The 142718-nt window shown below is 37.2% G+C and overlaps 13 protein-coding genes and 2 long non-coding RNA genes across 19 annotated transcripts; 7 read left to right on the plus strand and 8 right to left on the minus strand.

The window, feature by feature from the left end:
• Positions 1–4694: 4694 nt before the first annotated feature.
• On the minus strand, positions 4695–10467 carry LOC128260693 (zinc finger CCCH domain-containing protein 18). 2 transcript variants are annotated; one of them, XM_052993883.1, is made up of 7 exons: positions 10174–10467; positions 9704–10108; positions 8228–9054; positions 6382–7969; positions 6160–6312; positions 5952–6089; positions 4695–5361 (listed from the first exon to the last, which is right to left on the minus strand). In XM_052993883.1, the coding sequence occupies exons 3-7, from the start codon at positions 9008–9010 to the stop codon at positions 5045–5047; spliced, it is 2979 nt and encodes a 992-aa protein (XP_052849843.1). In that variant the 5' UTR covers positions 9011–9054; positions 9704–10108; positions 10174–10467; the 3' UTR covers positions 4695–5044. The 2 variants fall into 2 exon arrangements, with proteins under 2 accessions (XP_052849843.1, XP_052849842.1); XM_052993882.1 differs by lacking the exon at positions 9704–10108.
• Positions 10468–11096: 629 nt separating this feature from the next.
• LOC128260695 (uncharacterized) lies at positions 11097–13141 on the plus strand. The gene is made up of 5 exons (XM_052993885.1): positions 11097–11537; positions 11601–11774; positions 12432–12661; positions 12721–12858; positions 12928–13141. The coding sequence occupies exons 1-5, from the start codon at positions 11280–11282 to the stop codon at positions 13064–13066; spliced, it is 939 nt and encodes a 312-aa protein (XP_052849845.1). The 5' UTR covers positions 11097–11279; the 3' UTR covers positions 13067–13141.
• Positions 13142–13864: 723 nt separating this feature from the next.
• Positions 13865–16938, minus strand: LOC128260696 (protein unc-119 homolog). Of its 2 annotated transcripts, none has more exons than XM_052993887.1 (5): positions 16470–16938; positions 16242–16365; positions 15396–16033; positions 15157–15329; positions 13865–14543 (listed from the first exon to the last, which is right to left on the minus strand). In XM_052993887.1, the coding sequence occupies exons 3-5, from the start codon at positions 15905–15907 to the stop codon at positions 14425–14427; spliced, it is 804 nt and encodes a 267-aa protein (XP_052849847.1). In that variant the 5' UTR covers positions 15908–16033; positions 16242–16365; positions 16470–16938; the 3' UTR covers positions 13865–14424. The 2 variants fall into 2 exon arrangements, with proteins under 2 accessions (XP_052849847.1, XP_052849846.1); XM_052993886.1 differs by having other exon boundaries at positions 15396–16041.
• Positions 16939–17570: 632 nt separating this feature from the next.
• LOC128260698 (uncharacterized) lies at positions 17571–36429 on the minus strand. The gene is made up of 4 exons (XR_008268160.1): positions 36284–36429; positions 35138–35230; positions 34081–34177; positions 17571–17953 (listed from the first exon to the last, which is right to left on the minus strand). It is a non-coding gene; the product is annotated as an uncharacterized LOC128260698 (long non-coding RNA).
• LOC128260699 (uncharacterized) lies at positions 28535–30189 on the minus strand. Of its 2 annotated transcripts, none has more exons than XR_008268161.1 (4): positions 30113–30189; positions 29944–30055; positions 29786–29843; positions 28535–28839 (listed from the first exon to the last, which is right to left on the minus strand). It is a non-coding gene; the product is annotated as an uncharacterized LOC128260699 (long non-coding RNA). The 2 variants fall into 2 exon arrangements; XR_008268162.1 differs by having other exon boundaries at positions 29786–29848.
• A 1630-nt stretch (positions 36430–38059) lies between the features above and the next one.
• Positions 38060–41548, plus strand: LOC128260694 (alpha-protein kinase 1). The gene has a single exon (XM_052993884.1). It carries the CDS (start codon positions 38529–38531, stop codon positions 40749–40751), a length of 2223 nt encoding a protein of 740 aa, XP_052849844.1. The 5' UTR covers positions 38060–38528; the 3' UTR covers positions 40752–41548.
• Positions 41549–46036: 4488 nt separating this feature from the next.
• On the minus strand, positions 46037–57701 carry LOC128260666 (autophagy protein 5). 2 transcript variants are annotated; one of them, XM_052993826.1, is made up of 6 exons: positions 57439–57699; positions 57259–57358; positions 57081–57186; positions 55731–55956; positions 55500–55605; positions 46043–46765 (listed from the first exon to the last, which is right to left on the minus strand). In XM_052993826.1, exons 1-6 carry the CDS (start codon positions 57589–57591, stop codon positions 46647–46649), a joined length of 810 nt encoding a protein of 269 aa, XP_052849786.1. In that variant the 5' UTR covers positions 57592–57699; the 3' UTR covers positions 46043–46646. The 2 variants fall into 2 exon arrangements, with proteins under 2 accessions (XP_052849787.1, XP_052849786.1); XM_052993827.1 differs by lacking the exon at positions 55500–55605 and having other exon boundaries at positions 46037–46765; positions 57439–57701.
• Positions 57702–58623: 922 nt separating this feature from the next.
• LOC128260652 (uncharacterized) lies at positions 58624–64759 on the plus strand. The gene is made up of 3 exons (XM_052993799.1): positions 58624–59061; positions 60336–60653; positions 61683–64759. The coding sequence occupies exons 1-3, from the start codon at positions 58978–58980 to the stop codon at positions 63189–63191; spliced, it is 1911 nt and encodes a 636-aa protein (XP_052849759.1). The 5' UTR covers positions 58624–58977; the 3' UTR covers positions 63192–64759.
• Positions 64760–64802: 43 nt separating this feature from the next.
• LOC128260653 (malonate--CoA ligase ACSF3, mitochondrial) lies at positions 64803–67386 on the plus strand. Its single transcript, XM_052993801.1, has 3 exons — positions 64803–65054; positions 65114–65303; positions 65694–67386. The coding sequence occupies exons 1-3, from the start codon at positions 64977–64979 to the stop codon at positions 67241–67243; spliced, it is 1818 nt and encodes a 605-aa protein (XP_052849761.1). The 5' UTR covers positions 64803–64976; the 3' UTR covers positions 67244–67386.
• A 327-nt stretch (positions 67387–67713) lies between these two features.
• Positions 67714–68776, minus strand: LOC128260654 (antigen 5 like allergen Cul n 1). The gene is made up of 3 exons (XM_052993802.1): positions 68620–68776; positions 68081–68502; positions 67714–68019 (listed from the first exon to the last, which is right to left on the minus strand). The coding sequence occupies exons 1-3, from the start codon at positions 68734–68736 to the stop codon at positions 67803–67805; spliced, it is 756 nt and encodes a 251-aa protein (XP_052849762.1). The 5' UTR covers positions 68737–68776; the 3' UTR covers positions 67714–67802.
• Positions 68777–76283: 7507 nt separating this feature from the next.
• Positions 76284–82610, plus strand: LOC128260667 (sarcoplasmic calcium-binding protein). Its single transcript, XM_052993828.1, has 4 exons — positions 76284–76785; positions 79728–79949; positions 80753–81061; positions 81407–82610. The coding sequence occupies exons 1-4, from the start codon at positions 76645–76647 to the stop codon at positions 81638–81640; spliced, it is 906 nt and encodes a 301-aa protein (XP_052849788.1). The 5' UTR covers positions 76284–76644; the 3' UTR covers positions 81641–82610.
• Positions 82611–88269: 5659 nt separating this feature from the next.
• On the minus strand, positions 88270–88825 carry LOC128260665 (uncharacterized). Its single transcript, XM_052993824.1, has one exon. The coding sequence runs from the start codon at positions 88703–88705 to the stop codon at positions 88391–88393; it is 315 nt and encodes a 104-aa protein (XP_052849784.1). The 5' UTR covers positions 88706–88825; the 3' UTR covers positions 88270–88390.
• Positions 88826–103959: 15134 nt separating this feature from the next.
• LOC128260651 (ras-interacting protein RIP3) lies at positions 103960–105454 on the plus strand. Its single transcript, XM_052993798.1, has 2 exons — positions 103960–104152; positions 104453–105454. The coding sequence occupies exons 1-2, from the start codon at positions 104139–104141 to the stop codon at positions 105150–105152; spliced, it is 714 nt and encodes a 237-aa protein (XP_052849758.1). The 5' UTR covers positions 103960–104138; the 3' UTR covers positions 105153–105454.
• Positions 105455–128744: 23290 nt separating this feature from the next.
• On the plus strand, positions 128745–129943 carry LOC128260668 (uncharacterized). The gene is made up of 2 exons (XM_052993829.1): positions 128745–128993; positions 129518–129943. Exons 1-2 carry the CDS (start codon positions 128751–128753, stop codon positions 129827–129829), a joined length of 555 nt encoding a protein of 184 aa, XP_052849789.1. The 5' UTR covers positions 128745–128750; the 3' UTR covers positions 129830–129943.
• A 4264-nt stretch (positions 129944–134207) lies between these two features.
• Positions 134208–134776, minus strand: LOC128260690 (uncharacterized). The gene is made up of 2 exons (XM_052993875.1): positions 134327–134776; positions 134208–134230 (listed from the first exon to the last, which is right to left on the minus strand). Exon 1 carries the CDS (start codon positions 134665–134667, stop codon positions 134548–134550), a length of 120 nt encoding a protein of 39 aa, XP_052849835.1. The 5' UTR covers positions 134668–134776; the 3' UTR covers positions 134208–134230; positions 134327–134547.
• Positions 134777–142718: the final 7942 nt, after the last annotated feature.

The raw sequence follows: 142718 nt of genomic DNA on the forward strand, positions 1-142718 counted from the left end.
GTGTGCACATGTGTGTGTGTGATTTCGCGTCACATGCCTTGGCTCCGTAATGGCCACAGTTGTTGTTATGGCCAAAGTTCGTACGTGAGGGTCGAGTTGCAAATAGAGAGGGGTTACGAAAGGGGGGAGGTGGTGGTGCCTGCTCACAGGACATCAGCCATTCGCATTTGGTCCTTTCTGGTGGCCGTTAGCTGGTCGGGTCGTTTGTACATATTGCATCAAAGAAAACTTTTGCCTGGGTAAAAATAAAGCATACCACACGCAGTCGCAATGGAAATGGGGAAAATGGGGAATATGGGCGGCAGGGAAAAAGAAAACGGCTATGGCAACAAACGGACAGAGGACAACGCCAAAGGACATGGCCAAATACGTGTGTGCAAATCCTCATATGTACATTGTACATTGTACATGCATGCATGTGTATACACATATGTATACAGTATGTTGTTGGGGCTTCCAAGTAAACAAAATAGGCGCTAACCACGCCCCCATTTCGTTTTTACGCTCAACTTTGTTGACGTTTATCAAGTCAAGGCGCGGAAATTGACACTGTCCAGGGGGAACCCCAATAAAAAAATTTAATAAACTCACAATCACAAACACTTTAAAATATTTGTAAAGATTTAAAGGAACTTCTTACACTTTCCATCAACGAATTCTTAACTTAAAGATTTTATCTATTGTCCAAATACGCTATCATTTATAGCCAAATAACAATCACTATTTTTTAAAGATTTTATTTTTGTCTTGCATTTTATTGCTTTTTCTTAATCAATGAATCTAGTTAAAACTATTACCCTTCGATTTATTAAATTGATTAGAATATATTTGTACAAAATAATTAAGATTATAAAAAAAAAATGGTTATGGCTTTTTAATAATTTTTATTTAATTTAACTTTAACTTCTTTGGATTTGTGAAAACTGTTTTTATTGTATAGCTTCTGGAGACTACAAAATAATACTTTCTAGACGCTAAAGCTATATTCAATGGAATTTATAAAACAATTTGGAAAATGAATGCTCACAAGATTTAACTATATCAGGATTTATATAAAACTTATTTTACCACTATGTGGTTACTTATTTTGAATATATTTTATTTGGGACTTAGATTTAAAATTCACAGACTTCAAATAAAAATATGTGGGGCTTAGCTTTATATAAAAAATGTGCAGACTTAAAATAAAATTAAATTTAAAAAAAATATATATTCTTAGGTATTTGGTAGCTTCAAACCGCAACTCAGCTCACAGATCGCTAGGGACCAACCAAAGAAAGCTCACCCCCTCTCCTCTCCTCACCACTCCAATCCCAAACCACAACCCCACCGCACACCACCCCCTTTCCAGCCCCCTTTGCAACCCCCGCCCCACTAAGCAGGCAATCAGAGTCCAGATTTCCATGGGCAGGCCAGCACATGAGGACCAAAGCTGATCTCTGCGACAAAATATTAGTTCTGTCAAAATAAATTTCTTTGAGTAATGTAATCCCATTTTGTGGTTTGCTGGAAACGGGGGCGGGGCAAGGGCAGGGGCGTGGGAGCGGGAGCGGGGCAGCGGGGGAGTTGGTCTCATTTTTTTGCGGCCTCCCATCCCGCTTTTCACCCTCTTGGACACATTTCGCATCAGGCTGTATATGAATGCGATAAATCTGTGCGTGATTGTTTTTTTTTTTTATATTTTGGCACACACACACATGTGGGTTGAGTGGGTGGTGCGGAGGTGTCCAACAAAAAAATGGCAGTGGAATTCGCTAATCCCGGGGAAAAATAAGGGGCCGAGCTCAGCCCCTTGGTCGCAGATTCAGTTTCATTTTCAGCCGAATGTAAATCTGAATCTGAATCTGCGGTTTCGGCGGCAGCTTCAGCTGGCCTTTATTACACTATTTCCTAAGCAGTCCGCTAGGCTCAAAAAAGGCAGAAGCGAACACTACAAAAAATTACATAATTTTGGATTATATTTTGCAGATTTGATTAGAGCTTTATTTTATTTATTTAAAGTATTTTATAAACATGGTAAAGAGGTTTAAAAGTTTAGTTCATTTACTTTTGACTTGGATGACTTAATTTAATTTAACTTAATTTAATTCCGATTATAAAATGTTTTTTTTTTGGATTTTAATCACTGCCTTATATTCATCTGCTTCAAGATACAATGTTTTAAAACATTAAACAATTTGGGTACTCAAATACAAATTATAATCAAGCAAAGTACTTGTATAAAAATAAGCAAATATTAAGACTTTAACACAAATTTTTCTTTAGTCGATTAAATAATTTTTAAATCAGATAACTAAAGACAAAATAAGTTATAATTTGTGTTGTACATATATCATTGGGCTAAGAACTTTATAGACTCTTCAATTTAGTTACTAGGTTATTTCGCAATAAGAATTAATAAAATTGAGTAATAACAATATAGTTCCAATTTGATTCAAAATACAGACTTTTTAATTGAGCATAATTACGTAATGGAAATAAATGAAGAGGATCTATATTGGAAATAAAAAAATTCTTTAAAATTGATTTATTGGACAGAAATTTGTCTTTGAATATTATTTAATTTATAATGTAATAATATTTTTGCGAGTGTATCCTGTGCTTACGAGCTCACTCGATTACGGACACATGTATGGTCGTTTCACGCACATGAGGACGTGACCAGGTGGGTGGATGCCCCCCCTCCTGGGTGGCTGCGTCTTTTTCGGGGGTGTGGCTCTTGACTTGGTCGCTGGATGATGACAATGTCTTCTGACAGCTTCTGCCGCCGCCTGTGATTGCCAAAAAACGCGACACGACGACGGGAACGAGAGATTGCAAAGCGAAAAGAAAAAAAAAAAGCAAAAAATGAACCATAATATATATGTGCATGTATAAAAAATGGAAACCCTGAAATGTAATACACTCACACGCACTCCGATTCCTGAGCCACAGACATTGATGAGGCCAAATTTCTGTGATTCGTCATCTAAATAGGTTTTCCCAACCCACACACACACTGCGCGGAATTGCCACGCATTACCCACACGCACGCACTCTCCAGGGAAAATTGTCCAATCTATGGGAAAAACGTTCCGCAGCTGGGCAGGTTTTTTTTTTTTTTTTGAAAATGATTCGCATGTCGAAATGCAAAATTTAACTTATTGGGTACTTTTTCTACTTTTACTTTTGGGCGCTCTTAATTTTAAAACTATCTGCATGAAACTTTCTTAGAATAGAACATAATTCCGAACGATAAATAATTCTTGTTTTTCCATATTTTATTATGGCTATATTTACATTTGCCTGTTTTTATAAGTTTTTATAAATAGGACTGCAAAATAATTGTCTTAAATATTGTTTCGTTTTTTGTTTTATTGTAATTAATCTTTGCCTCTGTATGGAAAATGTAGATTTTGAGCTTAGAACAGTATTGTCCTGGTTTTACAATACCATAAAAGTAAATAAATATTGTGATACTAAGATTAAAATATTATAATGCTTTCCGGCAACCAGGCAGTGAGGAGGAAATCAATTTTTAGTTCAGTTTCTCCTCGATTGCTTTTAGGTTTTTATCTAAATGTGAAGGCAATCTTATAAATATTGAGCAAATATATCCTTGCAGAGGGTATTATAAATTCAGTCAGAAGTTTGCAACGCAGTGAAGGAAACATCGCCGACCCTATAAAGTATAAATATTCTTGATCAGCTTTACTAGGAGAGTCGATATAGCCATGTCCGTCTGTCCGTCCGTTTCTACGCAAACTAGTCTCTCAGTTTTAAAGCTATCTGAATGAAACATTACCAAAAGTTGTCTTTCTATATAAGGTAGTAGGTAGTATATAAGTCGGATCGAGCCGGATCGGACGACTTTAGCATATAGCTCCCATAGGAACAATCGGAAAAATAAATTTAAAAAAATTATAACTTTGGTGTTTTTAATTTTTTTTTTTAGTTCTTCGGCATATAGTAATGGTTAAATAACTCAGAAATACGGTTTAAATTTCATCAAAATCGGACGACTATATCATACAGCTCCCATAGAAATAATAAAAATATATAAAATAACTCTAGTAATTGAGCTGCAAATCATCATAGCTTCAATGTTTTTAAACATATACGCCAGTAAATCATAATTTTAATGTTTTCAAAAATGTTTAATTCTTGCAATAGCTGCAAGGGTATATGAACTTCGGCTTGCCGAAGTTTGATTTCTTTCTTGTTAAAATACAAATGTATTAGGCTATTAGATTATACGAAAAACATTAAAAATTTTTTTTTTTTTAAATCAAACTTCTGTTTTTTTAATTTTTCTTAAATTTACTGGAACATAGTAATTGTTTAAAAAAAAAACAGGAAAAAAATTAAAAATTGGAAAACGATTTTATATAGTTGCCATTTGAACAATCGAAAAAATTGAGTTAAAAATCGGCATAGGTTCTAGATTTGAAACGCATATAAATCGAAATTTATATGTTTTAAAGAACAGTATAGGTATATAAACTTCGGCTTGTCGAAGTTTGCGTTCTTTCTTGGTTGATTTGTCATATGTTTCTGAGTTTTCGATGAATTGCAGAAAGGTGACTCAAAATTGCACTTCTAGATCCCACAATTTGTTCTTTTAACCTGTTTTACAATTTGGAGCCCAAAACTAGATACTTGAAACCGAATTAAAGGGGATACCTCTTAAAGTTTTCCATTTTATAAAACATTGCTTTCATCATTAGGGTTGGCTTTTATTTAGAATCTATTATAAACATTAGTGTTTAATGCTCCATCATTGGCGGTAGTCAAGGAGGAAAAAAAAGGACATCATGATTGTTAAACCTAAATGCATTGAATTGTATATTGCAATCGGGTCGATCGCGACAGGCCAAGGCAATATCGAATACGATGCGAATGTTGCGTAACCACCAAGTATTGATTGATGCCGATCCATGATCCGCCGATCCATGATCGTGGGTAGGGGATGCCAGGGTCTGGGTGGGTACTAGGTGGAGAGATGCGAAACGATGCATGTAGATGCGGGTGGACGACGAGAAAGGTCCGGCTGGAATCAGCCGGATCAATTTAGCTTGGAGCGCTTCTTGGCGATCGCATCCTCGACAGCGCGCAGTTGCTTCAGCAGTTCCTCGCGACGCGACTTCTTGCCATCCTTATCCTTGCCGCCATCCTTGTCCTTGTCCTTATCCTTATCCTTGCCCTCCTTGTCTTTGTCCTTGCCGTGCTCCTTCTCCCTATCCTTGCCGTTGCCGTGCTCCTTCTCCTTGTCGGAGTCGACTGAGTTGTTGGGTGAGGCCAGCGCCGAAACTCCCACCATGTTCGACGTTTTCTTAATCTCAATGGAAATGGGCGAACGCTTCTTGGTTGCTTGTTCAGCGGCTGGGGAGAAAGACATAGTAATTAATTAGTCTAATTGGTTTATGAAGGGGTATTACAATAATATATAGTAATTTTAAAATCAAATCATATATGCTGGTGGTATGTGGGGAGAATATCTAGTCAAGTAAAACCTGGTACACTCTTCATTTAAACGAAATTATGGATATCTGGACTTGTCAGCAAACTGTTACTTTTTAATAGGTGAGCCAGCCCTCATTAAATTAGCTCAACAATAAAAATAATTACAGGGACATATGCTCTGCACTTAAATTAAATTTAAAAATAAATTACTTTCCAAAATATAGGCGCATTGCGAACGGGTATAGTTAAATACCTTATTTGAACTTTAAAAAAATAGTTGCCTATCTTAGAGCCCAATTTTTTACAACCCCAAATTTCTAGAGCCCCCGAAATTGCTATAGATAACTTAGAACAATAGAACGTTTTAGTCTGAATAAGTTTTCTCGAGCATTCATAATCAAACAAGCTTGAAATTGTCAAAACTGCAAGGTATATTAATGATAACAATATCCTAATAAATCCTTTGAACCTTTCCCTCAAAGTACGTGTACAGAACTAGTGATCCTTACGCTTCTTGATAAGCTTGCGCTCGTTGAGCGCCTTGTCAGTGGCTCTCACTCGCTTCTGGGGCGTGTCCCTGGATCCCGACGAGCTGTCCGACGACGAGGAGCCCGATTCCGATTCGGAGTACGAGGTATCCGATGAGTCTGCGCAGGAATTAAACAGAAATTATAGCATATAGTCTTGGGCTTAAGCAAATGCAACAGTGCTTCTCACCTGAGTCGGAGGTGCTGGAGCTGCGCCGGCGTCTCAGCTTGTCGAACTTTTTGGGTGCCGGCGACGAGAGCTTCTTTCGCTTGGAGGCGGGACTGTGGCCAACGCCGCGCTTGTCCACAGCGGGTCGCTTGTACGAAGGCGACAGGCTACCTTCTGTAAATGCCAAAAAAGAAGCCATTTGATTAGTGGCCGATTATTCGAGTAAATAAGGTAAACACTCACTGGAAGAGTGCCTGGGTCGTCGCGGTATCTGGCTGGGCGAGCGGGCCGCCCGAGCTCCATGCCGGCGTGAGGAGGCAGAGGCGGAGGCGGCCAGCTTGTGCGAACTGCCGCCGTAGCGCCGCTTGTGCTCCGACGGACTGCTCGATCGCGACGAGTCCGAGCTGGAGTCGCTCTGCGAGCTGTTCGAGGTGGAGTACGACGAGTTGCTGCTGTAGCTGCGTCTGTCCCGCCGGCGGCGATCGTCGCGATCGTAAGAACCGCCGCGACCCATCGACTTGGACCGCATCCAGGGATCGCTCCACTCGTCGCCCCGCCCGGCGGCCTCCACCCGCTGCACAATCACTTCGCGCGCCGGTCTCAATCGCCGGTCGTCCTCGTAGTGCGGCATCCGATGGGGCGGCAGCTCACGATACCTTGCCATCCGGCCGTACGCGTCCACATCCTCGTACTGCGGCGGCATATACTGGGCGCGACCGTAACGATCCGGCGGCGGACCGTAAACGGAGTACTGCAGGGGCAGGAGGGCTCGGGGATTGGCGTGGGCAACGGCATGCGGATGCATGGACAGCGGCATGAGCGGATTGAGTGGCTGCTCGCGCACCGAGCTCGATTGCGGGGGCGGTGACCGGGCGCTGCTGCCGCCGCGGTCCTTGAGGTAGTACGAATCCTTCTCCATTTCATCAGGCGACAGTGTCAGGTTCATCTTCTTGTCCTCAAAGTCCATGTCCTGCTCCTTGCGTTTGTTGGCCTTGCGCATCATCTCCTTGGCGGTGCGCAGGCCGCGTTCCCAGGCATTCTCCACCACCACCGGCCCGTCGGGCAGCAGGGGTCGGCTATCGTGGACAGCGTGGGCACCGTATATACTGGGCGCATGGAGGAGGGCCGGCCGATGGAGTAGCGGCGGCCGCTCGTTCCGGTAGTCATGATAGTCGGCCGCCGCCGAGGCGTGCGCGCTATAGGCAGCCGCTCCGGCACGAGCGACAGCTGCCGGGGATACCGCAGCGGAGGCTCCCGCTCCGGACGATCCGCCCTGCATCGGCACCGAACGCACCAGGCTCTCGAACATCGTGTAGTTGCCCTTGTCCGTGACGCCGGGATGCAGGAAGCGACAGCTCATGCCCCAGGTGCACTGGCCGCGCGTGTAGAAGCGACAGACCGGCTTCGGTTCGGTCTCCTCCGGCCGCTTTTCGTCCTCGTCGGAAACTTCGCCCTCCTCCAGCTCCTCCTCGTCCTTCTTGCGCTTGGCCAATGCCGCCGCCGCCGCCGCCGCTGTCTTGTCCTTGGCCTCTTCGCCCTCCTCCAGACTGCCATTGCCAGCGCTGTCCTTCCGCTTGTCCTTGTCATCGGTGTCCTCCTCATCGCCGTCCACTTCGCCATCATCGTCGTCGTCGTCGTCGTTCTCCGGCACCTTGACCGCACTCTTGGCCTGGTTTGTTTCGTTGGCTTTGCTCTCCGACGGTGGCTCCTTCACCGGCTCCGGACACTCGCCCTCCTCCGCTTCGAAGTCCAGGGCGTCGTCGTCGTGCGCCTTCACCAAATCCTCCTCCAAAGCGGTCGCAGGCGCTCGCCCATTGGAGGCTTCGTCGGGCTGAAATATGGAGAATAATTTAATTAATTAAAGGTTTTCTTTGTTTGAATTATTCCAAAGGGTGAAAAACAATATCACTTAATTTTAGTAAACAAAATATCCATCAGTTATAACAATTATCATGATTTTATAGTAGCTACATTCCAAAGGAAGTCTTAACTGTACAAAATCATGCAATAATAATTAAGCATCATAACCCACTTTTCATAACTTATAGAGCTACTTATTTCCCTAGATTTTAAATAGACTGGAGCTCACTTTGGAATCTTTGGCGGAAGACTTTTCCTCATCCCCGCTGGCCGCCTTGCCGTTCTGTTTGGCCAGTTTCTGCTGCCCTGCATCCTCCTCGCCCAGAGCGGGCAGTGAGTCGTTGGAGATGGCGCCATCCTCGTCCTCGTCCGCTGGATGCAGCGAATTCTTGGACGGTGCTCGCTTCTCCTCCGCCTCGATGTCGCTGACATCGCTCAGATCCTCGTGGCTGATGTTCAGATCCACGGCAGCCTGGTTGTACAGCTGGGGACTGTTGCTCTGACTGCGAACGGAGGAGAGGAACGAGCTGGGCTGCGATTTGGCGCTGGGCGAGCCAGGCTGCAGCACTTCTTCGGCAGTTGCTGCCGCAAAGGATTCGGGCTCTGGTTCAGGCTCATTCTGGCGCTGCTGCTGCTGCTGCTGCTCGGGCAATCGTTCCTGCTCCCGTTCCGGTTCCTGGTCGGGTTCGTCCTCGCTGGAAGAGCCGCTCGAGGAACTGCTGCCACTGCCACTGCCGCTGCTGCTGCTCGAGCTCTTCTTCTGCTTTTTGGACAGCTCACTGCGACTCGAACTGGAACTGGAGTTGGACGATGAGCTGCTGGTGGAGGCGGCTCGAACGGATCGATCCAGAGTGGCTCCTCCACCGCCGCCACCGGATTCCTCCGCCTGGTTATCAGCCGGTTCGGGAGCAACCTCCTCTTCCTTGTCGTTGGTGGGCGAACTCGAACGCGACTCCGAGGAATTGGAGGGGGAACTGGCACGAGAATCGTCAGATTCCATGTCGAGGACCATGGGTTCGCCTTACGCCGGTGCGGGCAACTCCTTCCTATGTGTTTCTGCAGGAGATTCGAAGGGATCGGAGATTAGTTGGGTTGTCATGGCTGTACCTACTCAACACCCTGGACAAATCTTAGACATAGTAGGCCACCACGTTTCAGTGGGTGGGGGAATACAACCGCGGCAAAACTTGTGGAGCAAGTCGGTCATTTGTTGGAGGTTTTTTCTAAGCTAATCAGTTAATATAGTATTTTGTTTGATATCAAAATACATATTTCGTTGTGTCAAAATCGTATCTGATTATATGTGCAGGATTTAAAAAGCAGTCAATATATGTAATCCTATTGGCTATTCAATTTTAATTTATAATCGTATCATTTAAGGTTTCCACAAGGTTTCTTGTTGGTAATGATCTTAAATTAAAAAAAAAACAATGCACGATTTATATATAGTTAAAATCGAATAAAACTCGAAATAATAGCGACTATCGATAAATAGTGATACGAGGAAAGGTCACCAAAAGGAAACAACGCCAAGGTCAAAGTCAAAAGCCCCCAACAAATGCCGATAGCTTTTTGATTGCTCCGATAACGCGAAAGGGTAATAATCGATATGGGTATCTGTTTTTTTTTTTGCAATGAGGGAGAAGAAAAGTTTTGATTGATACGTTTTTTTTTTGTTGCTGTTAACTTTTTGTGGGGTTCTTACCTTCATTTCTTTTATTAGCATTTATCTTTTTAATTTTTGATTATATTGTGTGTGTGCTACTGCCTTTTTTATTGTATTTTATTTTTAATTAATTTTTTTGACGCGAACGAGAGAGACAACAGAGCGAGAGAGAGAGAGTGAGCAATTGGGAAAATTCTTAACCACGCTCTCTCCCTCCCATACACAAACAGTTAAGGACACGCACACACACACAGACGCACACACAGCAGAGAGTTAATTATTTGATTTTTGCGGACTTTTGCGCACTTTTCGCGACCGAAATTGGATTTACTTAACAACTTTAACCACTTTTCACTTACTGACTTTCGACTTTTACTGTATTACTTTTACATTTCAAACTTTTAACTTTTTCAGTTTTTTTTTTTGGAGGGGAAAAATAGAATACTTGAAAATATATCAATTTGTTGGTCTGCTTTTAGCAATATGCTCAATTTGTTGTTGCTGCTTACCTATGCTTCAGTTGTGTGGGTGCGAGCGAGAGCGCCGCTGCGCTGCCTCTGCCGACGTCAGCGTTGCGCTTTCCCCCTCTTTTTTCACTTCGCTGGACTTTTTCCGTAGCCCCGGAATGGAGTACCTGCCGCTGGATTACCTGTAAGTGCTGGCTAAGTGGACGGCTGGAAAAGTTTGGGCAGCGGAAAATGCGTTCGATTCGATTTCTTGAGTTAAAACAAATAACCTCTGTCACGAAAAATAGAAAATATGGCGGCTGCACCGTCCAGTGTGACCGTGGGCGGCGTGTCGAAAAAATCCCGCAATGCTTAAATACCGTAATTTAGAACAGGGCTAGCAGACAGAGCTGTCACTTGGCTGGCAAGGGTGTCGCTAAGGGGTCAGGGGGGCTCAAGGGCCCCTTTTAGTACAAAATATATGTAATTGAGTAAAAATAAACTAAACTCTATTAAATTGGTCTTGAATTCGTATATTGTATTTTTATAAACAGTTTTATATATATTATCAATAATAATCGCTTGTAAATGAAAATATTACAAATAAAAAAAAAAAAAAACAGAATTACTGATTGGTTTCTACTATATATCGTATCTTTACTTAACAATATTACTTGTGAATTACAAATTACTATATACCGTATCTTTACTTAACAATATAATTTATCAATTACAAAAATACAAATAACGACTTGAATTTATAGAAAATTATTAGCTTGTGGTTTAATTGTTTAATTCAGAAGTATTATACGGTTTCTTACCTTTAGTGAACAACTAGTTTTTAAGACCTAACTTTCAATAACATACATAAAAGATAATTAAAATGTTCTAAAAAATCGTTAACATACATATGTACATAGGTGCTTAAATATTCCCAAATCCCCTTAACCATTGTTTTGGACTACGCCCCTGTCGATTGCCTGGCACATGTAAAAAGCCCAAAAACTTGATTCCACTTTAAATTGGCACAATGTTTGAAATTAACAACATTTGACCGGCATTTTAATTACGCAACTGCAGGAACATAACCCCCTTTCAGTCCCCCCTCGCCCACACCGCTGTCCGCTTAGTTTTTCCCGCCGGTGGAGTGTGTACACACTGGCCACCAGATGCAGCGCTTGACGAAATCGTTACGTTTACTTACGTACTTTCCCACGGGAAAGAAGGTCCTTCCTCCTGGCACATGTCCTTTTTGGGACCTGAAGAGGGATTACTCCTCGGAGCCCGTGGAACTGAGCTTCGATTCGTACACGGGCGAGGGAACCGACGAAACGAGGCCACCGCTAGTGACCTACCATGGACTCTTCGGTTCCAAGCAGAATTGGCGCGGAATTAGCAAGGCTCTGGTGCGGAAAGTCCCCAGAAAGGTGGGTCATTGAGTTTATCTAGGGGATTGCCCCATATAATGAGGAGTTTTCCAACCTCCCCAGGTGTATGCCATAGATGTCCGGAATCATGGCGAGAGTCCCCATTCGAGTGTCCACAATTCCGCGGCGATGAGCGAGGATTTGCGTCTGTTTCTGGAGCAGCGCAATCATCCAAGGGCCGCCTGCATGGGTCACAGCATGGGAGGTCGCTCCATGATGTACTTCGCCCGCAAATACGTGAGTGGTTACAGGGGTTTCACTGTAGTTGAACTAGGAATGCTCTTAAGCGCATACCATATGTATAAGGAAGGTGTTCCTTGAAATACAGCTAGTTTTGGTATCCAAGGGTAGAAGTAAAGGATAGAACACCTAATATTTTTAAGGATCAGTACATGATAGGTTCCAAGAAATATAACTTTGTTTTATAAAACTTAAAATTATATTATTGATATTGTTACAGTTAATGATGCTAGTAATAGAACAGTATATGTCTCCAAAAATATACCTAGCTGTTAATAATATGCTCCTTTAAAATAAAACGTGCAATACCTAATGTGGCGGATCATTACTGTAAATGTTTTAAAACTTATAAATAGTTTAAGTTCCAAAACTAAATTAGGCTATAAAAGTTGTAATATATTGTAAATACCATATATGTATGTTTGATTTATGTATTATTCCAGTTATAGAACTAGTTTGGAAGACTACTTAAAAAGGAATCAAAAAAGATAGCTGGATATTATCCTACAATAACCAAGTTGGGTTTAAAGTAGTCTTAAAATATTAATCGGTATTATGAGCATTAGTGGATTGTCATTCCTTTCTGATTAATCTAATTTGTTGACTTATCATTACGATGTGTACCATATTTAATTATGATATATACAATTTTAGCCCGAAATGGTGGAGCGATTGATAGTGGTGGACATATCGCCCATTAGCGTGCCGCGTTCCACTGGCGAGATGACGCAAATCTTCGACGCGATGGTCTCTCTGGATCTCTCACCGACTTTGTCCATGGGCGAGGGCAGGAAAATCGCCAGGGAAAAACTACTGAAAGCCACCGAAGACGAGACCGTGGACTTTATCATGCTGAACCTGCGTAAAGATCCCAATTCGGGGGCGTAAGTTTGGCTTTTTGGGGTCCAGTTTTGCCATGATTTAAAGGTTTAATACGCTTCAGATTCTCGTGGGCCTGCAACGCCCAGGTTCTTCGAGATTTCCTTACCCGCTTCGATAACTACCAGAGCAATCTGGAGGAACTGCCTCCGTATACGGGACCCACCACTTTTATCTGCGGATCGCGATCACCCTACATGAGGTTAATTTTATTTTGTATATGTTTAAAGCTCTAAAAATCTTAACTAATCTAATATTTGTTCGATTTTAGACGCGAGCAATGGCCGCAGATTCAGGAAATGTTCCCCAATTCCGAGCTTCACTGGCTGGAGGCTGGTCATCTGGTGCATTTCGAACAGCCGCAGGAATTTTTAACACTAGTCAGCGATTTCCTAAACAGATCTGACTGAACAATCAAATTGTTATGTTAGCCAATTGTACAAAGGAGCCAATAATAGATAGGCTTTAGCTAAATTAACTATAAATAGCGTTTTTCTTTGGTTTGGGGCTATACGTTATATATATATATATATACAAAATATATATATATATAAGTGTTTGCTCTTTTTTTACCTTTTGATCTAAACCTTAGAACCTAAGCCATCACAAAAAAGAGCAGGACAGCAACATTTTAGAAGATTCTAAAAGCTAGAAATCACAAGACAAATAACCAATCGAATAATATTTGTGTCATAATCTTGGTGGTATTGAAGATATCATTTAAGTCATTAGTTAAAGACAAAATTACAATATTATTCCTTACTTTTCACAAAATTACAATCAAATATAGAAATATTTAAGTTAACCAAGCTTATAAACCATGCTTAACATATATAATGCTTTTTAAACAATCCCTTAATGGACTCCCTTTCACCTCTCCCCAAATTAAACTGAAATTTAAAGTACTTTTAGTCACGAAATGCACTCTAAATGACGTCAACTTTAAGTGCCCCTTCCCAAAAATGTTGACCCAACTTTAATTTGTAGTGGTGTATGTACATTTAAAATGTAATTTAATTTATCATTCTTGTTCGGCGTGTGATCGTTAGATTCTTTAGATTTTTAGATTTTCATTATAATCCGTTTTTTTTGTTTTTTCATCTGGTTTTTGTTTAAAAATATACATACACAGACACGAAAAAAATGCCATGAAGAAGCTGATCGATCTCTTATGATCGTATGCTGCATACAAAAATTGACAGCAAGTGTTTGTTTTCTTTTGTTTTTTCCAATTTTCGAAAATGTTTCAATTCGTTTTTCTTTGGTTTCGTGTGTGTATACGTATGTATGTTCCTTTTTGGGCGTGTGTAAGTGTACTTACGTATTAGGAATAAATAAATGTGTATAAATACAGATATAAATCAGGGGAAATCACATTGCACTTAAAATTATATAGTCGAAGTTTAAATCATTGATAAATGAACACATTCCGCGTGCTTCAGTGTGTGTTTGTTTCTTTGTTTTTTGTTTTTGTGTTTGTGTTTGTGTGTGTGTACAGGAGTCATTATCCTTGCTAAATACATCAAACAGGAATGGTGGGTAAAACTCTTGTGCTAAGGCTAAAATGGCTGTGATAATATTCCTCGATTCGATGTGTGGTGATTGTGGGATTGTGAGTGGGTGTTTCAGTGTTTTGTGTGTGTGTGTGTGTGTGTGACAAGTCATTGATTTTGTCTCACAGCATTTGTAGTTTTTAGTTTTTTAGTTATTAGTTTGCTCTAGTTGTAGTTCCATTTCACTTCAATTTAAAGACTGCTTAGTTGCGTTTCTAGACTATTATGCCGCCATCGTAGGCGTAGTCGGCTTTGTTGTGCATGACGAGTCGGTTTTCCACAAAGTAAAAGCTGTCCGAGCGCGTCTCAAAGGGGCTCGATATCATCTCAGCCACTGAAAAATACAAATAAGTCAATAAATTACCTATTTAGAACATATTTAGGGCGAAATTCATAGCTTTTAATGTTTTTTAATCGTTTTTAATGGTAGTCAAGCAGTGTATAGTAGTTCAACATATATGCGAATTATGTTTGGCCGCAAATACCCATTTAAGAGGTCTATTCGGTCGAACTTTAGTGTAAATCTAAATGACATGCTACAAATTGGACTTTTTTCATAGAAAATAGCTTAACTAAAAAAACATTCAAAAGAAAAGGCAGCCTAATCCTCAATAAAATTGTATTGTAGTGTAAAAATTATGGTCATAAAACATACAAAAAATCTAACAAATTAAACTCCCATAAAATGCAATTAAACTTTTCTAAAGCATTAGTTAAAAGTTTTGTTACTGAGCATACAATACAATTTTGTTACAGTATGGATGGTCATAAAATTATCAAAGAAATCTGACAAATAAAAGCCTTTCAAGGTACCACAGACATCCCCATTTCTCACAAGCAGAAATGCAAGGCGGCCTTGACCCACAAACCCCTTAAAACTTTTGGCAGCCACTTGGCTGCTGGCTGGAATTATGTAAATGGCCGCCTAACTGGGCTGGACTGCTTACCTAGGTCGGGTGGAAGATTAGGAAACTCGTAGATGTGCTCGCACGTGTTCTTCGAATATGGAATGCAGTAGCCAAACTCAAAGTCGAAGGTCTTAAGCAGGCGATCGCGGAAAAAGTGGCGCTCGATCATGCGAAAATTATTGACAGGCTGGCTGCCCACCGTGAACTCCACACTAAAGTAGAGAATAAAAGCCCTTTAAAGTTAAAATATAGGTATTGTTAAATATTGAATAACCTACGTGGCTCCCACAGTTTTGAGGTTGAGAAATGCCGGTGTGAACTGATAGCGTACATAGCGCCCGGCATTTGGATCGGCAGTGTCCTCCAGCGACAGTTCCTCGGCTGCCGCCAGCATGGTCTCCTCCACGGACAACCCGTCTGGATATTGCTCGCTCGGCGGCTTGGCGATCTCGAAGAGGACGGCACCGCTCTCCAGGTCGCGGATCTTGAACCGCGTAAAGTCAATCTCGAACACATTTGCATTGGCGGAGCAGAGATAGTCGTCCGTGATCTTGGTCAGGTGCAGCACCTCGTCGGGACTCACGCTGGATGGCTCCGCCGGTCGTTTGGAGTCGTTGGAGACGCCTAAGCCTCCCGATGCGGCTGCTCCCGCGGATCCGCCACTGCCACCGTTGGCCTCCACTCCACTGCTGGATGAAGAGGATCCTCCGCCGGCTGAAGAGGATGATGTGGCCACGGCTGCTGCATTGGAGGATTGCACGGGATTCAGTTGCTTGCCCACCACGCTCATTTTCAGGGGGGGGACTATGATCTGGGGATCGGTTTCTGAAGCTGAACAGTTTCTGGTGGAGATTAAGGCTCCTGACTGGCTGTAGCAGTGGTATCCTTTGCCTTAAAGCTAATTCGCTGGCTCACTCTGCAAAACTACAAAAATTTCGATTAGGAGGGGGAAGATAATAAATAAGGTAAACAAGTTTTGATAACTAAACATATATATATATATATTTGAAGGCTCAATTTTATAATATATATTTTTTCTTAATTTTTGCAAGAAAAAAAATGTTTTTAATTTTTTTATAATATAAAGAAATAGTTAAAAAATTGTAATATAAAACGTAACTCACCCACACAAACACACATGCGTAGAGTTGCCATAAATTGTGCCAGGACTTTCTGGTGGATATATAAGGCTTCCTTCCGATTTCCCAATTCGAATTGTTATTATCCCTTCGCTTTCCACTCCTCACTCTTTAGAAAACATACAAAAAAAAGACAAATATTTATAAAGGAATACATGTAATAAAGCAAAATTAAGAAAATGCACTAAATAAACAAAAAAAAACTTTACTCACCCACAAAAATGCAATTTGACAGTGTTGCCATAACATTTAAGCTGTCAGCAACAACAACAACCACCAGCAGCAACAACAACAAATGCAACCACAGCACAACAAAATATGAAAAGCCAAAGGAAAATCACCAGCAACAACAACAAATGACCCAATTTCTGGAAAAGCTGCTCTCTCCTTTCCTTTTTTTTTCCTTTGTGTTTGTTTTTCCTTTTTCCTTTCGCGTCCTTTGTATTTGTGTATATGAATATTTACGTGTGTATTTGTGAGGGATTTGTTTTTGTTGTTGCTGCGCTGCTTGAAAATCAATTACATTAACTTGACCGGCATGTTAATGCTGTTGATGTTGTTGTTGTTTGCAACTCCAATTAACGCATTTAAACGTTAAACATTGCACTATTTTTGCCCAATTTCTTGCATCTACTTTGCAAAACAGGTCCGATCAAAGTTATCGCCGATAGGCTGGCGGTGCTGTCTATCGATTGCCAAGTGTTGCCAGACGAGGTGATAACATTTGAACTTGTTACTGGGGGTCACACTTTTGGCGCGGTGTTATCGTTATTTTAATATGTTAAAATTTCCTTGCCCAAACTTGCGTTTTACAAAGATAAACCAATATGATTTGGTATACAATTATAGCCTTTAGTTCTTCAATTATTTATTCATTATATATTATTATTTCTTATGCTAAAAAAGGAAAATCGTGAATTCATTAAATGTTACCACTTAACAGCATGAAATGCGGTGACCCTTTTGGCGCGTTGTTAAGAAAATTTAAAAACTTGATTGTTGCCAAGTGCGGAATACTAAAAAAAACAACATAAGAGTTTTACATGTCTGTACTTAAATATGTGAATATAAGCGCTATTTTCAATTTTATAAAACATAAAAACATAAAACATTTAAGTATTCAAAATACACATAATATTATTGCAATATCCAAGCATTGTAAAGTCCAGAGACAATTTAAATATTTTCGAAATCCTTCTCATATTAAATACAACATAACACTATAAACAAAGAATAACTATAATACAAGTTTTTAAAAGTATATATTTATTTTCTAAAGCCTTTTGAAAATATACATATATTTATTGACAAAACAAATGCAAAAAAACATATTTTAAGCTACAAAGCCAATTTAATTTTAAAATATCGCCTCTCACTTTTAAGAATATTATTGAGTACAGAGTAAATTCGAAAAGGAAATAGTTTTGGAGCGTGCAAATGTGTTAAATGGCATGTCGAGCGCTTCCCTGCGTTTTTGTGGCCGACAATTAGTTAATATCCATGCAGTCTGCCTGCTTCTCCTTTTCTCAAGTGCTGACGAGCGCCCCTTCGAGTGGATTCCTCTAAGCTGAAGATAAACCAGGCCCAAAACTCAAGTGTCTTATCCCATATCCCATTCCATATAGCACACCATACCGTACCCATTTCGATTTCCATATTCAGACGCACGGGCGCCAATGCCAGATCATGTTCATGCACTGGAAATAATTAAATTCAAATATTAGTTGTTAAATGTAAATGTTATTTAAAAAAATTGTTTTTTTTTATATCTCGAATATAGCCTTACAATACCTTTCAATTTCAATGGTTACTATAAATCTTAAACTCTATTACTTTAGTTAGTAGTTAGTACTTATATTCGAACTCTATTCCTTGATCCTATTTGTGTAAGTACTTATTAAATTGTATTTTTATGTATGATTTTAATTAATTAAATTTGATTCGGATTTAAGAAAGTATTATGTTCCATTCTTTTATACTTGCATTTGAAATAAATTTTTTTTTTTGCCTGTGTGAGAGGAAACTACTTGAGTTCAATTCTAGCTCCTCTTTTCTCATTTTCTCTGCTTCTTGCCGCTGTTATTGTTGGCCTTAAGTGGGTATTTTAATATTTGCAGCCGGAGCCAAAGAAGTGTTAAGTTTCAGGGGCCACATATGCACTTATCCCCCGTCCGCTGTCCTCTGCCCCCGCCCATGTGTTTTCTCCATTGGCGTCCGCGTTTCCTGTGTTATTTTTTTTTTTTAATTTTTTTTGTACTTTGCTGTTTGGTGTGTTGGTGTGTATCTGTGTGGTGGCACTGGGAACGTGTTCGGCTCTATCTTTAGTACAGTTTGACTGGAGTTCTCCAAACTGACCCCCCTTAGGACCACACTCCCCTCGCTTGATTTATTCCCAAAACTCGCAAAAAAAAAAAAAAAAAAAAAACTGCAGACAGCCGGTCACCTGAGGAATATGCCATCTGACAGGACGTAAGGGTTAAGTTGAGATCCAAGAGAACCGTGGAATTCGCGGGATAATCCAACTTTTCAATCTGTGCGAATGCCATAAGCAGGATTCGGTTTCATTTAAGTTAAAAAATGTTCAGCTCATTGGGTTTAAGATTTTTGCTTGGTCGAAGTTTTAATGATTACAACAGGTGGGCATTTGTAAGTTACAAAATAAATACAAAATAAAGATACAAAAAAACTTAAATTACATTATTATCTGCAAGAACTTATTCTTGCGTTTAGTATTTTAAAAATGTCTTGTATTTTTCAAATATTCATTTTAATAAATTGAATAGAAAGAAAAAACCTCAAAATATACAACATTTTGTTTAACTAACTCTCTTGAAGGATCATCGACTTTATACCCACATTAATTATTAATTAAATTACATTACATTATAACTTATAACACTTTGGTATAAGTAGGTACCCATTTTGTTTTAAATCAATTATTATAATACAAATTTTTTAAAAATTAAATTTATCGGTAGTCCATTAACAAACAAAAAAATTTTAGAATGAAGTGTGTACATATATGAGTTTCTAATCTATCAAGCTTGGTAAGTAAACTTTCCAAAATTATTTCTACTTGAGACTTATCAACATCGATTTGCAAATGAAACTTGGCATTTGATTGTTAGTTTGGGAGACTTTGTTTGAGAATTTATTTGCTTCAGGGGCGGGTTAAGTGGAGGGGGTTTTTTTTTTTATAACCATAGAACTCAAGTGCCCCCTGTGTATTTGAATGTGCGTGTGTGTGTGTGCTTGGGTATCGAAAACAAACAGTAGAGGTAACAACAAAAACCGAAATCGTGGGCGATAAAATTCAAACTCGAGTAGAGGAAACAGGGGCGTTATTGAATGGGGATCGATTGGTGATTAAAATATTTTTGAAATCAATTTTTGAGAAAATACTTAATAATAAACACAAATTCCATTGGATTTAAAACATGTTAAATTAAGCTGCCAATAGTTAACGATATAATTTTATTAAAAACAAATATTTGTTATTTTAATCTTCCTTTTCGTTTTCATAATATCATTGTAATAGAAAAAATGCAATGATTATGTTTTTTTTTCAATTCGTGTCTGAGTTTGTGGAAAATATTGCATACTTTCTGGCGATCCAAAAGCATTTAAACCATTTAAAGCACAGACTCATTTCGTTTCATCAGTGTTCTGCACGTTAAAACTATGTATTAAACACTAAGAGTTTAATAATAATCATTATTATTTTCCAAATATCAAAAACAATTGTCAACTACAGAAGGACGCTGCTCAAAAAGAATTAATAAGACCTGTATATTGCCAAAAAAAATAAGTGTTTGAGCATTGTAACATTTCATTTATAAACCTCCTTTATTGATTTTGTGTTTTTGTTGGTAACCCCCCTTGGAATGTGACGCCACTGTGACGATGACGACGACGATGACGTTATGCGCGCCGGACGGTCTGGCAATGCAATGCACACTGCACTCGCACACACACTGGCACACCTCACCCACACAGAGCCACTCCACATCGAGTGTTCATTTCAATGTGTGTGTGCTTCTGGGGTTCATTGCGTGTGTGCTTGTGTGTGTGTAGAGTAACACCTCCCAAGCAGCGCGGTCGGTTCGTCAAAAGCGCCAACAACAACTCGAATGATACACTGCCACCAAATTCTGAGAGCCTTTGAACAACACTTATATCACAGAAAAAACCTTTTATAGATATCTTTTTTTTACAATATTCACAATTTTTTTTTTTTTAAATTAACTCACTTTAAATACGTACGTGCCAAAAGTGTAAAATTTTACAGTAATTTTGAAATCGCATTTTTCAGGTTTAATTATATAGGTATAGGTTATGAAATTCAAAGTTTTTGGTATTTTTTTTGGCATTCTAGCAGTTTGACAGCAATTTGTAATAGAAATTTGGCGGAGAATTAGTTTTTATGGATTTATGAAAACATAAGCATTACGTTATGAAAATGTTCTATATTAATAAAAAGAAAAGATTAGCTTTAAAACAATTTGCCATGTAACAGATTAAGCTTGACAAAAAAATTGGTTAATACCTGTATTTAAAATTTGATCTAGTTTCATAGCTGCCTCAAATTTTCTACAATGATTTGTATTTCTAAAACTTTGCAAACTATATTTTCTTCAAATGTATTCCCAACAAGACGACCAACTGCATATAATTTTGTTCTCAGTGTAACGAGAAGAAGAAGCAGAAGAGTACTGAGCATAATCTAAATGGAATTTTGCTTTGCTTTGCGCTTCGCTTTTTCGAGCGATTTCTCAACCAAGATACAACAACACAGTGGGCAGCGACGCCCCCTCTCCACCAACCTCCTGCCCTCCCCCTTTTGCCATCATTCGTTTCTTTCAGTGTATGTGCATGTGCGTGTGAGTGCAATGCCGCTGGTGTGAGTGCGGATTTTTCTGGCGACAGACTGTCTGGCCTGACTCTGCCAACGGCCTGCCTTTATATGGTGACTGCGAGTGTGTGTGTGCGTACATCCACACCACAGTTCACGAAAATAGCACCCAAAGGATCAGGTTTGAAATTAAAATTGGAGAAAGATTGGAGAAAGAATCGGAACCTTCAAAAAGGTAAAAAAAATTTTTAAGCCCAAAAATTAGTTTAAGGACAAAACAAAACAAATTTTTTTTATAGTATTTTGAGCTGAAAATATTAAGTTGTTTCCTTTTTTTACCAGAACTCACATAAATTAGATTTTTTTTATTTTTGTTTTGTTTTACGGCTGCCCTCCTTTTAACGACATTGCTATACTTTAAAATTGAGATGCAGATCGATTACTACATTTGTTTGTGATTATAAAGCGGTCGAAAATTTAAAATTCTGATGCTTTTAAGGTAATTTAAAACAGTTTTAACAGACAAAATAACGTTATACTTTTTTTCATTTTCAATTTAAAATTATTATTTATAATATGTCAAAGTTAAATAAATAATTATGTAACTTTGAGTCATTCAAACACTAATTATCAAAAAGCGGCTTAGGAACCCCTAGATAAATACATCGCTAATGCCTTGTCCGCCACTGTGTGTGCCTGTGGCTCTAGTAACGTAGGTGTGCCTGTGTGTATGTCTGAACTTTCCGTCCGTTCCGTTTGTCCGTTTGTCCGATTGTCCGGGCACGAATGTTTTGTTATTGCGGCGTTTTGTTATTGTTCCTCCGTGCTGATATGGATTCTCAATGGCGTTGGTGTTGGTGAGTGCATTATTGTAGGACTGTAGAACTGTAGGACTGTTTGGATTGTAGGTATCCCAAAACCGAAACCGAAACCCAAACCCAAAACACACTCACACTTAGAGCTTGAACTTTACCTTTGAAAGGGTTGCTCTTGCTCCCTATTGTACTTCTGATTCTGACCTTCAGGAGGAAAAGGAAACCCGGTGTTCAAGTCCCGGAGTGCTTTAATTGCCCGATTTGTGCAGCGATCAGATTTTACTGTACAGTAGACCCTTGCCAACTGGGAATGAGTCCTATACAAAGAAATATGTAACTCTCACTTTGAAAATTGGACTCACACTGTTAGTATTTCTAACTTAGAAGCTTAGATCTTAAGAGAGGAGATTTTGAATAACAAATTTATTAAATTGTTTTTTTTAACACATGTTCCATTATCTAAATTATATTTGACTAAAAAGTTATCCCCTCTGAAAACAATATTTTAACAGACAAAGAGAGATTTTGCAGCAACTAAAAGAAAACACACATTAACATACATAAACATTTACTTTCAATCAAAAAGCCCAAAAAGCTGCAACTGCATTTGAAAACGTAAAAACCCACACGCATAAATTTAAACCAAAAAAAAAAAAAACATACAAACAAAAAATAGCAGGCCCACAAGACGTATGTTCGTACAAAAATATTCCGAAATAATTTATGTACATATGTATATACATATCTTCAAAATAATGCGCACATAATGTCTGTCCGCGTTTAAGTTTATTTGTATGCCCCTCCCCTCAAGAAATAAACTTTTGTAACCTTTTCCCCCTCCCAACGAACGAACCACCCGCTTTCCTCCCACTAAATGCATGCTTTATGCTCCGTATGTGGATTGTACACGCCTTATCAGACTCCAAATATTGGATTTACATAGATAGTTGACCCCAGCCATATAAACAAACCCCCATTCCCAAGCTCAGTTGGATGTCCCACGTACAGTAGGCACTGGAAAAGTGTGCTAAAGGGGGAGGGGGCAAAAAAAAAAAAAAACAGCAGGGGGTATGTTGTATAGAAATACCAGACAGGGCCAGAAAACGATCTATTTACAAAGAAACTATCGCAGGCAATAGATTTTTTGATATTATATCAATTCAATTTAATCTAATTATATCTGGAGGTAAATTAAATATATTAAAACCTTTTTTGTTTTGAGAGATCTTTTATTTTATTTTTACCAATTGATCATATCAAATCAAGTCTTTAGAGTTTATGTTACTTTAGGATTAGTTAAATCATACCGAAAGTTTGGTCCTGAATTAAAAAATCATACGATGATCGTAGTTGATAGAAAGCTTTGGAACCATAAAATTATAGTTAAAGCACATTTAAAAATATACTATTAACACTTTGGTTGCATGATTGCAAGTTAACTTCGAAACCTTAGAACAAAGTTAATAAAACCTTTAGTGATTCCAATTATAAGCATTGTATGAATAGATTTTAGTATAATCTTCGTTTGATCAGTCAACAGTTACGTTTTTGATAAACCACTTAAGATTCGTTTTCAGTCGGATTTGGTAAATGAATCATTATTATCTCCAGATCAAGTTGCTTAAAATTCCCATCTTTGAAACAAAAAGACAAGTACTTCCTATCGAGGGCCACAAATCAAACCGAAGATCTGGGGGTTCTCGCAAACGATCCTGACCGAAGGGTTTAACTAATGCTAAGACCCGTTGACATGGGCACATTACCATTGGGCACAAATCATTCTCGGATATTGGTATGCCAGCGATCGAACCCCTGTGATTCTTATCTCCAATCTCTGCCTTTCTCTCGGGTACCCGAAAATGGGACTTCGGCCATACCACATAGCCACAGCACCTACATATCATTCTATGTACGTCTATGGTTCCGATGTAACGCCTGCGAACGGAATTCGAATTTGATTTATGACGCCCCATAGATTTCATTCCCATAATTAGTATTTCGGGTGCGTTTCCCTCCTGACACACTGCCAATGGCTTATATTGTGTATAATGCCATGGGTCTTTGGGTCTGAGCGATTTATGGACAGGTGGCGATGTCGGCTGGCTACTGTTCACCCGATATCCGATTGCTCATGCCACGCGCGTACATACGCAGATATAGTCTACAGACTACGGAATATATAATATAGAGGCATATAGATGGATGGATTGATAGATAGATAGATGGATGGATGGATGGATGGATGGATAGGCAACGGGGGGTGCGTATCTAATGAGGTCTCCGGCGGCTCATTTAACTTTTAAACGAGAGATACCGCCGCCTAAATTATGGCCACCTGCGATGTCCCCAGCTGAATCACCAAATATCGATGGCGATACGATATATGCATAAACATGACCACGTATCCGATAATCTTGGCAGCTACCGGATATGGATCCATTCATCATCTGAATTTCTCCGGCCGTAGGCTCATCGGTAGAGCCATCATCGTTAGACGTCGATGACAAACGACCGAAGTTGTTGGGATGACATCCAAAAGTGCCACTACAAGTGCTGTCTATGAAGGCATATAAATAATAGCTATAGAAATACATACAAATATATTAAATACACATTTTTATACCCTTGCAGAGGGTATTATAATTTCAGTCAGAAGTTTGCAACGCAGTGAAGGAGACGTTTCCGACCCTATAAAGTATATATATTCTTGATCAGCATCACTAGTAGAGTCGATCTAGCCATGTCCGTCTGTCCGTCTGTCCGTCTGTCCGTCCGTTTATATGCAAACTAGTCTCTCAGTTTTAAAGCTATCTGCATGAAACTTTCCCAAAAGTTGTCTTTCTATTGCAGGTAGTATATAAGTCGGAACGAGCCGGATCGGACGACTATAGCATATAGCTCCCATAGGAACAATCGGAAAAATAAATGAAAAAAAATTATAACTTTTCTGTTTTTTATTTTTTTGTTTAGTTCTTCGACATTTAGTAATGGTTAAATATTTCCGATTTACGGATTAAATTTCATCAAAGTCGGACGACTATATCATATAGCTCTCATAGGAACAATCGGAAAAATAAATGAAAAAATTATAACTTTTCTGTTTTTTAATTTTTTGTTTAGTTCTTCGACATATAGCAATGGTTAAATATTTCAGAATTATGGTTTAAATTTTATCAAAATCGGACGTCTATATTATATAGCTCCCTTAGAAATAATAAAAATATATAAAATAACTATCAAATAATTGAGCTGCAAATCATCATAGCTTCAATGTTTTTAAACATATACGAAAGTAAATCATAATTTTAATGTTTTCAAAAATGTTTAATTCTTGCAATAGCTGCAAGGGTATATGAACTTCGGCTTGCCGAAGTTTGCTTTCTTTCTTGTTTAAGTTGAACTGTTGAAGAACTAAAGTTTAGGGGGGATTTGAACTAGTACCCTTCGTACAAAAAATTACGTCTCTACCGAGTCGAGATGAATTTAAATACTAAATTTAAGTATAATTTTCATTACACAGAATATTGGTTTAAATTACATTTTCCAGGAGTCATAAACCATTTATTTTAATAATTAATTTTTTTTTATTTTGTTAATAAGTCATGATCAATTTATTCTCATTTTAAATTTAAGGTATTAAGAACACCAAAATAAATATAACGTTTTTAAAGATCAATTGGACAACTGTTCATTTGAAAAATTAATTATTTAAGATTATTTAGATAAGAAGATCAAATATAATTTACAAAAGGATAAGCATTTGCATTTGTTTACACATATTTTCAAGATTTACAGCAATGAAGTCATGATAAGGAAACCACTGATCATCCTCATTGAATTAAATAAAGGACCGAATTAATTCCCGAAGCCTTGGACCCAATGAAAGATCAAACAGGTAGGTGGGTGGGTTGAAGTTCTATACCAGAATCTCAGCAGTTTATGGTGCGGCCGTAAATGCAAGCCAAGTTCTTTACGGCTTCTGCGACACAAACCCTAAATGCGGATTACGCTAATATTGCCCCCTAATAAAGTGAGCTGGTCCAGGGTCGAATGTTGCGTCTGATTGGTTTTTCCCACGATTACAATTAGTTGGACTGACAGACTGACGGACTGACAAGCGGACTGACTGAGCGACCTGCGAACTCTGACCTGAGCTGACCCGCAAAAAAAAAATGGGCAGTCGGAACTGAACTGAACTAAAGGAAACGAGGCAGGTCAGCGCGACGGATTGTGCACTAAGTTGCTTAATCCGACGGGAAATCCAAAACATAACCCTCGCCCGATCCTCAGTCTTCGATTTGCGATTTAAGCCAAAGTTAGGGGCGCACAGGCACACATGTGTGTGGTTGGTTTGGCCGGGAAAGCCCCATTTTAAAGCTGGTTGCTTGGTCCGGCCACCACCACATGTTAGCACCATTGTCCCTAGTGCCTGTCACTCCGAGAACCCGGACAGGTTCACATTCCCTGGAAGGATGGACCTCTGGGAGATTCCCACTGGCCGAGAGCAGGTCATGTCCCTATGCCCGCCAAAGGGAGCCACTTGTCCCGAAAAAATCCAACGAAACTGTCGATCAAGTGGCGTTTAACGATCCTCAAAACTTTCCCAATGCTGCATTATCCTAACGCCACACAATAAATATTGCTTCATAACAGATGTATTCTTAAAATAATTTAGAAAATATATATATATAATTAGACAATTTGTAATTGCAATTATCACAAAGATTTAAGCCAAGATTTTAGAAATTCTGTTGGTAAAATCACATTAAGAGATCATTTAATTAGAACTCAATGAAATATTTACACCTTGCATTTGTTCTAGGTTCTAGAATTGTAAATCTGCATTTATTAAAAATATTTGTTGGTAAAACCCTTTAAATGTATATGAATTCAAGATTATTTAGTATCGGTTAAAAAAGGGGTTCTATGTAGCATATAACAAAAAATTAATGACATGACAGAACACCTTTGATAAGTCATCAACATTTTATAGAATACTGATTTTGTTAAATTTTTCTGGGGACTAGAATTCTTAACCAGCATAGAAATATTTATATTTAATCTGTTCATGATGATACAATTTAAATTGATATGAAGTAACACATTCTTGGTTTATAAAATTCCATCTTAATGGAGAACTGAGATCTTAAACGTTATTAAGTATTTCCTTACAGATCATAGAAATTCAATAATTCAGTTTAGAACTCACAACATAAATCATAAATACCCCTCTAGAGATCAAAAAGGTATGTTCAGTGGAAAGTGGACTCCTCAAACACCCCACAAACATCCAAGGATTACAAATAAACCCACCTCAAAGAGAGATCTATGAGTCACAGTTTGTGGTACATACATGATCACCAACTGATCTCCCGACTCCGTAATCTCACTCCGGATTGCATAATAGTATGGCTATGGCATGAAGTTGGATGGATGGGGGTTTTGTTTTTCGAATTCGAAAACGGATTCCAATCTCACTTTTCTTCCTTTTCTTCTATGCACTTCGATCTTCACTCACTTCAATTTGATCGACAATCGACAATCGACGATCGATGGCTGTGTGAAAACAAGTTTCGTAACTATGTAAATTAACCTCCATACAGCCAGATCACGCGTCGCCAGTTACATTTCAGACTGATCACGAAATTGTAGGGAGAAGCTCGAAATGGAGACACCGAAGATTGACCATACTCTCCACACCTTCAGGCCACTATATCTTGTTGCATTTTATTGATCATCTGGGTGTAGTTTGTTGGCTTTTTAGTCGGTCATCTGATGAGGCAATAATATCAACACTTCAACCTATGAAAAACGAAAAATATGCATACCATACATACATTGATGTGATTTGCAGTCAAGTAGAATAGATCAGGGCACTACCAAAAAAAAAAGATCGTTGGCCAGGCCACCCACACGCGCTGCCAAAAAAAAAAAGGCAAAATAGCCTGGAAAATGCTGAAATTACCAGAAAATATTGCTGATCAAAGTGGGAAGTGAACTGGGGGCAAAAGCGAGTGAAAGTGAAAGAACTTCTGGGGGGCGTTATAAACATACATACTATACAAACAAACATATTTAGCTAATTTTATGTTGACTGGACAGAAATTTGCAATTATGGCCGTTGCGAATACACAAATTCATTCAGAACGCGCGTCTACATATGGTTATATATGTAAAATATATGTACATATATATAGCCAAGTGTGTTTATGTGCAAGTTTGGAAAATATGTATCTGCGAGACCCCAAAAAGAAACTGCATAGCTAAAGGCCTTATATGGCTGTTCTTTATTTGCACTCATTTGGCAACAAAGTTCTTTCTTATAAACGAACATTTTGCAGTTTATATCTTACCATTTCGAATGTAGAATGGACTTAAAGACAAAGTGTTAAAAAAGAACAAATTTATTTGATTAGTTATATTGTGGTTTCAAAGCGATCTCTTTCTTTTAGGATTTTTTGAAAGGTAAACATTCATAAGTAATATGTTTGATGTACTTCAAAAAAGGTTTAGACAATACATTTAATTTTTAGGAACGAGCCTATAAGCAATGCGATTACAATGCATTTTCTAATGGCGAACCATCTGAAAACAAAATCAACCTGGTTTATTAAACTTTTTAATTTTGAATTTTTTCGCAAAATAAAATGAGATTTTTTAGTTTAAACTAGTTCTTACAGCTTTTTGTGGATCGACTCATACGTTTATAATAAGAACCCTCTTATCCCGTAGCGTGTGTAAGCTCTGTAGTATAAACTATATACTATATGAAATACAATAGTCATCGAAATAGTCATACCCCTTGGATGGAAAAGTACCGGGCCACATTCCGAACTCAGTTCAGTTGGTGGTTACGTGGTGGTGCAGCAATCGATCGATCGATCAGTTCGCCAAAGTAGAGGTCGCAGTCTATTTACTAATATATGTATATATAAATTGTATGAATAAATGGGGGTATATAGGGTGGCATGTGCATGTGCGCAAAAACAAAGCTTAGGGAGAATCCAAATTACAGTCGAGCCTCTCAGACTAACTACCAATTTCTAATCAAGCTAAAATTAAAATAGTTTTATAGAGTTATATGAAAAGAAAGATGGATAATTATAACTCATAAATAACACAGAAAAGCTAATGAAAATAGTAAATATATGGTTTGAATGTTTTGAGATATAAAAAGTACCTAGTAAAGAAGTCTATCTCAAATTAAAATATCTGTTTATCTTTTGAAAAATTAGAGTGTTTTCAAAACTTATTCTACCTTACAGATGACGAATGGCTTATATAAAAAAAAAATGGCTCATGGAAATTAAAAAAAAAACTGATCCAAGAAGAAGAACAATATTTTAGAAAAATTACAAAAATTATCAATTCAGACAGCACCTAAAAGAGGGAATATCGTGAGAGGTTGGGGGTAAGGAATCAAAATTTGTTGTGTGGACCCCGAATTAAAAGCCACTTTTGGAATTTCGCCTGTACCGAAGCGTCGACGTCGGCAGAGGCAGCGGCGGCAGCAGCGACGACAGAGTGTCTGGCGGCGTAGCAAGAACTGGCGACATTCTGTCTGGCAACGATCGCCGCAACGTTGCCAGTTTTCACTCATCGCTCTCCCTCTCTCTCTCTCTCTCTCTCTCTCTCTTTGGGTACCTGTTTGGGCACTCTCTCTCTTTCTTTATCATTTTGGAGCAGACAGGAATGAATGTGTGGCAGCTCCAGCTCCAGCCCTATCTCCATGACCCTCTTCCACTCCCTCTTCTCGTTCCTCTACCGTTCTCCCTATCTTTCTCTCTTTTCTTTCCAACGAGAGGCTCCTGCTTTTATTCATTCTCTCTCTTTAGCGTTCATCCACACACGTATACACTTACACACTTTGGCGCTCACAGCCCACGTCCGCTTCTCCATTTGTCGTCTTGGTCTAACACCCTGTACTTCCAAGCGCAATGTGTGAATACGAAAATAAAAATAAATTAAATAACATTAGCTTGGTACACCTTGCGATTGCCACTGTGCGGCTCTCTGTTACCTTCTCTATCTTTTTCTTTCTCTTTCTGCCGCCAACGCAGACATTGAGGCGCCTCTTTCGTTGTTGCTGCTGTAACGTGGCAAAAGCCAAGATCCTGGAAAATTATCTGCTCCTGGAATAAAAGTTAGAGATAGAACGAGAGAGAAGCTATTTCCTGTGTGCAGCGAACCAGGGCTGGAGGCAAAACGAACATGGCGCCAGGGCTGGCATATTAAATTAGCCAAGCTCCCCTCTTTCCCCTTCTCGCTCTCTCCCACTCACTTTTTTTTTGCTGCCGCTCTGTCTGTCTTTCCAATTGAAAATCGACAACGGCGCAACAACAAGAACAACAACAAAGTGTGGCGCTGCAAAAGAGAGGGGGCGAAAGAAGACGGGGGTGGGGCAGGGGCAGCTCGACAGACGAGTTATGTCTCGCTGGCGGTGTAAAAAAAACCTGTTTGTTTAAACAACAATTTTGTACTAAAAATACACACAGATACACACACAAAAGCTGTCAAGTGGAAGAAGAAGAAGTAGAGTGGGGAGCAGTGGAAGCAGAAGGAGAGGGAGCATTGAAGGAGTGTGATGGAAAGGGGAAGAGATGGAGAGCCAACGAGCACGAGTGCGAGAGTGAACTCGTAATCGCACACACACTCTCAGACATATGGTGTGGCGCTTTATGCTGCGCTGCAAGAAGAAGAAGAAGAAGAAGAGGAGCCAAGCAGCGGCAGAATGCAAAGAGTGGGAGAGAGACAGAGTGAGAGCGGGGGAAGAGGAAGAAACGCCTGCCAGTTTGTCTGCCAGAGTGCGCCACACAGTCGCTCTCCCTCTCTCTTGCCCCCTTTTAGCGCATGGCACCCCTACCCCACCCCCGCTGTGCACACAGCTGCATTCGTTCGTTGTTGTTGCGGCTGCTGGCTGAGCACGTAGGCGTCCGCTCGTCTGTCGCTGAGGCTACAGTCGCAATCACAAAAATGGCACCATAATCAATGCAATTCTTTGAGAAATATGATAAATAAGAAAAATAAATATGTATGTATGCTTCGAGCATTTTCATATTTGGGGACTTAAGAATTTGTTAATTCTTCTTTATTAATTTTTAAAATAAAATATATAAATATTCACCTGATTTTTATACTTATACTTTTAACACTCCCCTTAGTAACTGATTAATATTGTAGATCAAATACTTTGGTGAAAATTGAAACAAAAAAATTACTAGGAAGATCTACCGTGTTATTTCTTAATACTAATATTTGAACAAACTTGCAAAATATTTTTAAGAGTAAGAAATACCATCAATTCTATAGTTTCTTAAATCATTTTAGGAATTTCATAACATGCATTATTTTAGTTCAATCATCTGCCACGATTTAGTAATTAAAGCATGTGTAAGTCTTGAAGATACAGGATAATATCTATTTATAAAAACAAATATAATATGGTCTAAGGGTAAGAGGATGGGTGTATTTTAGGTGATTTCGGATAAATTGTTAAAAAATATTGTGCACATGGCACTGACATTTTGGTAAGCTTTTGGTAAGAATTTATATAATAATTGTTTGGACTGTGGGTTGGCTGCGTTCTGTGGTTCTATTTGAGTGTGCTTGTGTGTGTGTGTTGGCGTTGGAGGGCCCCCAATATTTTTGAGGCACAGGCCCCAGGCAGCGCCTTCTTCTGCTGCTTCTTCTTCCGTCGTTTCTTCTTCCCTCTTCTTCGGGCTATTTTTTGTTGTTGTTTTTTACGTTTATATGCGCTTCGTTCACGTTCGACTGCAAAACAGAAATTGACTCAAATCGACGTCGTACCCCCTTTGAACCCCCTTTTTGAGAAGCCTCTTTAACACCTCCCCTGTTCGCAAAAGTGCAACCGCAAATCGCAACGCCTGCAGCGCAGCCGACTTCGACGTCAACGTCAGCATTTGCTAACTAGCCAAAGAAAAAACCAAAAAAAGGATGAGAAGAGAGAGAGAAGAGGTGCGAAAAGGATGAAGAACACCTGAAGCTCAAAGGCTAAGCTTTACATGTGTGTGAGTGCGAAGAGGGGAGAGCGAAAGAGAAGGAGCTGAGTAAAAGGAAGAGGAGACAAGAAGGAGGCAGCGCATTAAAAGTCAGGCGAAGCGAGGCGAAAACAGGCAACACAAGGATCCAAGAAATTCCAATTCTCGGAAAAGTTAATAAAAGTTTTGCCTTCGCGCATTGCCTTTCTCATGTGTGCACTGCTAAAACAAAATTGTGAATCCAAAAGATACGTAATATATCTTAAAACAAATCAATTTCTTCAAATATAAACTAAATTACAAGTATTCGAAGATATGTACATATCTTATTATTAATTAAAGTATATAAAATGTAAAAATTAAATATATGTATATATTAAAAAATATATATTTTTTTAATTTTGAAAACTTTTTAAAATAATGTATTTGCATAAATTGAATAATTTGAGTCTTACCAATGAAAGTTACCAATAAAAGGATATACATATGTATGTACATATGAGAAATGTTTTCGATGACAGTGTAGCCCTCCTTGTACATATATATATTTATGTGGCGCGGTTTTTTTTCCTTTGTATATGGTCAGCGTGCATTTTTATGCGCCTTCCAACCGCCAAGGCGGCCCAATGTCTGGCCCATAGGGGCCACAAGAATGGGAGGGGACCTTGAGGACCAAGGGAGGGTCTAGAGCGGCCAAAGGGGGGCTGGGGATAATGGGGATGGGACAACGACAACGTTACTTTACCATGACGCTGGCTTTTTGGCTCGCAGCTTTGGCAGGCCGCTTTCTTTTCCAAGAAGAACTATCCATTAGGCGCCTGAGTTCGCTTCGGTTCGTAGTTACCTGGAATCGGACTTGCCAGTCGATTCTTCGAGAATCGGGAATTGGGAATCGGAAGAGGAGGATGGGGGATGGGGGATGAGGAATGGATGGGGGACTTGGGGTTACCAAGCAGAAACGATCGTGCAGTGAACGATCCTTAATGCTGCCATTGGAAGTCGTTAAGATTGGGCAAACACATGAACCTTTAAAGGGGGTAGGAAAAGGTTCGGGTTCGAGGAGAAGAACTGAAAATGGATATTTCACACATTCCCAGTAGCCCTGGAAATAATGAGCCAGAAAATCGGAAAATGCAGGCCTCATTCAAGAGAAAATCATAAAAGAACTCGATATCGAATATTGTATAACCAGTTATTACTTAACATTTACAGATTCGTATGTACATATGAATAATAATAATAAAGAAATTTTGGAATTAAACTATTAATACAAGATAACAAATGGTTTGGAAAATTCACCAATTTAATTAATAAAAATAATATATTTCGGATTTCAGATTGTTCAAAAGCTTTTTGCCAGGCGATAAAGAGCTATAAAAAGGCTAAGTAAAAGCTTAGCTTCACAGAGAATAGAAACTAATCAATCAATTATACATTATCATTTAATAATATTAAAAAATAAATAACACAGGCAAGCTAATTAAACACATTGATACAAAAAAAAAAAAAAATATATATATATATATAATATTTAGATGAGCTTAATATTTAATATGGTATTCTCAAGAATAGCGTAAAAAACATTTAATTTTTGATATTATTTAATCTACCATGTACAAGAGACGTGATACAGTCAAGATCGCTTGGCATATCGGTGCTAGAATAAGACTGGAACCTGCAATTCGTAATAAGCATTCGAGCGTACTGTATCATTTAGGCCTTCAACTGATATAATTTAGCGTACAATGTTTTCCTGGATTTAAAAACGTGATCGACCCACGTGGATCGGTACGTTACAAGAATAACAACAAATAGGGCTTATTCGAGGGGTGACGTACCCCATAAGACCAGATACCAGAGTGGTCAGTGGCAAAGAGATTGCAGCAGGGGCCCCCAACCGATAACCCGGGGGCACTACGTGTTCAGATAGATAGAGCCGATATGAGTGTGCCGTATTTATATACACATATATATGTATATATATGGTGGGTATTCACAATTTCGATTGTGGATGCAACTATATAGTGCACTTTGTAATTGCTCGAGCACCATTCCGTCGAAAAATTGTTTACAGAATCAACTTTTATTGGCCGACAAATAGAACTTGGCACTTGAATCGCCTTTGTTTGATCTTATCGCCTGATAAGCCTCATATATACCTATATTTTTTCCACTTATGGTTTAGTCATAGGCTAAATGAGCGTGTCTGCCTTCATAGTTGAGGAATTTCCTGTTTTTTTTTTTATTTGTTGGGTTCTGTAAAAAATATTATAATTTTGGTATGAGTGGTTGGCGTATGCAGTTGAAAAGTATTCGATGTTGTTAAATTTATTTATTTTGCCAAATAAAACAATCATTTAATTCCTACTTAACTAATGATTAATAGTAGAAAAAGAATTAAAAAACGCCATATATATTTCATTATAAGCCATTATATATCCGGACTTGGGATAAATATTTTAATCTTAAAATGTCAATTTTTTGTATGTTCTATCTTTTTCGATTGTGTCGTGCACCAGAGCTTCTTCGCTTTTTTTCAATGAATGAGTATTTCTTTAAGTTAGATTATTGACTAGTTCTAAAACTTTTATTTTTTTAGCTTTATTCGCTTTTTTTTTATTTCTTCTCAAAAAGCTTTTAACAGGATATATTTTATTTTATTTTAATCAGAGGACCGAATCTTAAAGGTTCATAAATGGTTAAGTTCATGAGAAATTTTTTTGGTTTTATGGTTTTTTAGGTATGATCGTTTTTAGAAATATTTCTTTTTTTTTAAGGCTTTGAGTCCTGGAATTTGTATTTCTACTTGGAGCTCCATCTTGCGATTCTTCAAAATATTCTCCTTGTCTTTTTTTTCTCCTTCTCTCCTCTTGTCCCTCTTTTAGTGTATTTTGTTTGTGTGGGCTTATTCAAACGCAGACAGCGCGGCGGCAGAGTCGTTGAAAAAAAAGTAACCTGAGGCTCTCCTCCTGCAACTCTCCCCCTTCCACTCTTCTTCCTCCTCCTCCTCCCTCATCTTTTCTTCCCCCTTCTCCATAAGATTGGAGATCATAAGTGCCCCAGCACGTCGTTCTCCTCCTTCCCCTTCTTTTTTGTCGGTTGCCGCGCCCTTTCCCTTTCCCATTTTTTTATACTTGTTTTTTTTTTTCAACTTTTTAATCAATTCATGGGTATATGACTGTATGTGTGTATAGGTTTCTTCGATTTTTACGTTACCTTTTTTTATTCAATTTTTATCTCTTTGCCTTCGTCTTCTTCGCTTCTTTTTTTGTTTTGTTTTTGATAAATCGATTTAGAAGCCGACGGGATCTAAATAAAAAAAAAGTGGAATTCTTTTGATTTTTATGTGCCGGCGTGTGTAAATGTGTGTTGCTTTTGAACTTTTTTGTCGGTTGTATTTTTTGTTGCGAGCTTGTGTGCGTTTTTTCGGCATATTTTTGGGTTGTTTGTGTCCGCTTTACTTGGAAATGCAATTCAAAAATGTATTTCTCTCGCCTTTTTAAGGCTTTTTTCTACATTTTTCTTCTGATTCTTTTTTCAAATTTCGGTCAATGTAAAAAAAAAAAGTTTTGGCCTTATAATTTTATTTTGTATTTTTTATTGCTTAATAGATCTGATGTTTAAAGTTTGTTGAAATATATTGTGTTACATAGATACATACATACATATACAATTTTCATTTATTTTTAAAGTTTTAATACTGTATAGAATGTACACTTCTTGGAATTTATCTTATTTGTTTCTTCAGAGAGGCAATTTTTTGTATATATAAATATTGAATTCAAATTTTTTAATGCAGGCAATTATTAATTTCCCGTTGTGAACTTAGTTTGTTTTTTTTTTTTTGCTGAGTTTGATTTTTTTTCTGTTTGTAATAAAATTTTTTTTAAGAAACCTTTTTCAGCGCGTCAAACATATTATTCGTTATTTTTCCCGCTTTTTTGTGTTGTTTTTTTTTTGTGTGCAGGCGCTTCGCAGGCTCCATCATGTCTTGTCGTCCCTTTCCCGCTTCCTTGATCTTTCCAGACAGTCCGTCGTCGCTTTTTTATTTGGTGAGGCGGGTGAGGAGCTTGGGATTTGGATACAGTCGTAAGAGTGTGGATGAGAGATCAGGGATTTCGGATACAGTGGGGCGGGGCACCAGCGACGTGGGAATCTAGACCCCTTAGATCTATCATGTTTTTTTTATAAGCTAGCTAGGTGACTCAAAGATCTTGCGCCCCCTCTCTTTCCCACTTTATCTCAGCATATCGCACGCGCAAATTGATGCTCGACAACAATACCATATATATTTGATTTGTTTTTTTTTATTTTTTTTTGTTTTTTATAAATTTGCATACACTCGCATGCAAAGCAGCCCACCGTCGCACTCACACACATACGCATACAAATCGCAAAAGAGAGCGATGTGTCTGTGTGTGTGTGTTGTTCATTCATGAATTCCAGATTTTGCCGAACAGGAAGAAGAAGAGGCAGCATTTTCGTTTGTCATTTTTATTTGCAACAAGTGCGGAGAGACTCTCTTGATTTTCTTTTTGCACCTCTTGTATGCCCTTTTGTGTGTTTTTCATTATTTTATTTTTTTTGAGCTTAGACAGAACGGCGGCAACGTCGACAGAAAAAGCTTAAGCTTCATACATATATAAATATATGTACATATATATATATAAATAGTACATATGCACCCACGGCCAAAACAACGAGTAAAATATAAAATAAACCAAGATAGTTGAAAACCACTATTTGTGTGTGTGTTTGTAAATATATATAAAAAATGCAGCAATGCATTCAACAGTTGATTCCAAGAGAGAGAGAGAGAGCGACTAGTGAGGGAGAATACGAGAGCACGCTCAACAAGTTCGTTCCACGATCTGTTGCTTCGTGTGTGTGTATGAAAAAGAGCGGATGGATAGGGGCGGGGGCACAGGGGTGTGGGTCAAAAGGGGTAGGGGTAGGTAAAGGGGGTCGGGGAGGGAGGCATTTGGAGTGGCAGTGCCAGAATGTCTGGCAACACACGACTCTGGCGCACACACACACCACTTCAATGGGTCTCTGTTGTGTGTGTGTGAGCAACCGCAGCCGCAAACAAAAGTCGCAGCACAGTGGGCCGAAAGCTGCCAGCAACTGGATCTGGCTGAAGTTGGTTTTTGTACTCTAATTTACTTTGGTTAATGGCTATTTGTATTTCAAATTAATCAATTTTGAAGTTTATTAATGTTTAGGAAACCAAGTAAGTATGAATTTTAATAATTTTTGAGTTCCTTCTCTTTTCCAATCTAAGAATTCTTTTCTCGTTCCCAATTTTCGAATTGCATTTTTAAAGCTTAATTCTCCTTTTTGACATATATTAATACTAAGACACTTAAGTTTGTAAAGCTTTTCACTTTTTGACTGGAACTCTGGGTGACTTCAAAGTTTTCGGATGCAGATATCACATGGATGTCATTTAAATTTGACTATTACTTTCAAACTTTCTAGATTATCTTTTCTCCCCGAATATCATTATTGAGTAATGCGATTATTGTATAATCTTCAACGATCTTTACCACTTTGCCCCACTGTATACCCATTTGTGGTGTTTTTGTCAGTTAGTCAGTCGTCCGGTGACTGTGGCAGTGGCTTCGCATTGGAAAACGGGAGGGGGACCGAGGGGCAATTGTTGGTTTGTTCCGTCCCCTGTTGTCCATTCGGTCCCACCGTGCATACACATTGGAAAACCAACAACACAAAAGCGCCGAAACTGCAGCAACAACAACGCCAACGCCACAACCCGTATGTGGCATCCCTTTCGCACTCGCACTCGCCCTAGCACACACACGCACACGTGCAAAGGCAGACACCTCGCGACACGAATGTCGTCAGTTTGTCTGCAATGCTCAGCGCCATGCTTGTTGTTGCTGTGGTTCTCTCTCGCTTCTTGCCCGCTCTCTCTATTTTTCACTCTCTTCTCCACGCACACTTGCACCCACACGAGGGCAGCAGCGGCAGCAAAAACAACAACAGTGGCGGCAGCAGACAGGCAGGCATTCTACACTTGTGTGCGTGAGTGTTTGTATCTGTGAGTGAACCCAAGCAGCGACGTCGACTGCGCGGACGGCAGAGACGCCGGCAGAGAGCGGCAGTCTAGAACGTATCTTCGAACTAGAACGAAAAAAGGCAGAACAATTGTGTTTTGGATTCCTTGCCGTGCGGATCGCAAACGCGAGTTAATGGGAAGAGCGTAGCTAACCACGTACAAATGAGCAAAAAGTAAAAAAAAAACACACAAACGTTAGTGCTTTTACATTTTTTTAACTGTGTTTTCCGATATACAATATACACATATTTGAAACGGATTTTAAAGTGTTTTTATACAACAACTCCAAACGTATCTATGTGCGAGTGTTGTGTGCGTGTGTGAGTGACAGAGCTGCCAGATCGCGAGTTATGAAAGCGCAAGCGTCGCACGCAAGTAGCAACCACAGCTACAAATAAAAAAAAACACCTAAAAACTAAAAACACACAGCAGCAGGCACACAAATATATATTTTTGCTAGTAAAAAAAAAGAGAACTTAGATATTTTACCACCAAAAACGTTATACAAAAGCTACCCTAAAACTAATAACCATGGATAGCAGCAGCAGCGATTCTGGAGCTTTGAACTTCAAGCGACCCAAGGATTCTTCGGAGAATTCAACAAATAACAATAATAACAATGCCTCCTCGGGCGGCAGTCCCAAAATGGGCAGTCGTAGGATATTCACGCCCCATTTCAAGCTGCAAGTTTTGGAATCGTACCGCAACGATAATGATTGCAAGGGCAATCAAAGGGCCACGGCCAGAAAATACAATATTCACCGCCGGCAAATCCAAAAGTGGTTGCAATGCGAGTCCAATTTGCGTTCGTCGGTGGCCAACAATCACCAACAGCAGCAGCAGCAGCAGCAGCAGCAACAACAGCAGCAGCAGCAGCAACAGCAACAGCAGCAACATCTCCCGCAGCAATCGGTGTCGCCCACACCTGCAGTCAAGGTGTTCCATCAGCTGAGCCATCCGTTGGTGCATCAATTGCATCACCATCATGCCGCCGCAGTGCATCATCATCATGGACATGGACACCATGCTGCCGCTGCCGCCCATCATCATCACCATCACCATCATGCTGCGGCAGCAGCAGCAGCAGCGGCGGCAGCAGCAGCTGCAGCAGCGGCCCACCATCATGCTGCCCATCACTTGTTGGCCGCCAATGGCATCGTGCCACACCCCCTGGCTGCCCATCCACACCTCCATGTCCCGGTGGCCATTCATCCTCAAATGCAACATCAAAAGGAGCAGCAGCAGCAGCAGTTGCAGCAGGAGCAACAACAGCAACAGCAGCAACAGGAGAAGCTGCAGCAGCAACAGGAAGCAACAGCAACTGTTCCCACAAATGGCAGCAATCAGGGCTCCTCAAGTGTCCTTTCGGCTGCCAAAATAGCCGCTGTCGTTGCCGCCGCCATGGCCACCAGCAATGGCAACAATACCCCTGCAACAGCAACACCAATCCCCGCCAGCAGCAGCAACACATTGCCGAGCAGCAACAGTAGTTGCAACAACAACAGCAGCAACAGCAACAGCAATAGCAACAGCATAAACAACTGCAGCAGCAGCAAAGCCAACAACCAAGTGCCAATACAAGTGCCAATCCTGAGCGGATCCCCCGGCGGATCCTCCAGTCACATTCCACACATGCCCTACACCTACCACCACCACCATCAGCATCAGCATCATCCACACCAACACCCACACCCACATCATAACCATGGTTATCTGGAGAGCCGTTTGGAGGCGGTAGTTACCCCGGCACCCATGGACTTGTCCCTCGGATCCTCTGCCCGCCGTCAAATGCAACTGAACGACAAGGATCCCTCGGGTGTGGATCTCACCTTCCGCAAGCGCAAGGTCATCACCAATCCCATGCAACCGGATAAGATCAGTAAGCTGGAGGAGGTTATTAAGAAGGAACCGGAAACGGAGGCGGACAACGAGGATGTGGAGGTGGATGTGGATGTCGAGACGGAGCAGCCCGAGGAGCACAAGCTGCCCTCCAAGCAGGTGAAGCTCTTCAAGCCCTATCTGCTGGACGATGATGAGGACCACCAGCACCAGGATTTGGATGAGGGCGCTGCCGAGGAGGAGCATGACGAGGATGACGAATACCGCGATGCCGACGACGATGAGATGGACTCCAAGGAGGCGGCAGACAAGAAACAACAGCGTCGCCTGAAGAAGAAGCCAGCGGTGATCAGTGAGCAAAGGGAGCCCATCATCTGGAGCAATCATCCGTATCCTGGCGGCTGTCTATCCCCGGGCAGTTCCACCACCACCACCAGCACCACCACCAGCACCAGCTTTCACTGCCATCCAAATCCGAGCATGCAACAGCAACAACAGACATTTCCCGTCGGGAGTCCTAGCCAGCAATTTCAGGATAGCAACAAAGCCACGCCCACCACCCCACTCAGCCCCTTCTCGGCGCCCGCCCTCTCGCCCACTGGCTTCTGCTGCCCCAAGGGATCGCCCGTTTCCGGTTACGAGAGCAGCTCATCCACCTACAGTGACAGCGGCAGCAGCTACAGCCTCAATCTCCAGCTGCATGCCGTCTACAACGACAATCTGATGTACATGCAACAGCAGCAACAGCAACAGCAGCAGCAACAGCAGCAACAGCAGCAGCAACAGCAGCAACATCACATGCAACATCAGCACCTGCAACGCTGGCTGGATCAGGAGTCTTTGGCCAACACAACGAGGACACCGCTGATCCTTGTGGCGGATCCCACGCCCACAAACCTGACCCTGGTGGCCTAAGAAATATAGTAGACACTAAGCAAGCAGCAATCCCACCAATCGGATGTTATACTGGCAGTCACTGGGCCTGGCCTTTTAGTTCCCTAAGCCATATTTAAGATTAAACAAAACGTTTTTTTTAGCCCTACCACCTAAGTTTTACCTTAAAATATGTTACATCTAAGCGAGAACATGTATCTTCCAAGCATATCAGCAAAAAAAACCCCAACCCTAGGATTAGAACATATATATATATATTTTTTTTGATTAACTACTAAGAACAAATTAAGGTTAAGTTCAGTTTTTTCATTTTTTTTTTTTTTTATGTGTATTAGCATGTGTATATAATTGTGTACAAAAACTAAAAACAAAGCGAAACATTTGGATTTGCTTAAGAATTTCAACGCTAAATTAAATTTGTAAAACGCAAGGGGAGAGAGTATATAGTTATTAAAGTGTAAGAAAGAAAAATGTGAAAAACGCAACTGGAAAAACTGAGAAAATTGTTAAGAGTAAAGCTTTAAAAATGAAACAAACACACACCTTTACAATACACACTTTTTTATTTGGAAATTGAAAATTGAAAATTCTTGTGATATGAACAAACAACAAAACAAAAGTTTAATAAAATTGTTGAAAACTGAAGCTTAATGAATATATACATAGCTATATATTATATATATATATATATATAAATATATATTTACAAACACAAATGAGAGCAAGAAATTAAATGTATATTTAAGGAGTTACATTTTAAAGGTTATTATAACTATATACAATATACATATATACAATATATTTATATACAAACAAGAGGATAACGTTTTTTTTTTCATTGCCAAGGGAAGTCTTTAATGCGCGTATTTGAAAAACGAATATATATACATATATAAAAATCAGTATTTTTATATATAACATTTGACAGCAGCAACAATAATTTTGTGACCATAAAACCAACAAACAAACAAAAAAAATCAACAACAAAACGAATTGATTAAATTAACAACAGAAAACTTTAAACTTTAAATTGAACTGGTTTTATCATTGAATTTGGGTGGGCTCTCAATTGTTTTGCTTTTTGGAGATGGCTGCGAAATAAAATTATAGGAAAAATTTTCAGGAACCTGTGAAGGATGCAATCCCATTCATTTTTGGATCAACAGTTGGTTTATTATTGTTTTTAGAGCTTACTAATAGGTATTCAATGGACTTCTGTTATACTTGTTTTAATCACTTTTAAACTTTGAGATCACTTTGTAAGAACGGTATAAAACATTATAATATTCGATTCTTATTAAGAAGATCAGTATTAGCATAATCAAATAATGCCTTTTTTTATCATCACTCTCTTTATATTTTTTAATAATCCTTAGAAAATAAAGCTAAGAGCTTATAATTTCTTTTACTAAAGTTATGCTATGATATTTTATTCTAAAACAAAAAATAAGCTTTTTAGCTAAGCTGTTGTTTATATTTTTCAAGCTGTTGCTTTCATATTTTTCAAATATGCCCTAATCAAGGGGCATTATATAGAAAGGTCTGGGCAATTCTTAGCTGGCCGAATGAGTGACTGAGTGAGGTTAGGGCCCCATTTATAGAACCGATCGCCGTTTGATCTCCGGCGATCATACGAATGTGCCATTCAAATGGATTTGTGTGTGCGTCTGTGTGTATCGGTGTTTCTGTGTATCTGTGTATCTGTGATATTTGCGTGTTGCGTGCCTCATTGTGACAACTCATGGGTTGTCAGTCAGGGCATAGCTTAAGGCTTTTGGGGCTTTCCATTTTGACAGTGGCAGTGGCCGTGCCACGCCCCCTCCGCCTTCTCCTCCACTTGGACCACCCGCCGTCCCTTTAACTTAATGCTCCGCGGTTTCTGGTCAAATTCGCTTGGCACATTTCGGCGGCGGGGTATGACTAAGCCGCAAATTCTATAATGATCGTATTTTTAAAACGTTTAAAAATAAAGTGCTCTCGTTTGCCAATGTGTGCGCCAATCACGAGCCCCGAGCGGCAGCATTCAGCATCACTGCGATCCATAGTCACAGTCACATTCACATTCACATTCACATTCACATTCACATTCACATCCACATCAGCACCACCGCCATCACATCACATCACATCGTATCACATCGAATTGTATGGTATCGTATCGTATTGGATCGGATCGGTTTGGTGATCGGTTCTCGAGACAGAGCGGCATACTCATTGTTTTTCACTTGACGCATTGCGCTTTCCCTTCTGCAGAGCGAAAAAAGCAAATCCAAACGATCGCTGCCAAAGAATTTTTGCGACATTTGCGGACAAAACCGACGGACAAAGCGATCGCAGACCCCGTGGGATACCCTAGTCATACACAGAAGAAATAATTCTACTAGAAAGGATTAAAAACAGGCGATGTTGTACAAATAAATAGCATTATACAAGTCATACAAGAAATCATATTATATAATTTGACATCTCTAATTGGGGGTTCCATTACACATACATACAAAAAAAAAATTTTTTTTTTCATTGATACTATCTTATTTACCTCTGTTATTGCATCAAGCATTCGAAATCAAATCTCTATCAAAGCAATTTCTTAACTTTAATTTAAATGAAATATTTTATATTAAAGCTACCCGTTATATAAATTATATTTTTTAAACTGAGCATATTGTTCAATTTTTTTCCGTGTAATCACTGAAATGTTGGCATCTATGTGCTTCGATCGTTCAGGTGATCGTTTCCACGTATTATAATTAAACTTGGTACAGGTAAAGATAGAGGGGCAACGAACGGATGATTAGGGCGGAATATAACTATCAAGTTCTTCAGAATCTAAAAAAATACAATCAAAAACGTTAAAAGTTTGTGAAATTGATATGAATGGAATTGAAATTTAATGTTCGAGAACTGAAAACACGACTATTAAAGCTTTAAGTATAATAATGGTAATGAAACATTAGAAACATGAACTGGAAAACATAAAGCTATTACACTGATAAATAAATAAATAAGTTAAAGCATGCTGATATCCAGGTTGTTTAAGACCGAAATAAAGAAAAAAGTAATGGAGGCAATGTAGAAAAGAGGTTAGGAACAGTGGATACGAAACAAAGTTAGAATGACTAAAAGGCAGTGAAGGAGAATAAAGAAGAATAAAGGAACCATAGAGCAAAGAACATAGAACTCTAACATAAAAATTAATCGAATAAGGGGGTGTAGGAGTGTAGATCTGGGGCCCCGTGACATAGGAACATACATACATATATATTTGGAGATGGGGACCCCACAGGTACCGGGAAACTGTGGGAGGAGCGCGACCGCAGATGATTGCTAAATTTCGATTTATTTTCGTGCTGTTTCCGTCGAACCGCGTTGCCGTGTAAACTTTTGCTCGCCTTTTTTTTTTTTTTGTTCTATCAAATGTGTGTGGTTTTTGTTGCTGCCTTTCATGCCACGTGACAAATTTCGATCGCTCGGACGTAACAAAAAAAAAATAAAATATGTATATATTATATTTTGATTTGCAGCCAGCCAAAATTTACAAAGTAAATAGGGGAATAGAATTCACCTGAGTCCCGAGACTCGAAATCTCGAGTCTCGAGTGCCTTTCTGCAGATGGCGATCGTCTCTGGCTATATATGTATCTATATATACGCTTATATAGTTTGTTATTGATCAAGCGAGTTTTGTGCACTGTGATGATGCTGTAATCAAAGGAATGGATCTCGCGCGATCCGATCGACAATCGTGACATAATCTCTTATATGAATTCTTTTGCTACCGAACTGTACCGATCGGTTGGGCATGTCTTTTGGGTTTTTGGCTACCACATGACATAACTTAAAAGCTTGTGAGATAAATTATAAACTTGTGAAATAAGAAAAAACACATTGTTTTTTTTTTGGGAAATTAACAATGGCTAAACGTAAATATTTTTAATATCTAAACCATTTTAAGAGAGATTTTACACCTAAGGAGACATATTAAAAATATTATAGGAACTCCTAAATCACTATATCTCAATACTGTAAAAATAAATTGATTATATTTTAGTGATCATATAAAAGTTCACACATATAACATAGGTTATATGTTGCTTAGTATTATTTAAAAACTTCCCCCATATTATATAGCCAAAGAACTTAAGATCCCTGATCGATCATAATCGCTGACAGAGCAGCCGACCAAGGGATCCATCAATGTTGTGGGACCAATTCGGCAGATCCATCAGATTTTCGATAATGCTAGCCCCTCCTTTTACACACATACGATTTGGTCTAATAATTCATACGAAAATTGATTTTAATTTGGCTTGGCTTGGCTTCATTTTATCAGATTCACAGTTTATTTTTAGGATTCGCTGGGGCAAACGTGCCCAGACAAGCGATACAAATAACAATCAAATAAATCATTCTCGAGTGGGCAAAAGCGTTAACTAATTATAGATCAGGACAATGTTGTTGTTACACTATGACTATATGTTCCGCTGACAGTTGCAAATCGATGCTCTTCAAATAAAGGTAACTCACTGAAGATCGCTGATTTCGGGGTTGGCCAAAACGTATTGTGTAAGGTCCGTCCGGTTGTTGCGAGCAAATAAACAGATAGATAATAGACGGATATAGCCCTGCCAGTCCAGACCCAATTTCCAATTTCAGGCCATATCTAGACAGGCGGATAAATCGCGACCGAAATCGATAACCTCGCCCCCGGTTTGTTGCTTTTTATTGGTTTGTTAGTGCAGGGCTTGGCCAGTTTCCGGCGGCTTAAAAGTCACTAATGGAGGTTGATCGATGAACACTGCCAGCCACCGATCTGCCGATCCGTCCGCGACTATATACAGTCAAAATTCTATAACCTTCCAAGTAGATATTCTACACTTATTGCATATCAGCGATTTTTTTCTGGGTAAATTGAATTTTTTGTGGTCAGCAAAACATTATTTAAATTTAAAAAAAGAAGAGTTTTCTCTTACATTTCTCTTACATTTCGAAACAGTTCTACAAAATGATAAAAAAAAAGTTGCAGATAAAAATATATCAGTCATTTTTGTCATCGCTCAGCAATTGAAAAAGTATAATAACATAAAGTTAATATATATTATTCGTTTTTCAACATTTATAAATAAGTCAATGTTAAATTATAAAGTATATTTGAATTTTTTTTTTTGAAAAACAAATTTTTGTTTTATGCATATTTAAAAAAAATGGTTCCGCAATATTTTTAAGTGTTACAAAAAGCTCTACACATCCACCTACAACATTATAATTGATTTTACAAATATAAAAAAAACACCAGTGAAATTTTTTTTTTATAACTTTCGTATATATATTTTTGATTAAGTCAATACAAAATAGCTTTCATTAATCATTAATGTGGCGTGATGTTATTTCAGTGTGCTAAAAAGTAATACGACTTAAATATAAAAAAGGAAAATAATAATTTGATCATAAAACTATAAAAACCGTATTTTAATTTCAAATAAATTTTTGTTGCGCAGCGTTAACTTGCAGATAGTGCTTCGAAACAAATAAGTTCGACTGTATAAAGTTATATATGTTGGTAAAATAATTTGTTAGTGGGTTGTTGCATAAATCGTTTGGTTTGCGCTGCTCGCTTCATTTAAATGCTGGCATATATATCATAAATATTACATACAGATTAGCTTAACTAGACGTATATTTCTATATATACATGTAGGCGCATATATGACTGTAAATCGATCGCTGAGGATCGCCCTGGGATTTGCTGGAATTGAAAAATAGAACGAACATCACACACTCGCACAAACACACACGCATGAACACACACACTGGCAAACACACCCGCACACACACACGCGGACTGGGCAAAACATCGATTATATATATATATATATAGTATATATATATATATATATATATACATTAAGATTTATGGCTAAACATCCTTAAAGTCCACCGATAAATGCAGAAAGTTGTCGGGATAGCTCAGGTGCTCGGACATCCATTGCAGTTGGGTCTCCTCGTGAAGATCGATACCGTGGGTGCGACAGCCAACTGGAAATAAATATATTGGTTAATGATATCAGATCAAGAACATACAAAATAAGAAATCTTTTAAAAACAATCCCCACAAAATTCAGGCCTTTACCTTCCGTTATTCAAAGCCTTAAATAAAACCTTTATATTTAATTTATTTTTCTAAGGATCATATCGCTAAATTGTTAATTTTAAACTAATGTGGTTTAATTAGTTTATAAATTGCCTTAGCATTTCTATTTTCGTTACCAGTTTAAGAAAGTCGCTATTGCAAACCCACACTTAATCCAACTATCGATCATTTCTAAGACTGCAAAAGTAACAAACATACATAATCGATATTCATAAAAGTTTATCAGATCATTTAAAGTTCAAAGGAGTTATGCCGTCCTATATATGTGTAACTTGGCTAGATTTTGTTGTTAAAAGTCTGTTATAACTACTGATCACTTTTTTAATCTATAAACCCTTGCCTTTTACCATTATGGACTATTTCTTAGATTAAACATTTAATGCACCTGTAAGTATAAGAAATAAAAACCTTATGTTAAGTACCAATTAAATGCTTACTAAGCCATTATATAAAAGATCGCCAATCAATATTTCATTAATGAGCGACAGCGCTATGTGATTTTAAGCCCACATAAACGAGTTGCTATAATATAATGAATGAGATCAGCTAGCGATTACTTCAGACTGATAAGCCTCTATCTCGGTCGCTTCTAGGTATGTATGTATGTATATATGTATATGCCATATAAGGCAGCGGATCTGATCATGATCAATTTGGCGAGCTATAAAGATTATGGGACCCAAAAAGACGTACAGGAGGTGGGCTCTTCAAAAATTGAACTCGCTTGGAAATCAGAGTTTAGCGCCTTATCTGCGAGCGTGTGTGCTTTCTATTCATATTTTTCCATTTTTTTTTTTTCGGGTTACCAATCGTGAACAATTTCGTCATTTTCAATTTTAGCATATGGATTGTAATTATAGATTGCCGATCGCCAATTTTCGATGCCGTGCGATTGCCAATCGCCCGGTGGTTATGGCGAGTGTCCCGATCGGTGCTTTATAACGCCAGTCAGTCGTTCTCATATATATATATATATATATAAATATATATACCATATATATATATATATATGGTATTATACACAGACATGGAATGTGTGCGAGTGGATGGTCTGATAATGGCTGATTGCAGGCGGTGCGAGGTGGTGAATGGGGGTGGTGATGGTGGTGGTGATGGTGGTGGTGGTGGTGGTGGTATAGGTGGCGATAAGACTTGTGCAACGGGGCGCGAGTTCAAGTAGGGCGCATACGCATAGCTCTCTATGGAACCCATAGATCTCTTTAGACCCCGCGATACTATACTATACTATACTATATTATATTATACAATACGACACACCGTTCCATTCCATTTCGATCCGTTGCGGTTGGCCAAAGTCACGAGTTTAATGACCAAGCTAATGGCGCTACCCCAAAAATAATAAATGAACGGAATCCAATTGCCTCGAGTGGAAATATGGAAAGCGAAGCTATTGGCGATACAGGTGTCATCGGGTTGTAAATGTTTAAATGGAAATAGAAATTTTAAAGAAAATAGATTCTATTTCTAAACAATAAAGTAATATATTATAATGGCAATCAAGAAAATAACACCTTATAATAATAATACAATACGCTCCTTATTTAGTTTCAAAGTTAATAAATCTCTAATATGTAATTAGAAACTGAAAAACAGATAAGCTGAACAACCAGGTATTACTTAAAAGTAATAAACCAAAGCTATAAATTGTAATCGCTTAAAGTTAAAAGGGAAGTTCAAATCTATTCGATTGTTCCAAAGTTCGCTTGCTGACCGAGTGGTAGAATGTTAATGAGTGATTACATTGCATCAATCATTTTATAATAAAAATGCTTAGTGGCTGTGGTCATAACATGGTTAGATAATAAAAGAAATAACATGGTAAGAAATGAAATAAAATTAAATCGATGATTATGAAGTAAAGGGACTAAAGGAATCCATTAATTGTAGAATTAGCAGTAACAATTTTATTAAAACAGAAATTCATTTAGATCCAATCCACGTAACCATTTTATACTCAAATATAAAGATGTAGTGTTATAGAACCGAAAAATAAAAGCGTAGAGCAATTAAACTTAATATCTCCCAAGGTGTTCAATCGGCGATATAGGTATGCATATCCAGCAATTTGTGAGAAAACCATAAAAACAAAGCGCCAAAGAGATCATAAATCTTGCATAGGAAACCGACCCGAACGATATAAAATAAACTATTAAATGGGGGACAAACCCGCAGACAAGCCATATATATACGTATATGTACATACATATATACTTCTGATCTCGATGATGATGTGTGTGTGTGTGTTGTGTGTGGGCCCCCCACAACGGAATGAGACGGCGACAAACGAGTGAAAGAGAGGGAGCGAGAGGGAGAGGGAGAGAGAGAGAGTGGCGCCAAACAGTCTGAAAATTTATTGATCCCATTTTTATTATCGTCAACGTGGAAAGAACGAGGGAGCGGTGGAAAAATGAACGACAATCGCATAGCTCATGTCTAAAAATAACATCGCCGAATCGCCGATCTGATAAGGCGCCCAAATCATTATAATCACTTAATAGATTGTGTTCCATAAAGCTATTAAATAAAAGTATGAGCGAGCAGCAACAAAAAAGCCCATGTCTCTGTTTCATAGTTCCAAACGTTCCACACGTTCCAGCCTTTCCAACGCGCTTGCACTTGGAAAACTCAATTTTTGCAGTTCAGTGACGCCATTTAAAAGAGTGCGAAATCGAAAAGTGCTAATCAATTGTTTTGTTGCTGCTTTTGTTTGTCTTTTCGTTTGTCTTTTTTCGTTTCGTTCGGGGCCCCATAATTTCAATTTTAATTTTGGTTTATTTTCATCCAGCTACAAAGTAAGGGAATTACGATCAAAAAAAAAAAAATGGGGGCGGAGCAGGGGTTGCGGATGTTTAGCGAAAGAAATAAAAACGAATTTACGAATTTCGTTGACGGTGCAGTTGAATTGTGAATTGAAGATTGCACCCGATGATTATGGCCGATCAGCCAGACAAAAAAACAAACAAACAAGAAAGTGGAAAATTAAGTGGGTGCCCAGAGGTGGGGGCGTGGCAGGAAGTGAAGAATCGAAGGCTTTTTAAGTGGTTTCTAATTGGGAATGACAAAACAGTCGAAACAACATCGAATCGATAAGTAATATCGATCATTTTTTGGTCGTTTTGTTTGTGAAACATATAAAGGATTATAATTTTATTTATCTTAAAATGCATCTGGTAATTAATAAGGTTAAGGATTCTTATTTTGTAATTTTTTAATCATATTATACTGAAAAAATACGCATTCGAAACCCATATTATCGATAAATCTTTCGCCAACTTTTTTGTCCTTTTTTTAATTTTTATTTCTTTAAAAAAGCCTTTTTAGATTCGAAAAAAAATTTAAGTTTGTCAATATTTGTTAAATCGAGGATCATTTAAATTAAGTATTTTGGTTAAAAAGTGTACGATCTTTTATATTTTCAAAGGAAGCCTCTTTGAACCAATTTAGTTCATGTTCGAAATCTTTTAAATGAGGTGTGATTGATGATCACATGGTGTTAAAAAGGTAAATTAAAATAATGATTCTGCGAGGGCAAACACACATACACACATTCGGCAGCCCACCCAAAAAGCGGGGCGTGGCACCGCCAATTGTCACACAAACACAGATACGCACATGCACACACCTGCTCACACACAGAACCACCACACCCATACATGGGCAATGTCCAGGTTGCATTTTGCAGGTTGGCATTTGTATTTGTATTTGTATTTGTATTGTTTGTCTGATTGACGAAATGCAAACGAAAATGTGTCGAAATGGGACTAAGCAAATGCGCCGATGAAAGAGCAAGGGAGAGGGAGAGCCAAAAAATTGGGATGGGGGAGGGGGAGGTTAAGGAGTAAAAGAGAGAGACAAAAGTGATAAACATCGAGGTGCGATTTCCGTGCGCCGCTGTTTTCTCCGGAGTTTTGTTGGAGTGCAGCGAAAAAAAGAAGAAAATATCAGAAAAAAATAAAGCAGTGGTGGGAGGAGAAACAGAGGAGGAGTAAAAAAAGATGAGGGACAGGGGGGCGAGGTGCCGGCAAAGGTGTAAATACAAATAAGCGGAGGTGATATCTCAGAACTTCCTTTTCACACATTCGAGAGCACCCTACACAAATACAAATACAAACACAGTCAGCAGAGCAGGCAGTTCAAGCTTTTTTCAAGCCAAATCTAGCTATTTATACTCAGTACCCCTAGAATGCACTGCAAAAAAACTGGATGATAACATAGTACATTACCATTTCTATATAATATTGTCTATTGTAAAACTAGTATTACATTTATGTAAATTCTTTATTTAAGGCTAAACTTTCCACCACTGAACTTTTAATTTTAAATGTATTTTAAAACCCGACACCCCCAAAGATCTATGTGATGACCCAGAAATTAGTTTAAAGAATCAATATCAGTATACTAATTAAATACTTAAGCGGAAGAAACAGAATATTATATTTAAATAATATGAAATTTATAAAACGGTTGCTTGTTAATGAGAATTAATAACAAAAACCAATGAAGAATATAACACCAGCCACACATCCCAAGCCAGCCTCCGATTTTATTATATATTTTTAGCCAAGAAAAAAATGTTTTGTTGTAAACTTTTAAAATCCTGGCAACACTGAAAGCCACTTGCATTTATGCTTGCTGCTTTCCGGCCAGGGCAGCGCAGTTAGCGTCGCAGTCGGCGTCGCTGCTGGCGGCAAATCATGAAAGCAGCAACAACAAATGAAGCGAATGCCAATGCAGCAGGAGTAGAACGAGAGCGAAAGAGACAGGCGGCAGAGGGAGCGAACGAGATGGAGGGAGCAGGAGCCAAAGGCAAAGCCAAAAGAAATGCGTTTCTTTTATTTTTGACGCGTCTTAGATTCTTCCTCTGCCGCCGCTTTGCTTCTTTTTTTTTTTTGTATTTTTTGTGTTTTTTTTTTTTTTTTTTTTGATTTCTTGGAATCGCATCTACTTTGAACCTTCCACGTTCCGACTGAAAACTCAGAGACCCGGGGCTGCATTGTATATTTGAATTTCATTTCAATTTAAATACGATTTTCTATGAAAATGCACGCACCACAAATACGTGCAATCGTTATCCAAACCATCGCTCCCCCCCTCCTCTTTATCACACTCTTCTTTCCCTCCGCCGTCCTTCGTTTTTCTTCCCCCTCTCCATCCGTACACCCCATATAATGCCATCCAAGATTCATGAAAAAAAAAAAAATCAAAACCGGGGAAACAAATTGATCATGTTTTGAATGCATTTCTGTTTGATTTCAATTCGGATTTGTGTACTCCAAAAATGCGAAAGATTCTTTGCTTGGGAATGGGGAAAATGCGGAGGGAGTTAAATGGGCAAGATGGAGGGATGGGGATGGAGGAATGGGGATGGGGATGGGGGGAATGAGATGGTATTGGGGGGTCCATGTTTAATACCCCATTGCGAATAATGTATCCATTTAATATGATTAGTTATTCCACTCAGTAATAATATAACAATATGGGAACATTAGCAGGAAGATGTGGAAATGATTCAAATTGTTAAGGTGTTGCCAATAATGTATCTTTAACTCTGATTATGCTCGGTAAAGTTATTAAATTGAGCTTTAGGTTCAGGTTTTGCATTACAATAATAATAATAATACATAATTGGAGTTTATGTTCCAAAAACAAGTAAAAATGCACGTTACGATACGTTCAATTAACACTACAAATGAAGTGATGAAATAACAATAAAAACTTAAGAGATTAACAAATTTAGAATAATTTTGGAATTACTTTTAATGCTTGAATTAGTTGAATTATTATTTTGTACGCATTTGAATGCTTTAATGTAAGCTTATATGTTAGGTGTTAGACACATAACTATGAGAACCATAGCCCGAAATTTGTATTTAATAAAAGATATTTTCTCCCTAAAATTGTTTTATAATTATTATATAATATTATAGTTATTACCCTAAAGATAGGAGCCTATTGTGATAAGTTTTTTTCTGGTATCCCTCAAGTGCCATAATTAGGAATCCTAACCTGTTTAAGTTGCCCACCCAAAATCCCGCCAAAACACGCAATATTCTGTACTGATCCCGAAAGATCCTCTTTATGGAACGCAGAAAATGTCAGCGGATTGCCTTAGATAGCCCACTTAAGCCAGGCGTGCGGCAAAAAAGAGCCAAGGAATCCTTGCCACATACGAATCCAAGACCGAATCCTTCGCCAAGGACAACACACAGGGCCGAATGACCTTTGGGAAAATACGTGTGTTGATCGACGTCCATTGGCAATTGTTTAGGATCGTCGGAAATCTCTCACCTTTCGAATGGGAAATTCCTTGGGATCATATCGTTTGTGCAAGCGTAAATGTAAACGAGAGAAGGCCGTCCATAAGCATGCAAATAAAGATTTCACACCTTGGCCAGCACACTAGGGTGCACTGAGCATCGAGCACTGAGCATCGAGCACTGGGCAGCGAAAGGAAGCAAAGGACATGAAACGCAAGAGCGATCGGGAGGACACCTGGGAAATACCCAACCTGCCCGAAACATATGGGACGCACAGGAGGGTGGGCATAGGATCTCTCTGAATGGAGGGAGATGAAGAAGAGCCCAGAGCTCTGTAGCACTGGCTGTCCAAGTGGTTCCCGAAAAAAACCCTCACCTCACAATATACATAATTCGTAAATCCCAGCCGCAGGTATTTAGTTCCGCCTTTTGTCCGTCTTTGGAATTCCCAATGCTATTATTGCACCTAAGCCACTGGAGTGGGAGGTTGCAAGTTGCTGCCGGCCAGCAACACATCGATCTCCCTGTCTCACTCTCTCGTTGTATTTCTATCTCTTTTCGCTCATTCTTTGTATATGCTGTTGTATGCTGTCCCGCTCTGGTTCGTGCTATTCTTGTCGCCGGCGCCGCAGGTCAACAGCAATGTGTGGCACCTTCTATTGCTGCCTCCAATAGTTGTTGCACGTTGCTGGTGTATTTTAGCTGCAGGTTCCATGCCTTTTGCTGGGAGTTTTTCGTTGATGTTGCACCTTCTATTGGTTATGTTGCTGTTGCACTATCTATTGGCAATGTTGCTGTTGCAAGTTACAAGTCTGATATTGATAGTTTTTTTTTTTTAGTTTTGTTGCAGGGAGTTTCCGTTGATGTTGCAGGTGCTTTTGCTGATGTTGCACCCTCTTTGGTATTGTTAATATTGCTTATTGATGTTGCAGGTTTCTTAGTCTGTTATTATACCTCTTAGCATAAATTATAGTTATGTTACTTCGCTAAAAAATACAACTGTTGCTGTTTCAAATGTAGCTAGCGTTTCTTTTGAGGTTGCAGGTTAAGCAGTTGTTTATGTTGCATTTCCATTGATGTTGCTGTTGTTACAGTTAAAGTTTCTGATATTGTGGCACTTCCATTGTTGCTATTTTAACGGCTACTGTTGCTTACGTATGCATATTAAACCACTTTGAATTTAAATATATTTTTTACCATTTAAAATTTCAATTGTTTCTTTCAATATTTAATTGTGTTTTCTCTTTAAGATGTAATTGCTTATATTTTATGGTAATATTTGATATCTATAAAGCCATTGCCATTTTTTGGTTGCTTATATTAAATTGACTACAACTGATATTTTAAATATTATTGCTGAATATGTATATATTTTTATGGCTTCTTTTTGGAAATAAGTATTGTTTTTTTATATTTATTATTTCTAAAAATTATTTTTTTTACAAATATTAAGTTTTTTGTTGTTTCTTTTTTTTGGCTTAAACTTCTGTATAATTTAGTGTAAAGTAATGATGTTTTTGTAAAAATCGTTCATGGTTTTTCCGGATGTTATTTCTTCTTCAACTGTTGCTGATTTAGTTACATTTGCTGCTTGCCTAGCTGTTGTTGCAGCAAACAGCAGTAGTTTTAGTTGTTGCCCCGAAAATCCACACGCACTTTTCATTGTCAACAAATTTCCAGCCGGCAGACAATGAATTTTTCATTCGATTGTGTTCCACGCACTCTCGCTTTGAATGGCCAAGTAAAATTCTGTCGAGCGAGATGGAAACAGGGCGCATTTCTGATTTTTGGCCATGTTTTTCAGGGGGGGCAAGCGAGATGGCCAAAAAAGACCTGCGATCCGTACCGATCCGATCCGCTCCGGGTCGCTTTTCCACCCCGGGGGCATTGTTTTCCAGCTCGAGAGAATCGGTGAATCTCCTTTTCTATCTCCTATTCTGTTTTCCTTTTTTTTCGTTTTTAGGTTTTTGTTCAGATGGGACATTGATGAATTGAAGAATGATTGCCGGAGAGTGCCGACGCTCAGGGCGGATTTTTCGGATCAGGTCGTATCGGATCGGATCGGCTCGGCTCGTTTGTGTTATTCAATAGAAAAATAAATAAGTCAGACGGGTCAGCAGGGAGATAGACATGCACTTGGCCATGCCAGACTGACTGGCACCTTTTCCCTAATTTCCAAGAGACGCTGCGTCTGCGCAGACAATGGCTTTTTCTCATTTTCATTTTTCTCTACAGGGTTTGAGTTTTTTTTTTTCAAATTTTTTTTTTTTGTTAGAGTGCCTGTGGTAATTGATAGCCGGGTCTAAAGGCTAAAATCGAAATACCCCGGAGCCAAACTCACCCGCTTTGCGCACAGGTGTCGATAATTCGGCCATCAGGTCGGCCAGACTCTTCTTTTGTCCGCCCTCGCTGATCGGCGAAATCAGTTTCTGGGTGTACGTAAAGTCCTATCAATAATGAAGATAAAAAAAAACGAAAGAAAGACGAATATCCATCAATTTGAGGTGAGCTGAACTGATTCGAACTGATCTGATCTGATCTGATATGTTCTGGTCACGGCTTTTCCACTCACATCGTCCGTGTAGATTCGCAGGGGAATGTTCCTGAAGGACTCCTGATCGCTGTACGGCTCCATCAGCCGCCGATTGACCGCCCAAAACTGATCGAACTTGTCGTTGACCAATCCCAGCCACAGTTGATTGTGATCCTTCTTCTGCATCGCGGATATCACCAGTCCGCGGTGCTTCAGCACGTCCGCCTCCTTCAGGCAGGACATGTAGTGCGATTCCAGCAGCTCCCTGAAAAACATATTTTATCAGTATATTTTTAAAATTATTTATATCAACTCTTTTGGCTTTCGCTCTGATTTCTAAATGAAAGATATAGACCCTAATCGCACTACTTACCATATTTTTTTACTATACTAGAATAGTCTCAAGAAAATATAAGGTAGTTTTTACATAAGTGCAAATCAAAACGTAACTATTGTACTAGTAAATATATTGGCATATTATAGATCACCATAACTATAAGACTTTTACTCTTGCAACTTTATTTAAATTTGGAAGCTCGCAATGCACATGAAATTTTTTCAGTAATAGGATCAAAACTTTACCTATCTAATTCCGATCTCAAATAGGAATAACTTGTTGGCTTACGAGTATATTATAAATCTCTAATAATTCTCTAATTGAATTATCGGATTTTAGTTTAAGTTGAATTCCTTAAAAATCTTTATTAGAAATTTTTGTTTTAAAGCTGGCCAATTTGTATCCCACTTTGCTTTGCTCCTTTTTTAAAGTTCTTCAAGGCTTTCAGAAAGGTAGCCTTAAACTGCATTTTTAGAGCTCATATCTTGGCCAATTGGATTAACTCTTAATATTTGTGGCTAAATTCCCTTACAATCTGATTTACACTATCTTATTTTAATTAAAGTCAAATTCAAGATGATTATGAAACGAGGGATTTTTGAGTAAATTAAATTAAACTACTTTTAAAAGTTATAAATAATTCCAATATTTTTTATAAGTTGGGCCAAATATTAAGTTTTGTTTTTTTAGTTTCCTTTGTTTCATTTATTGATATTGGATCAAACAAACAGAAATACTAAAATGTTTGTTTTCAGATAAATCAGATACCAGTCATGTACATGTGACATCATCCAGAGAACTTTTTCTTGGGATTTCGGTTAAAATGAGATTTCGTTCGAGAGCAAGTTTTTAAAACTAAGCTAACGTGTATCTAAGATAGATAGATCTTTTAACAAAAAAATATAAAAAAAATGCAAAAGTTCGAATATTCTTAAATACAACCCAAATGGCTTCAGTTATGATGTGTGGAAGTAGCGTTTTGGAAACCCCGATTTGGCAATTTATGGCTCCTAATAGGTGTTGTATTCATTTCCCATTTACTTGGTACCTACTTGGAGTTGAGCTTGACGAGTGTGTCCTCGGGGAACTTGGAGAAGTGGATGGTGAGGCACCAGGGCGTGCTGTCCTCCTCCGGATGCAGCAGATCGTAGAGGACTCCTGGTCGTGTGGGAAATAAGAGCGATTAGTGAACAATAGGAAACCAGTGAGATGTCAGCCCGTAAGTCCCACCAATTGGATAATGAAGGCGCAGGGGCGTTCCATTGAAGTCGAACCACACGGCTCCGTCCTGATGTTCGGCGGCTATGTAGCGGGAGAAGTACTTGCGCACCTGCAAACACACATGCGAATTATCAGAATTGTACTATAATTGCCCCAGAATTGTATTTTATGAACCATTGTTTACTTTACCTTGTCGGTGACCAGGGGCAAGTAACTCAGTCGCGATATCATCAAATAAAAGGGCTCTGGCTTTATTCCCACGATCTCGTCGCGATCCGCCTGGAAGCAAATGCCTATTTGGCCCTCCCAAATCATTCGCAGCACCTCGCGGTCGTGGGCCATGCTCCTTATTTCGCTTTTGTTTTGCCTAAATTGTATTGCCTATTTTTTTTTTTTTTTGCACAATACGACTTGATAATAGCACTGGCGCCGACGAGCTGGCAACGCTGCGCTATCGATAGGCGGCCATGGAGGCGTTGCCAGATTGACTGATTTTATTTGAATTATAGCTAGACTTTATTTATTAGCTATTATTTTTTTTTATCATAGAAGAATATTTTCTTGAATTTCGTTTATTAAAAAGCTAGTTTTTTATTTGTGTTGTAAGGATTATTTCGAGAAGAATTTATTTATTAATCGTGCATATTTGGCTAACAACTTGTACCTTCCTTTATAAATTCTTTATTACTCAATAAAGAACTTGATTATATTTTTAAATATAATATATTTGATTACATATATTTTGACACCAAACATTCCCAATATCTATGATCACGATTAGCGGTTAATTTATACATTTGCAATCGAAAGATGGCATTTCCAATGGTGATTATGTTTAAAACATATAAAATTAATAAAATTGAGATAATAGTTCTTTTTGGATTTATGTCAATTGGTAGCTGGAATTTATCGATTGCAATAGCCGCATGCAACGATAGTTTTTAAACCGCGTCCGAACGATCAACCGTATCGATAGTGTCTTTGATAGTTTCACTTCTCTAGTTTCAGCGATGTTTCATCGAAGTTTGAAATAAAACTCTCACGAAGATGCAGGGACGCAAATAAATTTCTAACAATGCTTCATCCACTGCACAACTGAAAGGCTGAGAAGTTTGTTGTATCTCCAGAACTGTACTCGAGCACGAACCCGATGTCCATAGTCCAAGATCAGATTTGTTCAAAGTTTGCAATTCAAAATTGTCGTTTTTCTAACAGAAATGTTAAACTATCGTTTTGCTAACATTTCTGTTAGGAAATTGATGAGAGAGGAGAGATCGTTTTGAATCGACTAAAATTTAGTGGTGGAAGACATCGATGATCACAGCCAAACATCGATAAGGCCGATATTTTAACAACATCGATGACATCGATTTTGGCATCGATGTATCTCCACCTCTAGCGCATAAATAAATAAAGTCGACTTGCCTCTGATCGCGTTTTTTGATGTTAATTTTTTTGTGCTGCGGCTGCGCTTTTCGAATCTTCGTATTGCCGTGCGATGTGATGTTAAATATGAAGTGACAAAATCCGAGCGCGAAACGATCGAAAACCCCTGAAAATCGGATAAAATACGGGAAAACTCCAGAAATCGCATAGCATAGCCAACTCCAACAATAATTCGGCACCGAATCGACCAAGAAGAGTGACAGAAAGAGGGAGAGGGCAAGAGAGAAGGAGACGAAGGAGAGTGGGAAGAAGGAGAGGAGAGGAGGAGGAGTGGTGCACAGAATGGATGTTGAAATACCTGTTTTGGCTGGATATCTTAATGTGCCGACCCAAACTGGATTTTCGCTAAATCGCATCTCGAAAAAGGTATGGAAAACCGTCGTATTCCCCTTTTATAGAGTTCCTCCCATACTTCTATATCCATCAATAATTACGAAGATCTCGAAATCGTAACGATCTTTTCAAATTTTCGTTCAAGTGCGTAGTTTTTCAATAAACCAAACAGGACTTACGTGGGCCCATGTGTATGTGAGTCTGCATACTTGTTGCATACAAATGAGGCCCACTGTACGAGTGGGAGTGAGAGAGCGAACGCGGGAGTGAGGGAGAAAGCGAGAGAGTGGCCCACAACATACAATTATGGCCAAAACAATGATGCTTTTAATTTTAAAAATTTAAAAGGCTGATTCGAATTTCATTTTAATATTTTGAAGTCCTCAGTTTCTATATTCAAATCATTCCTCCAATTTTTTTTAAAAAATTAAAATTCAATTTTTGACCGAATCGTTTTTAAACCCACAGTATTTGAAAACTCAATTTCATTTTAAAACATTTGTAATTTAGCTTTGGAAGTTTACATATCATATCATATCATCATATGTATGTTTCGACAACATACTTGAAATTTAAAAAAAAAATAAAATAAATAATATGAAACACAACTTAATGCAAATTGATTGCTAATAGTCTGGCCTCCAATGTTTGGAGTTTCAGATGGCACACACAGCTGGGCGATTCATGCGATTTCATGGTATTTGTGTTTATGTGCGACAGGAAATTCTTGAGCCAGAAAACTGAGAAAAAGAGGGGAAAAAGAGGGGTTGGCGCAAAGGAGGGGAAGTGGGAATTGGGAAGTGGGGGGCCGAGGAGTACTCCAGGCCGAGTCCATTATGTAAGCAGAATCTCTGCTTAACTCATGCATAGGACTTAAACCGCCAAATGATCTCCAAAACCTCACTTATCGATACATAATTTAAAAAAAATAAAAAAATATGTACAAATTATGATAGAGGCATTATTCATTCCTATATATATATACATATTATATATACATATCTAAAGATAAAAAAGTATAAAAATTTGTATAGCTCAAAACTCTTTAAAAAAGATCCCATAATCTCAAAGCGTGAATTTGAAAATAAATATTCACCCAAAACGATCTACTTCTAAAAAGCTATCTTTTGCAACAAGTACTTTTTATTTTGTCAAAAATACTATAGCCTTTTTCTCAACTATTCTCCCACGATACTAACGAATAAATTTAAAAAGAAAAATAAAATATTAAAGACAATATTACTATTGTATTTCATATAGTTTAATTTACCAAAACCGATCTAATTATGTTCCGAAATCATTTGCAGAAGGCATGCAGTCGCTACTGTTTGCTATTCAAGGCCAGTCGCCATGGAATCGCCCGACTGGAGATGTGCGAGAGCAAGGAGGATCGCAACCCGAAGATGTTCACGCTCGAGAACTGTGTAAAGATCACGCAGGAACCTCCACCAGATCGTCTCATTCACATTGTCAAGCGGCACGGAACACTAACATTGAGCACAAGTAGCGAGGAGGAGCTCAAGGACTGGATCACCGCCCTGCAAACGGTGGCCTTTTGCGACACCTCGCCATCGGGCGGTATCGGGGCCATCGAGGAGGACAACGACCTCTACTGCAGCTCCTTTGTGAGTGATCACCTCTTTATGCGTTTTACAAAGTTGCTGGGGTGTGTCGATTTTATTTAAGGCATACTAAATCGAAAGGGGGTTTTCATTTATGGACATTAATTCCTAGGTTTCTTTGCCCTCCAATGAGTATCTTCGCATTCCACGATGGTTCAAATTACTTTCCGTTTCATTTATTGGTTTGTAATGTTTTGAGATATCCATCAACTTTAGTTTCTTATTTTTGCTTACGTTTGCTTTACACTATTTTTTTCCTGTAATATACAAAAATAGTTATTTTTGCAAACCGTTAAAAATTTCTTCTTTCAATTGTACAAAGGGTTCATAATTTATACCTCAATTATAAAGATAATTATAACTATTTTGCTCCCAAAATAGTTATATTTTTCCCAAATTTTACAAACAAAATCTACATGCTTTTCTATAGACCACTTTGTGCATACAATATATACTTTATAAATATCCAATTGGGTTTTTTTTAGATATTGCTAACGAATTTCATTTTTATAGCACCCATAAGTTCTCCGATAAGAAAGTTTTTTTGCTCTCAGATAACTGAATGCCGCATTGCTTGCAATTAAAATTAGTTAGTCTTAGTTTTGAGTCACTAGAATGTATATATCCAAGATTACAAAACGATTAGCTACAGCATTTTACTTTGTGATCGTCTATAGTGCGTAAGGAGAGCCAGTGCTTGGATCCGGCGGTCTGCAGCCATTTTAGGTAAAGCATTAGTTTGGGATAGGATACCCTCATTGATCTAATACTGATCTCAAAAACCTAAAAACTTACATGCATATGATTGCTCGAAGGTACCCGGGACTGCAAATAACGAGTGTTCATGTTCGAAGCTCGAGCATAAATGTACAATTTGCTAATATTATTTACTATGAAACTATTAAATGTGTTAATTTTTATTTAGTGGTAACCCATGTTTAATTTCAAATGAATTTTTGATTATGTTAGTTATGTATTTCATTAATGAAAAGAACACTCAATAATAAATATATTTTTTGTATACGCTTGCAGGATGGCCTGTTCATCATCACGCTAATTCCTTCGGAGGCCTCCATTCGCTGCTGCATCGAACCCAAGACGTATATGCTCCAGATGACGCCCACAGAGCTGCAGCTGAAATCCGAGGACATGGGTGCCACAATCGCCATGTGGCCATATCGATTCATCAGGAAGTATGGCTATCGCGATGGAAAGTTCACCTTCGAGGCGGGCAGAAAGTGCACCACCGGCGAGGGGGTTTTCACCTTGGATCACACCAATCCGCAGGAGGTATTCCGCTGCATGTCCGCCAAGATGAAGTCGATGAAGAAACTGATTAGCGGCGATAGTCTGAGCACTCTGGAGTGCGGCGAGAATCAATTTAGTGCGGCTGCGGGGATGGAACCCGGTTCGAGGAGTCCCCTGCCACCGTCTCCATCGAACAATCCGCATGGCGGCGAGTTCGAGATCAATTCGACGCAAAGTTGCATTTCCCTGAGGGGTTTCATTAGCTCCAACGATTCGCTAAATAACTTTTCGTCGGCCAGCGGTGGAAGTGGAGCAGCGCCCGTCGGAGGAGGTGTAGGTGGTGGTGGTGCTGGTGGTGTTAATCCCGTCACCGGAGGAGGAGGAGGAGGAGGAATCACTTTATCCGTACCCGCAAATACCAACAGCAAGCACATTCCCAACAAACCGCCACGCAAACCGGGTGGAGTCAGCCCAACAACCCATTGTGATAAATACAGGAACATTGTGAAATATGAGCCTGTGGCCATAACGACGATATCCTCACCATCCGCCACCTCCGATGTGAACAGTTCGGTGATACTGAAGCCCCTGGAAACGCCGGGTGGTGGTGGTGAATCGATAGCCCTGCCGGATATCTCACCCGATTTGCCGCCCGACTTGCCGCTGCGAAATGAGAGCGCCTCGAAGGCACCGCCACCGGAGCGGGACTACGAGTGCATCGAGAATATCACAGAGGCGTGGCGCACAAGGGGCGTCGGCGATGTGAGACACTGCGAACGTATGCCCATACTCTGCGATACCTCGGAATTTGTACGCCAGCGATCCGTTACGAAGTCCTCGGGTGGTCAGAGTACTACGCCCAAGATCATAGACATCGATATTGGCGAGGGCGGTTGCACTGGAAGTGCCACATCAATGCCCGAATCCAATTACGATCGCCTGGACTTTCTATCGCCGAACAACAAGACATCGAGTGGCTACAAGACCATCGTGAATGTCACCGGCAATCGCAATCGTTGCAGTTTTTCGCCCAATGAATACGAATTGATCGCTAGTCCCGACACGGAGAGTTTTCGCAAGGCCGACGATAGTCATCTGGGATATGGGGTGCTGCGCAAGGCCAGCAGCACAACGAACAACAATAATCTGGGAATCTCCAACAGCAACATCAGCGGCAATAGCAACGTCAATAGCTCGACGGCCAACAAGGGTAACCTCGAGGCGGCTGCCATCGATCATCGCAGCTACAATGGCCTGAACTACACGATCGTCAGTAAACCGAAGCGAGTGTGAAAGGATCCGGGGATCCTTGTATCCAGGTATCGAACCGGGTGCAGTGGGGTTGGGGTGGATCAGGAAGAGAAAATCAAGGTTTTTAAATGTCCCATAACGGTTACTGTTTCCAATTTAAATCAGCATACTAGTTGCCATTATAAGGAGATGTACACTTTTGAAAAATATACCTATAAATAAAGAATTAACAAAGCCAGTAATTAACAAACTTTACATGATATAATTAGTTTGTGGTTCTTAAAAATATAAACAAATCTTGTTATCCATATATTTCTCCTAACTATGATTTGATGTAAAACATTAAGACCCGTTTTCTCTAGTTTTTCATGTTAAACTAAATGTAGATTTTAAACTAGAAGATTTCATATATTTTTTTAGTTTAACGTTTACTTTATCATGCTCTTACTATGATTGTTCAAAGCGTTTACTATTAAGTTTTGATTAAGGTTACATTTTTTTAAAAACTGATAAAAATAGTTAAAATCAAATCATAATTTTTAGCCCCACGTTAAATTGTTTATAAATTGGAAACAGTAACATGCCTATAACTTTCTGTATATTTTATTAATTGCATTTGGAGTTTAAGTGAAAAAAGAAGAGACTGCCGAGTGCCTTACAGATTTACAAAAAAAAGAAGAAAAAAAAGGCTTCAAATTGAAGGAAGGGAGTGCTCCGAATCTCGAAATCCCCGAATCTGCCCTTCCTTCGCCCTGCCAAAAAACCATTCGAATCGTTCAATTTTTTTGTATTTGTTTTTCGTTAATTATGTTAAATTCGTAATCTGTGATTGTATTGTTAATTGTGAAACTGTTAAATTTTAGCAAGCACTGCCCGCCACTTGATCGCACTCGAAGAAATTCCCCTGCCCTGACTTCAAATCTAAAATTAAATTTTAATTGTAATATTGAAACACTAAATCGAATCCTGGACGCAACGAAATTTTACAAAATGTGTATGCAATTTGTGCTAAATATATGTGTTTTTGTATATTTAATGAAAATAGATTTTAAATACACTGCAATTGTAATTGTTTCCGTTTATCCGTCCGTCACTCAAGGTTTTGCTGCCATAATCGGTTATAGAAATCCCTCGAATTGTTATTCCTATTCGTTTTTGTATGATGAATCATATAGCTGCCATAGGAACAAACGGTGTAATGCCATAATCCCCGAAATCTCCCATAATAGTTGGCTCTTTTTTATTCAATCTTAGACTGTAAATATAGATTTCGTAAGTGTTGTTTCAATTGCACTTCTTCCTCTCATACCCCTTAAAAAAATAAAACACCCATAAACCTCCACCCATGCACATTCGAGTTCTCAAGCCAGGATCGTTGTAAACGAACATTTTTGAGTATTATGCAAAGGTCACAAAAAAAAAAATAAAATTAAACAAAACGAAACGAAAGCGAACACAAAAAAAGTACCAAAAGAAAAGTGACGTACATTTTACTTCAAAAACATGATTTTTTTTACTTACTTTACGTTATCGATTATGACTATTGTAATTATTATTTTTTGTGTCTGCAAACTATTATTGTGTAAATAAAGACCAACAAAATCAACCAATCGAATTAAATGAGTTTGATTTTTTGGGCAAAAATCTTAGTTACATTTTTGGTTTTCAAGTATGCCAGGATAGAAACCTCACAATCGTTTTGGCTTCTCAAGCGATATCAACTGAAAATCGGAGCTAAATTCCGCTCTCCGTACAATCTACTCTAATTAAGTGTTTTAGCGACTACACAACCCAATTAAATAACGAAAAACCAAAAAAAAAACGAAGATGCTGTTACTGCGACGTTGTCCTAAATTAAAACTGCGCCCTTGGGTTCGTCTTTGCTCCGCCGAATTGATCCATAAGGTAATACCTCCCAATATTTCCTTAAGTTAAGAGCTTAATTCTTTATTCTCTGTTTCCAGGATGGATTTATCGAGAAGTTGCGCCACAGCTTCGACGAGGATGAGCGCAGCAATATGGTGGTGCCCACGTTCAAGAAGGCCATGCTCTATCCGGATGAGATCGCCATTAAGGACATTACCGGGGAGTACACCTATTTCCAGTTGTATCTGGCCGCCAAACGTCTGGCCATTCAGATCTCGAATATATGCGGTAAGTACTGGTTCATGTTCTTTATTTAACGTCTGAATATTTAAATTGGCCATCACACTAGTTGCTTAGTTAATATTAAATATTATACACCATAAGAGATAAGCATTAGCAGTTTTAAAAATATATAGTCTTAAATATTATAAGTTTTAGCCCTGTTAGTCTTTTACAATTGGGTATGATAGTTTACTAGGTTTATTTAAATGTTAAATATTTTGAAAAAAATACATTTTTTCTCGTTTGGATTCCCTCACTTAAATTTAGTTATAATAGTTCCTATTCAAGATAATAATTTTTAAATATGTTATGATCAATTATTAGGCTTACATCTAACTATATCCCAGAATTCATATCAATCGCTATATTAACATGGTCATTTTCACCGCTTTGCAGGCAGTAGCTCGCTGTCGAATGTGACGTACTTGTGCTCGAACAATGCCTTGTGGGTCGCCATCCAGTGGAGCTGTTGGATCTCCGGTCAGGTGGCGGTGCCATTGGAGTCCGGTCAGGCGATGGATCAACTGCGCCTCCAAGCGTCCAGCTGCAAGACCAAGCTGTTAATAGCCACTCCGGAGTTCGAGAACCTTGCCCACGAGTTGTCGCAGGGCCTGAAATCGGCCACAATCGTGCTGGATCACACATTTGTGCCGACGGCCGAGAGTGTGTCCTCCACATCGATGTATGCCAAACAGCTGGTGAGCACCCAAGGAGCAATCCTCACGGAGAGCACCATTCCGGGTGACTTTTATGCCAAGGCGCCGGCCATGCTGATCTACACGCCCAATGCGGTGAACAGTCCCAAGCCGGTGCTATTGACCCACCGCAATATCGATGCTCAGGTGCGATGTTTGATCGCCAGTTGGCGTTTGGGGCCCACGGACTGTATGCTACCCATACTATCCATGAATCGGATGCATGCCGCCTTGGGTGCCGTACTAAATGTGGGCGGCAATGTGGTGCTGCAGCAAAAGTTTAATGGACATAATGCCTGGAGTGCTCTGTTGGGCATTAATAGTCCGTCCAAACAGCGGGTCACCCTCTTTTTGGCCATGCCCATTGTCTACAAGCGACTGATTGCGGAGTATGAGAAGATGTTCGCCAAGGATTCGCGAATGGTCGATTATATTGCGAATCATTGCCGGCAAAAGATCCGATTGATGGCCACCGCTTTCGCTCTGCTACCCGACTCGGTGTTCTACAGATGGCGCGAGATTACGGGTCAAAACATATACGAATACTATGGAATGATGGAGACGGGTCTGGTCTTGGGTCATACACTGGCTGAGCCGCATCGTGATCAAACAAATACTTCAGCGGGATCTGGATCTCCGGGTCCAAGTAATGTCGGCAATGCGCTCAACGATTATCGTCCTGGTACATTGGGTGCTCCTCTAAAAGGAGTTACAGCCCGATTGATCGGCAACAATGGTGATGAGTTGATAACCTGCAAGAACGAACTGGGCGGAACTGTGGATCATGGTCTAATACAGGTGGAGGATATCGGTGGAGAGGCATCGTTGGCCCAAACCGTGATTGGTGAACTCCAGATTGCCGGTTCGCATCTGGTGTCCAGCTCTTTGGCCAGCAATAATCATCCAATCGAACAGGAACAGAATGTCCAAGATGGTTTCTTCAAGACCGGCGACATTTGCGCCTATCGAAATGGGCACTTTTATTTCCTCAGCAAAACCAGTGATGTCTTCACCGTCGGCGGTTACAAGGTATACGGATCGGAGATCAAAAAGGTATTGATCTCCCATCCAAATATTAACGATGTGGCTGTCCTGGGAATACCCAATAAGTTGTGGGGCCATCGTCTGGGTGTTATATGCATTGTTTCGCCGGATGCGGATATTGATTTGGATGCGATCAAGACGTACTGCTATCGCCACTTGCCGGCCCACAAGTGTCCCACCGTCTTCAAGACCCTGGTATCCAAATAGATGTAATTGGCTTAAAACTAGTCTTAAGTCCCATCCCAACTCTCGCGTTTCAAGCTACAAATTCATGTGATTTTTGCTCTGTTATCCAAAAGATCTTTCTTTGTAATACAAATAGTAATACTTAAAAATATTTCCAATTCAAACGATTGCCTTTTATTTTCAAGCCAAATATTTATGTACATCAAATATTATTACTAGTTCCACGTTTATGCTACCAAAACTCCCTGACCTCTGTTTATGCGATATTATTGCAAATAGTGCTATGATTAACTTACTTTAATTATTTTAAATGGTTTCAAGAAATGTAATTTTATGTAAATACTTATCTACAAATTCATTCAAATTGTCCAAAAAAGCCTTGTATTGCCTTCTTTTTTTTAATGGAAAATACAAAAAGTATTTCATTATTTTTATTATCAAAGGCTTTCGTGAGTTTTGGTGTAGCAAAAAAGTTTTACAATTACAGTTAATATTTAGAATGTTGACTGATTTAGGCCTTATATTTTGTGGGGTTCATTTAATTGACTAACGTACAATTTCTTGAAAAACAACATTTAATTTAGGCACACAGTGGTGGATACTGCGAGCTCAATCCCTTGGGACACTCACTGCCTGCCTCTGGGCATACGCTATAGACACTATGACCGATGACATTCGTATAAGCGTAATTACAGGCCATATTGTATCTGTTAAATTCCTTCGCCTCGTAGTTAACTATGGCACAGCCAACAGCGTAACTTTTCTCGTTAATCAAAACGGTTAAGTGACCAATCACACTGTTTAGAAATAAAGAGAAGCATTAACTGCAGGTGATATAAATGAAAGTAAATTACTTACGCCGGACTGTTTTCGGGATATGCCTTTAGATTGTCGGCTGTGACGTCCTTTTCTTCGCCTGCCCACATCTGAACAGCTATTTCGAAAAGATCCTTTGTTGGCATCGTCATATCTTTACTGTTAGACTGCCAAAATCCTGCGTTAAACAGATTCTGCCCGGATAGTCGAAACTTTTCAGTATTGTGGCATTCATCGTGCTTCATAATGCAGCCTTTGGCATTGAGTTCCGCCAACTTTGCCAAGTCTTCGTCCCATTCTACTGAGGCCATTCTGCAGGCCTTATTTGGAAACTTTGCCTTGCCACTGGCCCATTTTTGTCTTACCAAATTATGAGCTTTGAGCACTGTATTAATATCATCCTGATTGATTTGAACTACGCTGGCATCTTTGGAACAGGCGTCACCAAAGGATTCGTTTAAAGGCTGCTTATGGGATATCAAAAGAATTAGATTCAAATTATACAAATATTTTAATAATTTTTTTTTATAAAATAATCAAATTATATTTCTTTACTGTTGACTTATAAATAAATCACTCACACACGCAATATGGGTGGTTCCAAAAAAACAAAGGTTCTTCTCACAGTAATCCTCACCCCGACAGTGGATCACAAGGTATAGGACCAGTACTGAAACCTTATAGATGCCGCCTAACATTTTGCCACTTTTTTAGAAATTTAAAAATGGCAAACTGCTTTTATAAGCAGCGAACGGTTATCTCTGGAAAATTTGCACGACAAAAGGCGACAGTCGCCTGCTGCAATTAATAAGTTATGACCCATTTACATTTAAGGAAAACTAATTGTCTAGAGTGGCATCAACGTGGAGAAGTAGTAAAATAAAAACAGAAATAATTATTTAAAATGTACAGGTTATTATCTATTATAATTTATTCAAAATGGCTTAAGAGCACAATTCTATACAAACAAACTTTAAGTAAAATATATTGTTTAAATTTGTTTAAAATTAAATATAAGGGTGATTAAAAATTGTAATATTCATAAAATAAAATGTTAGAAATACATAGTTACAACAATTAGGAAGATATAAATTTCAATATTTTTAGCATAAATTTAATCGATTACCCAGTCGAATACTATCGATAGCTTGCAGTTCTGCTAGATAACTTCTTTACAACACTTAATGGCGGGCACTTTAAAACTAAACAAGAATAAATTAACCTACTTTTGTTTGACCAATTAATCATTACATAAACGGTTAGCTATAACAAAATATAAATACAATTTTTATCAATAAAACTCCTCGACACTCTATCAATGCTTATAATTTGTGTGTTAAGTTTGCGATAAGTTTGTTGATGTTGATGGCTTGTTGTTGTTTACTAGTTTTTTTTTACAATTTTGTTTACGCACAATTTTTTGTGTTAACGTGCCGGTGGCAACGTCCACGTTACAAAATTACCCTTTTTTCTATTCTTCTTCTTTTTTAAAGTCAGATAAAGCAAAAAAAAATCTATTTGCCAGCTAAAAATAGCAGGCGGCCGCAAAACAAAAACCAATTTACAATTATGCTGAATGGGAGGTGTTATTGCTTTTGCTGCGCTGAAAAAATTGTGTTTCAATTATAAAATAAATTTAAATTGACCAACAGTTCTATAAAGGGCAAAAGTTAATATACTCATTTCGAAAATGATATAAAAAGATAAAAGACATTTGATTTGATTTTTTTTCTTAAGATATATTAGTTTGTTTCCTTTTTATAACCTTTGTATCGATTTTTGAACCAGGAAATCGTGTTTTACTTAAAGTCAAAATTGTATTTAGTTTTAAATTTTAAATATTTATCAGAAAATATCAGGCAAATCAGTAACATAAAAATATAAATCGACATGATGAAATTTCTTATATTTAAAGAATCAATATAAACTTCACATTAAATAGGTGAGAAAATTATACCTTATGCAATATTGAATATTTTTGCATATATTTATTTGATATTGAAACCCATTAAATCTTATTTTTTACTGTGTGATGGATCTCCACTTGGCACTTAAGGAGCTTTCAATCGGCCCGACATCAGGGTTATATGTTATATGCCGGTGTGGATTACACCAAAAAAACTCACATGCCTCTTGTGTTTGTTTAGATTTTTCACATGTTTTTGTTTTGATTTCTTCTTTTTTTGTTTTCTGGGCCACGTTGTTGTTTTTTGTTTTCTTTCCCTTTTTCAGAATGCGGTTTGTGGTCGAAGGTCAATTGCACAAGCCCTTAAAGTTTGTTTATTGGCCATAAATAAAAGATTAATTTAATTAATTTATCATTACCGCCGAAGGCGAATGCGAGCGGCATAAATCTTTCAATTTTATAATTCACAAAACCAAATTATTGACCTATTTTAATTGATTTGAGAAAGAAATGGTCAATTTTAGAGAATATCTTTAAGATAAACTATCTTTCTTTTATAAATTTATTCATTGCACCTTATCAAAGATAGTTTTTTAATTAAATTTGCGTCGTTTAAATAAAAATGTATTGAAGATTAAATAAATTAAAATAATCTTATTATTGATTTTATTCAACGTTACACCATTTTAAGTTATAGAACAATACATTAAAATTCAATAATTTTTATAAATTCAATTTGCAACACTTGTTACGGTAAAATCATAAATAAACTAAAAAAAAAAACAAACCTATCTTACAATTACAAGCTTATGTACCCAATTATAAAACAATTGTTTACCAAAAGTACAAATATTTATTTATTCAATAGCGTTCGAAGCAAAACCCTTTACTTTAAGTGGTTCTCAAACTGTAACCAGATTTCAATGGCCTTGTTTACCCGCCGAATTTTCGGCGCCCTTTATTTACCAAACATTTTCGAAAAGCAATTCCCAGTTTCCAAATCTATTTGGTGTTTGCCTTTTTCATTTTCATTTCGTATTTGCGTTTTGGCCCAATCTTTACTCTAAAGTTGGGCTGGCTTTTATCTCTCGCTTTTGGGTTTTGTAACCCACGATGGTCAGAAAGTCATGTGTTGTTATTTTTATTTTTCGGTGTTGCTATTGTTTTTGGGGATTTTATCAGCCATTATAAGCAGGTCGCTGATAAGGCGACCGTCAGCTGTAATTTAATTTAGTACACGGAAAAAATGTTTTTCATTTATGTCATTTATGTAAAGAAAGGAAAAAAAAAAATTTTAAAACCTATTTATATTTGAGATTATTTTGATGATATGACGTTAATAATTATGCTCATATTTATGTGCCCACAATAATTATTAAAAAGTGTGTATTAAAAAAAGTATTATGAGTTAAATCTATGATAAATTATATCAAATTTTTTCACCGTTTTTTAATTTTCCTGGGAATAGTTTGAATTAAAAAAATTCATCACTTAATTTACAATTGTTTAAAAACAACGATATAATGAAAAAATAAGACTATTAATGTAAACCAATCCTTAATGGTATAGTTTGTATTGGTATAAAAAGTATGATATTTTTTTCAGTGTGTTCAGATTTTTCAAGAGTGTTCTAGAGTTTCATAGTTTTTCCACTTAAAATTTAAATTTAAAATTTGGAAAATTGAAAAGCCAGACGAAAACCTACGACAACATTGTGGAAAAGGATGCGTTGCAAGTGGCACGTAGTCGCTGTTTTTTTCTGATTTTTTTTTTTGTTTTTCTGGTGGTGCAGGCAACTGAAAAACTCACACGCACACACACCAATGCACGCGACGCTATTAAATTTTATGTCATTTTATGTAAAGACGCAGCACGACTTCTCTGCCGACGTCGCTGCCTCTGTCGCCGGTGTGTCGACGTGCCAAAATCCGCATACTGAAAAAAAAACTAGTCAACCCAAAACAAAAACCATCCCTTTCTTTTCTTTGTGGGATTCGGCACTATAAAGTAACAAACTTAAACCTCAAAGTACCAGCTAATACTCATTCTGTTAAAAGGCCCAAAAGAATCAATGAATCAAAAATACAATGAACACTTAAAACATATTATTTTACACTGCGTTTTTCATAAAATTGTAGTTTATAATTAAATTATGTATTAAATTCAAATTAAAAATGGCATTAAAACTTGTTTTTCACCAAACACACTTTTAATTAATTGCCAAACAAACAATTTGTTTTTAAGTTATTTTTAGGCTAGTTGCTAACATAACAAAAAAATATGTAAATAACAAATAATTTTGATTTTTAAAGTATTTTTCCATTTTTATAGTTTATCCTTCCAAATATATAAAATTAGCAAAAATTAAAAATAATTAATTCAAAAAGAGAATGTGCCGTAGAATTAGCTAGAAATCATAAATTAAGAAAAGTAACATATTCATTGAACCATGTTTAGGTAGTAAACATTTCAGGGGGTTAAAACAGCATCCAAAATCAACAAAATTAAAGTTGCTCACATGTTGCTGCCGTTGCTCTCTTTTTTCTTTCTTCTTTATTTTTATTTTATTTTGTTTTTGTTTTTTTTTTTTTTTTTTTGAAGCCGGCGTTGGGGCGCAACACGTACGCCAAAAACTGAAAAGCAGGGAAAACAACAACAGCAGAATCTCTCGCACACACGCACATCGATTTAAATGGCGTTGCGGAAATCTGAAATGGCATTAAAACTGTGGAAGTGCGGACCTTGAAAAGCGCGACAAGAAATACTAGAAACGTAGAAGCTAAACTCATGACAAAAAAAAATTCGAAGAGCATGGAGCACAAGGCTTCCCTTTTCGAGACGAGACGATCTTGTCCAATATACTTGGGCACTTCGCATCGCACACGTGTGTGTGTGTCAACACATTCCCCCATTCCGATCAGATCCCCGGCACACGCCCAAAAAACATGTATAAAACAACAGCAGAAACTTGGGAGCGGACTTACAATTACAACACGGTGGGCCCTGCCTAAGGTGAAAGTTAAAAAATAGTTATTAAGTACAAAAATATTTTATTTTTAAGCAACGCATTGATTTGATAAATGTTATGGAAAGCTCCATTATATACATACATATTAAATATGTATGAAAGGAATATTGTTAAAATGATTTATGTAAAAGAGTTTTAAAACATATGTAACCATGACATTAACTTGCATTTTTAGGCAACCATTTAAGAAAGTAAAACATAAAATAATAATCCTCACATTATTAAATAAGTTAAGCCTCAATCAACTAATCAATTAACTATAATACAATAATATTTGTACAGAAATATTATAGAAAGGGTAAAACTGTTTTCAGATCGTAGTTTCTAGGAATATCAATGGTGCCCCTGTAATATTTTAAAATATTTAATTTATATACTATTTTCCAATTACTGTTAAAGAAAGGATAAAACTATTTTGTAGTTTCTCTAAATGTCCACTGTGCTCTTTCACCTTTTATTTACGCGCGCTTGTTAATTACGCATTTTAATTTTGGGCAATTACAATTATTTGGGGATACTTACTTGGCAGCTGTCATGTGGATCGTGGGTGTAATGTTAATAACACTCTGTGACGTCATTAGACAGGTCGTGTGGCTCCAATTTGTTGTTTATTTTTCTCTAATTTTCACCCTCTCTGTTTGCATTTGCAGGTGCAGCAGCAAACAGATTATAATTTATGTATTTGTAGCGGGTGCATGCTAAACTGCACACACTCAATTATATACGGTGTATATATGGTGTAGCATTCGACTGAGACCCTGTTTTGGTGGTCATATGCTTGCAGTTGTTTTGTGTTGCTTTTGTTGTCCCTGGACCTGGCGTTACGTGACGGTCGGAAAGTCAGCAGTCAGCCGATGCGCCGGTTGTTCTCGCACACGTCCACCCCGAAAAGAAGTAACGTTTATGCGGGCCTAGGGCATATCATGATCACTAGATATAGTATTATTAAGAAATCATCTAAAACAGTTATAATGGGTCGGCAATTGTGATTCATGCCAAACTTGTTAAATCTAATTAAGCACATATAAAAGTCCTGACCATAAAAGCTTCTTAAGTAACATGTTCCCCATAGCTATTATTTATCACCAAATAATTAGATAATAAAACCCTCATAAGTCATTTTAACTAATGGTACCAGAAGGAGTAATGTTTATTTTAGGCTTAAAGAATATTTATATATATAATGCAATTATGATGGTTCGACAAGTGCGATTTCTAGAATACCTTAAAATAACGTATCAAAAGGGATCTAATAAATTTGAGCAGTCTTGATTATAATACTTTATTTATACTATGTATTTATGTATACTTTATACATAAATCCACATTTACAACTTACTTACTTTTCAAAAGCCAAAAGTTATAATGGGAAGTACCCTAGTAGCACCCTAATTATCTAGATTAGTTGTTTCATAATCTTTTTAACCTGATTTGGTTGAAGAAATTACGATTTAAGCTCCGCATAAACCACTTTGGAAACTTCCCGGCCAGCTCACATGTTTCGTTTTTCTGCCTGTATTTTCAAGTTTTTGCCTCCGCAGAGTGCAGTGCACTCGCTGCCGCATTCAAAACGGTAAAGTGGGGGGCCTTCGATTTTTATTTTGTACATCAAATGTTGCGCTTCTTGGCGGGACCAGTGCTCTTAAAACTGTTGATGGGTGGAGGCCTACAGTTTTATGGAAAGCATTGATCTGGATGGACAGTGAAATACGATTACAACTAACAAGATGATTGGGCATTAGTGAGTTGCAATCTTGATAGTTCCCTTTAGTTTTCACCGGCCACTGATATCCATTTAAATCACTCCTCCTCATAATTTTTTTTTTTTTCGTTCTCGTTTTGTTTTTGTTTTCGATGCAATGTTTTTGGGTCCAAGTCCATTGGCGCTCTATTTGATTAAGACTATTATACAATCTCACACGTACACCTATGTAACAAGTGTGTGTGGGTGTCTACAGTTGAGTTAACAAGAATATGGCTTCTAAAGCTTATTTAGAAATGATTTTTTATTTTGAGAACTTCTGGGATATACATAATAATAAAAAAAAAACTTAAATGTTTTAAAGTACTTAAAGGCAAAGCATAAAAGATTTTTTTTTTATTAGAGTTACAATCTACTCTAATTTTGGATTTATTAAAGTTAATTTCTGTCTTACTTTGCCATATATGTGTACAAATCTATATACCCCAGACATTATAAAAATTAGTTTTAAAATAACATTAGAGTTAAAATGATGAACAGCCTTATTTTTATGCTAGGAAATAAAACTTGTAATCGAACTATAATTTTTACTTCAAATGTGTGTGTAAACATGCGTTTTCTGTGGGTCTATGAAGTAGAACAGAAACAGAAAAACCGAGAACCAAAAGTCGCTCACTATTTGTGCGTGTGTACATATGGTGTGTGTGCGTAGGGAGGTGAGGGGTCCCTTTTTGGAGTGTGCAGGGGGATGAAGGGTGACATGGGGCATATTGTATTGGACCGACAGTTTGTCACACGCAGCGACCTAAATACGCACATTTAATGATAGTTTGTTTTTTAATTTTTGTTTCTGCTTCATTCGTTTACATTATCAATGGATATTCGGTGTGCCTATGGAAGTGCATGTGAATCCGTGTTTATGTAATGCATTTTCCATATGAAAATGAATAGAAATTCTCCATTTAAGCTAGGTTTGACAGTCACTGGAATTTGAGTTTGTTTGTTTTTGCTTCTGCCTATGCTCCTTCTTTCTCTTCTTTTTCCTCTTCTCTTTTTCAACCGGCTTACATGGTCTGCTTGTGTGTGTATGTGTACTTACATACAGCGGAGGTCACAATAATAGTAATGACTTCGTTTTCGAAGTTTGGTTTTTAACAGTTTTTTGAAATAAAAAAATTGGAATTACCTTTAATTGTTAAACAAGTGTTTTTGTTTAAAAGTTTACAATTTAATCCAATAATTTATAAAAAGTCGTTTCGGTTCCTTAAAATAACTGATATATTTGTTACAAATTTAAGCGAACTATAAGGTGCAAGCTACATAGCTAGTAAATTTTTAACTATTACGATTCTGTTAAATTGTTTTAATATATGTATATGTATTGTTTATCCTATTAAAAACATTACTTGTTGCTATTCTTTTGTCGGTCATCGTAGGCGTATTGTCTGCTTCTGGCAACAATTTCCAAGTAGCAGTTTGTGCTGTGTCCCCGCACCCTTCTTATGCTACCCTCCTTCACACACACACAACCGCACACCCGCTCACACACACCACGAAATACCGCTCTGCTTTTACAGGCGTCGACGTCGACTTCATTTCTTTGCGCAGCGATGGTTTTCAAAACGAATTCGAACGCTTAAGCGAACGGTTGTGTTTCCTCTCAAGCAAACAAAATTATTCCAAAAACCAAAAAAAACTGAAAACCCAGAGAAAACAAAACGAAGTTAATATACAAAATAGTGTAATAAAATAAAGCGGTACAAATAAAAGAAAACATTTTTTTGTGGTGCATCCCAAAAAACCGGTTGTTAAATGCGCGTTGCAAGAAAAACAACAAGAGACAAAAAACTAAAACAATAAAAGAAGCAACGTTGCACATTTTCTGGAGTGCAGCTCAAACTGTGAAAATAAGAAGCGAAAATTGAAGAAAAATTAAAGAAAATAGAACGAATATCTGAGCGAAAAACAAGATGGCATTCTCGATTGTGAGCCGCGGTATTTTGCGCACTTCGAGAGAAATTCTGGAACGCAACATGGCCGCAACTGTCGGCGCTTTTCAACAAACCGCCTCCCCGCCCCCGAACACGCCCATTTCGCACAGCGACTGTCATGTAAGTGCATCTGCTTTTTTTATAGTGTATGCGAGTTTTAAGTGACGCTAATTCAATTACCAGAAGAGCTCCAAAAGAAGAGCTCAAAACAACTGATTTCAAAAAAAGAACTCAAAGGTAGGGTTTTAAAACAGAGACTTTAATTTAGATTCCCAAAAAAATTTTAATCAACAAAAAAAATTTTTTTTTAATTTTTATGTTTTGAAAAAATTGGGACCTAAATGCAAAACATGAGTTTTAAGAAGTCCACAAAAATAAAACAGTTCTTTGGAAAAAGAGTTTTTTTAAAAAATGCCAAAAAAGTAATTTAAACTAAATGTTTAAAACATGAACAAATTCCTCTAGAGCAGCTTCCCAAGAAGTAAACTAAAAACAAAACGGAGAAAAGAGTCGCAATTTGGAAAACAGCCAAAGGGGGAGTAGAAAAGTGGATGGAGAGAAGAAGGGGAAAGGGAGAATGAAAATTGGAAGAGGGATGTTTACGAAACGAGGCCAGTGCCAAATAAACTGTAACAGTTGCTCACAAACTGTAAGAGCTCCAAATTAAAACTAACATTTTTAATTGGGTATATCTTGACGTATTGTCATTGAATCTAAACCGCTATTTTACCAAATGGAGGATGATAAATCTCTCCTTTTACAATCTCTTAGTACATACACATATTCTTCATAATTGCTAAGTCGATTTTACCGACACACTTAAATTACTGTGTTCTAGCTTATGGCCTCAATAATTTAGCATTTTGAGATGTTTTGATGATTGAGGAAAACTGGCAAATGGTTTAAGGATCAATCATTAAAGGGCGCAGCTTTCTAATCAATCAATAATAAACTAAGAAAGAGGCTCCGAAAGACGCATTTCCCCCAATGAAACAAATAAAACAACACACCGTAATGCAAACAAAAGAAAATTACACAGAAAAAAATATGCAAGAAATATAACATTTAAATTAAATCAAGTAGAAAGGTTTTTTTTTTTGATGGCTTAAGATAACATAATTATATTAAAAACTTTGAATTTATTTTATGCGTTTACCAGTCGTGTTATTTTGACTACTTATTTGCCTTGTTAATCCATTTGTCTCATTTCTAATATTTTGTTAGCTATGACAATGCTGCCAATGTTTGTAAACTATATATATTTGCATTAATTTATCGGTTTCGAAACCAATATTGTTATATTATGTTGATGTTGTTGACTCAATATAAACGTAACAAGCTATGCCAACATCATATTTGTTGGTATTCAGGTGAAAGTTGTGAAAACTGCGCAAATTCTGTGGCAGGAAAATCATGCGCAAAAGAATTGGAAATATTAACAATAAAGGGACTTCCTCTCCTTTTTCTCACTCTCCCCCGAAAAGGAAGTTTGAGAGTCACAGGAAATGATTTCACTGTTGGATTCCGCTTGGTTTTTATTCGCTATTTTTCCTTTTGCTGCTTATTAACATTGACCTGTTGCTCGATTTTGATTTTAATTTGCTGCTTCTCTGCATCTTCTCCATAAATCATTGGCATTGTTTTTTGTTTTATTCTCTTATGGTCGAAACGTGTTTTTTTTGTTGTTTTCGAGACGCGCAGACATTTAATTGAAAGGAGGCCCGTTTTTCGCATTCATTAATTCGTATTTTGGAGAAACTTGTTTACGAAAAAAAAACAATCCAAAGTTCGTTTAACCAAGCGAAGCAACTGGAACCGAAAAAGGTTCCAAAACAGTCCAACAATAAGTGTGCGGGTCTTTATGATAATGGTGTATGTGGTATGATATCATCGTCGTCGGTGGCTGCCAACATCTGTATTTGGATTCGTTCTTATCGAGCCATTGAAATTCAAAACGTTTACAAGAGTGTTCGGTTTCTTGTAATTAAAAAAGAGCAAACTCTTTATCTTTTCTAATGGCATTGACAGAAGCTGTCGAACAGATGATGGAAAAAACCATTTCTCCGAACTGGTTTTCGGCATCTATAATTATCTTTTTTAATTTTTAATGTTTTCAATGTTTAGAGGTATTTGTATTTTACTTTAGCAGAAAGATTTGTTATAGTATTTTCTTAGACACATTTTCTTCTGTTTCAAATTAGAAAATGTATTAATTTTGTATCTCAAAATGTATTGGGTATTAATATAAAAATCGTTTCGAAATGTTATATTATTTTGGTTTTGCTCTTTCCTTTAGTCTTTTATAACTCAACAATTTTTAACAAAGATTCCGAAACTGGTTTCTAACTTGCTGTATTTATTTTGTTATATGATTCCCACGTGGTTTTTTCACTACTGAGTGACTCTCAAACTGTAAAATGAGTTCAAAGCATAAGTGTGACAGTCATTGTCGCCACTTTTTTGTGGCACGATACTTTGAAAAACTCGTAAAAACCGATAACGAATAGGGTTTAGAATTGTTTCGTCAGTAAACAGAACTGACCTTAACAATGGGAAAAAAACAACCAAAACCAAAACAAAAATAAAAGAGAAAAACAGCAGTGCGCTGAGTTGTAATGAAAAACATAATGATATAGGCCGAAGGTCATTCAGCCACCATATCAACAACAAAAAGAGCATTCAGCATGGTGATATAACAAAAAAAAATAAACTTTAACATAGTGATTGGCTAATAGTCTACTTGTAGAGTAACATTTATATTAATACTATTTAATAGAAATATAAAAGAAATAAATGTTTGAAAAGTCTATTTTAAAATAATTATAACATAGTTTTATATAGAATGTTTTTGGAAAATTTTAGATGTTTAAAATTAATATTACTTTTCCTGGGGAATTTATTACTAAATTAAATTTTAATAAATAACCAAAAGGACTTTAAATGGTGCCTTAACTAAGAAAAATAAGAATTGTATACTTAAAAGACATTTAAATTTCCATTAAATAAGTCGCTTTTTTTAAAATTTTGTTTACTTATTTGTCTTTACTGTCTACCAACTTCAGCGCCTTTTCCTGGCAACTGGTGGCAATGTCTGTGGACATGGAGCACACTCACTGCTGTGGCATCAGATGCCAACTGCCGTGGTCCAGGCCGTCCGTCAATATTCAAAGAAATCCGCCGGAGCGGCCAAATTGCGACGTGAGGTGGAAAGTGATAGCGATTCCGATTCGGACGATGAGTTCGAGCGTCGTCGCCAGAAAACGGATTCCAAGCGCAGCGAACGGGTGAGTGAACTGCTTGAAAAACGCATAAATATATAGTATTTCTCGAATATATAACCCATAAAGGAGGCCGAAAAAAACAGACACACCTCCACGTGTCTGAGATATTTCAATTGTGTTCGCTTAGCAAGCCAAGAAACGTGTTTCGAAATTTTGGCTATCGCTCTCAATGCCGTTTTTTGAACCTGCTCTGTGGTATTAACAAAAATATCTAACATTGTAACCTGGTTAACAGCGGCCAGTTAACAGAGGGAACCGGTTTTTAAGTTCGGCCTATTTTAAGATCAAAGCTTGCGGACGGACTTAGAAATACCCAGAAACAGCTTTAATTTACAAAAATTTGACTTTATTTAAATATAAGCTAAAAGCTGTTCATTAAGAACAGTGGAGCTCATTCAAACCAAATTGCACTCTTAAAAAGCAGTTTTTAAGTCCTTAAAGCAGTTCAGTAAAAATTGTGGGGACGTAAGTAGCTTTCGAGTGTAAGCAGTACCTACGTGTTCTTTAAATGAGCTTTTTCGTAAAATAAAACAAAGCACACAAGCAGTATAACTGTGTCCTGTGGCATTTACTTGTAAGCAGTTTAAGGGAACAAGCAGCTTAGCGAAGTTTCCATAAGCTTTTTAAGCTTATTCTTCCTTTCCAAGCAGTATTTAAAGAGCAGCAAAGCTCAGGAGCAATATGAAAAGCAGTTTAAAGTTTTAATAATAAGCTTTTTAGGAGTTGTTTTTGTTTTAATCAATCATCATTGTCATTTAATAAAAGGTGAAAAATAAATTAAATATAATTTCTATTTCATTTTTTAGGGCGACTCTGCCTTCTGGCGCCGCAAGATGCGTACCCTTCACCGTATTTTGGACGTGAATCACGACGGCGTCGTATCCTTTGACGACTTTAGTTTGCTGGCCAAACGCTTCAACGATCTGGGCCATTTGACCCCAGAGGTCGCCGTCGAATTCAACGATGTGATCAAACATACGTGGGAGGAGCTGTTCGGGGAGATTACCCCCTACAATCTGGTGACTGCCGAGCAGTTTCTTACCGATCTGCACCATCGTCTCAACGACAAGAAGATGGCCAAGCGGATTGGTCGCTTCCTGCCCTATTTGTTTAAGGTTGGTATACTAACATATATTAAGGTAAAAAAAATTATAAATTACTGATTTAAAAAAAAAATTATCGAAGAAAATTGTTTAAAAAAAATATTTATCTAAACCACAAATCTTTTAAATTTAAACGAAAATTCTGCAGAAATATTTTTTTATATTTCATTGATAAATAATTGTGTTTTACATTCTACATTTTACTTTTACAAATAAAAATGTTTTGGGTAAACCACATACGAAATTAGTATAGACGCGAATTCTTCAGCATTGTTTACTCAAACCCCATTCCATTCATAAAATAAAGTTTTTCGATCTATAAAAGCTAATTCTCTTTAATTTATCGCTTGTTTTCAGGCTGTGGACTTCGATCACACTGGCCATTTGGATCTCGAACAATACAAGCTCTTCTTCCGCTGTCTGGGACTGACCGAAGACGACGCTGCAGTTTCATTCGCTGTGATAGACAAGAACGGCGACGGCCAATTGTCGCTCAAGGAGTTTGTGCATTTGGGCCGCCAGTTCTTCTTAACCGAGGACGACTCGAAGATATCGAAAATGTTCTGGGGACCACTGGTGGCCGATCATTGACGGGGTGCAGTCACTGCTGTAGATCACAATTCAATCACAATAATACCAGAAAATCCGTTCAACAATCTAGACTATCCAAATCAACGATTGCAAAACCATGAAAACGTCCGATGCCACAACATCGGCAACAATAACACCAAACAGCCAATGCTACATACATTAATAACGACAACGAAGGTGGCCAAAAATAATGATCATGATGATAATGATGATGCAGAAATGAAGATAAATATAACCCATATGGCCCATTCGTTGCCAACTCGCGTGCAGGCGGCAGGCGGCAGTTGGCTAAATCTACAGCATGTGGCGCCGCATAAATCGGGACCAATGATAAACATGATGACCAACACCAGCACCACGATCGTTATAAGGAACATGAGCATTTACGACTATTTACGGCAAAATTTGTGCAGGTCAAAGCGCCACCGCTCGACCATTGAACCCCATCCATCACCCCAATGTCCCGCCTCCAAATTGCGCAAGCACAACTTTAGCAATTACCAAAGGGAACGGGAGCGGGAACGTGAAAGTGAAAGGGAAAACAATCATAAAGATCACCGATCCGGGGGCAGACCATCGATGGATGACTACGATATAAGATTCTTTTTCTACCTTAACTCGCTAATTTTATTCACCATGTCGTGCAGTCGTCAGTCGGCCGCCGAGGGCGATGACCTCAAGCATTTTATTTGCGACCGGATCCGGAAGTTCGATCGTCTACGGCGAAAGGCCCGAAAGCGCCGGAAGCGAAGGCCCAAGCAGCTGACCGATAATCAAATGCACCTCTAAAAACTCTTTGAAAGTGGAGCTATTACATACTACACCATGCGCAACCCTATTTACCATATTCATAATCGATTATTTTTTTGCCTAGTTAAGAGTTACGTTTAACTGATATATTACACAATACAGCAAGCATGATATAACGGAATAAAACTGATTTTAAAATGTACGATTAATAATACGAAAACGAGTTTATAAATCATTGGGGGAGTAAAATATTTCTATTGTTTCCAATATTTACAAATGCTATTTGTTGACCTTAACGTTTAATATTTATTTACTAATTACAAAATGAAATGATTAAATATATCATTAAAGTAATTGTGCACTGCAAATGCAATCGAAGGAAGCCCTTCTACACATTTTGCGCAGAATGCATGCAAATGCAAAAAGGCAAGCAGACGGTACTTCCTTACATTTTTTTAGTGTTTTATTTAGTTTTTTTTTTCATTTTCCCCTCACTTGGCATCTGCGGCCACATATCATTATGTAAGCGCCAGCGAAAAGGATTTGCGATATCAACTGAAAAGTGTTTAGCTGGATGTTGCGACTTTAGAAAAAAACGGTATTTAAAATCGGAGAAGGATTAGGCAGAGTTTCTAATGCTCTAAAACATCAATTAAATTTTAAAACATGTTTAATTTATTTTAAGAGGTAAACGACTTAACAAAATAATCTTAAATACTTGTTGTTGATAAAATTAAATGGAATACTTAATATTGAGATTGATGGTACAACTCAATATAAATCTAAAAATCTGGGAAATTATATTTTTTTATTTATTTATTTATTCATACCGCCAATGGATTAAATCCTTATTTGTCTTCTAAGTTGTAAACCTAACTCTAAAAGTAAATATAACATATAAAATATATGATGATAAGGGAAATAAAAGTCTAGAAATCTTGCAAAATAACGACATGATAACGACATGATAAGGTTAAAAAAACTAGCAAAAACAAAAAAAAAATTTTTTTTTTAAATTCCAAGATAACAAAAAAACTATTATATTTTAACATATTTTTTTAACCAAAACTAGAGAACCCGGTTGATTAATATAGTAGGTATTGTTTCACAGGGTTGCCAAGTTCCTAAACTTCATTGATAGGGCATGAAAAAGAATTACGTTGTGGAAAAGGGCAAGAAAAACTTGTCGCGCGTAAATCTCTGTGATGGCAACCTCCCACGGCCGTCTAGGCTGGCTGACCAGAGCTCATTATGCGCATTTGTTGCTGGGCGGAATAAAAAAATAGATGGGGGCTTTTGGGGGGTTCCAAGGATATGCTACGACCATTTCTTTCCTCTACTTCTAGTCCTTCTCACACATTTTTTTTGCAGCCCCGCAGCCTCATTTTCCCGCTCCCATGCTCGTTTTTTATTCATTTGTAGCTAATAATTTTAATGCTATTCAAAATTATGTTGCAAAAAAAAAAAAAAAAAATGAGAAGACAGAGAAAAATGGGGGAGAGGGTTGAGTGGGCGATGGAAGCCATGTGAAAGCATTTTTCGGGACCCCTCGCACACACGAGCTCGGCGCTTATAAATTGCATTTGTATCTAAAAGGACATTAATTTTGGTTGCACAATGAGAAAACGTGCTGACCTTAAATTTTAATCAATGCATTTTAGCTTGAAATATTTTCATTTTAAATGATGACTAGCAAATTTGTAAGCTAATTTTAAATGGAAAAGGAGAAAATTCTATATTAACAGCAAATAAAATATAATGATGTAAAAAATTATCGAATATGCTTACTGGTGGCTTATTAAATTTTAAAATATTTTAAATGACTTTAAGGTATATAGTAATTATTCAAAATGTAAATGAAATTTAAGTATTTTTCCAGTGCATTTGTGGGTAAGTTTGTGTGTGCAAGCAGTGCTGTCGCCTTTCTGTCCCTTTTGCGCATTTCTTACTCGCTTCAATATTTTATAATTTAATTTTTTTCCTTTCCCCTATTTTTTTGTATTTTTTTTTTGGTTGTGCCACGCACATGACGACCATCGCTAATCCTTTTGCCTCACATATACTCTAAAAAAAATCACACACACTTGCTCTGCTACATCTTTCATTATGTAAATGCACGCTTTACACATTTTTTTCAGATGCACTGTCCACTCTAGGCAACCCCCCACCTCACAAGCCCCATTTTTTAGCATATTTTTTATTTCCCAACTTGGGATTTGCTCGTGTGTGGGTTTGTATGTCTATATGAATAAAATATATACTCTACACACACACAAACACAAATGTAACTGGTTAAGTACATATGTAACTTGCTTTCGCCGTCCCTTCTACTAATTTTCATCTTCTACTCCTCTTGGCTTGATTTTTTTATGGTTCCACCCACTCCGTCCTCTATTTGCCATTTCAACGTGTTTTATCGCGTTTTAAGAGCAGTTTTTAAAAATTAAAAGCACGTCCTAAGTCCACATTTGGTCAACAGCTGCTGTCCAAGATGGAAAACCCATTCACCCACAGCCTTTCTTAGTATTTCTCTTTTTTTTTTCCACTGGATTTCCACTGGATTTCCACTGGATTTCCATACGAATAACTGTCTACTGAAGCTGGAATATATTCATATATTTACGGAAACCATTAAGATTGAATACATCAGGGCTTGAGGTTTAGAAACTAAAGTAAACGTAAATAACTGAACCAGGATGCTTTGGGAACTCAAATAATTTTATTTAAAAACATTTTAAGTTAACCGTTTTACCAAATCAAACATATTGAAATTTTAAAATAGTATTGTTAAATATAAATATGTTTCACTTGATAGCCAAACTTAGATTTTCAGCATTGAATATTTAGGGCTTAACAACTTTATAAAACCTAAACAATTTCCTTAAGATAACATATATGTTTTGCAAATTCAAATATATTTTTTAGACAACTTTTTAACTTACTATTTTGCCAAAATCGAGGACTGAAATCTGTTTATATTTGAAATTATTGAATATTAAGCTTCATTATACAATAATTTTGCAGGATAGACAAGCTTATTCATCAGCATCGAATTTAAAAGTTTTTAATGATAAGTGGGTAAAGTTAACTGAAATAATTGTCTGTCCAATTTAAATACATGTTAAAGAACACATTTCCAAAGGAAAATTTTTCCAAATTAAGGGCAAATATTGGTTTTGATTTGAAACTTATGAGCAAATGTTCAATTGGTATCCTGTTTTGATCATCAGCATTGCTGATCCAGCCATCGCTTGCCTTTTATAAATTAAATTTTTCTCATTTATCAGATTTTAAAAATGTCCACGTTGCTGTTTAATTCAGGTAACGTTTTCGGAAGGAAGATTGTTCTCGCAGATAAATAGGCACTGCAGTTATTGCTGTTTTTACTGCCTGCCACAAAATGCCTTTGCGGCTGGCATAAATTTAGCAGCTAATCATAGAAAAAAGAGACTCAACTTACTTATCCGGCGAAGGCCATAAAAGTGCGCTAATGTTAACCCGTTGCGTTGGCTCCTGTTTGAATTACAACGCCCCCACTCACATGCGAGGGGTTAAGGCGGCGTTATGCTGTTGGCATGATAATTTAATTACAGCTCTGGGATTGGGTTTTGCGGCAAAGGCGGCATCAATCTGGAGCTTAGACAACACAATCTTCCACATGTGTATATGACATCTTCATCTTAACACCTTTTGGCCAACCTTCGGAGTCAGATAAAAAAGCAACAACGCAAAGGTGTACAAGCGAAACCTAGGAAATCACTCCCGAAGTGGGCGTCAAGGAGTTTACTATGGATGACTATTGAATGCTCTGGGTTGAAAGATATATCTAGAGACAATTAGATGATAAGAAACCCTTATAATAAGATTAAAAAAACCCTACACTTATTATTAGAATTTAAACTAGATTTTTGTAAGTGTTTGGTGTTGTAAATGGTCTAAAAACATTTTTAAAATAACTCATACGAGTCGTATGCCAATTATACAATATCTGTTCAATGTCCACAGTACGTATGAGTGATATACAGACGGGAACCAAAAAGCGGATATCATAGTACTTGATAAGATTTAAAAAAGATTGGTTTTTAAGTATGAATTATTTGTAAATTCAAAGAATCTACATAAGAAGTTTGAGAATCGCATAGAGAGGCTCTGTTAAAATGGAACATCATTAAAACATCGAGAATCGCATAGAGAGGCTCTTACTATAATGCATATAAAAAATCGGTTTTTAATAAAACGAAAATTACAATTATTTGTTTTGCTGTTACTTCTTTCAATCAAAATATTTTCACAACAATTTAAAATAAGCCTTAGTATTTATAAGAACTGGATGGATACCCTTACAGCACCTAATATAGACCTATTTTTTGTGGGTGTCTTCCTGCGTTGTCAGGGTATAATTATATATTAAATTAAGCCATTTGCATGCGCGTATTTTTGGGCGCCCCCTTCTTTTTGTGGCCGGGCTGTGTTGTAGATTATTAAAAATTATGTCTCACAGTAGGACATGCAATGCTGGCAACCCTTCCCCCACATGCCACATAGGCCACATTAACGTGCCTGAGATAAGGAGCAGGCAGCAGTTGCAAAAATTGTTTCATTTTTTTTTCTTCTCTTTTTTTTTTGGTGGGGGGTTTGAAACCCCCTGACATTTATTGCTGTTGCTGTTGTTGTTGTTGTTGTTGGGCCAACGCAAATCCACGCAAAAATTATATTTTGACGTTTGTCAGTGGTTGGCGGCGGGGAAATAAAGAGGTGGGATATGCGAGCCAGAGAAGCCTACATGGCAAAAAGATAAAGAAGCAGAACAAGAAAATGCAGAAAGCGCAGGGGTGTTTGGGGGCACAAGGGCAGTGGAGGGTTAACCCTAACCCTAAAACGAACGAAATGCACTTTGGGGGTCTGGGGGTCGAAAGCTTTGCCAATGCCCTACAGTCGTGATATTTTCAGTTTTCAAGGGTTATTAAAACAATTGAAAAATTGTTTAAAAATTGATAAAATTAAAAGATTTGAGATAGTCAGAAACATATTATAGACAATTTTTTGCAACACAATTTTATATTTGGTATACTAAAATTGTATCTATTTTTAATTAATTTTTTAAAAATAATTTTAAGATATTTGTTAAAATTAAAATTTCTTAAGAATGTATTATTATGTATTAAATCTTTGAGCTTAAGTCCACTTGCTCCTATCCAACTAAACTATATAAGTTATGTTATTAAAAGTGAGGCACATCAGCTGCTCCATTTTCGTGCAGCGCAGTTTCACCGTCCAGAAAACTCATACATGACGGTGGCAACTCTGGCTGCACTCGTACCTTGGGGAGCTCGCCTCGTCCGAGATTTGTTTAACTAAATTTATATTCTAAATGCCGTCTGTCCTGTGGTTCTGCTGGGCTTTTTAGCCCCTTTGTTTTGTCTCTGTCTCTCTCTCTGTGACATAAGCCGCGCTGCTTAGTTTTAAAAACTTATTTTAATGTTGGAATTTAATTTTTTTGTTGCGCTTTTCGCCATTTTTGTTGTTCCAGTTTGCAGCGTCGGCCTTTTGCGATTTGGGCCCGGCCAGATGTCCCAACTCCACTCTTAATACATTTAAATTGCTCGCCGTGTGGAATGGTGTCCAAAGCCCTGGTATATATAACGCCACAGTGTTGGATGGTTGTGTAACAAAGTGAATAGTACAAACCAAATTGTAAAAATCAAGAGCTTTAGTATTTGTAAGGGTATTAAAAATCTGTATTTTGTTTCAACTCGTTTTTAATTAATTTAAATAAATAAACAATTTTTGAGTACATATTTAAAACATCTTCGGAGAATGTTTTTCATGGGATTTTTATGGGATTTTTATGGGATTACAATCATTTGTGGAACCTAAAATCGAACACACTTGCAGTTTGTAGTTAAGGATTTTACGAGTGGACGAGACAAGTAGGCGGAGTGTAGATATGACTTGGTTGCACCACTCTATTATCGCTATTATCGTATTTATAAATGTAAACTAGGCCCGTTTCTTCAGGAGTCGCAAGACTCGTTGCCAGAACTTCGGAATCGCCAGTCTTTGTCGAAGGTCCTGCAGAATCTCACCCATATTCTGGGCCTTGTTGTGTGGCGGCATCGGTAGCATGGCATCATCGGTAGTGATTTGAGGACCCCGATAGGATTCGACGACAGCCCGACGGACTCGTAGAGTTGACGACGACATGTGCGGCACCGGCGAAATGGGTTCGACCATCCTACCCACATACTGCTGGGCGAAGTTAGTCTTGATCTGGTTTTGGTTCATCTTCAACGCCATTATGTCTTTTATTAACATTCACCGGAATTTCTTGTTCGCAAGAGCTTGCAAATTTTGATCAAGGAAAATATATACAAAAAAAAATTTTTTTGATTTTTTTTTTTTAATTTCCTGCCTATCGTTTGCCGAGCCAGCTGTAACTGAACTGTATTCAAAAGATCAAAACTTAAGAGTTTGACAGGTAACTTAAGTAAATCGCAATGGTTTCTATGTTTACTCCGAATATTGAGAACTTTTAACTAGATAAAGTGTTTGAGGATCACATAGAATAGTTCACTAAATGGTGCGAAAGTTATTGTATATGAAGTATGTTTTTAGCAAATAATAATTAATGGTAAATGCTGAATACATTTTTAAATTGTCTAAAATGAAATTTATTCTCATTTCCTATCATGTTTTATTATAACAATGCTATGCCACATTTGTGTTTAGTTCCTGGCCTTTTTGCCACTTTTCGTGTTGACTTATACATGGAAAATGTGGGTCCTGTTTTATTTTGATTTCATTACGCTATAGTTTGTTAGATTTTTATAGTTTTGACCTAAACAAATAGGCCAACAACGTAAAAATCGTCCAAACAATAGAACAATGGGTGGGGTGGTGTGGTTGAGTGGTTGAGTGGGTTAGCATGGCATTCGGGTTCATAAATTTCAAGCACAGGACGCTGTTTGTCCGCTGTTTGCTGTGGATGCGGTAGTAAAATCGCAGCGGCGTTGTTGTTGGGTTATTTGCTAATCGTTGGCGGATTTTGAGGTCGCTTTGCACTAAACGATTTGATTGCTTAAAAGGGAAAAGATTTGGCTTGGTCTGTGATGATATTCCGCTGGAAAACTCTAAGAGTTTTAAGCTGATTTAGGACATAATTTGTTCTAAATTCTGGCATATGGGTAAAGAAATTTTTTTTAATATTTCGTTGAATGTTTGAAGGTAATACTTCTTCTATTATTTTATATTTTTGAAAAAAAATAATTGTATGTTCAGGAGGAAGCTCCTAAAAACGGAGTCTAAAATTATGTTATAAAATTATAACCTTTTTAAACGGAATTTTCTCCATTAATTTTGTCTTACTTTTGAGCGCCTTTTAAATGATTTCAATCTTCTGGACTAAAAAAGGTTTTGTCAGTATTATATTTTAATTCTTACAACTCTTGTATATTTCAACATTTTGGAAGTTGGATCGTGCAGTGGGGGCCAAAAGTCTGCTGGCATTAGCTAAGCCTGCATTTCTTTTACTTCCATTCTGTTGGCGGTGCGTGTGTTTTTGATTTTTGCAGGCGGTTCACGGCAAACGGCAGAACGGAAGCGAAACAGCAACGACACCTTTGAGTGAAATAAATGATAATGGCCTCAATGATTATGCATCGGCACGTTTCTCATCGCGACAACACACACAGATACACACTCACACAACCAAAAAGCCGGGGGAAAGGACTCAGGATCCAGGCGCTCGCTGGTTTACCGTTTACCCGTTAGCTGTTTTCAGCTTTGTGGCTTTTCTTGTTGCTGTTGCTATATTGGGGCACTGAGAAAAAAAAAGACCATTTCATAGTTTTCAAAATTTTCAAAATATATGTTAAGCCTATGAGGAAGCTTAAATATTTTAAAGATTTGCCTTTTAAAGATTAGACTTGGTCAAATAATGATGATGATGTTACCCGTTTGTTTAAATATTAAAAGCATATTTTTCTATAGCTGGAATTTATGTATACTTAAAAATGTGATTAAACAATTATTAATATTATTTTTGCAATTATATTTTTATAAAGTACTTATACATGTACTTATATATGTATGCGATATAATCTTCTTAATAGTATAGCTACAGCATTTGAATCTATATATAGTAAAATTCTTAACGATGTTGCTGCTTTATTTAAATTAATAAAATGGCGATGAAAAATTTTAAATTTTTCTTCGTGTTTCTGTGCTTTTACCACCATTCGCGCGATTTGCCAAACAAATTACAAATTGGGTTTAACTATTATTTTTTCGCTTGTTTTTGTTTGTGTATGTGCGAGTGTGCTGTTGTTGTTGTTGGTTTTTTTTTTCTGCTACCATCGCAATTTCCCTGGTCCAGTTTTGTTGTTGTTGTTGCTACCTTTCTGCGGTTTTCCCCTTTATTTTTTATTGTTGTTTGATTTTCGCGGTCGCGCGTTTGGCTTTTCATTTCATTTAACACGCCCGCCAATGTTTTTGCGGCGTTGGCTGTGTCAACAAATCGCAACGGCCCCCCTTTTTTGGCCACGCCCCCTTCCATTCACCTTAAACCCATGTTAGAAATGCATTAGAGTCTGTTTGGCAGGTGGGTTGATATTTTTTTTTTTGGGTGGGTCTTGTTTTCGGGTCCGTAAAATATCAGCGGTCTAGTTAAAACAAAAAAGGTTTACAAAAAAGAGGCCGGAAAATAAGCTCTTGTTTGTTGATATTATTCGAGACTTTGACTGGTTAAAATAAATGGCAGGAAGTCAACGTTTAAATAAGGGAAAATAAATGTGTGCCTGGGCAGTAATGATAAAGTTGTCTTTAAATATAAATAATATTTAAAGATGTCTTAGCTAATTACATAGATCTGCAAAAACTGATATAGTTCTAAGGCTATAATATTTTAAAAATATTTTTTATTTATTTTAGATAATTAATTACCGCAGACACACCGAAAAAAATATATATTGATTTACCAAAGTAAACTATCAATGCTAAAAATGTCCCTTTGAAATCCTAGTTACAGAATATAATGCTAAGATTTATCCTTAAGTGATTTCTGTGAAACTTGCCATGTTCCTCGAGAAAAATCTAAGGAAAATCAGCTAAATACGCACATCTGCTACTATCAATCTCCAGTTTCAGCGAACTGAAGTCAAATTATTATAAAAATGCATACAAATATATAAATAGTATAGTAATTTGCGCATTTAATTAAAACTATGATAAAGCATGCAAAATATTTCACAAGCTGGCAGACTTGTGTGTGACCAAGTGCTGCATAGCATACGTACTTACATATCAGATGGTACATATATAGGGCAAAATATAAAAAAAAACCAAACGAAGCGAGGAAAATAAATGAGTGGGGTAATGGAGAAAAAACCGGGGGAAGAAATTAAAATAAAAATTGCTCATAGCGAAAATCTTGCGCTGTAATTACATCATTTATGCAGGACGAATATGTCGTTTTGTTCCTCGCCTTCAGGACAACAAAAAAAAAAAAAAAAACAAAAAAAAAAACAAAGCCACATAGATGTGTGTCCTGCGCGCCTGCATGTGTGTTGGTGGCTGGCGGCAAATGCCTTTCAAATAAATACGAAACGGTCAGCGGAATAATAATCAGCAGTCGGGTCTCAGTGTCTCAGATATATATGGGATATATATCTCAGTGACAGGGCGACACGTACCGCCAACCAAAGGGGGAAATAGTGCTAAATGGGAGGAAAATGGGGGCAAAGAATACCAGAGTTCCACAAGAATAAAACGGAGAGATCAGCATTTTGTTAACTACAACCAGGAAACGGAAATGTGCATACAAAAAAAGGGATTTAAGAGGCAAAAGAAATGCGGCATACAAAAGCCGAAGGCAGATTTTTAAACTGAAGTATAAATATTGTAGGTAGCAGATATTTCTAGATCATACCTAGATCGCATTCCTCATAATAAACTACTAAGTATGTATAAAACGGTTTTTTAGGCACATATGTTAATCGGGCAGTATAATTAAATGTCATAAATTAAATGAAATTTTGATAATTGGGCTGAGCAATAAATTTTAAACATAATAAATTTATAACATTATTCAGTTTTCCAGTTCCAAATATAATATATAATATTTCCTACCAATAGAAAAATACAATGCAAATATTGGATTTCTAAAACCCCTAAAGACTCTTATTCATTAAATAAAATGTTTTTGAAAATATAGTAGTTTTCATAAACTGCTTGCCACGTTTGCATAGTTTTCCTGGTACTGCTTGCACTCAGGTCCTAGACTGCTTGCGTCCGGATGCCATCGCTGACCGATGGGGGGCGCTACACTCATTATTAACTGCTGGTACCACGCCCACCCATCGCATTCTTTTCGGTCGGCACACATTTAATATGAGAAAATGGTTTCAATTTTTTATACGCTCACTTTTCTATGCTTTGCTAAACACACAAAAAACGCATAATGCTCAAGAGTGTCCAGTGCAGCGCGGGTTGGGGGCAACTAGGGGTTAAGGCGGGGGTCTATTCGTGCTGATGTCGCTGCGATACTTCCGCCAAAGTGGCACAAACAGTTGCAAAAAAAAATATTATATTATATATCAGCGTTGCGATTGCTGTCCGGTTGTCCGCAGTTCCCTCTCATTTATTTTTTTAATTTCTTTTCCTTTTTTTTTGGCTCAAGCAACGTGTACAACCGAAAATAATGTACGAGTATTGTGGAAAAAATGGTATATATCAGAAATAGATGCATGTGTGCATACATATATATCCCGTCGCATATGAATGTAAAAGAGCACTAATTTTGTAAGGACACGCGCTCCCTTGGACGGACAACGGACAACTCACGTAGCAAGCCGGAGAAAGCAAGGTGCACTGCGAAAAGTTGCTGTATAAAATAATTGTTCTATGCCTTGGTTCTCCTTGAACTTAAAAATAATTTTTTGGAGTCACCGAATCGGGTTTTCAGGACATCATAGCAGGGCACACGCCACTTGGATAATTGGATATTAATCCTAAAAACTAAATACACAATTATTGAGAATTTCGTACAACATTTTAAATTGAAAACCCAAAAGGAACCCGAACGTTAAAATTATAATTAAATTATACATTATGTACCACAACAACTTTAAAAGAATGCCAATTTAAGATCTGATTTATATTGCTTAAGTCACCCTTATCATCCATTTTTTTTTTCAAGTGCAAAGCGAAGCATGTGGCACATAAGTAGACGTCGACTAGGACGATGACATAAAAAACGCCGGTCTAAAAAAAAAAAGGAGCACCAGGCGCACTCACATTCAGTTGCGTATGCTAAATGGCCAGCGGCCCTGGGTTTGGTCATCGTCATCTCTCTCGGTGGCGTACAAATGACGGCTTCCGCTTGTGCATATTAAGCGTGAAGGATAATAATTTTACACACACCACCCACAGTCCACACAGAAAGTAAACCCCTCCAATTTTTTTTCGGTTTACAAAAATGGGTATTAATATTACTTATGGTTAAATATACGCGAGCGCTTCGCGACGTCTGTCTGCGGTCCTTGCAGGACAGGAAGAGACTTTGCTGAGGAAGATAAGTGGGATGTCGGGAAGAAGTATGCAAATAGATAGTAACTCCCCATAAAAAATGGGTACTCTTCATTTGAGTCCAATCATTTGAATATGCCAGCAGTATTTACTGAATTAATATATTAAGATAGATAATGCCAGAGAATCTTCTAGTTTTTTAAAATCATTCATAAATGTGTTTTAAACTTAGCAGCAAAAAAATAACTTTCGTATTTCGTAATAAAACTTTCGGATTCATAATATATTGCTGCACACTTTTAGACATATTTATAAGTTTATTTATAAAACTTTTATGAATTCCAACTTCTATGCCATACAATTTATTTTGGGAGTATTTATTTTACCATCGTACTTATAGTTATATATATCTTATCAGTAAATAAATAAGACTTTTTTTTACGGACTGCAAGAAAAATGAAATTAAACTAGAAAGACTTTGTCACCACTTGTCATGTTGCTTATTATTCAGTTAAATACTGTACAATTATTATTATCACTAGTAAGAACTTGGTTAAAGTTGTTTATACAATTTGAAATCAAATAAACCACAAATTCCAATTAACCAGGATGGATATATTTTATCGCCAGGTACAGTTGTGTCTGAAAATATCAAGGACTGTCTTGGCCAAAATTTCGTCAAGTGGAAATCAAGCCTTCCTCCTGTTGCTGCTGTTTAACCAATTCGAAAATGCTGCAGCTAATCACATACAATTCAATTCGTTTTACAATTTCAACTAATTTCCATTTCAATTAACTTGCTAAAATGTAATTTAGCAGGACCAGCAGGCCAGGACGAACCCATCTAGAATCCAGGTGGTGAGCTGGCCGAAAACCGCGTGCAAACCGTTCGGAAGGAGCATGACCGACTGAGGACGTGAAGCCAGGACGAAAAGGACCTTGTTGCAGCACTGACAGACGGTTACAGGCACAGAAACACATGTGCTCAAAATAATAGTTTTTTTTTTGCAAAAGCACTAAAATTTACATTTTTGAAAATTGAATATAAACCACGTTCTAAAAGGATACTCACAAAAGTCTGCATTTGACATGGAATATTAATTTGGAATTTCAAAATATTCTCAATATTATAAATGTAATTTTAAGAATTTTAAAATTTCTTTTGAATTCACCAATGATTTTATTATTTAAAATACAAACAGATTTTTAATTTTAATTTGGTTTCTCTAGATATCAAAGTATATATTTTGTTTAGTTTCTTATATTGAGCTTTACAGTTTTTTAATGACGAGTTTATATACGGTGTACGATGTATTACAAATGAAATACTTTTTTCGATAATAAGGATTTAATTTTTAAAGCAGTCTAAAAGAAATTACTGCAAACATGTTATGAGAATTAGAATTTTTGTAATTTTCAAGTCTAAATACTATTATTTTGACCACAAGGAAAGTATACACATAGCTGAAGGCAGAAATCTGTGCGGTTGGTATGCGCTCAAAATCGTAATTGGACTACAACTGTAAAATCAAACAACTGACTCGACGGACAGCCTGAGTGGGTGGTTCTAGTGGGTGCTGCGAGTGGGTGGTTGTGGTGGGTAAAATGGGTGGAATGGGTGGTGGCTACTTGGTCGGACGGACAGGTGCAGCAAACTGACGCTACCACATTTCCCCCGCTTTCTCCCACTGCTTTCACTGCTGCTCACTGACGAACCTGACAAAGGCATAAACGAATCATGCACATGGCTGATTTTTCGCCACAGCCGACCAAGAAATATACTGATCGACCCTCGAATGTCCTCGAGATTAGAAAATATAATCAAGAACTTCCTTAATATCACAAAAAATCATTTATGGTTAAAGCAGCATTATAAATAATATTGTAAATACTTGTTATTAATAATACGACTAAAATTGTAAAGTCAAGAAACTGAATCGTGATTCTTAAATAATGAATTTTATTGAATTTAACCAAAATCAAGGCTTTATATTTTGAATGCTTATAATTAAAAACAAATTGAATTACGAAATGTAGGAGTGTATTTTGAGAATATCAAATTCTCTTTTAAATAGATATACCCGAAACGACATGAAAAAAACGGATTGCGAAATCTGAAATTCATTTTATTTTACCTGTTGTTTTTTATTTCAGTCTTCTCCGGCGCAACAGTTTGAAAATTGGTATTTAGTTGCGAACTCAGTGTTTTCCACTGATCAACAAGCAGTTTGAGACTCGAGCAAGCAGTCCAGACAGGATAATTCCCACAGTTTTGCATGGCAAAGCAGGGCAATTTCAATAAATCAACAAAATTTTGCAAATAATTCAAAAATTTGTCTTCAACTCATTTGCGAGCACATTAAAATGCACATTTCACAATTACGAAATTTATGAATCCTTTGTGTGTGTCTGTCTGCCCTTCTCCTATCCTTTTCGCGCTTATGTATATTTATGCCAGAAATTCAAAAAATAAAAAAGGAATAGAAGCTGAGGGAATGGGGGCCAAAAGTTTATTTAAGCGTTAAAATGAGCAAAGCAAAGTCTTGTGCAGGTGAAATTTTACGTGTAATAAATTTTTTGGCTTTGCCCAGAATGTTACCACGAAAATTGGCGGGCGTTTTGAGGGGTAAAAAGGATATGGGGGAAGGATAGTCCCAGACGCAACAACGGATGCGAACGTCCGCCAAAGTTTCAAACGACAAATTTGAATGCGGCTTGTCTCAAGGAGCGAAAATAAATGTCGAATGGTGACCTCAACAAAAAATGCTGGGTTTTTTATGAATCTTAATATTTCTAAAATAAAACTACACATTAACCAAACCGGGAATTGAGTTTTAATAAGTGTGTCTTGAAAATAAACTACACACAGTATTAAACTATAAGTATTAATTCAATACTAAATAATATAACCCCTATACTTTAAAGTTTCATTACTATACCGAAGAGTCTAAAACTGTAGTCTTAGGATTAAATTTTAAACCACATACTTCCCTGGTATTAATTCTTCATACCCATTTTAAACTTAAAATTCATTTAACAAAAGTTTAGTTTCTATGACAATTTTTTTTTCGGATGTAGAAACTCGAAACCCTAACCGTGTTTTTTCTGGTGCTAAATGTTAGCCTCGACAAAAAAATAGGGTTTTTAATATACCTTAAGCCATCTTTAAAACCAATTCATACCCTACGAAACCTAATGGTTACTCTCTTATTTTATTATGTTTTAGGTGACTCAAAGGTTACACATTTTAGAATTAACTTATATACCTTATACAACTCCTTGATTTAAAATGTTTAGGATTTAAAGAACCCTTAAAAATTGTAAGTGGTAGTCCCCACAAGATGGCTCTTAAGTTATAAATATATATATATATAAACCTTGCGATTCAAATTTATTTATATTTTTACCATAAGAGTTCTTAGATGTTTAATCACCTTTTTTGGAGCACGAGCACGAGCACCACTATGTAGCACAGGTACAGTTGCCACCATTCGGTGTTTTTGAGTTGGCTGCCTTGTCTTTGGCTTTGGCTCTACCAAAGAAATATGAAAAGTCAAAGTTTCCACGGCGCTGGCAACGACAACGCCAGCAAGCAATGACAATGTTTCCGCTGCGAATAACTTTTGCCCAAGGATTTATACATAGTTGAGCGAGTGGGAGAAGAAGGGAGCAGGCTGGCCAGGATCTCCTGTTGGAGCTGGGCTAAAACCGAGTTGTCATAGAGACCCGGGAAAAGGAGTTGAGTAGGGGATGATGATACAGATCCAGATCCAGGATCCAGCGGACTACGTGTGCCCGCCTCGAAAGCCATTTGTGCTTAATTGCGTGTAGGGCAACTAATGAGCGGAGTTATATACCCAACCAGGAGTCGTAACTGGCGGCAAGGACCACCGGGGACACCCGGGGACACCCGGGGACACCCGACTGTTTATAATTTTTACGAAGTGGAGGAAGCACACGGCGGCTCGCACTCCTGCGCCTCGAAAATTTATTTGTAGCGCTGCGAAAATATTTATATTTTCTCTTCTTCAAATAAAATGTAACATTAATTTGCAAACGAGCGAGGGTATGGTAGTATGGTGCGACGTTTTCTGAACTTTGTGCCGTTTGAATTATGCGTGCCAAAGGGTTTGCCAGCTTGCCAGCCGGTTTGCCAGCCATTGCCAGTGAGTCTGCCGAGAGGCCATTAAGCGCGAATTATATTGGCCGAAAAAGTGCTGTAAATTGCCAGACAAATGACTCGCCAAGGTGTTAATATTGATCACGATTAGGGGTTCGTTTCAGGCCCCTAAGAAATGTCAAGTATTTAATGGCATTACAACTTATGACTGTTTTTAAAATGAAACAAAACGATGTAAGTCGTGACGATCGCCCCCCTGACATACAAAATATGTGATATAAAATGTTGTGATTCAACTAAATAAAAACACTTTTCAAATTTTTCCATTCGGACATTTAAGCCTCACTACATGTACTGCCATCCATAATGATGTTGTTACATTTAAACCAAATTCAAGTAAATAAAGATCAAAATAAAAACAAATTAAAATGCTAAAAAAAATTTATGTTTTTATACCCTTGCAGAGGGTATTATAATTTCAGTCAGAAGTTTGCAACGCAGTGAAGGAGACGTTTCCGACCCTATAAAGTATATATATTCTTGATCAGCATCACTAGGAGAGTCGATCTAGCCATGTCCGTCTGTCCGTCTGTCCGTCTGTCCGTCCGTTTATATGCAAACTAGTCTCTCAGTTTTAAAGCTATCTGCATGAAACTTTCCCAAAAGTTGTCTTTCTATTGCAGGTAGTATATAAGTCGGAACGAGCCGGATCGGACGACTATAGCATATAGCTCCCATAGGAACAATCGGAAAAATAAATGAAAAAAATTATAACTTTGCTGTTTTTTAATTTTTTGTTTAGTTCTTCGACATATAGTAATAGTAAAATATTTCCGATTTACGGTTTAAATTTCATCAAAATCGGACGACTATAGCATATAGCTCCCATAGGAACAATCGGAAAAATAAATGAAAAAAAATTATAACTTTGCTGTTTTTTAATTTTTTGTTTAGTTCTTCGAGATATAGTAATGGTTTAATATTTCAGAATTACGGTTTCAATTTCATCAAAATCGGACGACTATAGCATATAGCTCCCATAGGAACAATCGGAAAAATAAATGAAAAAAATTATAACTTTTCTGTTTTTTAATTTTTTGTTTAGTTCTTCGACATATAGCAATGTTTAATTATTTCAGAATTATGGTATAAATTTTATCAAAATCGGACGTCTATAGCATATAGCTCCCATAGAAATAATAAAAATATATAAAATAACTATCTAATAATTGAGCTGCAAATAATCATAGTTTCAATGTTTTTTTTTAGCACATACTCAAGTAAATCATAATTTAAATGTTTTCAAAAGTATTTAATTAATGCAATAGCTGCAAGGGTATATGAACTTCGGCTTGCCGAAGTTTGCTTTCCTTCTTGTTTGCTATAAGTCTGTTTTACCGAATCCCTAGAAAAAAGTGGTTACATTTGTTGTCAATGCAATCAAAATTCATTTGACATCCGGACTAAAATATATATAGTGGCTAACTCTAAGACATCTTTGTTAAATATTTGAAATCCGGAGTGATGTACGTACGTTTTCGCCCAAATAGACGGAAACTAGTGACCAGCGAGTACGACTGTACCAAAAATGGCGACGAATGGAGAAAAAAACAAAACAAAGTACTATTCCACACCCGCCCAGATCCCAGAACTTGCGGTCACTGATTCATGTGACCCCCATCCCGATCCGGGACTCGAAAAAAAAAACTGGCTATACGCATAATGACCAAGGATGGGGGCTTAAGCAGCTGCTGCCAACTGGAACCTTCTTACGAATGTAATTTTTATTTACACAATTTTAAGCTAATATAACGTTCGAGCCACGCCCCAGAATATCCGAGCCGGAATACAACAAAAAACAGAAGCTGAAGCCTGGAAAAAACAAGAGGAACAGGACGGCGACAAACAAAACGCGAGCCCGGCAAAAAAAAAAAAAAAAAAAACGACAGAGAATTTGTCCCAAAAAAGGATTAATGAAATAAAATTATCTCTTTTTCGGCGTAACGTGAGCCACTGGCAAAGAGGAAGTGCGGGGGTGTAGAGACTTGTAATTCGCCACCCTCTTTCTTTTTTATTATAATGCCTATTTTGCCACAGGAAAAAATTTGTATTAAATTATAACAATTTCAATCATACTAGTTATAAATATCTTAGTTAAATTTTATTTCCAGAAATTTACTTTTGAAAAAAGTGTGTCTTTAAAGATAGAACAGATTTCACACCTTTAAATATTTTAAAAAATATTTAAAGACACTAGGGTTTTAAACTGACTTAAAAAGATGTGTTAAAGTAAGCAATGAAAAATAATTAACACGGACTTTGTAACTTTAAATGTTTTAGTAGAGAAAAATATTGTTTTCTAAAATTGATGAATAAATAAAGAGATCTAATTAAAAAACTAATTATAAGAATCTTTTTTCAGTGTTTAAATTCTGTCGTTTTCTTTTTCCATTGCCCTTATCCGTCCCGAACTCTTTTTCCTTAGCTGCGTGTGTTTTTTTAAACCGAATTTTTTCGCGTAGTATTTGCCAGGGGTGTGGGGTTGATAAAGATGAGTTTTGGTGGAAGGAGGGGGGTTCTGGCCTCATCAAGTGGGAACACGTACAAATCTTTTGTGTACCGAGGCCTGCCCGAACTATATGGCCCCCTCCCTCGCTTAAGTTTAACGTTCAAAGTGCGTGTCTCTGCAGATAAATTCGGCCTGCTCTTTTACTTTTTTTTTTGCCTTGCCCTGGTAATTCTCATATTTTAACATTTTTAAATGCATTCAAATTAAGCAGAGAGTGGAGGCTGAGCCTCAAAAGGGTTGCACACACAGAAAGCGAAGAAAAGGCGAAAGAAGATGGTTTAAATGCATATAAATAACAGGGGAGAAAAAAATAACTTCTATTATCCAGCGCATTCCTTTCCAGATGTTCCACGAATCGACGATAATTTGTTGGCTTGCGGATTCTTTTTTGGGATAATGTAACAGCTGCTATTTAATTAAGGTCACATACCTATTTAATTGGTTGGGCGGTAGTGTCATTTATATCTGAAGCAATTCAATAAATTGAGTTTGGTTTCTGGCATTAGTAAACATTCTAATAAAAAGAAAATCGTTTGCTGGTTATTTTTCAATTATTCTTTTAAATTCAACAGTTTTTTCTTCCTTCTACCTTGAGTTTTAAGCTTTTATAATTAAGAATCTTTATGTTTATCCGAAATCCTTTCAAAGCCACCTCCAGCCATTTCAATTCCCAGCCACGTCGCCGAAAAATGTCTGAATTCCATTTTGGAATTAATTCAATTATGCACAAATGTCAAAATGAAAATGTGGTTAGATTGAAATTTTCGCTGACACATAATGGGTTAATGGCACGACGAATTCACCTGACCTCATCCTTAGTTGGGGCCCACTCACTCCGCACTCATTTGTCCAAAAATCTCGGAGGAGCTCCGGGTAGAGTTGATCAAACAAAGGGCATAAAGATTTGAAAAACTCGCGCATCATTTCAGGCCACCAAATGGCCTCCAACCTCTTGTTACCACCTTACCTGCTCCATTTCATGACCTTACCACCTTCCTATGAAACAGTGATGCCCATTTTAAGCTCAAACAGATGTACAAAACTAGAAAAAATGATATTTATAAGTATGTTTCAATATACAACACTATTTGAATACATTTTGAAATCACCTATAAAGATTTCTTACAATTTATTTTGTATCAACAATTTATTTTTGACCTGAATTTGTAACCAATGTTTTAATTTTCATTGCCTTGAGATTTCTGTGCCATTAGATATTTAAAACCATTTCATAGTTAAGAGATAAAAACGCGAATTCTTTAGCATAAGGTAACGTTTGGCATCCCTGGTGTCATCCGACCTTTTCTACCACCTTACGTTTCCCTTTCCCCTATCCACCCCCTTTGTAATCCCCAATTCAGCTTCTTAAGACGAGTCCTTGGCTCTGGCTAAATGAAATACATAAATGTCATTCATTCATTTATGCAAAACTTGTAATAATGACAATCGTCTTAGCCAGCGACACGATGGAAACTCCGGGATAAAGAAGTGAAGATGTCGCTCTACGAAGCCGCTCTTAACCCCCTAAAAAGCCTCACCCTTTCGCTGACGAGGACCAAAAATCCACGCAAAATATAATGTAACACAAAGACACAAAAACAAAAAAAAAAAACAAAAGCAAAAACGCAAAAACCAATGAAAATGAACCAAAATGAAAATGAAAATTTTCTGTTGACACCGAAAGATTTTCATGGCAAATGGCTGTCAAAAATTTTGTGTGTACGCCCGCGAAAAATTTTTCTGCCAAGGTGCGATGGTTTTCCACAGGCCCTTCGTTACCCCCTACTCAGCCGCTTACCCAGCCCCTTACCCCTTGCAGGACCCATTCCTTACCCCTTCCTCAGCATCTTACCACGTTGTTGTTGGGCGGTAATAAAATTCTTAATGTGCCATTAAATCCTTCCACTGGCAACGTCATCAGCGCGTCATGACTTTTGTCGTCGCCAAAAGACCAAAGAAGGTAGAAGGCGGATAGTCCCGAAGAATTGGAATATGGGAGGGGGGTACTTGAACCACCTCCGACTGAAGTTGCCTTGGAATTCCGCCAGGCGAATGGGGAAAATCTAACGAAAATGTTCGCTACGAAATGGCACGTAAATAAATTGCAAAGATTTGTCGTTCTCTCTTCTTTTCGCCAGTAGAAAAACCCCCAAGATTCCCCACGATTTCCACCTGCCCGTCTGTGTGGTTTTCTTGGTTGTCAGCGAGCCAACTGAAAAAGGACAACAAATGAGTTAACATTTTGGTGGATAACAATTTTCATCACCCCCGCCCGCTTACTGTCATTATGATTATTGTCATTTGGTTGAGGTGATTCAATGCATTTAGATTGCATAATTAAGTTATATTCACCAAGAAAATGTTCCCTTTTGAAATGCGTGGTCAAAGATCATTGGAAGTTTTAGAAAGGGTTAGTCTTGTGCCAAAAATAATGTGTTATAAGATGTAGAATTTTAAAAGTATTTTATGAGGAAATTTCTTGTTAATTCCATTGCTTACATATTGTTGTTATTTCCTTAAAAGGATTATTTTGAAAGCATGTTTGCAATTATATGGTAGTAAATAAACAACAGAATAATATATCTTTATGGTTGTAAAACAAACCGTTTCTCGCTTTTAATATAACTAACATGTATTTTTATTTTAAATCATATCGCTTGAAAAAGCCCAAGAAAATGTTTCATTTTCAATTGAATTAAACACACTTTTTTTGTGTACAACTGTAACTGCAAGGTCCTCAACCTCCTTTTTTGAACATTTGTACCATTTTTAATTTTTATTCTTTTCTGCCTCGAGAATTTCGATTGTTGGTGGCCGCCACGAGTGTTTAATATTTCCCCACAACAAAAGCGCCAGTTGGATGGCCACTTGTCGATATTTAACATAATTGTGCCATTGTTCAGCGCCCATGCACATATGCGAAATCAAAAAGAGTTCAAGTGTCAACGTTTAAGTCGAAGCAGGGTGGCTCCAAAGTACCGACTCAGGCAGTTAATGGTCGTCAGTAGTGCCCATGATTCGGTTGGGATTTTTCCAGGCGGATGTACCGCCACAAAATTGCATTTTCTTCAAGACCTGCTCCCTATAATTATACTCACATGCATGGGAAAATGCATATAAATAATCATTGCTTTGTTGTGGAAACAAAAAGGACTTGAGAACAAGTCAGTGTTCGTTGCTGACAAGGTTCTTGGTCCACGGAAAAATTAATAAAATTGTTTTGCACCAGAATGGTATTTAGAATGAAATATTAATGCTATACTAAAAAAGAACCACATTTTAAAATTGTTAATCTAGTATGCTATGAGATTATTTTCAGGGCTACACTTCCCTTTCGTTGACTCTGGCTGGCTTTGATATTAGTGTTAGTTTGTCTTTTGAGTCGTTCTGTTGTTGCCCTGGATTTTTCTCATTCTACAATAGGAATTTCAACCGGCAACATCAGAGCCAAAATCTTATAGTTAAATCTTTCCCTAAAATTCCAAATTAAACAATTTGACATTTAACCGTAGCTGATTTTAAAAAGCAAATAAGAAATGTGTCTTAAAAAGTGAGTTTTTTTGCTGTGATTTTAAACGAAGTGTAGAAAAAATGGTTTTAAAGTGATAAATAAGTGTGGACATGCAGCAAGATGGCAACATTGTCTGCACGTGGACATTGCAGAGTAGCCACTATTTGTCAAAGTGGCAATACTGTGACAGAAAGTGGCAAATGTGGCCATTTGTGAAAAAAGTGGCAAATTTGTTTAAACTTCGTTTTATTTCGTTTTGAGTGATAAGACCTTGATATCTAAGGAATTTGTCTTACTGTCTATTTTGATTATTAAATTGAATTTTTTTGTTGCCCACAGAATCATGCAGCGTTCGCTTTGCCCTCGCATGGCCGGGCATATTGTGCAGCCGCGTTTCCACGGTATTATTGACGGCGCTTTTCGCAATTTCCAAAGGACCAAATCCTCCGGTTCGTGGGGCCAAGATGATGGGGGGCGCCCAAAGATGCCCAGGAGCGCAACACCGCAGGCTAGTGCCACATCGACGGTGAAGAGCGATGCGAGTGCCTATTCGCGTGGTGCGAACGCAAGTGTTCTGGCGCGTCGCATCAATCGAGAGGATAATATGTGGCGTGATAGCAGCTACATCGATACGAAATGGCTACATCCCCACGATCCCTCGGCGTATAGGCCGAATTTCAGTCAAACTGAGCCAACATCACTGCGAAAGCAATTCATGCGCAGTCCCGATGAAATTTCCCGCGAGGTGATGGGTCGCGATTGGGAGGAAACCGTGAAGAACTATAAACGCAGGAGTGCCATTGCCAGGGGCGGCAATCGAAATGAGTCGTGGCAGGCCAAAGACACCACCCGCAATCGTCAGCAACACTTGCATGTGATGCACATGCAACAGCAACGGGAGCAGGAGCAGCAGCAGCTGCAGCAGCAACGGGAACAGCAGCAGCAGCAGCTGCAGCAGCAGCAGAAGCAACAGCAACAAAAGAACCAAATGCAACAGAAAAATTATTGGGGCAAGAACAATTATACCAAGAATCAATAATCCCATTTCCGAATTAACCAAATAACATGTCAAGCGAACTATAAACCTCTTCCTATATCAGGTATATATCTATACCCAGCCAAGCAGAGTCGAAATAGTTCAAGCGATCCAGTATTCCGATTCCTTCACAATTGAAATTTGTTCAATTCGTTCAGATGTCGAATGCCAAAAAATGTGACTCATCGCATATCATTATATTTTTGCCCAAATCGATCATGTAAATCGAATCAGATTATAGAAGGAATATTAATACGGTTTTTGGAATTGACATATATGCAGATCATTATAAAAAAAAACATAGTATGTGAAAAACGAGTTGGTGGTTGTGTTTTTTAATTTTTAAAATTGATTTTTAAATTAATTTCGTACACATTTATTTTGCAACAGCAAGGCGCTGACTTTCCAATTCTGGTGATATTAAATAGCTATTTTAAAATTGCAAATGTGGACTTCATTATAACAAATACAGAAAATAAGTTACTGGTTGCTTGTCATTTCCAAAATAGCTTACCATTTAAATTCCCTACTCATCAATTTTCGTACTTACAAAAGGTTGCTCTATAGGTGACTTTATACCCAGGATAATCTGAGTAAACCAATCATCCCCTTAATGCTCCACCAGGTGGATTACCTATGAAACATCAGCAGAAGCGTCATCATCGTCATCATCATCATCATCATCGTCGTCATCGTCATCAGGCACGTCCGCTTCGGTACGCCCATTCGGTTATATTAAAACCATTTTTCGCTTATTACCAAAAAATTTAAATATTTTGAAAATAATAAACTGCGGGTGAGTTACTAAGTGGCAGCAGCGACGCCCACAAAAAAGCAAACAACGTCCCATTCCAAAGGCAAATGCTATTTGGATTGGGTTGAGGTGGGTTGGTGGAATGGTGGGTGGAATGGTATCGTCATCAGCATTTGGTATCATCAAAATGATGCCAAGCACGAGCTGCTCCTCTGCCCACCTTTAGCCCACACAGTCCTGGCCATTACTAATCCTCCAGCCCAACGGAACCGAACCCGAATCCGCCCGAAATCCAACCAAGCCACCAAAGCCACCCAAGCCACCCAAGCCACCCAAACCACCCACCGCTGCCTCGTGTTGATTGTCGCGCATTGCCATCAATGGCCACCCCTTCCAGCCCCCGCCACTGGATTTTCTTTGCCCCTTTTCGTAGTACCCCCTCCCTTTCATTCCAATGAGCATCATGCGTTCATCATGATGACGGTAATGATAATGGTCAGCGGCTCGCAAAGCAAAAGGGGGTTTTAGGTGCCAAAAATAGTTAAACCCTAAATGTGATATTTATATCATTTATTTTACATCTAAAAGGAATAAGGAAACATAAATAAACAATTTTTTTAAATAGTATAGGTGATGTACGAGATTAGCATACATAACTTATTTATATTTATAAAAATATTGCAATTCGTTTGAGTGACCTATTTTATTTTCGATCTAAAATTCCTTCTTTTAAACATTAAATATTTACAAAAATTTCTTAAAAATAGAATATGGGCTACAAAATTATATTCAGAATTCAACTGCAATAATCATACATACTACTAGTACTCAAATTAATCCAAAAATTAAAAATCCAATAAATTAAGAAGCATCTTATTAGGGCACTGTTGTTACTAATACTTATAGCAAGAAGTATTTTAAATATGGTGGGCATATTTTTCAAAAAAATCGGCTGCTAGTGATAATACTAATGTGTAAAATATCTTTAAAGTCGAACCTTTGTAAACGCAACATCTTCTGTTAGATTTGTACAAACTTCCCAAAACCTTACCCCTTTCTTCCGCAGCCCCTGTGAAAAATGATAATGCTGATGGCCATGGCGGCGTTGCCTTCGCATAGTGTCATATTTTTATGATTTTTATGTTAATTCATAGCCAGCGACGACGTCGCGGTTGCCAGTACTCCAGAAAATACCCGCCACCCATCGCCATCCTTTGGCAGACTCCTTCTTTTCGCCAAATGCTTTTTAATCCTTTTAATGAAAATTAGTTCCTCTCAATAACATTTAATATATTTTCCTTTGCTTTCGGCGACTCCTTGTTTCTATCTCCCGTGCTCGTTGTTTTCACAGGCATTATCATAATTTCTGTTTGCAACCCTAAATCAACACTACCGACCCACACCAAGCCAACCAACTCTCGATGAAGGGTTACTGGTCCTCTGTCCATTTTCTCGGTGGTTCACTGGATTTGGATTTGGATTCTCGGGCTTGAGGGGGATGGATGCGGATGGCACAAGATGATGCTGCAGACACACACACACAGGGAGATTCTCCATTTTTGGCATATATCACAAGGTGATTACCTAAAAACACCCACCCACCAAACCCATAACCCCATAGCCGCCTTTCCCTTTGACCTTTCGCGTTTGATTTTCTATGCAGCGTTAAATGGCATTCTGGTCCACGTGGCTTTTCTGCGAGCTCGGGAAAATTGAAAACCCAAAAGCAGTAAAAATTAATGGGCGTAGCGAAGGTGTTTGCCATCTCACAGCACCACTCTGTTATCGATAATGTATCGCCGGGATACTTTTGAGTGCTAAGAGATTGGATTATCACGGTAGTTATATTTAAACTTAATTTTAGTGCATCTATGATGTTCTGATATCTTCAAATAAGCAACAACTAAAACAAATAAAGTGAATTGTACCTTTTATATAATTGTTGTACAATCATTATAATATCAAATTAACTCAACAGTTGTTAAAAGTTAACGATGCATCCGGTATATACAAAAAACACAAAGGCAAGTAACTCCTAATATTTTACTTACTTAATTAAATTTAATATCATTATATCACCTTTCTTGGGCAGCTTAAATTTCCAATCATAAAAAAATTCTAGAGCAATGCATAGAATTCAAATATTTATTTCGAAGAAAAAAGTAAAAACTCATTAAATAAAAAAAGGTACATTACATATTCTGTTCATTAAAAAAAAGGTCTTTAAAAAATACAATAATTTGCGTTTCAATAGGTACTCAACCCATCTTAATAATTATTATCGTAAATACATTTCCTTTGTAGGATCATCAATATAGGGTGATTGATATTTTTCATTTATGTTTTAGAACACACGTAGCTCATCCCAATATTTAATATTCTGTTAGATTCTGTAGATTCTGTAGAAATATTCATCTAAAAGGCAGATTTATTTATTTGATTTATTTAAGCATAAGAAGATCGCATAGCATTTTAATGTTAGTCCCTGACCACTTTTTAAATTCTAGTATTGAATTTTGCACAATTTCGCTGGCATTTTCGAGACGAATTTGTTAAATTTGCCTGGAAACGGGCAAACTGGCAAACGGGCAAACTGGGCGCCATAGACACTCCGCATTAGCTATGCGAATGATGCAGCCATAAAGAAGTTCATTAGATGCCAAAACAGCGGGGAAGTGGAGCTTTGCGGAGTGCATGGTTCGATAGACAAAGGACGGCATCTCCGGGAATATTTTGTTCATGCATTATAATCATTATCATTATTAGCATTATTGTCAGGCAGGATGGCGAGCGGAGTACACCAGACTCCGCTGAATTATGCAATGCAGTCCGGGGGGAAATGGGTTTATCATTTTCATTTTCATTTTCATTCTCACGATGGCGATGGCGATGGCAATGGTGAGAATGGCGAGAAAAAGCCAACTCGTTCATTTCGTTTTCGTTGTCAAATGCAAAAATCGTGAGCCGAAAGGCAGCGCTTCCTTTTCCTTTTTCCTCTGTGCTGAAAATTTTCCAAAAATTCTATTATTATTAATAGAGGCTAGAGAAAGAGAGAGGAAAGCGAGGCGACCATGACGACTGCCTTGGCTTTGGGTTTTTGGTCCTTGTATTTGGCTCCTTGTTCCATGTTCCTTGCTGCCGGTATGCGTTTGTCTTTTCGCCCGAAAGCCGACTACAATAACCCCGAAAAATGCACACAGTTTGCATTATAATGCGAAATTTTCGATTGCTCATTTGTGGCATTTACTTTTTACTATAAAAGTTTTATAGCCAGCCAGTGAAGGCAGCCGCGGCCAGTACACGTTAGAAAAAATTTAAGGAATTTGGAAAACAGAAACTTCAAAACATAAAAAGCTAAACAACAATGAATTAAAAAAAAAAAAATTATAATTTTAATTGATAGTTATTTATTGGCAATTAAAGAATATCAATTAGTAAATATTTTACTAAGTGCTTAAATATATATGCTATAAATTTAATTTTAGAAAATTGTACGCATGCAAAATAATGAAAATTAAAAAAAAAAAAAAAATTTTTTTTTAAATTTGTAAGTGATTGGGTACATTTTTAAAATATATTAAAGAGTTTTGCAAATAATTTTTCCAAGTGCATTAGCAGCAGCAGCAGCAACATCAACGACAACGGCAACACGAAGCGACGACAGCAGCAACAAAATTTTACACAATGTCATCAACGGTGGCTGACAATGTTGGATGTGGATTGGGGATGTGGAGTCTTCTGTGGGATATGGCTGGGAGGAAGGAGGAGGAAGGACACTGAGACTCTCTGACAATTGTGTGCAATTTTCGGGCACTAAACTTAAGGGATTACTTTTGGCTAATTTCGCACTGCTTTTGCCAATGGCCGAGGGCCGGTGGAAAGCCTCGAGAACTAAGAATTCTCTTGTTTAGGCCGCTCGACAGCATCTTTGATGTAGTTCTGGTCTGGCTCAAAGGCAGCGATTCTTTGTCTCCAACGAAAATGAGGGGGCTATACTCCCAACCATCCGAATAACAAATGAAATGGTGTGGGTTATTCTGGACTATGCAATTTTGTGGCAGCAAAATCATTTACATTTTCAGACTTGACTAAGAATTCATTGGCAATTTTCTTGGTTACATTTTTTGGTACCCGTTTTTAGGTAATTGTCATAAAAAACATAATATAAATTACATGTTGCATAAAAATACCCATTTTGTATTACCTTCTCTTAAACATCTTGTTTCATTCAAAGTTTACTTTAAGATGTATGTACTTATTAAAATCTGATATTAAAACCATAGTGAAAGTTAGAGATTGTAAAGAAACAATATTTTGAAATAATATATTAAAATATATGAAAACAATTTCCAAATCCTGTTTTTTTTTTGTAAGCCATATCAACGCAGAGCAATGTTTTGGAAATGGAAATTACTCTGTCTGGGAAACTTTTCACCAAGTTGAGGAGAGTTTTTCCGCCCAACAGCTGTGGAACTCCACCTGACCCCATTCCCCCGCCTCTTGGCCACTTCGGTGTCTGTTCATAAGCCATAAAAATGCCAAAAACTCATTGACTTATGAGGCATTAGCTGGGCTGTACCCCCAAAATAAATTGGCGGAGTTAGGCTAAATTCAAATTGGATTCCTCGGAGAGCACATATATACAGCGATATATATATTACTTATTACAATATATATGTATAAGCGTGAGAGTACATTTATCTATATATAAATTAGCATTTCTGGACGGACGACGGTCGCCTTGGAATGGTTTATTAATGGCAAATTAAAAGCAATAAAAAACAGATGTGCTTAACGTGGCACATTTCGAAAAAGTGGGTGGGATGTACTATATTTTTGGGGGGATGGGCTCCCGTTTCGTTTTTTTTTTTCTTGCCTTGGACTGGGTTGCAGCTCATCAGGAGATTTGGCTGTGCGCACCTTTTGCCAAGTTCGGCGACTTTGTTGTTGTCGTTATGAAAATTACTTTGCTCTTTGCTGCCGCTGCGGCATTTATGGAAAAGAAGGAGGAGGGGGCGTGGCCCTTCTTACACACGACGGACGGAAAAAAAGAAAGTTTTGCATTTGAAATTCTGGTTCGTTCGTCTGCTGTTGTGCTGCCGTTTTTGCCTTATGCAGTTTATCATTTTTGCAACGCGCCCCATTATCCCCCAACCAAACCCCTCTAACCATTCAGGTGGGTAATTTTAATTTTAAGCTTGAGTAATGACAATATTTACTTCCACTTCACCGTTATAGTCAAGCGGTACACGCTTTAATGGCATTTTGATTTGAGATTTTCCACTTTGGCCCCGACCTTCCTCCTTCTTGATTTCTCGTCCTTTTGCTTTCCATAGTTGGCTCCAGCTGTTGTCATATTCCCATCCCCTGTCGATTTTTGCATCAGGAAAGCCTCAGCATTTTGGGGAATTTGCAAAAATAAAACATTTTACATCTACATAGGTGGGGGTTTAAAAATCTGTACATTTTTATGTGGTGCCGTACTGTACCATTTAGCTTTAACTTTATGATTATTATTATGATTTAAACTTAAATACAAAATTAATATATATTATATATAATATATAATTATAATTTAATTATTTTGACAACATTTATTTTTAACTTCACTAATGAGTTTATTTATAAAACATAGTTTGCTATACATTGAAGGCACATTTCGGTTAAGGTATTAATGGGGACTATACATTTTTCAAAGAGTATTATTATTGTTAAAAACGCAATTTTGCATTACCCCTGAAGCATTTATATTCATAACATGTTTTAAAATTTAAGAACAGGCTTACTATTAAAATATGCCAAATATAACTCAAGTTAATTAACATTTTAAAAAATACAATCCCATAAATAAGTAGCCACCAAATCACACATTCGCGATTGCAGTTAAGCACACAATAAAGGAAATTCTTTTTATGGCCAAGCATAAGATATATCCTCCAATCTCGAGAAGTTGTAACGCCAACTTTTCTCCGTCTCAAACAATAAGATGCATCCGTTTATAGAACAACTGATGGGGATTGTGGAACATAAACATGGCCCCGGCCACACCCACACCCACTAACCCTTCCGAGAAGTGCCCTGGCTGCCAAGATCAACAGAAAGTCATAAAAAATATAGATATAAGAATGTGCACACATATTCGTATATATTCGGAGCTGAAACATAGGACACTCGAAAAACGTCGACATTGTCTATAGAAATTTTTGTGTCTAACAGAAAGATGAGAAAAATTTTCTGCGCTTGTTAACAATGCAAACATATATACACATATATGAGTATAACCTTGCCCCCACAACAATTACACATCACACGGGCTAAAGGGTGGGAGGACTTCGAGGTGGGCGGAGGGATGGGGAAAAGTTCAAGGCAAGCAAAAAACAAAAGCAATTGACGCCCAACTCCTTCGCCTTGGCCATGTTTTTGAGTCGTATCTTAGTCAAGTCTTCTTGTCTAGTAGAAATGTCGGGTGCGGGCTGGCAAAAAAGGGTGGCTTAAGATGGGTGGAGAGGGCTGATAGAGGTGGTTGATTTGAGCCAGGATTAACTCTTCTCTCAAGTAAAAAAACTCCTTATTTTCTAAGGACAACTCGTGACACAACATGATAAAAAAGCAATTTTTTTGTGAAAAGCAAGAGTAAAATTTCTTTCTGTTAATTTTAAATAAATAAAACAAAAATTAAAATAAAAAACAGACTAGACATTTTTCAATAATGAGTTATTATACATTTTTCATATATACATTTTATATAAATAGATATTCAAAAATAAATGTGCTTATTTAATTTGAAATTATAATCTTATGGCAAGTCTTTAAAATTTAAAAAGGCTTCAGATTTAATATTTTAATTATATGGCAATTATAGAATTGAGTTTAACAGAGCTATGATTTTCTAATGCGGGTTATTTAAAAAAAAAATTATTTAAAATGAAAAATTTGTAACAACTTTAGAAAACTTGGGAGTACGAGTTCAAGTGCACATCTCTAGCTGGCTTGTCATTTCTTTTGCGTCTAAAATGCGAGCACTAATCTCGTTTATGTTGCGTAAAATGCATGTAATTCGTGTAAACAAAACGCTCTCGTCGTAGGCTGCTCCTTTTTTGTCTTCTATTTTATTTTATTTTTTGGTGGGCGGTGATGCATAGATACAGCTTTGATAATTGTGTGACATATATGTGAAATGAATAGAAAGGAAAGAGTGGCTGCAAGGAGCTGGCTAAGTTGAAAAGTCAGTTTTGGTTGGCTTCTTGCTGTTCTGAATTTGTTGATACTCTACAAAGAAAGTTATGTTATTAATGGTTTTGTGCCAGAGAAAATGTTTTTTTAAATAATATTTATAGTCATTTTTTTCTGATTCAAAAATTTCTAAAACAAAATTTGAAACAGTGTATAGTTTATTTAACTTATCACTTATATACTTTATTCTTAACTTTATTTCATTTTCATATCCATTAAAGAATGAGGGTATTTTTTAGACGCATTTTGCTGCCCAAAATGTGAGTCCCCCTCAATTATTCCATTCAATGTGATATGAGTGAGAACATCAATGAGCAGCAAAAAATTATGAAGCTCATCAGAAATGTGCGCTGAATTGTAAAATTGCCGCCTTCCTGCCAGAGGGGCGGTGGGCGTGGCAGGATTAAATGTTGGGTAGCAGCAAGTTATGTGTACTTCTTATCTGAGGCAATTAAAAATGTTTTTTTTTTGTTTGTGAGAGCTTTTTTTGTTTCTGACTTCCGTTTTGAACTGAAGACGACATCGTCAGTCGTCCAACAACAAAGACGCCAGAAATATCACATATGAGCTTCTTCATAAGGGGTTAAGGTGGGAAAATGGGCTCTCAGAGGGTTAAGGGGGGAGTTGATGTTGCCGGCAGGCTGTAAAACTTTTGCCTTTTGTGTTGATGTGTTTATTTATGCCGACTCTTTTGCCCATGATTTTACTGATTTGCAGAAACATTTCACACGACCACAGAAATTGCTCAGCTTTTCCTTTACATCCCATTGTTTGAAAAATTTTTACGATATATTTTAGTAGCCAAAAAAGAAGGAATATCTTTATTATGGTTTCAAAGGGATTTCGAAGAAATCAAATTTTAATACATATATAAAACTCACTTTAACCAAGCTAAAAATAATTTCCAATGCTTTTCTAGTTTTAAAAATGTCTAAAAAAAGCATAAGTCATAGCATAAATAATATGAATATTTAAATCCTATAAAAAAAACTTGGAAAACTACTCATTAGATTTTGGAATCAACGCTTACAATTAAAAATATATCATACAAAACCATCTATCAACTTGCCTTCTTAATATAATATTTAATCTGCATGAAATTTATTTCTAAAGCTTAAACAGATGACCTTTGTTAAAATTTTTTGGAATATTTTGATGGAATACATATATAAATCTTAATAGAACCATTGAAATCGCATCCAAAAAATAAGCTTAAAATTCTTTTAATTTTTTTTCCCTGCACTAAACCAACACACCAGAAAGAATCAGCCATCCCATTAGCATTTTTCCAGAGGTCCAAAGGTCCTGACATGGCCATAAATCTGGTGTTTAATCAAATCGCCCGACCGAAGTCAGCTGATTGATTGAAATGTCACACTTAATGCGCTGCCGCTGTCGTTTAAACAGTAAGAAAAAAGAAAATTGAAAGGAAAACGCATCAAAAATGCCAAATGAAACATAAATGTCACACGGATTGAGGAGCGTGGAAAAAAGGGAGGCGAAGGGGGAACCGCAACCCGTAAAAACTGAAATCCTCTTCTCGTGTGCGTTTGTTTTGTATTTGATAAGCATGAAAAAATGCACAAAAAACACAAAATTGTTTTAGATGTTGAGGGGGGTGGAAGGATATGGACCGGACTGATGGACGCCCAAAAACAGAATCCTTAAAAAATAGTGCTACTTAAAAGTGAAAAGTGAAACAGAAACAGAAACAGAAACAACCGACGAAGAAATGAAAAGTGGCTGTGGGGTGGGTTTTATTTTATTTTGTATTTTTTTTTTTTTTTTTTATGGGGTGGCAGTGGCCAGCAAATGTTTTATCGCTTATACTTTTTATTTCTGCGTTTGTTAAGTTGGAAAAATGAGCGTCGATTAATTTAATAGAGACAAAAAGCCTTCGCACACAAACGAGCCTCGAGTTGGTAAAACGTAAGCGAATGAAATTGGATTTTTAGGGTGGAGTTCGAAAAAAAAGAAATTTTTTAAAAGGGAGACATATATAAACGTGGCCCTGAAGGCCTAGTATTTTTATAGGTCTCCTAAAAAGCGACTCTTTTAATCTGCAAATGAAATATTAATACATATTTTCAAAATTTTAGTCTATCTTTTAAAAATAAATTTTGTTGTTTTATTTTAAGAGATTTGCATAATTATAATCTGATCAGTTTAAGTTCTAAAGATTCTAAAAAACTAGGCACTATATTTGATTTCTTTAGTTTTTTTTTCTTAAACTGATAGATATTTGAGACTAAAGAAATATTTGGTTTTAATATATGTATGAATATTTTAATTCGATTCGATATTTGATTCTAGCTTAAAATTTAAACAAACCCAGTTCCCAAACACAAATTTATATTGCAACGTGGATTTCCCGAGTTTCCATCCATAACGAGCTGGGGGAATATCCCCAGTATTACATTTTCGAGATTACCCAATTGACCGCTTGAGTGGCAAGAGCTCCCAGCAGATTTTCGACCGGCCAACTTTTCATATCAAACAACAGCGATAATACAAAATAACAGACATTCGTCCAAACGTTTAGCCATTTATTAGGGGCTTCCCCGACCCCAGAGTATAATAAAAAAGGAAACAAAAGTATCGACCCATTACAGGGCATATACAAAATAGAAAATGCAAAAAAACAAAAAAACAAAAAAACAAATATAAACAAAAAACATGAAGTGGAATGTAGAAAGCGGAGCATATAAAACTAATGAAATCCTTATTAATATGCCTTGGACCTTTGTGGCGTCGCTGGTTGATGTCCTGCGAAGAACCCGAAAAACTCGAACCCGAACCCAACCAAATTGAATATGCAATGAATTGTAAAACGCAAAAGTTTTGCATAAAACGAGAAGTATATGGATAGAGTGTGGGGGCGAATGAAACGACTCCACTTGGTCAGCTTTTCGGATAGGAAAAATGTACGCACATTTTTCAGCGCATATTATGTAATTTTTCACATTTCTCCACTGACCGACCCTACTGACCATTTTTTGTTGTTGTTGAATTTTATTCCTTCAGCTTCATCTTTTTTCCTTGGGTTTTCCATTATGTTTTTTTTCTTCGTTCATCCTTTGTGTGAATGTGTGTGTGTGTGTGTGTTTTGGGGGGAATTTTCCATTTTCCTCTTTACCAAAATCGGAAAATGCGTCCAATCAGCTGCCTGCAGTCGCACGATTGGCTGTCCTCGCACTCGTGGCTCCGAAATCGAAGACAGGACCTCACAGCCCGTCTCTTTCTTCCGCCCATTCGCCATCTCTCTCACATTGCCCATACATGTGTGTGTGGCGATTGATATCTGATGCGAATTCAATAGGTTTCGATGCGGAGGAGACTCGCGCACGCGTCTCTACATCCATATCCTCATATCCGAATCCATATGGGGGGTGAAAGTCAGGACTGCACTCGTTCAACATCAACCCTTTGGCGTGGGTGGCGTTGAGTGCATGCGTATAGAAAGGGTAAGGATATTGAGTGAAATCGTCCTTGGTCCAAATCATTACATTTCAAAATTATTATTATTATAAGACTACGTTATTAATATAAAAAATTATAATAAATAATGGGGATTGTTACAAAAACACTATTGTTTTGAATACGCTAATAAAACTGTCTAAAAGTATGCAATGGAAACCAAAACGTTTTCTTTCGCAAAAAACTTATTAAACTTCCGTACTCAAATTATGTTATATTCTATAAGACACCTTTTAAAAATAATTTAAAAAACTTATAAATATCAAAAGCACCTTTGTTTAAAATAAAAACTTTAAAGCATTGAAAGCATATATATCAATATATATATATATATATATATATATATATATATACTATATATATATATATACTATATATATATATATATAGTTTAATCAGGTTAACCATATTACAATGAAATTGCATACCAATAAAATAATAAAAATAATGATATAAAAAATTGTTTCATATCCCATTTTTGTTTTTACCAAAATAAACCATTACCTATCTAAAGGATTTCTCTTATTTGCTTTCATCGTCCCAGAGTCTACGCAAATGTGCCAATAAAAATACTTAAACTTCATTAATAAACAATTATGTGCCCGTTATTGCGAGCTAAGCGCAACGAATTAATGGCCCTTTGTCGGCTTCAATAATTTTAATGTCTTTTTGCAGACCTCCCTATATTCGTGCCACCAACCATCTAGATACCGAGTTCCAGCACAACTACCTTCCTCTATCGCCCATAAAGGTCCATTAAAATGCCAATGTGTTTGCTACTATGTAGCAGGCTATAAATTAGGGGCACAGTCAAAATAAACGGGGAAAAAACCTAAAAAATTAATAACACTCGGAGTGTGTGTGCGAACGAGTTAAAGGCATGCATAAATAGGAAATTCTGAAGCGAAGCGAAAAACAAGCATGGACTAAACACTACCATACCGTACTTTCAAAACTATTTAAAAGGAAACCAATATATCCATTTATTTCATAAAATAGGTATTATACAATATATATACATTTTTAAATTAAATAAATTTTTGATAGAACGTAGATTAATAGAAGAACACTAACCCATTTAGGGACTAATAATGAAAGTGCTACCCTGGACCACTAAAAACGTACCCACGCCTCAGCAGAAATGATAATACATTATCAGGCCGGAGCATTAATGAGCTGAAGCTCAAACACAAATAGAATCCTTCCCGAAAAAGGGTTCAGAGTGTATGTGTGTTTGGGTTAGGAAGAGCCATTAAATTTATGGGCCGCAAAAAAAGGACCAAAAATCAACGACAGCCACCAAACCAGATGAGAGCGCCAAGGACGAAGAGAGTATCAATGTGTTTTAGGGGACCGAAAATTAAGTTTCAGTTTCTTGGCTGTTTCGAGCATCTTGGCTGCGAAATAATTTTATAGCATATTTTTCGGCTGTTTTTATATTTATTACATTGGGGACATTTCATTGTTACGCATCGGTCGTTTGCCAACACACCGACAAAACCACCTTAAAACCCACCCCACCCACCGAACACAATGTCTTGGAAGATGTGCGGCCCAACACCACCCAACCGGCCAACCACCCACTATATCTCCTTTGGCCGTGTTTGTTTTAGCTTAAATTAACAAATGTGCTTTTGTGTGATAATTATAATTTTACATTACCTTTTGTTAATTGTTCAACGCTATGCGGCGGTGCGCCCCAAAATGGGTGGTGCAAAGGTGTTAAAAAGACGTAAATAAGATGATGATGTTCGCTTCGGTATTAGTTTTGCACACTCGCACACATGCACACACACACACAACACTTTCAAAGGATGCGTCGTGTGACATATTGGCAATTTGATCAAGCGAAGCGTTGTACAGTCGAGGCCACAATTATAATAACATTAATAAATAAATAAAGACAATTAAAAGAAATAAAAATAAAGTATAAAACTGCTGGAAAGATTTGTTTTCAAAACTTTAGGTAAACATTTAAAGGATGACATAAAATTAAATATGCAGTGCTGTAAATTAGTTTAGTTTTTAGAAAACTCCTGTCTACAATTTGTTCTCTTATTAGTTCTTAATTAATTTACTAATTTTAGTTCAGTTCAGAAATAAAAATAATAAGAATAAGAATTACATTTTATAAAAAACATTTTGTTAATGTAGTAATGATATTAATTGTTATGTGATAATGTGAAGTATAAATTCAATTCTTTATATAAAAACAATCATTAACATATAATATACAAGTTCTTTTTTAACATTCAAGATTATTATGTCGACCTCAACTGTATGGCCTCGAACCATCCCCCTTTTTCTCGCTATGTGTGTGTGTGTGTGTATGTTATGCATTAATGGCACAAAATTTTTAATGATGTGCTACGTGTTAAGTCATCTCCAGAGTGCCGCAAAAGCCTAACGTGGCAAGTGGAACGTGCAACACCATCGGCACATCAGCAACATCACCAAACCATTGCCAAGGTAATAATCGTAAGCAACAAAATTGGTAATTTTTGGGAATATGTTTTGCTGCGGGACACGCCCCCGCCTCTTTTACCCATCATGTATATAAACATATATATATATATATATGTATATAAAATTGTAATAAGTAAAATTATGTTTCCCGCTTCGGATGTGCGAGGCTTTCATTAGGCCCACCTTAAAAGGTGTTGAATGTTTTCGGGTATTTTTTGTTGTCGGCTGCCGTTGTTGCTGCATCTGCTTTTGGCTAATAATAAAATAGTGTTCGTTGTGTTGCTGCTAATAGGCTTTTTGGTTAATTAGAAATTTTATGTGGCACCTGCTAATGGTTTTGGGCGCCATTTGGTGTCATTGTGGCAGGTGGCCACACCAATCGGCGGACAGTGTGGCCCTATCGAGATATATACGAGTTGAAAAGTGTTTTTTTATTGCTGCCTTGTATAGTTTTGTTAGTTGTTTTATTTCCAAAATTGTGACAAACACAACTTTTGTATACACATTTGAAATTGAATTTTATGGAACAGTGTAACCTAAATGTAATACACCCATCCTATTACCCAGTGTAACCCTAGTAAAATTTGTTCTCTGGTTGTTAGCGTAATAATCCCCCCGACAATTAAAATTCTTTCTCTAAATAGCTGTTGTATTTGTAGCCATTTAACTCCTAAAATAAAATGAATAAATATAGCTCAATCGATAATTAACTGGCAGTGTTTCCCTACCTCTAATTAGAGCCTCCTTCTGTCATTTGGTCAGTGCAATAGACGAAATACACTCATCAAAACAGATAAAAGAGAGGGAGAAAGCGTAGCAAAACTGTTTGAATTATTTGCAACATTTGTACAAATTAACTTTATGACCGCTGGCTAAATACAGTCAAACATGGCACAGCTAGAAGATTCTGCAGAGGCGGGGCACAGGTGGTCAGGTACAATGTGTATACAACACACAAAGCATAACAAGGCAAACACAAAATATGAACCGAGCTAAGAAGCAGAAATACTCGTAAAAAAAAGAATTTGTCGACATATATACGTATATATATGCTGTCTGTTTTGGAACCGAAGAAGGACGATGTAGTTGGTGGGGTGAAGAAAGAAAATTGTAAACATTGTTTCCGCTTCATTGTTGGGACCCGTGTCCGGGACCGGGTCTCAGTTCTCAGCTCTGAGTTCTCTGTTCTCGGGATCCGGGGCGGACAACTGTCACAGCTCTCAGCTGAGATTCAGAGATCCAGCGCGAGCCGTTCCAACCAATCAGCCACCCAATCAGACTAACAAGCACGACTCTGAGTCCCAGGCTTGCATTTTATAGCAGATGTCCTGCGCTGCCCTTGCACTGTGAGTAAAGTTGGGCAACTGTTAACTAAAGAAGGGCCAAAGTTAATAATAGTAATTTATTAGTGTTGGGAGTGTTGCCCTATCTAGAAATTAAATTAACATTATAACAGTGTTAATCAGCGAATTTTCAAAAAAAAAAATCTCTGAAATAATTCTCTATCTTATAAGCAGTGTTGTCCCATTGATATTTAAGCAGTGTCTTCAAATAAATGTTGCCTCATTTATTAAAACAGTATAACCCACCTAATGTTCTAATATGTATCAATCAGTGATGCCCATTTAATTTAGATTTCTTAATTTGATCGCCTTTAAAAATTACTTTCTTCTTCTAAGCAGTGTTGCCCCATTGAATATCTATTGAGTGGTTAAGCACTCAAGAGGTAATGTTTAAAAAAGTTTTCTGAATTCAATTTCTTATGAAAATATAATTACTATTGACTTTTTAATTAAATAACTTTCCTTTAATACTACTTTTTGATTTGTTATTTGATTTCCAATTTTTTGTAGACCCTAAATAATTCTCCCTGTGCTTTGTCCCTTTTTCCGTGTCCAGGTGCAGGCCCGGTCACAGTTCACATTTTGTTTTCTTACCGCGCTGACTTTATTTACATGGACAGTCAAGAGGCCGCGCCCGGCGAAGGTAGACTGAAAATTGAGGTTGATATGAGGTTGGCAGCGTCGAATGCCGTTCGCCAAACTGCAGTAAAAACTCAATGATTTAACAATGAATGCAGCCAGCCATCGCGAGACGCACCCAGAACATCAGAGCATCAGTACATCAGTACATCGGAGCTTCGGGGCTTCAGGACTTCGGAGCAGCCGGCAAAAGCAAGCCAGCAAGCTATACAAATATATGCAAGTCAAAGAATAAAAAAATGAAAGCAAAACATTGACAGACAACATGAAGGACTAAAAGGATGATTCTGCCAGTCAGTTGTGCACGTAAAAAAAAGAAAAAACTAAAATGGTTTTAAAATATCACATATCAATACGTATTTAAGTTTGTTTTCTATATTTTGAGTGTAATTCTTTAAAGCAGTTTTTCAAAAATGTTTTACAAATTAAAATTATAGATATAGCTTATAAAAAAATATTTAGTTTCTAAAGCTTGTACTTAAAAGTTGGTTGTGATATATAATTCTCTAGACATAAAAAATTGCGTTCATTATTGTAAAAGCCTATTCGATTTTTTAAGTTATTATTATATACTTATTGTTAGCCTATACAGAAAAAAAAACTCAAAAACAAATCTTTCTTAAAAAATCATTTTTTGTACAGATTCTTTAATTATTTGTATTTTTTCTACACAATTTTTAAAATGTAAAAAATCTATAATTTTTTCGGCGTGCACCACCATTGGCTGCACCACAGTGTGCGTGTCGAAGAACGTCCCACTCTTGGCTGCAGCAGAAATATGAATGCCTCACCGGTTCAAAATGAATTAATAATCAGTAATTCTTGAACAAAAAAATAAGGCAAAAAAAAAATGGAGAAATGGGAAAAGATGGGAGAAATCTCTTGGCAAAGGTCGGTCGCTGTCTGCCTTCGGGCTGCCATCACCCACCTCTTTCCCTTATTCCCTATTTCCCATTTCCCATATACCACTTCCCATTTTCCGCCGCTTTCCTTTTCCTTTTCCATTTCCACCTGCAGTGACAAGTACGGCCGGACCTGGGAGCTTCGGTGGTTGACTGGTCTGTGACTGATTGGCGCAGCTGAGCACCTGACTGAACCACCCGTCCACGCCTACCCCGCCCACATGCGCCCACCGCCCCCCTAAGTGGGCTGGGGACTGAAAAGGCCATGGATTTTAATTACAAGAAATTGTTTGCGTTTTTTTTCACCCCTGCCCGCTTCACAAAAGATTTCGTGGGACAGAGTTGGACTAAAACAAAAGACCGCGTTATGATTTCTATATATACCCGCCTATATTTTTAAATCTACACAGCGCGAAGGTACACAACCATATTGCACTTTTATCAACCAGCAAATAAATCGCAAAGCTTAAATCTAAAAAATTTACTTTAATTTATAAGAATACATACTTATAGGCTTTTATTTATTTTTATTAAATAATCTAAATAAGTGGTTTTCAATTTTTAAAACATTATTTAATTTTTGTACACTTTTTGCCTTGTTCAAAAATTTTTAAAATAAAACTAATTTCCATTTAACGTGTTTATTTTTTAATAAATAAAAAAGGATGATGATCTTTAGCAAAATTGTGTCTTAAATTCTTCCCTTAATTTATTAGAGTTAATATTTTAAGATTTAATACAAATATTTATAATAATTAATAGCCGAAATAAGTGGTTTGGGATTTATAATACATTATAAAGTTATTGTATATATATTATTATTTATTGACATTACAATAAATCCAAATTCTATTTAACTAAATTTAATAAAATAGAATACTTTTCATTTCGTTACCCTTTTTTTTACGGTGTTTATTATTATATATCCATTTATCAGCAAAGATTTTTATGTAAATATTTTTGCAGTTGCGATGAACTTAGCGAATTGAACAGCGAAAAGTTGCATAAATTTCCTTTCCAAAACTATTTGCTTCACCTCCACCCATGAATTTCTTCTTCACCCTGTTGCTTCTTTAATAAAACAAATTGCATTTTATTAGCCAAAAAATTTGGAGAAAAAAATAAAAGAAGGGTGGTCCGCTGAATAACCGGGGATAAAGCCACTATTGTCACATGAATTGGACCGACTCGGGCAATATTTTGTAGCCTGCCACGCCCTGACGGCCGTTGCACAATGAAAAGGGTTCGACACCGGAGCAGGATCCAGGATTCTGGATCCGCGGAGCCGGAGTTTTTTGGCCGGGATGAGATGCCACACAAAAGGACCACCACAACGGCACGTCTGACAAACAAGGCGCAAAAAAATAGAACAGAAACACGAATGGTAAGAAACCGAAACCGAAAAAGGTGTCTCGAAAAATATAAAAATAGCTAAATTTATTAGACAGTCACACGCCACCCATTTACTTTATATTTATAGAAATAAACACCGAAAGCAATGCCATATCCTTCCTCAAAATTAAAACGAAATAACAAAAAGATGGATGAAGGTTCGAAAAAAAATTGGTGAAAAAATGAAGTGATATGCTTCTTCTCCAAATAATTGGAGGTTTTTATGTGATTAAATTCTCAAATACCTTTAAGCTATTTATATGTTACATTTGATGTGAAACTATATATATTTAAATAAAAAAACCAAAAACCAACCAAATATTCGTCTTAATGAATCATTAAAAAAATTGTTTTAATTTGTTTTCCTTAAATACATCTCTTGATATAAAAACCAAGTGAATTTGATTCTCTAATAAGCCAAATCATTAGCTTTTTTAATAGCAACTAAGAAAAAAATGGTGTTACCTTCAACTAAAGCACTAAAATCAACTTAAAAGACCCTCCGTTATATGGATGTTCGTTTAATTTGAGCTTCAGCTCTACTCAAAGCATACTGCAATAAATTAGCCTTCATTCTTTGGAACTCCTTTGCCTCAACAGGAACGCAACAAATTAAATGTCAAACGACAAGGGGCCAGGACAAATAAAAAAATAAATAAAGAAAAATTCTCACTTTCAAAACGAACGAAGGGGAAAGGAGGCTGTCGTCTTTTCTTCGCCTTGTATTAAAAAACAATTTACGGACTAAAAAAAAAAAAAAAACACATGAGAAAACTTGCGACACGCGTCACAAAAAAAAAAGGACACGAGGGACACGGGAATTGGCCACAAAAGATGCTAATGATTTATTTAATCGATTTGACCATGAACATATGTCCTCTTTAGTCTGGAGCGTGTGAAAAATGACCGAAAATTCCGGGCCAAACGATGGGTCATCCTCCTCAATTTTATTTCCCCATTTTTTCGCCCCTTTTTTCTTGCCAAATCTTGTTTTTTTTCGTTTTTCTTTCTGTCCCCCCGGTATGCAGTCAAGTGTCCGGCTGATCTTTTTAATAGTTTCGGTTACGCAATGTTGACAAGGGTTTTTCAGGGACAGGCGAAAGGGTCAATATTGGATGGTGATGGGAACGGGAATGGGAATGGGAGTGGGAGTGGGGCGATGTGGTCAAGTGTAAGTCGTTTCGGCTTTGCTGTGTAAATTATGCTAAACGTTTGTCAATTTGTGTGATTTGTCTTGTCCGGCAGGCCAAAGGTGCGAAAGGGGTTGACCGTCCATGGTCACGCGCCATTAACTCCAATAAGCGTCAAAGAAGGGGGGTTTTTGGATGTCCGAGGTGTGGATTTGTGGCGGTGTTCAATGATGCGGAGCTGTGGGAAAATGAGAATGCCCCTTTGAACCCTCATGTTAAACAGAACATATAAATTATTTTTGTATTATAATAAATACAAATAAATATATAAATATTTTATCAGCATTAATAATGAACAAGAAAGAAAGCAATCATTTTGTATAGGTTAAAAAAAATACAAATGTTATTATTCGACTTGTAACGCTCCGCATCAGAAACCAAAATTCTACTTCTTTATCATTGCTCTTTTTGCGGGTGCAGAAGTTGTTTAAATTTTTTTTTTTTATTTTGAAAATAGATATGTGAACAGTATATATCAAAGTGTTATATATAATTTTAATCAAAGAGGTTAAATATTTTGACAATACATTAAATACATTCTCATTTGGCAAAACATTAAAAACTAAAAAACAAAACAAACTAAAACTGTATATATTAAGAAAAACGTTTAAACTTATGCTATTTAACACTTGATATAAAGACCATATGAGATTAAATCAAAACATAAACTTTTGACTTCGGTAGGTTTACTCTTAGGGAATTTATAGCGTTTTCAGAAGTATTATGCCTTTACTTTCCATATCAAAATTTCTCTGTCATTTTGATTTAATTTTTGCTTAGGATATTGTGTACTCAATATTGAAATGATGACCATTAGTTTTGGTCAGTATTTCTGTTTAGTAGGTCGTCATTCAAAGCTCATCTCTGTTTTATACAGACAATAAATAAGGAGAAGCGAAGAAGATGGAAAAAACCTTAGATAAGTTTTTCTTTTTTGTAAAAGAGGAGAATGACTAACAATGGGTGCGGCTTGGAAGAGAAGGAAAAGGGGCGGCTAATAAATCGGTTTCAATATATCAAAGACTTAAATTTCAATTTTTTTCAAATTTCCTGCCATTTAAATGCACTCCTTCGTCCCAGGGATTTTCCAGAGGAGTCTGGGGGGGTTTTTGGACCCCATTGTTATGGTTTGGCTGGCAAATGATGCGCAAGGGGGGTTGGGCCACTGGGCATCGTGGCATTTCGCTGCAGAATTGTGCCTTTTTGAGTGAACCAAGAATTGACTATTCCTCTTCGCTCTTTTTTTTTTTTTTTGTTGCCTTACCCGTATTTTTCCCACTTCTCTGGCGGGTCTATACAAATTTTTTTGTTCGCCTTCTTCGCTTTGGCGACAGACAACGACGCAATTCTTTAGCATTTTATTTCAATTTTCCTTGGGTTCGGGGAGCTGGAGAAGTCAACGCAGTGTACAGCACATTTACTGCCTCATCTATTTAATACCATAAATAATTGCATCTAATTAAATATGCTCAAATGAAAATGTCCGCTTTTCTTTCTTATATTTTTTTTTTCGCTTCCCCCTGTCCAGGGCTTTTTCGCTTTTCTTTTTTTTTTTTTTTGAAACCATCCCAGCTACGTGCCATGAGTTGGCTGCAGTTGACGCGTGATGGAGCGAATGTCATTCGAAATGAAATTCAAGTTCCAATTTGGACCCGCCAGGCGAAAAAGGCTGAGGGAAGGGGAGGGGTGCCTGGAAAATAGCGCGGAAAATGGGAAAAGATTGGGTGCCAAGGAGAAATTAAGTAGCAGCGGGAAAGGGGAAAAAAAAGAATTTAATAGTTTTCAATTAGGAATCGTTTGCAGCCTTTTCTTTTCGCACCCTCTCTGTTTTTCCCCTTCCTTTATGGCACACACTTGATGCCACAGCGCCACCTCTATCCCGCAATTTTCCCCCCATTTTCACCCATTTTCCAAAGCCCTTTTCCAAGTGTCAAGCAAATGAAGTCACGACTCGTCCTCCCAGTTTTGTCGTTTCGTTATTTCGCCTTTGTTTTTGAGATTTTTTTCGCTTATCAGATACCCTGTTGATTTTAATTAGGAAAACAATTCAGCTTGCAATTAATAATGGAAAAAAAAAAAATATTTTATGGGTCCTGAAAATTTTTCCAATTTTAAATAGATTTTGGAACACCGAAACGTCTTTGTATCAAACTTAATTATAAATATTTTGGTAAAGCTGACCTGTCCAACCCTACATATTTTTGTTAAATAATTTCTTTTAAACATTGATTAATTACTTGAAATTTTCATTTTATTTTTTATATATTTTGTTTTGAAACCCAAATTGCAGGGACTTTAACTATTCGATGGTCTTTTAGAAAAACCCTTTACATTCTTCAGAGTTCTCCTGCCACTACTGTTGTTGTTGTTGTTGCTTTCGCTGGCTTTCTTTTAATTCAACGTAAATTTTATTTTATTTTAATTTCACTGCAATTCTTTTAGCACTCTCCCGTCTTCCCATCTCCCTCATTCATTGAGTCCCATCTCTTTCACACGCACAACGAGTTGTCTTTATGAACCCAACGCCGCTGGAAATTATTTGAGTATTTTGTTTTTATTTTTGTCGGTGTGTATTTTTTTATTAAAATGATGTCCCGTGTATTTTGTCACGTGACTTTCATTTAAGCAACAAATTGTGAAGTAGTCATTGTTTAATTATTGCTCGCATTGCTTTAATTAAATAAATGTTCGGCAGGTCTTCGATAAAATTGAAGTGGAAAAAGGTTATATTAAAGAGTATTCAACAATTTTGTTTAAAAGCATCAGAACTAAACAGATATTTATAATTTTTTATATTTATTTATCACTTATTCCAAAAAAGCTCAACCAGAAATCCAACAAAATTGAACTATGTTTCAATTTGGCAATCCAACCAAATAATTCTAGTTGCTGCCGCAAACTAGTTTTATAAAGTGCAACTAACTAGTTACTGACTAACTTGCCTTTCGATTAGAAACCAATAAATAAGCCTGAATTATTTGCAGCAAACTTTCAGAGACACTTAACTTCTGCCTTGTTTTGGGAACTGGGATATTTATGGTGACCCCAGCGAAACTTTCACTCCAACTTCGGAATACCACGGGGCAATCAATGCAGGGGGCCAGGCCAAAAGAAACAAGTCAAGACAGTTACCTAAATAACTTTGCAGCAGCAGTGGAAAAGGAGGGAAATCGGTGGAAAACACGGCAAAAACAGCGGCAAACAACGCGGGAAATTAACGGCAAGACCGATGAATTTCGGGAGTTGGGAAAAGCGGGAAAAGTGGCAAGGCAAAAGCCGACGGAAAGTTATTGAGCAACGACCTAAAACAACAAAATCCTTAGCCGCTGAATTTCTGGCCTGTGATGGTTCGATGAATTTATTACTTTTGATGTTCAAACACGAAAACTGCTGCAGGCCATAAAACAAGGTCTCCAGACCTCCAATATTTCCCATTCCCTGGCCTTTTTTGCCCATCAGACTTTGGCGGAGTGGCGGAGCAAATGCTATTAAAAGTTTACATGTCTCAATAGAGTGTTAAGAGATTAGTTGGCATAAAATATTTCCAGAATTTCAACGGAAAAGTTGAGCAGCCAAGGGATTGATTGTTGCTCCGATTGGAGTTTTGTACAAAAGGACTTTGGGAATATTTTAAGCTCTTTAATTATATGTTAAATATAACAATTGTTTTTATTAATATTGAACAAACTATTTTTATTTTGTTTCCATTGATAATATTCTATAACTTACTAAATCAACTAATTCAACTTTAATATAATCTGAAATTAACGAGTTGTCTCTGAAATAACTAATTTATAATAACTAAATTTTATAACAATCTTAGATAGAAATAATTATTAAGCCAAATAAATAAATTAATTGAATTAAACCAGATCATGTCAAAATTATACATTATTAACCTTGTATTTGAGTTTAGTTTGAGTCACTAAAATTATATATATATATAACTATATATATAATATATATTATCCAGTTTCAACCTTGTCGCAAAACAGCTTAAATACACGAAATGGCAACTAAAATGTAAATAATTACAGTGCATTCAGATAAAACCACAGATACATGCAGATAAAATAACATAATTAAGCTCGAACACCGATTTGGCGTGACAGATTTAGTTTAAACCGAATTGAGGCACAGTCTCTTATAATGTATATATTTAGAGATCAGCCCGATCGACATACAGTAATAGTGGCAGTAGCACGATGGCAAGGCGCCATTCCAGCCTGGGTCTATTAACTATTTTCCTTCCGATCCTCTTGGCTCAAATTTGTCTGGCCGAAAAGCCCTACAGTGTGGAGCTAAATACCTTTGAACGAGACCAATCCATCGATAATCAGGACAAATGGGTCGACTGGGGAACTCTGAGGATGAAAAAGATCGGACGGAACCAATTTGCCGTATCTGGGGATTTTGAATTCAAACTTAATATGGGTGATGAGCAGAAGGTATACTATCAAAATATATACTAGTGACTTAATATCTACAACATTTAGTCATATTATTTGGATTACAACGTAACATAAAAAACTCTTAGGGCTTTGTTGATCAATATAATAATATCTTATGATATTTTATTTAAAATAAGAAACAAGAAAGAAACAAGGTTTTTAAATTTCTTTAAAAACTATAGTTTCAACGTACGTTTATTTTTTATATTTTATTGTATATTTTGTAATTGCAGTTTCTTATATATTATTTAATTTAAGAAAGCGTTTTTTCTGTTTTTCCAAGAAACACTGGGTCTTGGGAAAACTTCTTGGCTTGAATTTATAAACAACCTTTATTTGGATAAGATCTATTTTGTAATTTGCAGTTAATTAATATTTTATTTATTGTAAGAAAAAGGTTTATTGATTTTCTGAAAAACACTTAAGAAAACTCTAGAGGCTTTATTTCGAAATTTGTAAGCAGCCTCTTTAAACATGTTTTTAACAATCTATAAAAAAGAAACATTTTAAAATCTTTACAGATTACTCTTCGGGTGTTTGTCTACGATTCGAAAGCCAGTCGAAAGGGTCCGTTGGTGATGAATGTGAACAAGCCCTTCTGCAAGTTCATCAAGGAGGACGAGGACACCTATCCACATATACAGAAGGTCTCCAATTTGCCGGAGCAGGGAAAATGTCCTTTTCCAAAGGGCAAATACACTATTGATAAGTACGAGATGGAGACCAATTTTCTGCCGGACAATGCTCCCAAGGGAGATTATCTGCTGCAGTTATCCTTGCAGGATCGTGATATCCCAGTGGCTGGACTTGTGGCCACTGTCACCCTGACTTAGGTTGGTTTTTTTTTTTGTAATATATTTTATAGTGGTTTTACGGGTGGATCCAATTGACACGACAAGCGTTCTTCTTTTCGAATTTACTTTTACTTAGACCATCAATATAACGACTTCGCAATCGAAGACAAAAAAGTATGCCTAGGGTATGGTGTTTTTTGGTGAATGATGGGGGATGGCGGAAAATGGTTACCAGTCATCAAGTGCAATGTGCTTGAAATGGCAAATACAATGGCAATCGCACCGCAGAATTTCAGCATCAACACCTCGTCTAATTGAAATTTCAGCCATATCCTGCTGAGTGCGTGGCATTTGTCTCATTGGCAACGGCCCTTTCCCGAGGCTCTTCAAAATAAATTTAATGATATATGCGACACTTTTTTTTTGTTTGCTAAAAATGATTATCTCTGCATTACAATCCATTGATTCCACTTAAGCACCGCTAGAATTGCACCACATGCTGGGCGGTGCATGGGTGGTTTTTGGGGGGTTTTTCACACACATGCGACACTTAATTAACAAATATGCATTACAAGCACCCGCAACGAACAGCAATTGGTTGGTCATGTCATCCCAGAATCCCTGGGTATCAAAACCATAGCCCCCGTTTTACCCACACATCATTCCCTTTCTCTCCATCCTAACAAAAACGCCCAGCCTAACCCTTTATTTGCCACGTCCCACGATGATAACCCCACAAACGGGGATTTTTCACGGGGGGTTGGCATGTGTTTAATTGAAAAATCATATGCAGCGCGCATAATTATGTTTATTGCAATAATCCGATGCAAATTTGCAAAAACTCAAACGGACACAATCACCGAAATGCTTTAGACGATGGCAAACACTTGCAGGGGCGTAGTGTGAAATTAAAAAGGAGGGAATATATTGATTCATTTCTTATGGTAACATATATGTTGATAAATAATATATACAAAGTAGCATTACTTAAAATATAGATTTCATGTAAAAATATACTTTATTGTTTTTAAAACTACGAGATTCCAAACTCAGACAAAAAACTCTGCTTCAGATTATGCTAAAGAATTCGCGATTCAATCCTTCTTCTTATTTAGTTTCTATGTGCTACTATATTTCCATTACAATTATGCTGAAGAAGTCGCGGTTACTTTATTAGATGTTTATTAAAGGCATTAGCTTAGCTAAATGTTATGCTACCAATTCTATCTTTATTTTGGTTTTCCAACTACGCCACTGGACCACACCCTCCCCATATTTTGCACCGGCAACCCCCCAATTGCCACCCCCATGCAACCGGTTGCTTTTGTGCATCTGCAACTGCCTGGTGATTTGTGCTTGTATCTGTAACTGCATCTGTGCGTGTAGTTGTATCTACCATCCATAACCGAATCCGTATCTGTATACATATATGTTGTGTTGCTGCGACTGTATCTGTATCTGTATCGGTGTTGTTGTTTTTGGTTGCTGGCGCGCATTAAATTGCTCTTTAAATTGCACATTTCAACGCCTACTGATTATGACAGATAATTATGTTATCGAGTGCCGCCACACGCCGCATTCAACCCTTCACCACCCACAGAAATCCTTTTCCCTTTCCAAAAATATGTCGAAACTGCTCATTTCGTTTTGTAGACTGGATTTTGGCTGGATTAATAGAGGAGCCAAACAGTGAAAATAAAAAAAAATTTAAAAAAAAAATTAGGTAATAACTTGGATTATCATATGTCTAACAAATATATACATATCTGAAAAATTTCAGATTGTGATAATTATATGAATTTTAACAATACATTAACAATAATTACATGAAGTAAAAAGTTTAAAAATCTATATTGATTTTAAGATTCATTTAGTCATTATTTTGATATGGATGGTTTACATATTTATTTATTTAATATATATGTATATATATATACAATTAAAAATATCAGATGTAATCTACAATATTATAATAGAATAATTTGATTTTTTATGTTTAATTCATTAATTTTCCCCGACATCTTTTTCTCAAAGGAAATATGTTGAAAATTAAATATGTTCTTATCCCAGTTGTGTAAGACACATATTTTCCATAATATTTCCTTCAAGAAAACGCCTTCGAAGAAGTCAAAGTCAAGTGAACTCGGATGGAGAGCATGTGTTCGCTTTGGGGACAGGTGTACTCCCTTTACAATCCAGCGCCTTGCCGTTTCATTTCCGCAGGTACACATATTTTTAATCATCATTAACAATAATTCGAGAAATACTTTTAATTTTGTGTTCGCGGCTGGCTCAAGACGACATGTGGTGACATGGGCGTGGGTTTTGCGGGGGCCGTGGCAGGTCTGCTTTGAGCCCACTTGGGTTTTGTTTCCTATTCCCCCTACTACCCCTTTTGTTTATTTCGTTTTTTTTTTTTGCCTCAATGACATTGCACTTACTGTCTCCGCCTTCAAGATTTATGAAAAAATTTTCCCACCCCCCCGGGGGAATTGTTTTCGACGCCTTTGCCCGCGTTTTGTTTGTTGTTGTTGTTTTTCTTTTAGGTTCGCTTCGCTTCGGTTTGGTTTTGTATTTTTTTCTGGTATTTTTCTTGTGTGCAATATTAATTATTATGGGCGCCCCGCCACCCACACAAATAAATCATAAATTAAAAGCTGGGAAAGTGGCTGCCACACCCCCGTCCGTTCGTCCGTTCGTTCGTTCGTTCGCTTAGACAATTTTTATCATTAAACGCATTTGATAATTAAAAATTGTCATTTTTTAGCAGCCCCAAGTTTGGAAAAAATGAAAAATATTAAATTACCAAAGAGAGGGGGTTAGGGTGAAGGGCATTTATCATTTTGCCAACTGTTTGTTTGATAAGGGAAAAGCGAACCGAAAAAAAAAAACAAAAAATATGTATATACAGACATAAATAAAAATTAATTGGTGAGCAGCGGGGGGGAAGGATAAAATGGGAGATGAAGTCACATAAATATTACTTAAAATAGATTCGGAAAAGCCGAAAAGTGCCAAGCCAATCTCTTCATTTATGCCTTTTCCGCTTGGCTCTTCCTAAGGTTTCATTTCATTAAGTTTTACAAGCTATTCGATTGCCCTCCAAAAAGAAAAGATCCCGAAATAAGTATACGAAACAAAAACCTGAGGAAAACCGATGTAGACAACCGTTAAAAGTAATGCCAAAGTGGAAACCATTATAATTGTTGTTAAATGAACCAGATGGCAAAGGCAGACGGACGTGGTGTGGGGAAATGCGGAAAAGCTCTCGGCAAATGTGTTTCCAATTGATGGAAACCCGTCCAATTGGCAAGGTTTCCCCCTTCGGTGAAAATGGCAACAGAAATAAACAGTTCGCACAGATGGAGGAAAAAGGAAGGAAAATACATCCTTCAAGAAAATACAGAATATTTAAGGAGCTTCAATTCATATAATAAAAAGGTAAACTTGATAATATATAACAACTATTACTTGGGTTTCAAATACGCATTTTAAATTTGTTATTATTATTATTGGTCAAGTTTTTTGATAAAGGTGTTTGGCATTAAGGCAAGCTAAAAAAGATAATCACCTAAAATTGATTTATAAATATTTTATTTAATGAATGAAAAGAATTAAATGAAATGAACTGTATCTGTAATGTATGCTGCCAAAAAATAAAAACTTGACTCACAGGCCATAAACGAAATTTTGTTCCTTTCCCCTGTAGATTTCCCTATCTCTCCTTTCAGGAAACATTGTTGAGGCTTTGGCATTTTACGCGCTATTACCACTTTTCGAAGCAATAAAATATTATTAAAATTATATTTTGCCTGGCGCACACACAAAAGCGCAGACCGAGAAACTGGTGGCTGTAAATCAACGTCTCGATGACATTAAAATAAAATTTTAATGCCGCTGCCGCAGGGAGAGATAGAGACGGCACTAAGCGAATAGAAAGAGAAGGGAAGCATTTTATTTGCCGCGTTTTTGATCGAAAACTTTTTCACGTCTGTAGTTTTGTGAGTATTCCCGAGAAGTCTCATCATTTTCACCTTGGTTACAGTGCAACGCCAAAAATTTATTTGAATTTATCAGCCCCCAACATTTTACCTCACTCGACCCCCAAACCAACGAATTTTCCGCGGCGCTTCTGTGTGCCTTTTCGTTCATTTTCCTGGGACTCGGGGCAAATAATTGTAAATATTTGATACACAATAAGGCAATAAAAATAAAATTGAAAATTTTTCGCTTTGTGCTACGCTGACTTTTATTATTATCATCATCATCATCATCCTCCCCATTTCGTCTGGGATTGTGTCGTAAAGGAAATTGATACATAAGTCATTTTATTGGCATATTCTTTTGTGTAATTACGTTGCAGGTAATTTAAATTTCCGTTTCGTGTTTGCTCCACGAATGCTTCTGCTTGCTCGAAATAATTTATGCCTGATGAAAAACCTATTAAAAATTATATGTAATTTACGTAAATCGCATCGATTTTCAGCTTGAGTGGAGATATAAAAAAATCCACAAACATTTTATACCTCTGCTTACATTTGAAATATATTGGCAGGAGAATTTCTGTAGATAATTTGCAACACTTTAAGATGGTATTGCAATGGTCATAAAAATTAAATATTATCGGGAAAGGATAAATGTACCCCAGAAAAATCGACTTATTAAATGCCACAAGCCAAAGAAAAAATAATATATTTATGAAGTAATCGCCGCTTGATTTTTATTCTTCCCGTTTTCAAGCCCCCAGCATTTTCCGCTCAGTTTTCCTGGACCTGCTGAACGAGATGCTCCAGGACATTCACACAGATGCAGTAGATGAAGATGATCTTGAAACAGTGCATGCTGAACTGCAGCAGGATAATGCGATCGGCAGTCATTTCGGCGACCTCAGAAATCGGGGAAAACTTGAACCAATTAAGATCGGCGAGTTATCCACATTTTTATTTAGAACGTTTTTAATGTGACGTTGCAAGCAAAGTGAAAGTGAATAAAGGAAATTTGTAGTTTTACGTTTTCATGTAAGAAAATAAACATTTACAGTCGAACTTTCATAGCTCCAAAATTAAATTCAAGTTATGAAGACTTTAGGCTATACAATTTGGTTAACATGAACATAGACTTTTTGTTGGCAATATGGAAAGAAAAGTTTGAGCTATGGAGGTTTGACTGTACATTAGATTTCAAAATAAATGCTTTATTTTTTATTTTAGCTATTTTTATTGGTTTTGCTAATTAAAACTTCATTATAATATAGAAAATTTGATTTATATAATAATCGATGACTTAGGAACTAATACTTTAATTGATTATTAAATTGTTAATCCTTGAATTTAAATTAATCAGGCTTTATCTTTCAGATTCTCATACAATTGTTGTCCTACGATAGCAAAATCTCTTTAAAATTGGCATTTCAAAGCCCTTAAAATATATAGTTAATTTTATTAGCTATTCTTTTTCCGGAAGGAATTCCTTTGTAAACAGCTAAGAAAGTCAAGTAAGAAAGTTGTACCGGCTCCGCCACTTAACCGTTCAATTTGGGGTTCCGACAATCCGCCGCAATTGGCCCCCTATAACTCTTCAACCCTTCCCCTTTTACTCTCTATTACCTATGTGTATTTCCAGAGCTTTTTTGGTGCAAAGTTTTTGCGGCTTTTTCAATATTTTATGAGTCAAGCTTTTGCGTTAACACCTTAAGTACGGAGGGCATTGCGGTTGGAGGGGCGTGAAATTTTCCCTCAAAGAGAAAGTGTGTGTGTGTGTGTGTGTGTGTGTGTGAGTGTGTATGGCAGGAAATAACGCGCAAGTTGTAAGTTTTAACTAGCGAACAACTTGCGTTGGACCAAGACCGGGATTCAGAAAACCCATCGCCTCCCCTTCGTTTGCCGCCCATGGAAACCGCAAAATCGTGGACGAGGGCGAACAGGGGAGGGGAGGGCTAAAAGGAAGGAAGGACGACTGTTGCGCCTGTTGAGCAACGATGTGTTTTTGTTGTTGCCGTGGTTGCAATGAAGCATCGAAATTACACACAAGCAAACCCCAGGATGCCCCGCCCCCAAAACTTTCTCCCAAATTTCTTTTGATTTTTCCCTAGCACAGGCAAAAATAATAAATATTTATTGATTAATGGTTTTTAATTTTAAAATTAGTTTGGTTCTAAGTTTCACTTTATGGATAAACTTTCTTCCTTATAATTTGGCTTTAAAATAATCATATTATGGAATGTTACATGAGTACTTGTATCTTAACTGCATAGACAAATTGTGATGCATTTATGAATACATTTTAAAGGGGTAATATAATTATAATTAAAATATATTTTAAGCCCAGCACCCAAATGCATTTTATTGAACAATAAGCCACAAGCTTTTCTTAACTTTAAATTCGGACTACGATTAGTAATGTTGTAGGTTCTAGAAGTAAAGTTTTTGAATGCCTTAGGAAGGTAAAATATAGCTGAGATAAAAATGGTTTCGAAGATTTACTGATGTTTTTATTATTAATCTAAACACAGATAATTATTTTAGTGAGCCACAAATTTGTAGGGTCCAGTTTTGAGCCGGGAAATTATGGTGAAGGTCACCTAATAGCAAAATCATTTGCACTAAAATGTTACCTTATAATAATTCACAGCAGATTAATACGGGATTTCTAGGTCTAAAGTTGTATTTTAAGGTAGAAATGTATGGTTCTTTGAACCTTAAAACTTATTATTTTCTGTGTAGCACATTGTAGACGTCGACAACGATTTATTTCCCAGGCAACTTAAGTACGCCCCCACTCCTTCTCGAACAATGCCCATTCATATGGCCACGCCCACACGCCTCCCTCCCACACACATACACTTATCCGGAAATAGAGAAATCCGTAGTAAAGAGTGTGGGTTATTTTTGGCGCTCCAACTCAATGAGTCGAAATTAAACAATGCAAAAGATTAAGTGCAGATTTGGGACTTTATCTGCTTGTGCCATAAATTGGTATTTAAGGGATACCTCACAAACGTCTACAGCACACACACACACACACACACAAAAACACACATATAGCCATGAGAATATATCCAGGGAATAGCGGGTTTTGTGGGTGGCGCCTTCAAGTATGCTGCAAAGTTTACTTTGCCAACAATAGATCAGCACACAAACACAACCGCACTAAATTGCTTGCTTCCTTTTTGCAGGTGGCAACCCTGGCGGGAAAAAAAGGGGAAGAGCTGAAAACCAAATGCAGCGTAAGTTTTCCGTTTTGTTGTTTACCAATACAGTTTACCTCTCGGGAAAAATTCAAGGAGGGGGCCTGCGCTGAAACATGCACAAGATTAATTGCAATCGGTGTTTTGGCATATGTTTTATACTTTGTCTTCGGCTTTTGCCTCAACTTCTTCCTACTGTTTTCCGTGTTTGGGTTTTCTGTGTGCATGGAAGTTTTTTTGCTACCAGGGGAAAGTAAAAAACAGAGGGGGACTTTTCCCGGCCAGGTGAGTGCACTTGGCACTTGAGAAGGTAATTAAGCAACTATTTATGGGGTTTTGGCGGAGAGACACCAAACATATGTACTGCAAAGTTACTCCTGCGAATATCTATTGCAAAAAGGGATGATAATTGCATTAAAAACTGTTCAATACAATCGGAAATGTTTTTTTTAGTATTGTAAAAGAATATATAGTACGTACTTGTTTCCAATTATTTAATATTTAAATAATGTATTTCAAATTTGTATATTCAATGGTTTTATTTTTACCATACCTAAACCATACTCTAATTCAAACCTGAATCATGTTGTTGAGCAAATAAGAAATATATTAGCATATCTTTTACCTTAGTTTAAAATCGCGCTATAAATGACGTTTTTTAATTTTCAAAAATTAATTCAGCATCGGTAATACCCCTGCCAATAGTAATTATAGCCAGATCTCTCAGCCAGATTGGCCTCTTAAATGCCTCCTCTATTGTGCCATTGTTCAGCTGGATTTTCCCAGTGCCTCCTCCTCTAGGCGTTCCTTATTCAATTTCACTTGCAGGCCAGGACCATAATTCGATTGCCTCATGTCTTAATGGCATAATCTCGAGGATGTGTGTGTGTCCTGGCAACAATAACAACACATTGTTCGGGGCTTCCTTTTATCCTGTCCCCACAGCCCCCACATGAACTTATTTCTTTCTCCTCCCGCGGCATCAACACCATATCACTTTGATTACTTTATTATTGGTGGGCATGCACACCTTTGCTCAAACCACGCCCTCCACCCCCATTATTTATTTTCCTCCTTTTTCCCATTTTTCCCCACTGATTATGGTTACTTCCCCTTCGACACAGCCTTCGCCTCATTCCCCCCTCGAAAAATCGTGGCATTATCCCACTTTACTTATTAGAAGCAATCATACAACGGGTGCAACCCCGTCGCAAAAAATTCTACAAGTTGGGGGAGTTTTGGTTTGGGGCGAAAAAAAAGGAGAAGAAGCAGCAGCTGAAGAAGCAGCTAAGAAAAATAAATCATTTTTTCTGTTTTTGTTGTTGATTTATGCGTTTGTTCGATGTCCCTCACTCCAAAACCCCCCTACTCCTTTTGTCTATAAATGTATCTCTGGTCTTGGGTACACAGAAAAAAATATAAATAACTTTTGTTTTATAAGCTTTATAAACATTTCAAATGCTGCCAAAGCCCAGAAAAAAAAACTTGAAAAATTTGTATTCAACATGTTATCATTATCATTTATTCAAGATCAATGTTTGAAATACAAATAATTAAGTGAATCTTTGAATTCTAATAATTTAAAGACCCAATGATTTATTGGTTGATAAGTTAAACCCTGAAATGTTAACATAATTGTTTTAAGTCAGGGAAAAAAGGGTAAAAGGGTAATATAATTAAATAACCAATAGCTTAGTATGTTTAAGTTTAAATGCTGCCTTGACTATTTTCAAATGCATATCTAAAGTTGAAAGTCGTATCTGTGAATATGCATTAATTTTGCCTTTTCCGATTTTTTGAAAATTAATTTATGAGATTTCTAAATTTGTTTCCAGTGTACTGGCTGCACTTTGGCTCCTGTTGATAATGAGCCAAATCATTTTTCGTGAGATAAATTTCGCCCCACTACGGCGGCATATAAGTAGCTGGAAAACTTATGTTCTGACCTGGCCCCAAACTCCGGGCTCCTAAGCTAGTTACTATACTTTTGTCTGGCAAGTCATTCACTGGGCACCCCCCTTGCTCACCTTGAGGAAAATGGGTGGGAAAGTGGTTGGGGAGGGTGGTAATATGAGAGGGGGGAAGTTGGCGTCGACAAGTTCGAGTTTTGGTGCGCTCCTTGAAAGCGTTATAAATCATTGACATGATTAAGCGACGCGGCACGACACGACATCCTTTTGTTGTAGTTGTAGTGGTGGAATATATATACAAATATATAAATGTATGTGTGTATGAAAGTGAGTGTGTGGGAAAAAGGGGGGAAGAGGCTAGTGGCAAGGCGAAAGTTTTCCAACAATCCAGGGCGGCGATGGGCAAAATGATAATTTAATATCGAAAATTGTTTTTATTGAGTTGATTTGTAAGTCGAATTTGGGTTCGCAAGGGCTTGATCAAAAAAGTGGGGTGAGAAGGCAGTAAGTACTAACAATCCACTCAGTGTATAAGTGTTTGCCAACTTAAAGAACTTAAAGGAAATTTCTAAGGAATATTTACCAATTTTATATGATATTTTAAACATTTTCAAATATATGCTTTTAGATTTTATTTCTATAAAAACCCATTTAACATTTACAAGATGGCCCTACCCTTTTTTAGTAATCAATATAAACTAGATTCGAGAATCGTTTTCCAGACCTTTTAAAGTCCTTTTCAATATCCTGCTGAAAGATTGCTCCCCTGAGCCGTATAAAAATCGTATGAAAATTGTGGAAAATCCGCGCTTTTCGATGCGGCTGGCCTGGGCACTTGTCGCCGTCGTTGGTATTTTTTTTTTCTTTTTCTACCCGGGGCACTTGCAAACGCGATACTCATCCGGCACTTTGGTCCCGGCATCTTACATAATATTCCGTTTGCCTTTGCACTTGTGTCTCCCATTTTTACCCAGCCCTTTTGCCCGTAGCTTTCCCATACAAATTTTACCCATTTTCCTTGGCGCTCACACATCAAACATATTTATGTGTACTTTAAGAAACTTTGCTAATATGTTAAAACTGTTCATTGACACCAAAAAATGAGCAAAAAGCGTGCCGGCGTAAAAAAGGCCAAGGAAGATGATGGGTAAAGAAGAAGAAGATGAAGGGGTTCAAGTGTTCTCCCGACCCTACCATTTTCCGACCCCTCTATTTGAGTTTCGCTTGCATGGCGGAGATTTTCCTCATATGTGTTTGCAGTGTTGGAAAACACAAACACAAACTGTGAGCTTATTAAACGGCAGTCGGCTCTTTTTTTTGCGAGGGGAGCGGAAATCGTGGGGGAAGTTCTAGTCAAATAGCAGAAATAGAAACAACCGGAACAAACTTTGTTTGCCGCTTCTGCAATATTAACTGTTAATTATGGCAGCTATTTTCACCCATATACAGCCACCCAAAATTTTCCGACCAAAACCCAAAACCCAACACCCAACATCAACCATTTTCAGCAGTCTGTCAATATTTGGTGAAACACTTTCTGATAGGCGAAAATGGTTTTTGAATATGCCCGAAAAGTTGTGCAATTGCAGAATTTCACAATTGCAATTGCTCCCCACCGCTCACTATTTTATTAGAAAAGTTTCCATCAACGATCCGGACTGCTCGCCCCACTGTTTGACTTTATGCGCTATTTTTTAATATTTATTATGGCTGATTGCGATTCCTCGAAAAAGTCAGTGAGAGCCAGACAAAAGGGACCCCCCTTTTTGTTTGCTTTTGCGGCGGGAAAACTAGAGAACAGTGAAGGCAAAAAAAAAATATTATAAAAGTTTAGACAGGGGGCTGACTGCATTCACGCATTATAATTTAAGTGAAACATAAATATTGATGTAATAAATTAATTTCTGTTAAATGGAAAGATGGAAGACAAAGTCGGGGTTGGAAAAAAAAGCAGACTGGTCTAATGCAGTCGTTGGATTTTTATTGGTAAATAAAGAAACAATGGAAAAGGTCTTGTTAAACAAAATGTTATACGCATTGAGGAATTTTTCTTAATAAAAACCAGTAATTAAGGTTAAACCAATTCTTTAATAATTACTGAATCCATTTTTAAATTGTAGATAAAATGGGTATGATCTACAATTTAAAAAAAAATAATTATGTAATATATTATATTCGATGAAATTAATTTTTAGCAATCTCAAGTTATTTTGTTTTTGGTATTGTTCATCTCTAATAAACAATATCAATCTTTCGCTGCTTTTGTCCCACATCCCTAAATCAATATACTTCCAGGTGTACTTTTATGATACCTACAGGATGTCTATGCTGTTTAAAGTTCTCTCTCCAAGGGACTGGAGTTTTCAGCCCACTGGGAATAATATTTTCATTTTTCGACCAAATAACAAATGACGACAATGGCATTTTCCCCCCTCCATCCTGTGGCGCATAAAAATTTGCCAACCCATTGTCTTTAAATGGAAAATTCAATTTGTATTTCGCAAGAAAGGGAAAAGAAAGGGAGGGGAGCTACATTGTAGACGACATTTGATGCCATTGCATTTGGATAATACTACCCCCCGTTGTGAAGTCGCAAATCTTGGGCTGTCCTTCTCGAGTGGTGACCCCGATATCTCCTCCCCCTCTGTTTTTATGTTAATTTGAAATTCAAATTGATTCTGTCGCTGCCCATTTTCCAATTTTTGTTTGTTTTTCATTGGCTTCTTGGGTGTTTTTTTCTCCGCTTCGTACCGTCCTGAATGAAATTAATTGGTGTGAAATGCAATTATCCTCTTACAAGTGATTTCCTGCATACTTCATCCACTATTTTCGAGCAGTGTCCTTTGGCTTGAGCATAGTTTATGAACTATTTATGGCTAAGAGGAGCGACCGTAAAAAAAAAAGGTCAACTCAAGTATGCAAAGTTTGCAGTGCCCGGCATAACCTCTTTTTAGCTGGCACATAACTTCGATGATGTCTTCGACATTCAGTTCCCGAGACAACAAAGAGTTCAAAACTGAAAAATGGCAAGTTGGGGAAAAGCATCTTGCCTGGCCTGTGCAAAGTTTGCAATTCTTGTGGGAACACTTGATCATAAGTTGCACATTTTTCACTGATTTATTCTGGCCTGCTCTTCGTTTTGTTTCTTGGGTTTGCCCTTGTTTTGTTCGTGGCATCATCATCTTTTGCATACTCTCAGGTAGCTGGCAAAAATTTATAGAGTCCGCCGGAAGCGGAAACCTTGTTTCAGCTCCTTGTGCTCCTTGTGATTCCTGCTGTGCATTTCATTGTTGTTGCATTCGTTGTTCTTGTTGATGTCCTGGCACTTGACTTTGGCCAACAAGCTCTTTCGGGCCATGAGCGATATGCCTGTTAAGCGAGGAGCCAAACAAAGTTGCCAACTTTCGCCAGGTAGATAAAGCCGAGGAATGCCGGGAATGGCATAGCATGGGGTTAACTCGTATGTTAGCCTCTGCCGCCTCAGAGGGTTAATCCATCGATTGGCTGGAGGGGTTGGAATGCCGACAGAAGGTCAACGAATAAGGAAGGAATACCGGGAAAAAGTGCATGGGTACTGGAGTGCATGAAGTGGATTAGGTTAGGGGTTAAGCAAGTAAAATGTGTCTGATGAACAGCAGCTGCTTATTGGGTTAATATCAGCTTATTATGCAACTAAAACAAAAAACATACATTCCTATTAAGCAAATAATAATAATAATAATAAGTGATGTAAACCGATTTTAAAAAAGGTTATCTCTCAAAACATTCATAAACATTAAGATTTATAATTTTGAAGTTAGTATGGCTCGCAGAAAGGTATCCATCGGCTACT

The sequence above is a fragment of the Drosophila gunungcola genome (assembly GCF_025200985.1).
Source record: "Drosophila gunungcola strain Sukarami chromosome X unlocalized genomic scaffold, Dgunungcola_SK_2 000036F, whole genome shotgun sequence".
In the NCBI taxonomy this organism is placed as follows: Eukaryota; Metazoa; Arthropoda; class Insecta; order Diptera; family Drosophilidae; genus Drosophila; species Drosophila gunungcola.

Coding starts and splice junctions, on each gene's coding strand:
- LOC128260668 (XM_052993829.1), top strand. CDS start 128,751: ATGGCAAGGCGCCATTCCAGCCTGGGTCTATTAACTATTTTCCTTCCG. Junction 128,994..129,517: donor ATATGGGTGATGAGCAGAAG/GTATACTATCAA, acceptor AAATCTTTACAG/ATTACTCTTCGGGTGTTTGT.
- LOC128260696 (XM_052993887.1), bottom strand. CDS start 15,907: ATGAGCGTGGTGGGCAAGCAACTGAATCCCGTGCAATCCTCCAATGCA. Junction 15,330..15,395: donor CTCAAAACTGTGGGAGCCAC/GTAGGTTATTCA, acceptor TCTCTACTTTAG/TGTGGAGTTCACGGTGGGCA. Junction 14,544..15,156: donor TAATCTTCCACCCGACCTAG/GTAAGCAGTCCA, acceptor TGTATTTTTCAG/TGGCTGAGATGATATCGAGC.
- LOC128260654 (XM_052993802.1), bottom strand. CDS start 68,736: ATGTTAGGCGGCATCTATAAGGTTTCAGTACTGGTCCTATACCTTGTG. Junction 68,503..68,619: donor GAACCACCCATATTGCGTGT/GTGAGTGATTTA, acceptor TCCCATAAGCAG/CCTTTAAACGAATCCTTTGG. Junction 68,020..68,080: donor TATCCCGAAAACAGTCCGGC/GTAAGTAATTTA, acceptor ATTTCTAAACAG/TGTGATTGGTCACTTAACCG.
- LOC128260695 (XM_052993885.1), top strand. CDS start 11,280: ATGCAGCGCTTGACGAAATCGTTACGTTTACTTACGTACTTTCCCACG. Junction 11,538..11,600: donor TGCGGAAAGTCCCCAGAAAG/GTGGGTCATTGA, acceptor CAACCTCCCCAG/GTGTATGCCATAGATGTCCG. Junction 12,859..12,927: donor TCGCGATCACCCTACATGAG/GTTAATTTTATT, acceptor GTTCGATTTTAG/ACGCGAGCAATGGCCGCAGA.
- LOC128260690 (XM_052993875.1), bottom strand. CDS start 134,667: ATGACTGCCGATCGCATTATCCTGCTGCAGTTCAGCATGCACTGTTTC.
- LOC128260652 (XM_052993799.1), top strand. CDS start 58,978: ATGGATGTTGAAATACCTGTTTTGGCTGGATATCTTAATGTGCCGACC. Junction 59,062..60,335: donor TAAATCGCATCTCGAAAAAG/GTATGGAAAACC, acceptor AATCATTTGCAG/AAGGCATGCAGTCGCTACTG. Junction 60,654..61,682: donor ACCTCTACTGCAGCTCCTTT/GTGAGTGATCAC, acceptor ATACGCTTGCAG/GATGGCCTGTTCATCATCAC.
- LOC128260667 (XM_052993828.1), top strand. CDS start 76,645: ATGGCATTCTCGATTGTGAGCCGCGGTATTTTGCGCACTTCGAGAGAA. Junction 76,786..79,727: donor TTTCGCACAGCGACTGTCAT/GTAAGTGCATCT, acceptor TACCAACTTCAG/CGCCTTTTCCTGGCAACTGG. Junction 79,950..80,752: donor ATTCCAAGCGCAGCGAACGG/GTGAGTGAACTG, acceptor TTCATTTTTTAG/GGCGACTCTGCCTTCTGGCG.
- LOC128260693 (XM_052993882.1), bottom strand. CDS start 9,010: ATGGTCCTCGACATGGAATCTGACGATTCTCGTGCCAGTTCCCCCTCC. Junction 6,313..6,381: donor ACGACCCAGGCACTCTTCCA/GTGAGTGTTTAC, acceptor TGGCATTTACAG/AAGGTAGCCTGTCGCCTTCG. Junction 5,362..5,951: donor GCGCAAGCTTATCAAGAAGC/GTAAGGATCACT, acceptor CTTTCTCCCCAG/CCGCTGAACAAGCAACCAAG.
- LOC128260653 (XM_052993801.1), top strand. CDS start 64,977: ATGCTGTTACTGCGACGTTGTCCTAAATTAAAACTGCGCCCTTGGGTT. Junction 65,055..65,113: donor CCGCCGAATTGATCCATAAG/GTAATACCTCCC, acceptor CTCTGTTTCCAG/GATGGATTTATCGAGAAGTT. Junction 65,304..65,693: donor TCAGATCTCGAATATATGCG/GTAAGTACTGGT, acceptor ACCGCTTTGCAG/GCAGTAGCTCGCTGTCGAAT.
- LOC128260666 (XM_052993826.1), bottom strand. CDS start 57,591: ATGGCCCACGACCGCGAGGTGCTGCGAATGATTTGGGAGGGCCAAATA. Junction 55,957..57,080: donor CTCGTCAAGCTCAACTCCAA/GTAGGTACCAAG, acceptor TATGTTTTTCAG/GGAGCTGCTGGAATCGCACT. Junction 55,606..55,730: donor TGCGAATCTACACGGACGAT/GTGAGTGGAAAA, acceptor CATTATTGATAG/GACTTTACGTACACCCAGAA.
- LOC128260665 (XM_052993824.1), bottom strand. CDS start 88,705: ATGTTAATAAAAGACATAATGGCGTTGAAGATGAACCAAAACCAGATC.
- LOC128260694 (XM_052993884.1), top strand. CDS start 38,529: ATGGATAGCAGCAGCAGCGATTCTGGAGCTTTGAACTTCAAGCGACCC.